The sequence below is a fragment of the Amaranthus tricolor genome, chromosome 17, assembly GCF_026212465.1.
Source record: "Amaranthus tricolor cultivar Red isolate AtriRed21 chromosome 17, ASM2621246v1, whole genome shotgun sequence".
NCBI lineage: Eukaryota > Viridiplantae > Streptophyta > Magnoliopsida > Caryophyllales > Amaranthaceae > Amaranthus > Amaranthus tricolor.
The window spans coordinates 8,023,480-8,167,658 of NC_080063.1; the positions used below are offsets into that span (position 1 = coordinate 8,023,480).

At 33.2% G+C, this 144,179-nt stretch overlaps 11 protein-coding genes across 15 annotated transcripts in view; 5 read left to right on the forward strand and 6 right to left on the reverse strand.

Moving 5' to 3' along the window:
* Positions 1–6,949: 6,949 nt before the first annotated feature.
* Positions 6,950–11,605, forward strand: LOC130804527 (NADPH:quinone oxidoreductase-like). Its single transcript, XM_057668994.1, has 4 exons — positions 6,950–7,234; positions 8,773–8,890; positions 9,697–9,888; positions 11,142–11,605. Exons 1-4 carry the CDS (start codon positions 6,998–7,000, stop codon positions 11,507–11,509), a joined length of 915 nt encoding a protein of 304 aa, XP_057524977.1. The 5' UTR covers positions 6,950–6,997; the 3' UTR covers positions 11,510–11,605.
* A 2,977-nt stretch (positions 11,606–14,582) lies between these two features.
* LOC130804525 (phosphatidylinositol 4-phosphate 5-kinase 6-like) lies at positions 14,583–20,746 on the forward strand. Its single transcript, XM_057668991.1, has 8 exons — positions 14,583–16,995; positions 17,510–17,677; positions 17,773–17,938; positions 18,111–18,227; positions 18,300–18,493; positions 19,450–19,553; positions 19,651–19,735; positions 19,941–20,746. The coding sequence occupies exons 1-8, from the start codon at positions 15,896–15,898 to the stop codon at positions 20,227–20,229; spliced, it is 2,223 nt and encodes a 740-aa protein (XP_057524974.1). The 5' UTR covers positions 14,583–15,895; the 3' UTR covers positions 20,230–20,746.
* Positions 20,747–20,938: 192 nt separating this feature from the next.
* On the reverse strand, positions 20,939–28,789 carry LOC130804526 (uncharacterized). Its single transcript, XM_057668992.1, has 8 exons — positions 28,467–28,789; positions 25,222–25,506; positions 23,906–23,965; positions 23,597–23,806; positions 22,637–22,734; positions 22,443–22,540; positions 21,810–21,934; positions 20,939–21,490 (listed from the first exon to the last, which is right to left on the reverse strand). The coding sequence occupies exons 1-8, from the start codon at positions 28,644–28,646 to the stop codon at positions 21,350–21,352; spliced, it is 1,197 nt and encodes a 398-aa protein (XP_057524975.1). The 5' UTR covers positions 28,647–28,789; the 3' UTR covers positions 20,939–21,349.
* Positions 28,790–31,489: 2,700 nt separating this feature from the next.
* LOC130804529 (uncharacterized) lies at positions 31,490–34,827 on the forward strand. Of its 3 annotated transcripts, none has more exons than XR_009040027.1 (3): positions 31,490–32,041; positions 32,931–33,899; positions 34,319–34,827. XR_009040027.1 is itself a non-coding variant. In XM_057668998.1 (3 exons), the coding sequence occupies exon 1, from the start codon at positions 32,814–32,816 to the stop codon at positions 33,573–33,575; it is 762 nt and encodes a 253-aa protein (XP_057524981.1). In that variant the 5' UTR covers positions 32,048–32,813; the 3' UTR covers positions 33,576–33,701; positions 33,826–33,899; positions 34,319–34,827. The 3 variants fall into 3 exon arrangements, 2 of the variants coding, with proteins under 2 accessions (XP_057524981.1, XP_057524980.1); XM_057668998.1 differs by lacking the exon at positions 31,490–32,041 and having other exon boundaries at positions 32,048–33,701; positions 33,826–33,899; XM_057668997.1 differs by lacking the exon at positions 31,490–32,041 and having other exon boundaries at positions 32,048–33,899.
* Positions 34,828–34,969: 142 nt separating this feature from the next.
* LOC130804528 (protein LONG AFTER FAR-RED 3) lies at positions 34,970–48,502 on the reverse strand. Of its 2 annotated transcripts, none has more exons than XM_057668995.1 (15): positions 48,264–48,502; positions 48,021–48,172; positions 47,238–47,339; positions 45,869–45,941; positions 43,005–43,111; positions 42,795–42,918; positions 41,310–41,504; positions 40,779–40,864; positions 40,579–40,686; positions 39,462–39,557; positions 39,277–39,375; positions 39,095–39,169; positions 38,709–38,840; positions 38,494–38,609; positions 34,970–35,484 (listed from the first exon to the last, which is right to left on the reverse strand). In XM_057668995.1, the coding sequence occupies exons 1-15, from the start codon at positions 48,334–48,336 to the stop codon at positions 35,295–35,297; spliced, it is 1,728 nt and encodes a 575-aa protein (XP_057524978.1). In that variant the 5' UTR covers positions 48,337–48,502; the 3' UTR covers positions 34,970–35,294. The 2 variants fall into 2 exon arrangements, with proteins under 2 accessions (XP_057524978.1, XP_057524979.1); XM_057668996.1 differs by having other exon boundaries at positions 34,970–35,494; positions 48,264–48,450.
* An 11,007-nt stretch (positions 48,503–59,509) lies between these two features.
* LOC130803507 (protein NRT1/ PTR FAMILY 5.4) lies at positions 59,510–86,942 on the forward strand. The gene is made up of 5 exons (XM_057667627.1): positions 59,510–59,734; positions 60,260–60,477; positions 63,722–64,242; positions 84,929–85,266; positions 85,997–86,942. Exons 1-5 carry the CDS (start codon positions 59,674–59,676, stop codon positions 86,500–86,502), a joined length of 1,644 nt encoding a protein of 547 aa, XP_057523610.1. The 5' UTR covers positions 59,510–59,673; the 3' UTR covers positions 86,503–86,942.
* Positions 86,943–98,601: 11,659 nt separating this feature from the next.
* LOC130803701 (uncharacterized) lies at positions 98,602–99,446 on the reverse strand. Its single transcript, XM_057667900.1, has 2 exons — positions 98,764–99,446; positions 98,602–98,671 (listed from the first exon to the last, which is right to left on the reverse strand). The coding sequence occupies exons 1-2, from the start codon at positions 99,444–99,446 to the stop codon at positions 98,602–98,604; spliced, it is 753 nt and encodes a 250-aa protein (XP_057523883.1).
* A 14,373-nt stretch (positions 99,447–113,819) lies between these two features.
* On the reverse strand, positions 113,820–117,979 carry LOC130803508 (two-component response regulator ORR9-like). Of its 2 annotated transcripts, XM_057667628.1 has the most exons (5): positions 117,708–117,979; positions 117,030–117,121; positions 116,186–116,263; positions 115,922–115,992; positions 113,828–114,305 (listed from the first exon to the last, which is right to left on the reverse strand). In XM_057667628.1, the coding sequence occupies exons 1-5, from the start codon at positions 117,805–117,807 to the stop codon at positions 114,188–114,190; spliced, it is 459 nt and encodes a 152-aa protein (XP_057523611.1). In that variant the 5' UTR covers positions 117,808–117,979; the 3' UTR covers positions 113,828–114,187. The 2 variants fall into 2 exon arrangements, with proteins under 2 accessions (XP_057523612.1, XP_057523611.1); XM_057667629.1 differs by lacking the exon at positions 116,186–116,263 and having other exon boundaries at positions 113,820–114,305.
* An 8,784-nt stretch (positions 117,980–126,763) lies between these two features.
* Positions 126,764–130,024, forward strand: LOC130803702 (uncharacterized). Its single transcript, XM_057667902.1, has one exon. It carries the CDS (start codon positions 126,764–126,766, stop codon positions 130,022–130,024), a length of 3,261 nt encoding a protein of 1,086 aa, XP_057523885.1.
* Positions 130,025–137,888: 7,864 nt separating this feature from the next.
* LOC130804081 (two-component response regulator ORR10-like) lies at positions 137,889–140,013 on the reverse strand. Its single transcript, XM_057668407.1, has 2 exons — positions 139,129–140,013; positions 137,889–138,670 (listed from the first exon to the last, which is right to left on the reverse strand). The coding sequence occupies exons 1-2, from the start codon at positions 139,217–139,219 to the stop codon at positions 138,267–138,269; spliced, it is 495 nt and encodes a 164-aa protein (XP_057524390.1). The 5' UTR covers positions 139,220–140,013; the 3' UTR covers positions 137,889–138,266.
* A 138-nt stretch (positions 140,014–140,151) lies between these two features.
* The window catches only part of LOC130804082 (uncharacterized), a 6,215-nt gene continuing 2,187 nt past the window's right edge, over positions 140,152–144,179 (reverse strand). The window contains exon 3 of the mRNA XM_057668408.1: positions 140,152–140,637. Coding sequence (XP_057524391.1) covers positions 140,524–140,637 — 114 coding nt within the window. The 3' untranslated portion in view covers positions 140,152–140,523. The remainder of the gene's footprint in view (positions 140,638–144,179) is intronic.

Consider the following 144,179-nt stretch of genomic DNA (forward strand, 5'->3'; position numbering starts at 1 on the left):
ATCCCATCCTTGATCCCTCATCTTTTGCAACACATTCGTTGTACTTTTAACAAGGCTAATGGCATTCACAATATCTTGTTCCTTTCTTTGTAAAGCAACACATAAATCATTAGTGTATCCAAAAATAGTCAACATGAAATGAGCCATAAAAATAAAATCAAAGGACTCCAAAGATCCTAAAACAACTTGAGCTTTGAGCTTATCATCCGGAGAGCCATTTTCTCCAATCTCCTCAAGCACTTTAACAAGTGATAATGTCTTTTTGAATTTTGGGAGATGTTAATTGACAATTTTTGGGTGCATTTTGGAAAGTATATTTTCTTATTTCCTCAACCTTCCCACCCAACCACTTCAAAAGCTCAATAAAGTTACCTCTACTATATGACTCCTCACTTTCATCATGTCCCCGGAATGCCAAACCTTGGCCCAAAAGAAATCTCAAACAAGTTAAGGATGCATTCAAACGAATATGATATTCATTCATTTGAACCTCACTCGCATTATCAAATACAAATTCAATTGATGTCTTCTTTGCATCTCTTAGATTCACATATTTCTCATAAGCAATATTATGAGCACTTTTAATTCCTCCAACATGCTTCTCAAGCCTCTCAGGTTTATTCCACGCTCTAAACCCTCCAACAACAAATGCATCACCCCCCTTGTTAATTTCAACATCGCTCTTGAACAAATAACAAACAAAACAAAATGCGGCATCCATTTCAACACTATATTCAAGCCAATCCCATTTTTTGAACCAATTCAAACTAAAACGGCGTAACCTACCGGAGATATTACTTTGAGGGAAATCATGTGTTTTTGGTTGGCAAGGTTTTTTAAGAATATATGCTCTCCTAACCGGATTTCTTTCATTAGGGGGATAATCCATTATGTTTTTCCTCAATCCCGGGTCATGAGGAAGAAGTTCAACATCATACACCCATTCATCATCCTATGGTTCATCACAACTACTTGAACCACCTACTTCCATATTAACATCTTCACTTGGAGGGGAACTTAAAGGAGGACTTAGAGGGGAACTTAAAGGAGAAGATTCATTGCCTTCGTTAGATGTTTGTTGGGATTTCATTCTTTTAAACAATAATTCACGAAGATCGGGTTGTCTTCCCTTTGCTTTTGACTTTTTCGAACAAGATGAACTTGAATTACTTGACATTTCCTAATTAAATTAGAAATATGACTCAATTATTCAATCTAATTATTCAAACTATCAAGTAACAACTTGTCAACTTGCAACCAATGAACCAAAGTACCAAACAAATTATTCAATTAAACAAACAATTAAACTAAATATTTAATTGTTAACAAACAAACAATTTAACTATCAATAATCAAGAATCAAAGAATCAAGAATCAAGAATCAAAGATCAACAATTAAACAAATTAACAATGAACTAATGAAGCTATGAAACAATTAAACAAATTAACAATTACAATTACAAATTAACAATTAAATAAGTAATGGAAGCATGGAACTCACAATTAAACAATTGAAGAGAAGAGGAAGACTGGAAGAGGAAGCGAGTAGGCGTAGCGATTAGCGAAGAAGAGGAAGAAGCGAAGAACACTGTCGAATGTCGAATGTCTGTGAGCGAAGAAGAGGAAGAACAGTCGAAGGCTACACTGTAACACTGGAACTTCCGAACTTGGCCGGCCGTTTGTGGGCTGTGGCAGACTGGCGGTGGTCGGTGGAGTCGTGGAGATTTGGAGAAGGAAGGTTCAAGGTTTTGTCTGTACTCTGTCGAATGTCGAACACAGGTGAATGTGATTAGGGTTTGCTTTGTTTTTTAAATGGAAGCAGCAACATTTTATTTTTTTATTTTTTTTAAAGGTGATTAGCGACGGGGATTTTGGTCGCCAGGTGGTCGCTAAGTGGTCGCAAAATTTTTTTTTTTTTTTTTAAAATCTCATTTATTTTTTTCAGATTGGGGGAGCCACTGCCCCCCCTTGCCCCTAGCTGGGTCCGCCACTGGATGGAGATGATGAAACATCTCTATGTAGCTGTACCACTTCTAAATTTTTTGCCATGACATCTATAACTATATCATTTTAATTGGATACATTTCAATCATCTAAGTGTGGTAGTTATATGTTTGTGTTTGAAGATTATTTGTGTTTACGTTTGATCAAATGTAGTAGTTAATAAATTATTGGTATAATAGGTATTCCTTTGTAAGTATAATTGAGATCTAATGTGTATGGAAGTCGTAAAATGCTTGGTCTCTTTATTTTGTTTATTAAAGAGAATTTTTATAATTTTTTTATTATTGTATATTTTTCATGCTTTAATGTATACTTATTATATCAATACTTTTGATTTAGTTCTTATTATACTTATTATATCAATACTTTTTCATCATTATATTATTATCAATGAAAAATATTACATGACTTCGTCTGAAAACTCTCAAAACACTCGCTTAGAATTAATGAGAAATCTCACTAATTTCACAATTTAAGGTTCTATCTCAAACATGAGGATACAAATATGAGAAAACTAATACCCCAATTTATAGGATTCTCCACCAAAAAAAAAATAAAAAAATCTAAGCTTATGAGTTTGGGAAACTATTAGTAGGACCCTTTTAAGAAACTTACCTAAAAAAAACTATATTTTCTAATTATATGTGACCTCTATTTTCCTAATTATTATTTAATAATAATAATAATAATAATAATAATAATAATAATAATAATAATAATAATAATAATAATAATAATAATAATAATATAAATCTATCAAATAATAATAATATTTATTTTTGGTTTACTTCTTAACTTTACCTTAGTGTGTTCCTTTTACTTTCCTATAATTTTCTCATACACAAATGTCTCCACTACAATCTTTAATTCTCATTCACCAATTTTATTTCTCAAGAGCACTCTCTTCCGCATTATATTTTTGTGTGAAAATATTTGATATAGAAAACTTATCCCATTAATAAAAAAATAACATAATTTTCTGAGCGATCCTAAATATTAATTTATGTAAAATTTATAAAATATAATTTTTTTTAAGTATCTCAAAATATAGCAAAATGGGTGTCTAGAAAAAAAATTTCTCAATGAGTTTTTAGAAACATTAATTTTGCAAGGTATTTTTACCTTTCTCAGTAGTGTGATTCAAATATCACAATAAATTTTCCGCTCATGAAAACTTTCCACACTAATAAAAATAGTTGTATAATATCCACACAATTTAAATAACCTTTAAAACAATCTTTAATTTTTATACCAAATTTTAATTTTTATACCAAATATCGTTGTTTCAACTACAAAATCTTACCATTGCAAAAGGCCAACATTGATTCGCAAAAAAGAATTTGACTACCACAAGTCCACAATCTTGTGAGAGCTAATGGACAACTATGAAAGTAATATATATGTCGTGTTTTTTGCGATAAAAGTTGAGCAAATTAAAAAATTGATGAAAGTTGATAAAAGATAATGTGATTAAAAAAAATAGAAGAAATTATATAAAAATTAATAAAAATAAAAAAACAAATTAAAAAAAAATATAGTAAAATTTGTGGGACCGTGAAAGCACACCAACACCATTAGCTAGCTAGCTTTGCCATGAGACGACGAGACTTGATTGATAGATTAATAGATTGTACCATATTCTAATACAGCTATAGGGGTTTGAATATTTGATGAGAATTTTTTATTCAATATTAAAATACTTCTATGACTTATTTTCCAATTAATATAATAGGTAAATAATTTTTTCAAAATATAGCTAATTGAAAGTTGCAAATTAAATTCAGTGTTAATTAGTTTTTTTATTGACAAAAAATAGAAATGTTTAGGTTGCACTAAAACGGACACGGACACGGACACGGACACGACACGGATACGGGAAAACGCCAACTTGAAAATGGCGGACACGGGGACACGAAAATAGTAATATAATAAATATATCAAATTAAAGATAATTTTACAATCTTTCATTTAATATACGTAAATAAAGTCTAAAATAATATCAAATGATCAGAAAAATAGTATAAAATACCCTTTATCTTAATTTGAAAAGGGGAATAAAATAAAATTAAAAATAGAAAGTTGGTGAATTTATAACACCATTGAAAAAAGAGCTTAACTCATTTCCTTCTCAGCTTTCTCTCTCCTCAAAACTACATCAAAAAAAAAAAAAGTTTCAACCTTTCAGTGATTTTTTCACTTCAATGGCAGATTTTACAGCTATCCATTTCCTCCAACAGTGAAGATCACTCCAGACACCGACCTTTCTTCTTTACTTTCCTCCAAAAAAAATCCACCTCCACAACTCCATAAAAACCCAGATCTTCCCCAAAAAACCCCGTAAACCTACCCGGAATAGCCCTCGGGTTTCCAAAAAGTTCGGCCCGCCTACCCCACTACTACATGCTGAAGTTCAGAAGTCTGATTTTAATTTTTTATTTTTATTATTTATTTTTTTTTTAAAAAAAAACTTGTCCTTGACTCTTGCCGTGTCCCTTTCGCGTCCTTGCTGTGTCCGCGTGTCCGAAAAAATATTAAAATATTGGACACTTCATTAATCTACTTTAACGGTTTATTCTTTATTTCATTTTATAATGAGTGAAAAAAGAAATAAACATGTTAATTATGTAATTTTACTTGGTTGTGTCCTAAGCTTTTGCCCTCCTATATATTCTAACAAGTCGAATACCTCCATGAACAAGTAGTAAAAGCTTGAATTATAAGGGTGTTTGCTTATACAACACTAGTATAAAAGCTCGTGCAATGCACGAATTTATGAGTATTAAATATATAAAAATATAACTTTAAAAAATAATGCAAGTATATATATTATCATGATTAAATTTATTGAATACATGATTTTTTAAAGCAAAAATTAAATACTAATTTTTTTAAAAATTATTTATTGAATACATAACTTTTTCATTCAATTAAATATATTAAATTCTAGGTTAGTTATATCAAATTCTAGGTTAGCTATAATAAATTATACTTCAATACTATACCTAATTTAGCTCTAATTTTAAAAATAATCAAATTCTAAATTAGGTGAATATTATTATGAAATCAACTATTATTTACTAAAATAATTACATTTGTAATACTTCCTTAGAGGATGATACTTAAAAATTTTCAATATTTTTATAGTATTGTATGATATGATACCTTTTTCATTCAATTAAATATATCAAATTCTAGGTTAGTTATATCAAATAGCAATAATAAGTTATACTTCATACTATACCTAATTTAGCTCTTATTTTAAAAATAATCAATTCTAAGTTAGGTGAATACTTATGTAATCAACTATTATCCATTAAAATAATTACATTTGTCATGCCTCCTTAGAGGATGACACTTGGAATTTTTCAATATTTTTATAGTATTGTATGATACTATACCTAATTTAGCTCTAATTTTAAAAATAATCAAATTTTAAATTAGGTAAATATTGTTATGTGATAAACTATTATCCATTAAAATAATTACATTTGTTATGTCTCCTTAAAAGATGACACTTGAAATCTTCCAATATTTTTATAGTATTGTATAATATGATACTCATCTAGTGTTCTTTACTCTAAGTCAAAACTACTCATTGTTTATAAATTCTTTCTTATTCGCCATTTTTTGGCAAGAAATTTGAAAAAAAGATATTTGAAAGAAAGATATCGATATGTTAGAGAAAAGTAGAGATTAAAGAAAGTTTGTAATAGAAGAATATCAAAGGAATAAAATAATTATGTTTGTCATATATATAAAATGGTGAATCCTTTTATATAGCGATTGAAAAGAGATCTACCAATAACTAATAAGGGTCACTACTCGGTAGTTTATTTTATTGGAAAATTTATCCAGAATAATTCAATCTATTCACGATTTTCCTATAATAATCCCAATTATCGATTAATCAGGAATAATTCCAACTATTGACTCACTCAACCTGTGTTGTTGTTGCTTTTGTTTTTACCGGTGCAATAGGTAATTTTCTGGCATTTAGTCAATAGTTGGGATTATTATAGGAAAATTGTAAATATGTTGGATTATTCTGGGTAAATTTTCCATTTTTTTAAATATTTATTTTTTTTTATATTCAAAATGACTTGCTACAATAGGTAGCAGATCACCCGGGTGTACCCAAGGCAAAGACCCTCCTAAGTTCGGATTATTCATGGTTAATCGGTAGTTGGGATTATTGTAGGAAAATGGTGAATAGGTTGGATTATTCTGGGTAAATTTTCCTATTTTATATATAATACTTAGGGCCAGCTCTACAAAGGGGTAAAAGGGGCGTACGCTCCAAAAAAAATAGAAAAGGTTTAATTCAAATTCATATATACTCCTACTCTTTCACTTCTATACAATAATTAGGGGCCAACAATTGTTATTTTGCCCTGGGCCTCTCGAAAGTCAGGACTAATCCTAATAATACACAGTCTAATATATTTGTTGGTTTGTTTATGTCTAATATTAAACACGACTAAAAATTATAACAACCACAATATGTAAAATACAATAAAATGATAATCAACACAAAAATTAATTTGAATACAAGTAAAAAAACACACAAAGTATATATTTTTGCGGAACATATCAACTCAAACCTGACTAAGACCCAACTCGAATCGAAGCTGACCCGATAAAAAGTGATCGACCCAAAACACAGTCAACCGACCATTTGACAAGTATATGTGATAATAATAGTTTTTCTATGAGCAGGAGACTACTTTGGCCGCGCTCTGCTTTATGGGTATGAATTGCCGTCGTCCTTCCTTCCTCAGACCCTATTAATAGTTTTTCCATAAGCGGAATACACCGGGTAAGATGATGATGATGTGATAATAATAGACAAATTTGATTGAAACTAATTTTAATGTAGTAGTACATGAAATTACTTTCTTCCTCATAACTAGTTGTATAAAAGCCATAGAGCTCTACCCTCAAAATCATATTAACAAAACCTTAAAAAAAAAAAAAAAAAACTCCAAACGAGAAAATGGCTTCAATAAATTCGAGTACTCTGCCTCTAGCATGTAACTACGCCGTCTCCAAAGTGGTTGGGGACTCAAAACGACCATATTTGGGGGTACCCAAAAGAATGCCCATAATTAAGGCACAATCCCAAAATTCAATGGTTGAGCTAGAGGAAGTCGATAAACTTAGAAGGGCTTCCCTTTTTGGTTTGGGTGCTGCCCTTGTGGCTACTCCCTTCTCTTCCCCTGCTTTTGCTGATGTAACAAACTTCATTTTCTCTCCATTTTTGTTTACTTTTTTCTATTTAAACGTCACTGATCAAATATCTCATTTGTTTTAATTTCAAGCACTATTCACGTATCACTTATTACTTTTAATTTGTGTTTATAAGCTAAAACACACTTAAATGAAATAGTGCATATGTGATGGCGAGCTATTTAATTATCACTCTTATTTTTTTTCACAATTACTTATAATTAATACTGAAATAGTACATATAAAATAGTGCGAAATCAAATGAGACATTTGATATAGATTATAAGAGAGTATTTGGTAAATTAGTTTCTTAGTATTTCGAGAATCACATTTCATTTGGATTTTTGGAAAAATAACTAATCGAGCAATTTTAACTTACTTTAGTATAATTAGGTGGTTAAACTATCTAATATTAATATTAGGTAAATTAATTTATTGAAATTTAAAACAATTTTTTTGTTTTAAACAAATTTTAAACAAGTTGCTTATAGCAACTAGTTTAAGATCAGCTAGTCAAACCAATTGAAAATCAACAGCTTAAATCATTCACTTCAATTAACTATAAAAAACTATCCATTAACCATTTATCAAACAACACTCATATTGTTGACTAAATCCTTGAATGTCATATAATATTTGCTTTTGAATGTCATATAATATTTGCTTTAGAAAACATAGTGTTATGTACTTTCTCTTCCGAAAAAAAGATGTTGCTCTTCAAAGCTAGTAGGTTAAATTTAATAATAGTTTATTTATTAATAATATTGTTGTTAAGTACACACACAGACAGTGGTGGATCCTTAATTAAAGGAAGTCATGTAATAATTATTAAAAAATTACGATCACCATGAAATAAATTAACACAAATGCTTATACCGCATTTATGCATAAAATTATTTCAACAAATTAGAGGTATTATTGGGTGGATAATAAAAACGAAAATTTTAAAAAAAATCTATAAAAACTACTAATGAAGAAACAGGTCTGACACGTGTTAGACTCTCAGCGAAAATTTATTCGCTCATTTTTATATTAACACGGCAGGTGAATTTGTAGTGAAAATCATTTCCTAATATAGTATATTTAACGTGCATAAGAAAATTTGGTAAGCAGTAATCTTTCCTAAGTATTTACCTCGATAGAAAAGAATAACTTCTTGATACAGCAAAATGAAACATGACTAAATTTGTAAACCAGTATTATTTTCCAATACTATTTCTTATATTATTTTTAAAATATTAACAAATGACCTTTATAATCTTTAAAGTAAATAATCTTTAAAACAAATATTATACAAGTATACAATAAACTCAAAAACTTTTTTCCAATCTCTGTACATGGCACAGGTATTTATCTAGTATATAAAATACAAAACACATATAATGGGTTTCAAACACAGGCCTTACTCATGAAAGATAATTATTTAGAATATATTTACATTATTTTGAATATATTTACATATATATTATTTGATTTTATTTTGAATTTAAATAATATGAAATGACATCCATAACCACACCTTATATCCGCCAATGCACGCAGATTTTAGGAACAAAGAACTTAATAATGGACAATGCATTAGTGAGACCTGTCATTAAAGTGGCCGGCATTTCTGGGAGCCTTGCTAAGAGATCTAGAAACAGATGGCTCATCCAAGCAGGTTCTCATATTAATCTAATTATTACTTCATTTATTTTAAATAACTTGTAACATTAGACATGTCATATTATTCATTCATCATTTTAATTATCTGTGATTAGATTTTAATTTATAAATTAAAACATAATTAAGTGAAACCTTGTCTAAACGCAAAAATTATTACTACTTCCTATTCAGCTTAAATATCCCATTTGATTTTTGGCATTATTTACTTATTATTCTTAATTATTTTACTCTTAATCTATAAGTTAAAACATAGTCATGTGGGATCTTGTTTGATTCGTTTCAATACAAGGATTATAAATATCAACTTTTTATAATTTTTAATTAAGAATAATTTAAGATATAAAGGGTTAAAATGTTGCCTCGGCAAGTGTGAAAAGTACATTTAGGCTGAATAGGAAGGAGTATTAAATATCAAATATTCATAAATTTTTATTATACATAATTTGATATATTAAGAATTAAATTAATGTTTTAAACTGCGTAAAAAATTGAACATTATAAATATTTTAAGGCTGAGAATCCAGCTCGTTTGTGCAAACAACTAAGGTAATTCCAGGGTAGTTGAGTTTTAAAATGTGTTATTTTAAATACTCCATTCAATTCACACTAATTGTTTTAAGACTTTCACGTTTCTTTTAATTAAATTTTAATGGGACAAAGAGAATACATGTTTAGCTGAGATCTTATATTAAAATAATCAATAGTAAAATTAAATGATTGTAGTGGTATGGATTATTGGATTACCACAAAAAATTATGGGCTGATGATTGGTTTTGTTATCGGGTGGTAAATTTGCAACAGCATCGGAGATATGCGCGGAATATGTGCCGGGCATGCAGGTCGAAGACCTTGATATTTCGGGATTACCATTAATCAATCCAGATCTCATTGTTAATGGAAAATTTCCTCCCGAAGTTGAAGAAGTTCGCCAGAAGATTCTCGCATCTGATAGTCTTCTCTTTGCTACTACTGAGTACAATTACTCTGTTACTCGTACGATTTCTCTTCTTTTCTTAATTGTCACTTTTATTGTTGGTAGTGCTATTCAAATGTGATCCGATCTGAAATCAAATGTTAACCAACCTAAAAATATGTTTCTTTTTTAGGTTTTATCGAACCGACATTATCCCAACCGAAGTTGCGCCCGAACCGATTTACGACCGAAAATTGTAAAATCGAACCTGAACTATGACCGATTTTTATAACCGACATATAATTGTTAACCAAAATTACCCAAACCTAACAGTGACCGACCCGAGTCATACTCGACCCGAATCATGCTCAAAACTGAACATGATCCGGCTAAAATCGACTTAACTCGAACGAATTTTTAATCGAAATGTTGTAAACCTGAACCAATTTTTAACATAGAGGTATGGTCGACTCATATTCAATCATCTTATTAGTTAATCTAATAAAGTAATAGAAATTTTAATAAATTAAATTTTATACATACATGGTTTCATATATTTAGAGTTAATAATCAATGGTAAATTTTATTTAATTATTTTTAATCAAATTAGATGAAAAATGATAAAACTTTAATTTTAATTTACAGTCAAACAAGTAAAAGTAACAAAGGGGAATCTTATCATCAATTAAAAAATGTCTAACAACTTAATCTGATATTGACTCGATCTATAGTAATTAGTAATTCGTAGTCGTATTCTACTGGAAAATAATACCCGAACCCGATCTATACCCGATAAAACCGAACTTGTAACACCCCTGAATTTCCAACCCCTTAAACGAAACCAGAATCGTGAAGGAAGGGAGGAAATTCGGATGTTACATAAAAAGAAAAGGGAAACTAATTAGAATAAACGCTAAAGATTAATTGAAAAGGGTGAGTACGTGAAAATTTAGGCAACATCTCTAGTGAAAACTGAGGATGTGACAAGAATATATATATATATATATATATATATATATATATATATATATATATATATATATATATATATATATATATATATATATATATATATGGATAACATAACTAAAATAATCTAAGGCCTTTAATGCCTTCAAGATTACGTCACGACGGAAAGAATCATTGTCGGCTCCTCAAATCATCAACTCTAATGAGGATTGTAGTTCTAGTGTTAACGCATTGATCTGACGGATACTACAGGAGTATTTTCACTACTATACATCCAAAAAAAATAACCTAACAAATAGTAGTGATAAAAATGACTTTGTTTCACAACTCTAACTATATTTCTTTGTGAAAAATAAATTTGTAGCGCTTATGAAGAATATAATAGACTGGGGATCAATGCAGCCAAACGTATTTGACGAAAAGCCAGCAGCAATAATAAGTTGCGGATACGAGTTTGGTGGAGGATTAGCTCAGTTTAACTTAAGACAAATTGGAGTCCGTATCAATATGCACTTCCTCAACACACCAAACTTATACGTAAGACTTGGTGACCCTCCTCCTAAGTTTGATCCGGATGGTAATTTGATTGATGAAGAGGCCAGAGAAACTATTAAACAAATTCTTATTGCTTTAAAGAAGTTCACTCAGAGACTTGATGGTTCTAAATGCGGCCCCATCGTCCCTTCCCCTCTCCCTCTCCCTGCACCTGCACCTGCACCTGCACCTAATTAAAACTGCCTTTGCTTGCAGCTTCCTAGCTGGTAATATTTGTTGGAAATAATTAATACCATACTGTGTGTATCAATAAATGTTTACTCTTTCCATCTATTACTATCTCTGTTCTGTTTTAGTTCCAACATAGCAATTTAGTGCAATATTTAAGAAAAATCTTTTTTCAAAGCAAAATGAAAATTTTACTCGTTTCACTTGGATAAGGTTAATAATGATATGTGGGAAAAGGAATGAAGTAGAGGCGAAATAGAGAATTGTATATTTATTTTTTGCTAAAAAGGATAATGTTGCAAGTAATATGAAGCATCCAACAATGAAAAGTGTTACAAGTAATACAACATAAAAGAGGAAGTTTGTCATTGTGAATGTTAACATATATATAATTTGGGATATATGTGGTGCATACAGCATACTGCATAAGTCAAGAAGATATCATTTGAAAATCATATGACAATACGAGAAGGGTTCTAATGACTTATAAAGTATGAATAGTTACACACTATTTTTGATTTATCAATGTGGAATAAACCATCGCAAAGAAAATACGAAGTTAAACCAACACTTCTTATTTTGGTGAGTAAGCCCAAAAAATCAAAAGGAATTTAATATTCTTTTTTGAAGAATATTTTTATTTTGGTGTGGTCTAGAAAATGATCCTAATATGCTTAGAGAAGAGAGAATTAATCCTTGATTAAGATATCGAGAATCATATTATCTTTGTTAAAAAGAATTTAATCTAGCTATAAATGAAAAGAAATCATAATATTTTTTATGTATTTTAAAAGATGAAAATGTAAGATGATTAGGTTTAAAGCGTCAAGTTTTGAGATTTATGATTCCGATGTAGTGGTAGGTTGTAAGAGTGACCGAAGCCTAGAGGGAGAGGGGTTGGGAGGATTGGCCTACGCTAAGGATTGGCGATGGTGGCAGTGGTGAAGGGTGTAGGTGGTGATTTTTTTTTTCTTTTTCATTTTTTGATTATTAATTTTCTTTTATTTTTATCAATTAACTTATCATACCAACTCACTAAAATGTTAGTAATGTTCTTAGAAAATTACCCAAAAATTGTGATTATTCATAATTATATGGAATTATTATAGAAAAACAATGAAAAAACGAATCATTTTATGTAACTTTCCCAAAATATTAGTGACTTAAATAGTTGTTTCAAAACTTTAAAGCAGGAAAAAAAATAAATTAAAAGAGGGTAAAAGTTAATGTAGACGAATTAAAGAAAGACGTAAAAATTATTTACATATAAGGACATGAAAAATAAATAAAATACATAAATGAAAATTATTGTAAACTCGAAAATTGTGCAAGTTTGAACCAAAAAAATGATGGATTTATGAGTGAAGAGACATCTAATACTCCCTTTACTCCGTGTTCCCACAAAATTTTCACCTGGATTAAAAAATGAAAATTTTAAAGTGGGAGTAATTGCAATGTAGATACTTTTTTTTTGAAAGAAATCTAATAATTTATTGATAAAAATTTTATATGACTTTTACAACAGAATAACAATCGATCAAATACATAATAATTTTAAGGAAAATTCCACATGTTAGCATCCAACTTTCATGAAACGCCAAGGGTATCACTTTTGTAAGAATTTTCCATATGGTAGCATCCAATTATGCACTATCTAACTGCCGTAGCATTTCCATTAAGTTCTTGTCAATTTTCGTTTAACTCACAATTTTGTAAGATTTTTCCACATGGTAGCATCCAGTTTATACTCTCAAATGTTTAATTCGCCGTTAAATTCTTCAATGCTCTCAAATGTTGCAACAATTTTGTTTTCATTCAAATTGTTGGCATTGTGAAGTTCAAAAGGTACCTTTTAAGCACTAATACATAATTCAAAAGGTGCATTTCATAAGTTCAAAATGTGCAATCCAAGCACTAATACATAATTTAAAAGGTGTATTTTATAAGTTCAAAATGTGCAATCCAAGCACTAATATATATGTACTTAATAAGGATATAAAGTTTAAAAGGTTCATTTCAAGCGTTGATATTCATGTACTTAACTACTATCATTAAAGTTCAAAAGTGCATTTCAAGCACTAATATATAAAAAAAAATCAATACTACATTTAAGATTCTTTTGAAGATGATTGCTTAGAAGTCGTCCTTTTACCCTTTGTCAGAGCACTAATACATTTAAATGGTGAATTAAACATTTGAGAGCATAAACTAGATGCTACCATGTACAAAAATCTTACAAAATGGTGAATTGGTGAATTAAACAGAAACTGACAAGAATTTAACAGAAAATGCTACGGCAGTTAGATAGTGCATAAACTAGATGCTAAAATGTTGAAAATTCTTACAAAATGGTGAATTGGTGAATTAAACAGAAACTGACAAGAATTTAACAGAAAATGCTACGCCAATTAGATAGTGCATAAACTAGATGCTACCATGTTGAAAATTCTTACAAAAGTGCTATCGCTGGCGTTTCATGAAAATTGGATGCTACCATGTGGAATTTCTCTAATTTTAATCAAAAAAATTCTATATAGAAAAAATCACGATCATTATAAAGGGGATCTAAGCATTAAAAAAATACAAAAATTAAAGTTGGTGAGAACATATAAAAACCACAAGCATTAAAAAAAATTAAATAAAGTTGTTGGATAACATGTATGGACATAAGCATTATGAAAATGATAACATAAAGTTAATGAAAAAAATATGTAGCGATCATAAACATTAAAAAAGTTTTTCAAAAAGTATAATATAAATAAAAATATTTTTTTGACAATATCAATTAAATGACCAAGGCTAAATTTTTCTATAAAAAATGTGGTATAAAATATAAGATTCTTTGTGAGAACGCCAATTAAATTTGTCCAAAATAACAAGTAAAAACATCAAAAGAAGATAAAGGAAATATGTCATAGAGGACGAGTGTCAAGTGCACATTAATAATGTACACCAACCTTGATATGATAGTAGACTAGAATAGTAAATAGTACTTCCGCCGTTCCATAATACCTGCTACATTTTCTATTTTTGGTAATTTTATATTACTTGCTACATTTCCGCTTTAGTAATAAAACAATCATTGAAAGTTCTACCTACCCCTATTTTTATCCTACTCTATACTCTATACTCTATAATAAAATACTATACTATACTCTATAAAGTAACCTAACAACCTATTTTTCTTTCTCTTTTTCAATTAACAATAATAAAATACTGTACTCTATAAAGTAAACAATCAGCTACAGTATAGGTCAATCACTTTTCTTAATTCTCGTGCCCATGCAAATATAGCAACAATATCAGAACAGAGGAAGTAAGAATTAAGAAGTATACATTAGTCACTGAAGAGTAGGAAGTTTGAGTTAACATAAGATAGAGAGTGATGATTATTGTCTGTGAATTTATAATTGTTATTTATATATTTCTAGTGTATGCTTTGACATCTACTTGTATAATATAGATGCCTATGACGTGTTATGAGTATTATGCTTTTATTTATAGGTTTTTCTTTAGTTGAAAATTTCATATGTCATTATACTATTTTTTATCATTATTGATAAATATATGATATGTTATTATCCAATCAAACTATAATTATAACTTCTATATAATAATAATAATAATAATAATAATAATAATAATAATAATTTGTCCCTCTTGATCTATCGGGTAATATTCAAGCTTCTAAAATCAAGTTTGACCATTTTATAAGAACGTGGAACCAAGAAATGGCATCAATAGACTTTGTGCCCTCCACGTCGAGTAATCAACCAATTATTTCAAACAAAAGCATTCCGAATGCAAATAAAATAACATGTGGAAATGAGAAAAAACAATATTTAGAAGAATCCATTACTAAAATTAGAATCCAAACTATGCAACTACCTCCACCAATTTTAATTCATCCTTCCACACCGATTTTAGGAGCAGATATCGGAGACATAGGAAATGGGTATCGTTCATTCCTCTGGTCCAATCCCAGAAACTATGAGAAAAGGAGAGAGAAGGGAAAAACTAAAAGAAAAGGAAAACAAGAGGGAAATTGTACTAGTAATTCTTAAGAAAAAAAAAAACCTACAAAAATAGTCATTGGCTCAATTTTTGACATTTTTTCACCAATCTTGCACCAAAATATTCAAACCCCATTTCTAAAAATCAAAATTTGTCTCATAGTTGTGATTTTTACTCAAAATTGTGATCATTTAGTTATTGGGAATTTCAGAGATTGAATCTTTGAGACAATGTGTAATGATTTGTATTATAAAGAGTTTTGCTTCTTCTTTTGATTTCATGGGCAATCAAGTAAATGGAAAATGGTAATTAAATTATGGAGAAGGATAAAGGGATTAAAAGGAAAGAGTTGAGATTAGATAGGAATAGGAGGGAGATAGAATGAACAAGGATTTTAGTGGCATTTTCAAGTTTAAGGTAAGGAAATCAAGCACAAAAAACAGGACAAAATCTAACATCATTTTTGCATCAATGTCTGTTGCCCACGTGGACGATGAGGATTTTCAGGGGGCTGGACCCGGGCCCGGAGAGTTATATCATTCAGAGAAAGTTTTCAACAATGGAGATTTCTATTTTGGCCAATGGGTTGATAACCTTCCTCATGGTCATGGTAAGTTTGTATGGAATGATGGTTGTATTTATGTGGGTGAATGGAAAAAGGGTAAAACAATGGGTAAGGGTAGATTTACTTGGCCTACAGGATCAAATTATGAAGGGGAATTCAAAAGAGGGTATATGGATGGTAAAGGAACTTTTAGTACTTCAAATGGGGATACTTATAGAGGGTATTGGTGTATGAACTTAAAACATGGGAAAGGGAATGAAACCTACCCAAATGGGGATTATTATCAAGGGGATTGGATTAAGGGTATGCAAGAAGGGGATGGGAAATACAAATGGGCTAATGGGAATTGTTATATAGGTCAATGGAAAGATGGAATGTTTCATGGTATTGGGTGTTTAACTTTTAGTAATGGGAATAAATTTGAAGGGAATTGGGATGAAGGGTACCCTAAAGGGGAAGGTACATATAAATGGGCAGATGGAAGTTGTTATGTGGGTGTTTGGGATATTGAAACTAATATCCAAAATGTGACCTTTTATGCTGCAACAGGAACATCTTTTGATTCAGGGGATACTGGTGATTGGGATCCTTCTGAGTTATATAATGTTGATTTGAGTGATTGTAAGATTCATACATTGGAGGAAATCACCATTTTTCCCTCGCAAAAGATACAGAACTTGCCTAGTTTTAATGGTAAGGTGACAATAAGGAAGTCGACCGATAGTAGGGGCTCAAATGCAGGAAATAAGGGAGGAGTCATTTGGGATTCTGATACAGATGGTTCTACTAACGGGAATTCCATGTCTCGAAAATTTCAACCGATTCTACTCCCGAAGAAGATCAAGAGGCAAGGAGAGACTATCTGTAAGGGACATAAAAATTATGAGTTGATGCTTAACTTGCAGCTAGGAATAAGGTAAACTATAATTTTCCTTTTCATGCTCAAGTCCATAATATGTTCAAGTTCTTCTTAGACTATGCTCTCTAGACCTGAAATGAGGAGCACTTGTCAGTTGGGCGAAGCTTGAAAATTTTAAACTAGAAATTTTAAACTAGGGGGCCAGATAGGCAGGAGACATGGGGGGTTTGGCAAATAACTGATAGCTAAATACAGTAGCTGATTTGATCAGCTGATTTTGAACCCGCTGCTATGAGCAACTTGTAACCAGCTTATTCATATCAATAAGCCGTTTCAACCAGCTAGTTTATCTAACATTAGCATTGGTTGGTTTGACCACTCAACCCTCTATTTGCTTCAAACTAAGCTAAAATTGCTCAATAAACCATTTTTCCAAACATCCTCATGTATCTTCACCATTGTATGAGATAGGAGAAGAGATAAAACTAATGGAAAATATGCAGCTATTGTATTGTTAGTTATTACTAAAAAGATGATCAAAATATAAATAGTCTTGGGTGTGTTTGTGCAGACATTCAGTGGGAAGACCAGGTCCACCAGTAAAGCCTAACTTGAAATCCTCTGCATTTGATCCTAAGGAAAAAGTATGGACAAAATTCCCACCTGAAGGATCAAAGCACACTCCTCCTCACCCATCTTGTGACTTTAAATGGAAGGATTACTGTCCTTTGGTTTTCAGGTTAGCCTTGTGATGTAGGTACTTTTGATTCTTGAAGGTCTTTTGTTCATAGTATCATATAGTATTTAACCTTGTTTGATTACATGGATTCTCAGGACTTTGAGGACACTGTTCAAAGTCGATGCAGCGGATTATATGTTATCTATTTGTGGAAACGACGCCCTTCGGGAGCTGTCATCCCCAGGGAAAAGTGGAAGCTTCTTTTACTTAACCCACGACGACAAGTATATGATTAAGACGATGAAGAAATCTGAAGTTAAGGTGAGTTTCTCTGTTTTTGTGCTCCACACACTTAGGGCTTGCTCGACGCAAGTTAGTTGTGCAGGTAGCAGTTAACTGCTTAAGTAGTTTTGGTTATGAGTAGTTTTAGTTGTACAATTGTAGTTGTTAGATATTTAGCAACGCCATGTTTACATTATAAACCCTTTTGCAGGTACTCCTTAGGATGCTTCCAGCATATTATAACCATGTTCGCACCTTTGAAGACACTTTGGTTACCAGATTCTATGGTCTTCATTGTGTGAAGTTAACAGGAGCAGCACAGAAGAAAGTGAGTTTGAATAAGCCACCGACTTTTTATCTAATGTTTACAACTTCTCATATTTCGCCACTGTTTGAACAGGTGCGATTTGTCATAATGGGCAATCTTTTTTGTACCGAGTATGCAATTCACCGGAGGTTTGATTTGAAAGGCTCGTCTCATGGACGTACAACTGATAAACCTGAGTCAGAAGTCGACCCAACGACTACCCTTAAAGATCTAGATCTCAATTACATATTCCGACTACAGAGATTTTGGTTCCAGGAGTTTTGCAGGTAAATGTTCTTTATCAAAGTGATATTATTTCTAAACGTTATGTTTTAGCCTAATCAAACAACTAACAACTATTCAAACTGTTGCGTTGAACACGCTTGTTAAAACAAGTGCCAATAATCTTAACGATGACGTTAACTTTAAACATATAATCGAACATGCTTTGTCTTGTACTTTGAAGAGGGTAGATAAACATGTGTCGGATATAAGTGGTTTAAGGTTTGGAACGGTTGATGAAAGTTACTTGATCAAAACAACAAGGAAAGAAGCAGACTGTGAGTGGCTCAACCAGGCGCTCGATCGAGCAGTGCCTAGCTCGACCGGTCAAGCAGTGTTGACTTGGTCGAGCAGAATGTCCAGAATAAGTCAGTAGCTTCATTGGAAGCTTGCTCGACTGAGCGAGGTAGTGGCACGGTCGAGCGGTAGTCGAGCAGACTATATTAGATCCTGTTTTTGGTCAGAATTTGTAGTGACTATGCAATAATGTGGTGCATTACTCTATTGTTTATTGTAATGTTTATTGTCATAGTTAATTAGGATGTTAATTGGGATGTTACAGTGAGTTTATGGTGATTTATGAGGGAATACTAAGAGTGATGAATACCTTGCCTATAAATAGGATTCATCACTCATAGTAACATTCACCAAAAACACACATTGTTGAGAGGGTTATTGCATTGTTAGAAACTTGAGAGTGTTCTTACTTTGCTTTAGTATTTGTGATCTTGAGAAATTGTTCTCAAGAAAAGGAGAGGTTTATTATATTTTGTAATTGTTGAATTTAATATAATAAACTACATTTGAGGGGAGGTATCCAAGATACCTCATATACACTTGTGTTCATCTTTGCATTATATTTTTCATTTGTTTTTCATTGTTAAACCATTTCAACGCTCTTTATAGATTTCATATATTCACATAGAATCGTTTCATACTTAGCTGTATATATGTCGTGCAGGCAAGTCGATAGGGACTGCGACTTCCTCGAACAAGAGAGGATTATGGACTATAGTCTTTTGGTTGGTTTACACTTCCGAGAATCCATGGGAGGAACCGAAGAAGGTGATAATTCAAGGAAAAAAAACCCATCACCTTAATGCTAATCATTCTACCTAATTTGTTTTAAGGCTGAAATATGTGCTAAAATGATTCATTGCAGGAAATGGAGATAGTAATAATGATGTGATAGCCCCCCGCCTTTCTAAAGTAAACGAGACAGACAGACTTGTTTTTGACCCGAATCAGTAAGATATTATCCACGTTGTTTTATACTCGTAGTGAATTACAAGTTTTCAAAGTCATAAGAACCCGTGACATTTCTGTCACATTGACTATATATTAATCAACTCAAACAAAAGTTTATGTTGATATTGTAGACCCAAAATTTGTTATATGCTCTATTAGAATCATTCTGAACAATTATCAACTTATGAATGTGAAAAACTATAGGTGGGCATCAATTAGATTAGGAATCAACATGCTTGCACGAGCAGAACTAACAGTAAGAAGATCAGATGCTAGCGAGTGTCACATAGGAGAAGCAACAGGAGAGTGCTACGATGTTATAATCTTCTTCGGAATAATTGACATCCTACAAGACTATGATATCAGCAAAAAGCTTGAGCACGCATACAAATCTTTCCAATACGATGCAACTTCCATATCTGCTGTCGATCCTAAGCAGTACTCCAAACGTTTTCGCGATTTCATTTACAAGGTATTTGCAGAAGATGGGTAATTAAGGGAAGAAAACACTCTTTTCTCAGAAAGAAAACTTCAGCTTACAGCCAGAGAATTTTCATAGCATGAAATTAGCTTGTTAGGCATGCAATTCTGGCTGTAGGAGGAAGCAGCATGGGCAATGACATCACATATCTTCCTTTAATTTATAAGGATTGATTCTTGGGACATATTTTAGTGATTCAAAGGGTATAAATTAACATGAAAATGGAAGTTGAAGTATTAGAGGTTTTCATACTGTAAATTATAACTCCTAGTTTAACTCAGCATATAAAGTTGGAATAGCTAGGTAGATTCTTGATGTACCTCAAAAGAGTTTTTTTTTTTGATTTTTTTGATTTTTTTATTGGGTCTTAGAAAAGTGGAAGTGGGACTCAAGTAATAGTGGAAATTGTACAAAAAGCAATGAGGTCAACTTTTTGGTGGTTAGCTTGGTATGTTAAGTTTAAACAAATAATGGGTACTTTCTAAAATTGAATTTACAAAATGATTGTGATATCTAATAGCTATTCATTTATTGTCTATCAAGTCATTTTCAACTTTTAAGTGGTCCATCATAATCTTTAGGTCTTAGGATTGTGACTCTCATAGATGATAAACCTATATTACACATATGTCTCTTTGAGAAAGCACTATTTGATATGTATCTTCTATGAATTTTTTTGTGGGAGATAACATAGACCTATAACATCTATGGATATTCCAACTTGTGGTATGTCCCGAGGAAAACGGTAATTGCATTATACGACCCCAGGGGATCACATAAATACAGAAAACGTTTACACAACAAAAGGATAATCCTACTTATTTACACGGTGCAAGAAAAAGTTACTGATGCGAATCTGTGCAATTCGTATCAGTTACCATAGGAAGAGAACCAAGAGCTCATATATACATGCTAAAGCTCCGATGGAAAACATTATCATTTCCCAGGGAAGTTGAAGCTCGGTGCCACCGAGAGACTCGCTCGCCTAAAGTATGTTCTATTAACAAATCAAGCATTCCTTTTTGACAGTTGCCACTCAAAATTGAACAGAGGATTTACATCTGTATCAGTTATACTTACCATGGCTTAGAATTGTGGCGAAGGAAGCGTCTAGAGGTCTGTATCAGATACACTACCATGGCTCAGAATTGTGGCGAAGGAAGCTCCTTGAGGGCCTCTTCCAACCTTCTTCCATCAAAATGAGGTTCAATCGAACAATCAGCTTATCAACAGCATCATTTTCTGCAGCGTTGTGTGGTGAATCTGCTGTTTGCTGCACGAGGAGGAATTAAATGTTTATTAATAGATTCCTACCCAGCTCAGTCACTCCTCAGTCCCAGTGGCTTTGCCACAATGTGTAAATGAGCCTTTTTTTAAAAGAAAGATGGGATTTTGTATTACATGAATAACGATTGAACTGTGTGGATGATATTAAAAGAGTTGAAATGTGTGGGTGAGATTAAAAGAAAGCGGTACGGCCCATTTTTTAATTAAGAAATAAGGCAGAATGAGAGTGACGATCCAAAATAGAACATGAGGCAAATTGGGAGGGATAGAGAAGTAAAAGATACACATATTGGCAAATGTAATACCTTTACATCATTGTATAATTTCAGGTAATGCAATGCCTCCTCATAATAGCTACAGTGGTAAAGAAGAGCAGCATAATCTCTCAACTCCTCTGGATTAGCTTCTAAGAGGATTAGACGTTCACACGCTGAAACCTCCATGCAGAAGTACATTAGAAGCATTCCAAAACATAAGAAAGCATACATGGCAGAAACAAAAGGCTAATGCTAATAATTCATGTACTTAAAGCATGTACTAAGTATGAACTGTTCACTACTAGTATTGATTTCAAAAGTACTAAATAGTGCCAAACATCATCTCCATTACCCCTATTGCTACCACGCTGTAAAAGTTTATGAAGTTACCGCAAACGAAATTAGGCCGAGATAACTGCAAAATCATTCGTATTGACCCAAACGCCGTTGAGCAACTGTGAATGAAACTGCATTTCTGCACTATACTTGTAACACCGAGGCCGACTTTCCTTATTTTATGACCACTAAACATGTGGTTTGAACCTTAAAGCAAACACTTCTGAACAAGAACACAATAAGGCCAAACTTTTTCCACAAAATTTTAAGGTGAATTGTGGGACAAATATAAAATGCAAATGGGTAAATCACTTATAAAACTTAGTTTTCATATGAATAACATACCAGATAATGCACGTCTCATATCTCCGAAAAGCACACTAGTCCAAACACCACGATCTAGCCTATGTTGGGCAGCCTTAGCAGATGCATGGTCCAAGCCACTGAAATATTATATTTAAAGAAACATTTGATACTCAGAAAATATCAGATAGATACAACTGCAAGAGAAAAATTCATAGCTGATAATAAGCCTCAACCTATTTACGCAATTAGCTGCAATTGCTGCCCTTAAGAATAAACTCTCCGTGTGACTCTGTTGAAATGGCCAGTACGTATTCTTCAAGTTTCTCAATGTCTGTAACAAGAACTATCGATGAGCTTTCACAGTTCTCAATGATGCAAAAAGCTTGAACATATACCCCTACATTATTTGCCTCCCTTTCGGCCAAATTTCTTCAATAATCACAAGATTTTGAAACATGCAATCATATAAGCTTAAACAATAACAATAGTATGAATATTTGTGAAATATACACTTATTGTTGGCCAATCTGTCCTTAACATGAAAATCACACAGATGATTTAATGAATGATGTAATCATATCATATACGATGTTTAATACTGAATAAGTCGTCTCCCAACGTTTTAATCCCCTACTGGTTCAGGAGATGACAATGTGACTTGTAATGCGTCAAAAGCATTTATCTCACTATCTTGTAGAAAATTTCCAGTTGACACTCTTCCTTGAATTTCTAATAAATATGTGTATGAATGATAAAAACAGCAAAAAGAAAACATCCTTCTTTGGACATGGGCATGACAGTTGGAACACTTTAATTTGGTTCAAATTCTTAGGGTTTATTTTCATAAAATAGTCATGTCAGACACTTGGATACATATTTGTGTTGCAAATGAGTATAAGAATCCAAGTTTCGGATTCACAGAGAGCACTTTATTTTTATTCATCATATCATATGCAAAACTAATGAAAATTTGGTAAATAATGTAGCAATAAATTATCATTTAATGTATTCCAAGCCATAGTTAGCATGCCATTGACCCATTTACTACCAAATGCTAAGCAAAGTAACACGTGCAAACTTCATATTGAGCGCAATGACAAGATAGACAATGGCTAATTACTGCCAGCAAATCATACTCTTTAAACAGAAACAAGAAAGCTCAGGACTCAGAAGTACAATCCTGAGAACTTTACCTCCACCAAAAGGGATTCTGTTGTCAAGATGTGTTTTTGATCAGAATCTTTGCCTTTCTTCTTATTATAGGCTCGAGGAAGACATGAGAGATCATGTGGGTGATATATTTCTACATCAAAATCTATTACACCCCAAAGTTGCAGCATTTTAATGACTTCCGAATAAATAAGAGATAGGATAGCGACAGAACCACAACGCTGTGTCAGAACCTGTTCGTCAAAGAATCTCAAGACTATTCAGAGGCCCAATTAAGCAGTAATGTCTGGGAGTAAAATTACAATAAATTCAAGAAACACAACATGCCATACCGAGTGAAGATAATAATCTCTTGGATCTGGAAGATAACTGGCAGAGTTTCTCCGGAAACCCTATCAAAATTCCTCAACTTAGTCAACAACAATGGTAAAGCTCTAATCCCAACAATAAAGGGTCGTCAAATAAAAATCAACATTCCTCAACTGCATCAAGATTCAACAATTTAACATATGCATCATCAATATTAAACATCAAATTGTACTACAGTGCACTAGTAACATAAGAGGACAAAATTAGTTGGCTAGACACTACCATATAGTAGAAATCCAGTAGTGATTCTATGAAGGTCAACACAAATTATAAAAACCATTCATGATTTGGTTGAATATAGAATCAAAAACATGGGCAACAATATTTTGCTTAATAAGTGGTATATTCAATTACACTAACAAAATTAGATCACAGATAAAAGAAACATTTACACTACCTATTTGAATCCTGTCACTTCAAGACTTGGCCAGGATCTTGGGCCCTATGTATATAATTACAAAGACAAGACATCTACTTAACTAAGACTACTGGTAAACTACTCAGAATCATGTTTACCTTCCTATGCAAACAGAACAACAAACACCAACATCCACCTTTCAATGTCAAGGGAGGTATACATGTATGCAGTACAATGGAGATCATCTTCAAAATCCAAGAGATTCCAAATTACGAGTATGAAAATCATGAAGGAGGCTCTTCCCCATTATTCCATGAAGACAATGTCGCCAACGCAAGATCATTTCTAAACTCCAGACTAATCATTATCAAGGAAATGACTTCTAAGCATCAACATGATGCATATGACAGCTTACAAGATGCAATCAGAAAAATCTCTTATGCACATTTTGCAACATAGCTTCATCCTTTTAGGTATTCATTATATATACTAAACATCTTTTCCATCCCAAGTCTGGCAGCAATGTTCAAAAGACTGAAAGAACAATCTTGCAAGACAGATTCAACATGCTCATTTACTAATACAATCAGTACATACAAGTTAAAGTTTGAATTATGTTAAAAGACAAAGCAAAGCACTACAAAAATCTTATCCTTGTCTTAGTATCATGTAGGTACAGGTAGCAATTCATTAGAAACACGCTAATACCACATTTAATTTTAAAAATGTTTGATGGCTACTTTGCAACATTGAATTCACTAACAGCCACTCTTTTTCTTATCTTGCACATGATATTGTCCTTGATTGTCCATTCTGGACAGTCAGTTGCACATCGGTGACTCGGCAAATGAGCCAAAAGGCCAGAATAGAAGACATGCTCAATCATAATCACAAAAACAAAAATCCAATCTAGAAATATACCTTTGTGATGTATAGATACCTCTCAATGCTATCCAAGAGATCCTCTGGTGATGAAGCTAATGAAGAACGATAATGAGGACAATAGCTTGTAGAAAGGTTATCAAGTCTCTCCAAAAAAGCATCAACCGGAAGAGGTACAGAAGAATGAGACATGAGGGAGTCATCTTCTGCAGCAACAAATAAAGCTGTTTTCCCCAGGTTCACACATTTATTAATACAAATGCTGGTTTCTCTCTCAATCTCAGACAAATTCCGAATCTGAGAAATAAAGCCATCCCTTGCAGCCTGCTCAGCAACAATGCAGTATGCAATGTCATATAGAAACAAAACAAGTATATTAAAAGACATGCAATCACACATGAGGCAATCACCCTAAAAGACTTGTTTCCAAAGTGAAAGAAATGTTTACCAAGTTCCAAGTTCCAAATTCCAAGTTCCAAGTTCTTACTTTTCTAATAATCATTAGATGATAAAGGAGCTAAAATATCATGAGTTGTTTGGTTGGCAGAAATCAGCAGGAGTAGACCATAAGTATATTAAAAGGCATATGCAGTCACATAAGAAATCGGGCCCGAATATAAGGCATTGCAAGGAATGCATGTTTTGCAATGGCACAGGGCCCCGAGCTTTGGTATCGAAAATAGGGACCTCCAACTGATGTTGGTAGTAAGTATTTAGTTAGCACTTCAGCATAATCAATAGTTGTGGCCCTGTGGCAAATAATATTGCATGACATTTGATTTCATGAAGGTTGAACGAACCTACTAGGACTATTTAATTCTTTTTTGTTTAATTTTTTAGACAAGTTATTCGTTAGTTATTATTAAATATATTGTAATTAAGTATATATAGAAATAACGTCAATTATATTACTTTTTTATTTTAAAAAATATTTTTCAACGTAGAGAACTGTTATTCCTTTTCAAAGCTTTTTTATATTGTTTATATACTCCTATATATTCATTATTTCCATGTGGATAAAGATTCATAGTACTTTGATTTTAGATTTTATCAAAAGATACGCTCTCTTTAAATTTGGTGTATTAAATACAAACAAAAAACATGTGACATGTTCATACTAATAGTTACTATATTATTCCACATTAGATGGCGAAGGGCCCATTTTCCGTTGTACGTACAGGGCCTCTATTTTCTTTGAGACGACCCTGTAAGCAATCACCCAAAAAGGCTTGTTTTCAAAGTGAAGGAAACGTTTACCAAGTTCCTGGTAGAAAAATCTATTCTAAAAAAACTTTATTATTTTGAATAACAAATGAATTGCTTACTATAATATTTATCAGTTCCAACTTCGAAGTCCTAATTTTTTCTAACAATCATTAGATGACAAGGGAAGCTAAAAGAAGCAAAAGTTGTTTGGTTGACGGAAATCACCGAAGGTACACTTTTCAAATTTGAAAATGGATATAATTCCTAATCTAATCATCTTGCTAAGAAGACCTTTTTACTAGAATAAAAACTTCCTACATTCATGGATACTTTTGACATCTTTTAGAAGGTAAAATTTCCTGAAAACTGCATTTTCTAGGAATCCACAAGTTCTCACATTTAACGGTCAATTGAAACATCTTTATTTTTACAAGAGAAAAATTACGTTCATTCAACCTCCTAACCTTGCCTAAGTGGGAGTCTAGGTGGAGAGCCACTTAAGCAACACTTATATTGATCAGAAAAATCCTTACTACACTAAATTTAATTCAACACTATCATGTGATATACCAAAGATCTCTCGAATATCTACCAAACTAAAACCAACATGATGAATTTTTTGCACCTAAGTGCATCTTCCCTAAAAAGTATGAGTATCTAAGTGCATTTTTAATTCATTTTGGTGCTCATTTGTGAAATGAAAAAAATGACTTATTTCAGAAGTAAGGTTCATTTGTTAATGTTACAAATGAGAATAAAATAAACTAGAGTGCACTTACCTTTTTAAGTGCACCTGGGTGCAAATAACTATTTGTAAAAATCAAAGAGATACTCCAAATTTAGCTTGAAAAATGATCGATAGACTACTCATAACAATAAGGTGCATCTTTTTTTCATGGGATCCCATTTGCTAAGAACTCCACAGTTAAGCGTGCTTGGTGGGGAGCAATCTTAGAATGGGTGACCTCCTGAATAGTTTTCCCGAGTGCGCACGAATGAGGCCAAAGTGTGCTGGAAAGACTTGTGTTGATTTGTGGGACCAGTCTACAGTCTCCATGAATAGTAACCAGTGGTCCTGGGCCGGGGAGTTACAGGCTAGGTCTATGATTCTATGAGAGTATGTCCAATATTGGGTCATTTATCATACGAAACCACCTTGCAAAATGCAAATGCCTGAAAATCGTAAAAATTAAATATAGAAGTGCTTGGATGAAAACTTGTACTTTATAATACTAGTATACAACAATGAGACTATTAACTAATAGATAATGAATAAGTTGAAAAGAGATTTGTCATTTTTCCCCAAATTATGTTCATTTGGATAAAGTTTATCCAAACCAAGCTTGTATTCAAAATTCAAAGTGTTTGGTGCCTACTTAATATATTTTTAAAATTTACACGTTCCAATGCCCCTACGTTTTGAATACTCAAATAATCGTCCATTTTGTTTACAATTCAGCTCAACAATGCCTCAAATGCACAGACTAAGTCAATTGTATGATCCCATTAATGCATTATCACTTCACAATTCAGAGTAGACCAATGTAGTAATCCATGTGCTTCACAAACTTTTTAAATGATAGATAATTGAACATCATCTTTAAGCTCAATATATCTATCAACAGTTATCTTGATTAATATGTTGGGCAAAGAGATGATATTCATATCATTAAACACTGGGAAGCTCTACTCATGATTGCAATACAAAAAATATCAATAACCAAGATCAATTTCACATAATAGAACTCATAAAAAGCAATTTATACATGAAATGAATATCTCTAAGGCAATTTGTTTGCACAATACACATAAGTTAACTACTTTGCTATTGACCATCAACTAATCAACATCACTAACAAAGACTTCATATAAAAATTCCATAATCCAGATGAAAAATTGTATGTTCTTATAATCAATTAAATGATAAATAACAGAATCTTTCCAGTCGATAAACATTTATTAAACATTTATAGTCTCAGACACTGAACCTTAAATCAAATAATGACACAATTGAAGCAGAAAATTCCACAATATTCAACAAAAGAATCGATGAAAGACTGAGAAAGTAAGATACGGACCCGAGCATGAGAGATATCAGAACCAGAACAATGAAGAGCATCATGGAGCACAAATTTGAGATCCCTGGCTGGAAACTGAGATCGGCAAAACACTCGAAAACCAGAAGTTGATGATGTGAGAAATTGTGGCGGTGGTGGAGTGGAAGTTCCGGATATCCATGGCGAAGCAATAGAATCCATCACTGTAATCCTCAATTTACGTACACACTGACAAGGGTGAGAAACGAGAGCAACTGCTGACACACAGAAAGAGTAGACGCAATACTTGGATTTCTTAGATATTTCTTATCAAAGTCTACAAACGACAGATATTATTTCCCATCCAAATTAGAGATTTCTTAGATTTTTCTTTACATCAATTATGGAGTATATATATTTATATTATAAGAAAAATTACATGGAATAATTTAATATTTTTATGATTTTTTTTATAATAATTTTATCACTATGAATAATTTTAATTTTAAAGGATATTTTTCTAGTATAAATTAGGGTAATCCAATAACCTGTTGTAGTAGGTAATTCACTTAAAAAATAAACTTAAAATTAATGTAAAATTGAGAAACATTTTAAAAAATTTACATAAAAAAATTATGAATAAAAAAATCAGAATTCTTATAAGATTTTTTTAAGATTTTTATCAACATTTTATTTTAATTAATTTTTTTTAAAAAAAAAAAACTCGCTATAACAAGTCATTAGGTTACCAGTTTACTCTAGAAAAATACCATCTAAATTTGGGTTTATTCATGGTTAATCAATATGTGGGATTATTGTAGAAAAATCATAAAAATCTTGGATTATTTCAGGTAATTTTTTCTATATTATATAATCACATATCAAAACGGTTCATCGAATTATTTTTGATCTAATTATTTAGACATGGATTATTTTCAGGTTAGTTTCATTTTGGGTTGATTTGAGTTAGGATTGGGTCGAGTTTAGGTCAAACTCAATGGGTAAGAATTTCTACAAATGCATATATAAATTTTATTTTTTAGAGAATATATCTTATTTCCATCAAAAAAAAGTGATATACTGTTTAAGACTATAATAAAGAAGTGTTGACTCAACTCACTCAAGTACAAAAATTGACTAGAAATGTACGAAGCACAACTAAATATCTTGAGTATTGACTAGGAACTAAAAAAAGTTGACTAAATTAAGAAAATGGGTCAAACTATCAAGTTAGTGTTGACAGATTTAATCTAGTATTTTTTTGTTATTTTGAAATTAGGCTTTTTGGAATCATTCATTATCATAAAAGATACTAGAGACTAGGACTCAATTAGAAGCAATAAAAACTAAATGAAAGATAATAAAATGAGAAACTAAAAGTTGGTTGGCAATTTGATGGAGAAACAGGCTTAAAAACTTTCTGATAGAGGAGAAGTAGAAAGTGAAAAGTAAATATAGAGATATTTAAAACAGACCAGATGATTTGAAATTTATAAGACTTTATAATCGAATTTTATTTGATCCGACTTCAAAATTAATTTACAACTATGCAAAAAATAATATGGACACAAAATAACTCAAATAAACACTTTTAAGGAGATTTAAAAGATAAAACGATAACCAACTTTTTATGATCACTAAAAGTTGTTTTTGTTATTCTTTCTATCAAATAAGAACTACCGAAGTTTTGTATGGTCTACAATGTTTATTAATTAGTATGTTCATTAGATTCTTAGGGTACACTAAAGTGGACCCTTTTGATTAATCCTCAAATTAGACTGTTAGACTAACTTATACACTGCTTTCTGATTGTGGGTCTCTTGTACACCAATAGGATTTAGGGATCACTCAAATTTATATCTGTATTTTAAGATGATTTCGGTCTTGATTCTGATGGATCCTTTATTGTCCTAGATTTTGAGTCAATCTATGTGTTAAATTAGGCTGGACTTATCGTGAATGCCAGCATATTAACGGGGGACACAAGTGTACACACTTCATAAGCCAAGGAGATATATACCATCCCAAAATCATATGGCAATGGGAAGAAGGTCTCTAATAGCTTATAAAGCGTGCACACAATTTTCAATTTATCGATGTGGGATAACTCATCCCAACACTATGTTTACTACCAAGCTTCAAATCAAATAATCTGTTGGACAACAATGTGTAGATTCTTCATGAGACAAACTCTTCATTAACAACTATGAGACGACTTAATATGGATTAATTTAATATTTAATTTTTTCAAAAAATATAAAAGAACAGTTATCAAGTATGTCATGTCAATTACATTCCAATTTACTCAATTAATTTTTCGAAAAATCATTACATAAGCTACTTATATGGGTATGTTTCACGATGAGACGATCTCATACAAGACTTGTTGTGCAAATGAGTATTTTGGATCTCCATTCTACACTTTTTCTTTAATTTATTTTGAGTGGAGTTGCATATCTAACCCCACGTAAAAAGCTACATGCGCCTATATTTTTAAGGAAAATTTGTTGTGAATAATTCAACTTATTTTCAATCATCTGCCAATTATCCCACCTTTTGAAAATTTTGTAATAATCCAATCTTTACTTTCAGTTTGTTGCTAATGGACTCTTTAGAAAATGACCTGCTATATCAGGTTAAATCTCATCTTTTCCTTTTTTATAATAATCCAACTTTCCATTACCTTCCAATAATTCCACCTTTTGAATTTTTTTCAATAATCCAATCTTTGTTTGCATTTTGTTGCCAATTGACCCTTCAAGAAGCTAAATAATCAATTACTCTTTGCCACTTGTTTATAACAATTCAATATATCTCAACCATATATGGTAAGTCTCTTTTAATATCTTTAACGTATTTTCTCTTCAATTATTATCAAAAAATCCACAATTTTTAAAATACTCGATTTCTCTTTGGCACTAATTGTGACATTCGGGAATTTAAAATAAATAAAATCATTTTGGGTTTTAAACTAATTAGAAAATTTACCATGAATTAAGGGAGTTAAGTAGGTTATAATAATAATAATAATAATGATGACATATAAAAAAAAAGATGAAAAAAAAACTAAAACCCATTTTCCCAATTCCCATTTATTTCTCGTCACCTTCACCGTCATTCTCCTTCTTCTTCCTTCTCATTCCTTCTCCTTCTTTCTCATGTAAACCGACCTTCCCTTGTCTCTAAATCCTTCTCTTTTCCTTCTTCTTCTTTCGTATAATCAAGGTATCATCTCAACACGCCATTTTCAAGCGAATCCCACCTCTTCTTCCATTCGATTTTCATTTGAAATTAGGGTGGAAAACGGTTCTTTTGGCTTCGAAATTTAGGGCAAAAACAAGCTTCAATCATCTTATACATCTGAATTCACAAGAGACCACGTGTATATTTCTCAATCTTCTTCTTCTTCCTCTGAATTTCGAAAGGTTGCGTGAAATCAAAGTAGCAATCGAAATCCTTCCCCTTGTCTTTGAATTCTGCCGGTTTAGGGGGGGGGGGGGGGGGGGGGGGGGGGGAAGAGGGAGCTTCAATCTTGTGGATTAAACATCAAATTCAAATCAAGAATCAAGCATTGAATCCGATTTCCATCTCATTTTTTTTGGTAGCTAGAACGGAAGGTAGTTCTCTTGAGCCTTCTCTGTTTTCTTGATGAGTATACTTTTATTCATAAGCTTTCCATTGAATAATTTATTAATCATGTGTTAAACCCTAAATTTAAGTGAATCTTGAAATTTATATAATTAATTGGATGAGTTATGTTGATTGGGAGTATTAGTTGGATATGAGATATTGGATAATTATTGTTAGGAATTAGGAACTTATGGCAAATAATGATGATGATGATGATGATGATAATGATGTCCTGATTTTGGTTGGGTTAATGAACTTCTCACGTAGATGTTAGCTGTTCATGGAGGTTTTGACAATGATGATGACAAGTAATTGAGTAAAGTGATGCTCTTAGATGATATATTAGATGTTTGTTGATTTGAGAACTTGTTATGGGTATTATGTTGATTGATAGATTTGGATGAAGTTGAGATTAATCATTTTGGATTGTGGATACTCGTCAAGAGCTAATTGTTAGATGATTTAATATTTTAGATGGATTATTAAATTCTTTATGAGCAATAGCGATTGTGGGCTAGAATGTTTACTTCCAGTTTAATAAGATGTAAATGGTGAATTAAAGATCAAGTTTTACTATTATATGATGCTTAGAAATGCTAAAACCAAGAGTTTTGGGTAAGTATCGAATAATTTGATATTCTTAAAAGTATTATGTGAATCTTTGAGAATTTCTAACATTGAGTTTGAATGTATATATTGGTGTTTAATTGGAAATATTAGAATAGCTGGTGGAACTATGCGTTCTTAGGATGAGTAGTAATGAACTATATGTACAATTGGAACAAAGCGGCTATGCTCAAACAACTATGGAACATAGCTCGGAAAAAGGAAAATCTATGGGTAAAATGGGTTCATAGTTATTATTTGAAATTGCAGGATGTAACTGAAGTGCAAGTTTCCATTCATGCTTCATGGCTTTTTAAGAAGATCATCAATCTCAGAACTGTCGTAGAACGACTAGGGGGATGGGAGGAAATTACTAAAGGGAGCGAGTACACTATAGGAAGAACATATGAGATGCTAATTGCAGATGCTCCCAAAGTTCCATGGAGCAACATCATGATCAAGAACATAGCCAGTCCAGGAGCAAGGTTCATCACATGGCTTGCAATACAAAATAGACTGGCTACTAAAGAACGAATCGAGAAATGGAAGGTGATCGAGGATGCAAAGTGTGTATTATGTAGTGGTGCAATTGAATCTACTCAGCACCTGCTCTATGACTGTCAGTTCACGCAAAGTGTCCGAAACTGCCTTTTTAGTTTCCTTAAGTACAGGCCAGAATCTTCAAATTTCCAGGAAGAGATCCAAAAAATGAACAAAATCAATAAGAAGAAAACTGACCGAGCAAAGCTGATTGTGGGGATCTGGACAGAAATGATATACAGCATATGGATGCACCGCAACAGGAAGATTTTTGATAATCGATCTTGTAATATGAAGGAACTTACAAACTACATTGTATTTAGATTAGCTGGAAGGGTAAACAACAGAATGAAAGAGATGCTTGTAACTAGATAGGGGTTGTTTCTTTTGGGGTAGTTTCAGTTTTTCGATCGTAGTTTGTCTTGAGCGTTGTCTAGGTTTTGGAGGCTTTAGGTGGGGTTAATTTCCAGCTAAAGATTGTACCTTGATATTTTTGTTCTGGTATATAATACTCATACTTGGCAAAAAAAAAAAAAAAAAAAAAAAAAAAAAAAATTAATGAACTATATGAACCTAGCTGTAGTATCGTATGCATTGTTGTAATGCTATGTTTGTTATGCTTCAGGAAGCGACATTATCGCAGAGCCTTTCTAATAATCGCGGGGGTAGCAGACTTGGCCTCTTGAAGCGTTCTTTTTGGTGAGTAGTAACAGTCCCTTAAAGGGTCTGGCCAGACTACTTTTTTGGTGTAAAACAGTTTTATCAAAGTTCTTTTGAATTGGAAATTGTTGAGACAATTGTTGTTGTGAATGTTTATGCTGATATTATGATATGGTCAATGGATCGGGCTTGTGAGCTGGTCATTGACGGAGTTGAGGAACATTGTTCCCTGCTCCCTGTTTGAAGCGAATTGTCATTGAGATATTGACTAGCTTCACTCGAGAGTGACATAGCCTTAGAGCTATGGATGAGCCTCTCAACTAGACTCCCTGTGCGCACATAGATCTAGGAAACTGATGTTGCTTTTAAACCATTGTTTTGAATTGCTCTGTTTTAATGTTTTGGATTGTTACTTCTCATTCAGTTTAATCTGATTCTCTGTTGTTTCCATCTTTTAGTCTGGTTACAGATCGGAACCGGTCGGGAATGAGGGTTTAACGGAGATTGAATAGCGTTCCAAGGTTGTATTTCGAGCTGAGCACGTGGGAATCTGTAGTTTTGTATTAGGTTTTTGGATAAATGTATATTAGATTTGGTTGTGTTGGTTATATTCGAGTCGAAGTGAATTGTATGATTACTTTATGTTTAAGTTAGATGTTTGGTTTGAGATTTAGCTGAATTAGTTACATTAAAGAGCTAGTGACCCCTTTTGCTCAAGTTTTGGAAGTGTGATTTCAGTTTCTTGGGAAACGAACCCAGTGATGACCCTGTTTACCCAATCAACGGTAAATCGGGTTGTTACACTAATTAAAGGGGATATTTTACTTTGAAGGGAATTGAAAAACTAACGACTATTATTAATTTTTTATAATATTTTAATGTGTAAGTTTCAACTTGATATAATATAATATAACGGGTTGGGTGTAGGTCAACAGGTCGGATTTGTGAACACCCCTATTTGATGGTATATGTATGTAAAGACAATTACTATTTATGCAATGATCAACTTCATAAGCTTGGAAAATAATAGCAATTTCATTTGGTTTCTTGAAGGGTCTATTAACAACAAACAAAAAGTAAATATTGGATTATTGAAAAAAATTTTAAAGGTGGGATTATTGGTAGGTAATAGAAAATAGATTAGATTATTATATAGAAGGAAGAAAATAAGAGGTAACCTGATATAATAGGTCATTTCTTTGAAGGGTCATTGGCAACAAACTGAAAGCAAAGGTTGGATTATTAAAAAAATTTCATGAGATTATTGGCAGGTAATTGAAAATAAATTGAATTATTCACAATAAATTTTCCTATTTTTAACGGTAATTTGTTAAAAAAACATTTTCTTATTAGTATTTATGAATATAGTTTCGAAAACATAGTTTGTAAATCTCATCATTTATGCTATATGCAAATATAAATAAACCTATATTCTCACAAAGCATCTTTAGCTGAATAAGCTTTGATCCCATCAATATAAGTAGCCTCGATCGAAGCAACTGCTTCAGCTGTGAATTGTTCCCATGAATTTGTGGATAGTATGACAAAATCTGCCAATTTCCCTGGAGATAACGACCCTATAATTTTGTCCAGAAAACACGCACGAGCTGCTGAGATTGTGTGCCTGTGAACAGCTAAAAGTTCGTAGTGATGGAAACCAAAAGCTAACAAAAAAATAAATTTGCAAAGGCACAATGAATTAAGGATACTACTTGAAACGACATCGTAGAATTATTAGGTTTTGCTTCTAAAATAAGTAGTATTAGTGTGGTTTAATTCCCTTTATTTTGATTAGTTTAGCCCATCTAATAGAGCAAAACAACAAAGTAATATTGTTCGTTATTATGAGAGTTCAAATTAAGTCGAAATAAAACGGAGTATATGAAGTGTAAACTATAGCACAAACGAGATAACGAGAGTTGAGAGACACTATAAAGCTAGAAGAGAGAAATTTCTCCAAGTAAATGCTTTAAATACCTTTGGTCCAAATTTTAGAGTGGTGAGAACACCTTACAATATGTGACCCATAAAATTAAGTGAGAATGATAAAAACAAAGAGCGGCTTCTAGAAAATTATGTGATTGAGGTGTGCCCTTAAAGCTGAATAACTAGTTTTATTGAATCATCAATAGACCAGTGCTACTAATACGATAAGAATGTTGGGCTTTTCGAAAGGATCATAGTAGGATGATGTAAGTAGCGGAAATGCAAATGATTCGATCAATGATTGAGCATGACTTGAAAGGTAGGATTCGAAACAAAGATATAAAAAAGGGTTTAGTAGTTGCAAATATCGAGGAAAAGATGAAATATAATAGTTTAAGATGGTTTGGACATGTCCAATGAGGCAATGACAGGGTATTAGAGATCGGTAAGGAAGATAAAAAGTTGGAGTTTGGGAGACTTAAAAAGAGGACAAGAAAGACTGAAGATGACCTGGGGGTAGCATTGGAAAACAATATGAAGGATCAAGACTAACAGATTAAGATGGTAGAAAACCCGAATAAATGAAGGATAAGAATCTATATGGACGACCATTGGAACTAATATATGGTTCATGTAGCCGACTCCAATCTTTTGGGATTAAGACTTTCGCATTGTTGTTATAAAGACATTTGTGCATTCATGATGGAACCAAAGATTTTTAAATCTTTGACTGCACAATGTAATGACTTGTTACATAATATAAACTTCTTATTTTCGTCAAATTGCATATGCTTTTTTCTATCAACTATCAAGGGTGCATTGGAAATAAGCTCTTTATTATTACAAGAATGAAGTTGCATAAACCTGACCTCCTAAACCCTGCCTAGGTGGTAGTCTATGAAATAATGTTATATATATATATATATATATATATATATATATATATATATATATATATATATATATATATATATATATACCACATATGTATTCTGGGACGAAAGTAAATTTCCATGATAGTGATACCTATCTATGGTTTCAACTTTGAACTTCGAATGGCAACTTAAGGGTACATACATTTCTAGTGAATGTTATTCCTTCCTGCGGAACAAAGTTCGGAATATTATCAACAAAAAAGAGTATATGGGTAAAATGAGTTCATGGGATGTATGCAATAGGGAAAGATTGGTGGTCCTTCCAACTAAGTGGTGCTGCTAGTTAGGTTCTAAGGCAAATATGCAAGGTGGAAGATTGGCTTGTTGATTCCCGAGTCCAACTGTGGCTTAAAAGGGATTATTCTGTTTCAAATGTTTATAAAAAGATGAATCCTAGTCAATGCCACCTGATTCACAAATCCTTTTGCGAATCACAAATCAAAAGGGGGAATTGTGGTCGGTTTTTGGGATATTTTTGAGCGAATTATGAGTTCAAAAAGTGAATCAGGCGGCAAATTATGTTCGGGTGTTGATCTTCCCTCAGTATCATGGGATGCTATAGTCTGGAATAGGATGAAAACTCCCAAATTAAGATTTCTAATATGTTTGGCTGCTCACCGAACACTCAAAACCAGAGATAGATTAGCTGCTATAACTGTCACTGAAGATAGGACCTGTGTAATCTGTTTGAACCATTATGAATCCCAAGTGCATCTGTTTTCTGACTGCCACTTTGATAATATGGTTCTAAAAGAAATAAACAGTAGAGGATAGCATATGGATAGATAGCCAAAGATAAGCCTAAAATCTAGTTGCGCTAGTCTTGTTTTGTGGGATACTGGGGTTTACCCTTGGTTTTTCCTGTTTTTCTCTTGAGTTAATGGAATCCTTTTCATTTTCCCCTAAAAGAAGTAAAAATTCCAAATCACCATACTTTGTCCGTTTTTAATCTTTACACTTGCAACTGGTATGCTTAAGAAACAGGGCAAGAACAAACCATAATAAGTGCAATCACAGGCAGAATTTGGGGAAAAGAAGTGAATATCATTTCGCAACGGATAAAAAAAATCTTAAGGTTTAAAAAGTAACAAAAGTAGGTTGTGTAAGGAGGTAAGGTAGAGGGCATCTCTCTGATATGCCTATCAAGGATTATCTTGTAGGGTTTTAAAGTTTGATAGTGTGTTTGTATGTGCATACGAAAGATACAGATGATCCCTGTGGTGAAAGCTATCAAAAGTTGTTCAGTATGTTGAGCGGACTCGGCAATAAGAAAAGGCATTAAGCCTGAGAGGTCATGTGTATGAACGCGAGAGAACAACTCAGTATCTTAGTTGCAGAATTGAAGAAGAGAATCGCAGAGGTAATTAACAGTCCAACAACTAACGTTCTTGAATTGGTAGAACTGAAATAGATAGTAATATGAGCTAACCAAGTTAATGAGGTGATGGTAAATGGGAGGAGCAGGGAGGAAAGAAGGCTTTATTACCCTCTTTGGATAAAGCTGTGGAAACCCAACACCGGCCTAAATGAAGTAAAACCCATGCGTTCCTCTCTCTGTTCTAACACCATGGCCTATGCTTGACAGACTACATCCTATGATAGTGCTTCTGGATTTATGTTAATACCGTATGTCTAAAGTTCTTGGAAGCTGTAAGCAGACTTTAAGAATCATTTTCTATACAGCTTTTGAGAATTGGATAAAAGGAAACCCATGGCGAACATAATGAATGAGAAGATTTACATAAATATTAAGGAATACTGATGATACTTACGCATCAAGCGCATCATTGAGTGTGATACATTGAGATGGTATCCACGAAGTCTCCCATGCTGGTGGAATCCTTTTCACTGCTGCTTTAATGGAATTTAAGGGATCAATATCAGCAACCTAAACCACCATAACAGAATCATAGTGGTCAGTGCTTAAAAGGCTAACAAAAACAACGTAAAGTGTCGGGATTCAGGAAGTTCAGATATAAATTCTCACAGGCCAGTCAGAGCCAAAAGCTAAAAGTGAATGGCTTTCTAGAAGTGAACGAAAAAGATACGATCCACTTTCAGCCCGCTGCTTCCCCAATTTTCTTGCTGCGGATATAGCATCGTCTAGAAGGTGCTCGGGCTGCGGATATAGCAATGAAACATGTCAGCAACAATATCAGCAATGTGATGGAGGAGAATTAGCCTATTGTTTTGAACAAACATACTGTCTGTATTTCTACCATAATCTCTCCTTTTCTTGGGAGGACGGTAACTATATTTCCATTAACACATGCAGGTTATGAAAAAAATTTGCATATAGAACTTTATATATAAGAAATGTCTGCTAATAAACAATTTTCAGTAAGTATGGATGAACTCAAACTAATATATAACCTGTACTGAAGCAACCACTCCTTGTTTACCAAACCGAGCAGTTGCACCAGAAGCCAAATGTTGAGCATGCTCAATCTGAAATCACCAATATTCGAAATTCGTGAAACTGTTCAGTTGTACATAAACACATTGCAAATTTGTCCATAATTGTTGCAGCCACCGAGCAGTGATGATTTTCTTACCCTAAATCTTCTGTCCCTTTCTCCATTAATGGAAGCAACTAATTTATATATATCCAAGACTAAGCCATTCGCCTTATCACCAATACAATGGATTGCAACCTGATGTAATCATATGCACTTATAATATTATAATCCTACATATATTGATTTAACGAATGGAAAAAGCTACGGTATCAAGGGACTACCTGCAGCCCAGACTTATCAGAGAGTGTGGTCATGTTGGTTAGATCGTCAAGTTCCGCCACTTGAAGACCAGAGTTCTCAGGATCATCAGCATATGGCTGCATAAGGAAAGTCAAATACTCAACATGGAATCTATTACGTGAAAAAGAGCGTATGGCAATAAAATACATTGCAAGGATGTGAAGATGTCATGGATGTATTCCTAGTCCAACTATCAAGACTCGAGAGCATTGATGATCACACCAGTGTATAGATAAGGACTTAAGATACGGATCCGAGTGTCACACATAATCAAATGGGTACGTTCAAATTACAAATATGTTGGACGTATTCAAAATCCTGAACATGTACACTAGGCAAAACAATCATGGATTAGACATAACAAGTGCGTCATAACATTATTAAACTTAAAACTTAATTAACCAACTTGTGAAATGGGTATAACAGAACTTAATAGTTCCAATACTGTCTTCAAGACAATTCAAAGTTTCAAACAGAAGCACAGTAAAGGGTTCGAGCCTTGCAATCATCAAAGTTCCCTTTTCATAGCTTTAGTAAAGATATATGTACGAGTGACAGAGGATTTCCTATCACAATAAGACTACACCAAGGAGATGCTCTAACTTCTTTCCTTTCCACGGTATATTTTCATGAGCTAACATGATTTAATCATGACCCTAACCTCTTTCCTTTCGTATACCTTTTTTGGGTGATGTTCTTTTTGTTGAAAATATTAGTATAAGTGTCCCTAACAAGTTGGAGTTATGGAGACGAAAGTTAAAGTATCAGAGGTTTAGGTTAGCTGCAGTGAAATGGAGTATATGAACTGAAAAACTGATTCTCAAAGGGAAATAAACAGAAATGTCATGATATTAGAGGATAAGAAGTTACCACCATGTCTTGACTCCATTATCATTAGACAGATTGACCAGGGGTAACTAAAAGGAAACAGTGTAGTTAAGTTGATAAATTCATCAGTTTGTAAGCAGATTTTTGTCAATCCTGTGAATCACCATTTACAAGAATCTCTAAACTAATGCCTAAGCAGAAAGAACTCATGAACTTAAAATGAATGATCTGAAAGTACAAATAAGTAATAACTGCATCTTGCATGCTAACCTCATAAAAGAGAGCACTGTTTGAGCCCAATGATCCATCAAAGAAAGCCTTGACGCCACCAAGGTAAATTCTTTGGCTAACCATATGACCAATCTTTTGCACAAGATCCTGATTAACAGTATAAAAGTAAATGGATTAAAAGGCTTTCTTCACAAGTAAACTGAACAACTAACAAACGAAACTTGTCAAATAGAACATACAGCTAAGCGTGACCAGGTTACAAGAGGAAAAAACAGACAAACTCTGATCAGCATATTCCCGGAACTATCTGCCCACTTGTAGACATCTGCCAAAACAAATGAAATCGAAAAAAAGTTATTAAAAAAATTTGTAAAAACAAGAAAATTGTTGGAAGTACTTTCTCACTATACTGGATGTTTGCATGTTCAGATCAACAAATGAAACAACTCATTCCAAGAAAGAAATTCCTATAACTGCCTTTTTTTTAGGCATTTTACAGTTTCCAAAAATTTTTCCAAGAAAAGACAGTTTCTAATGACAAGTTACTAATTACTAAAATAATAAAAACAAATTTCTTAAGCGAATAGCACGTAAAAAAAAATAGCTCCAAAATGACCAAAGAAACGTTAGTACTCCCTCCGTTCCGTAAAGAATTTCCCTTTTGCCATTTTGGGGTGGTCCATTTGTTGTTCCCATAAGGAGTATTTCCTACGATAACGATTATCAAAATACAGTGCAAAACAAGGTAGCAAATTTCTGTAGTTCAACACCTGTAAAATCCTCCCATGATAATTCTGTTGAAGAACCAGGAACATATCTTCCCATATCAACCACTGTTGTGACCCCTTTGCTCAAAGCATAATTGGTGGCCCTTAGTAATGCTTCCCTCCTTTCCTCAATTGAAGGTTCTGGAATACTGGGAAGCATGAGCTGCCTTGCAGCATCTATCAGCAATCCTGTAGGCTCTGGATATAGAAAATAGCAAGGGAATAAGCACAATAATCATCAATATTCGTACAACATAAGTAATATAGCAACACATTATACCATTAAACAATGACATGGACTATCTAGCTTCTCAAAGATGATATTCTAGACTCCTTAACATAGTGCAAAAAATGCGTTAACGATCGCAATTGCGGTAATGTAATGTCAATGTGGTAACGAGAGTCATGTGGTTATCTTAATGCTTAAATATCCGTCAAAAGCATGAAATATCCCTTGATATGGCCTAAAACGCAGACCTTTACAACGCAAAAAAATATCAGTTCAGTTTTATACTGCGGTCTATGCGATACGGCCTTAAGAACCACCTAATCCATACAGAAATCCAAGAAGACAACTGATCTTAAAATATCCTATCATTCTCTGATACAATATATACAGCATATAGCGAAAAACAAAGCTTGTCTCAGACTTTTGCCGGCCCTTATATAGGGTGGAGCAATCAACTAATTGTAACAACAATGCTTAAAAGTCCTAGCTTCAGGATTGTCTCCAAGTTACAATGCAAAAACAAACGATTCCCTGTCTCATCATTACTGTAAAACACATTACACATGAGATAGCCTCATTTGGCCTCCAAAACTGCTGATGTGATAATTATTGATCATTCCCACACCAACAATCCTAGCAGGCTCAGCAAACTTGTCATTTGAATATTCATGAACACAGATACTTGCATAGGTTAAAAGAAGAGAGAATGTCCCAACATTGATCTTCACCTACACTAATATTACAAACAATGACACAAATAAAATTTCTCTGAAAAATTAAGCCTCTCAGAACCACTAGCAATCTTTGATTCTGCCTACAATTGCCTATTAACAAGTAGTTATATTTTCGAAAGTTAACTGCCGTTCAATTCGTTGCTTCTCCAGAAAAGGTGCATGGAAATTTACAGTTCCCACTTCCCGCTTCCCAGTCAATACATAATACATATATAACCAGTGTAGGAAAAAGAAAACTGACATCTAGATTGGTTTATATTGTTTCTGATTTCAGGAGCCCAAATTCTTGTACAAGCCAACATACATTGACCTGAAAGTAATTCAGCCTTTGATAATGGTAGAAAAGACGTGTGAATTTTAGCATAAAATAGTGATAGTCTATAAGTAAAGTTTGAAACTAATTAGATCATAATCACCAAGTTGTCTGTTAATTTGGCTGAATTTCAAGTACATATTCCCAGATTTTCCTCCATACACTAACCCCTTCCTAGATAAAGATGCATCTTACATTGAAATGAACTTTACCTCCATCGGATGTTCTGCTTATTACACCGCCAGGAGGATCTTTGGTTTCTCGAGTAATTCCAGCCAATTTGAGAGCCAGAGAATTAGCCAAGCCCATATGACCATCCATTCTTGACAACCAAACCTGCAGCAGTTTTGTTTTTAAGCGGCATTTAATGTACTAACTGAAAAGAACCATGTCGATTGTCAAATTTGAGGTTTTGACTTTACAGGATTTTGAGGACTTATATCATCTATCCAATTTGACGTTGGCATTTCTCCTCCCCAAAGGTCATTGTTCCATCCACCACCCAAAATCCAAACACCTTCCTTCTTACCTACGAGTTTTGCAAATAAGAACTTACTGAGAAGAATTTTAAAAAATGCACTAGACAATAGATAGTTATAAGAAACAATGCCAAACCTACACAAAAAAGAAATCGCTCATATATCTTAAAGAAAGAACAAACCTTCTTCAAACTACCTCCCTCTTGATTAATTGTTGTTTTCTATTCATAGATCAGAAATGCAATTTCGGTTGCGGTTGCGGAAGCTATCGCAGTGATGCAGTAACAAGTGTGTTGTATTTGTCAAAACGCCAAAATATGGAAAAACAATGAGATATCCCTTGAACCGACCTAAAAATCTTCCGCAACTCTGATGGGTTTGCATCAATTGTAAATTTCAAAACTTTATGACTTAACCAAAGCAATTTGACGCGGCCTTTTTTTTTGCACAGTGTTTTAGATTTTCTGTTTCACTACTACAATTCTAAATTTTGAGAATACTCAACTACATTTAACCTTTCGAGACTTTGTTGTGCTATATTATCATGTCCCACAAAAAGAAACATTGATTTAAAGCAACTAAGTCAAGGACTAACATCAAAATCTCAATGTGCACAGACATTTAAACCCAAAAATCTATAACCAATTACATGCTTATATACATAAGAAACTTTTATATGATTACTCGAAAGAGAATGATGTTGCGAAAATGTCTATAATAAGCATATAAAGCTAAAGAAAATGAGTTCATAAGTAAAATCAACATGAGTTTGCTACTAATCATGTTGCACACCTATACTTGATTATGTATTGCGCAGGCATAGGATCATACTTTGTATGATAGCATACTTTGGCGCTACATGGAGAAAGTCACAAAAGGTGGATAATCTACAATAAAATAGTCTCAATCGCATGCCCAAATTCTCCCTCAATGGGCCACCACCTATACAAAATAAAAAATTTTGATTTTGGTCACAATTGCGCTAATAGTCTAAGTTATGCGGTAACAAGCCTTAAAACATTGTTATGTTACACCTTTACGATGCAGATAGCTTTGTTTTAGTAGATTTGAATACCTTTACGACTCAACTAAAATGATACAATGTGGCCTTATATTTTTTACTATGCACCTTCCCATAAATAAGTTATGTTTTTATGGTTATTGTTAACAAAGAAGTGTGCTAGTTCTCTTTGGTATGGATAAGATATTTTTAATAGCGATCCTAAACAATCGAACATGTCTAAGAATCCTAATATGATTAATTAGGTGGCTATAAGTACTTGAGAAGCTTTTCATGTCCAAGCTCACACCGACATGGTAAAATAGTGTTATTTCAATCTAGTATGTTGAGTTTTCAATTAATTAGGAATCTAGATCTTTTCATTCCAGTATTTTCGAGTTGAACTTTGCTTGAGCTTGGGGTTGTAATGAGTAGTGGTCCAAGATTGTCCAAATATTGGTGAAGGAGCCTAAACCATGACTAAGGGTCCGAAAGTAATAGATTTGAAGCTCAGGTATGAAGTAACGAGCAAAAAAAAAACTAAAGATAAGTCTAATTTGTTTAACAAGTTAAGATGTTGAGAAAAATAGAGTCTTGAACAAAAGAAGATAGATCTATGAGAAGAACAAAAGAAGATAGATCTATGAGAAGATATAATTTTCATGCAATTAATCATACCCTTAGGCGTGTTAGGATAAAAATATCTTTTGATGGATTGACATAAACACCAAAATATAGAGTTTTAAACAATGTTAGCCTATTTTGAGACCATTGGAACTTGGAAAAGTGATTGAAGTGATTTGGTCATCCCCATCTTAAAACCCTAGTTGAATTTCCTATCTTCCAGGTTTTAGACCTAGTCATAGTAAGCTAATATCTTTTTTATTTATACATGCTCTTCTTTTAGAAAAATAGATCAGAACCGGTATAATTAATACCCCATCATTCGAATATCATAGACAGTAAAGTAAAGGATCAAATTCTTGAGAGCTTTCCTTCTGGTTTGGTATCTATTACACTTTCATGACTCGAAGTGAGAAAGTTGGCTATCCTTGTCAGCCTCTTAAGCAAGTTGATTGTGTTCTTGGAAATTTTAGATGATATTCTTACTTTGTAATGTTTATGTATCAAAGCTAGTCAGCGGTACTTACCAATCTATAAATTATTTTCCCACAAAATTCCATCCCAAAACATCTAAACACAAAAGCCTTCCACAATACCACAAAATCATCCACCTCTACGAACCCTAAACCATTCACCAACCCTAATTAACCAAAGCTTAATGATTGAAATCCTAATTATCAAAACCCTACCTCCCGTTAGACATTTCAAAAATTCTAAGTGTAAAAAAAAAATCCTCATCTTTCTCAAACCTCTAACCCTAAATTGTCCAAAACCATAATCCTAACACCATATATTCACTTGAACCTAAGCCTAAACCTATATCATGTTTATAACGTGTATCACCCCGACCCTGTACGTCCTAGTGCTACATAAATTACCTTTAGTAGACAAACACCTTTTTTTTATTCTAACACCCACAATTATATGTTTGGTTTTCTTCACACCAATAACACTCCCTTCAATCCACTAGAATCATCATAATCATTTAGTGTCCCTTTTTTGCATGTGATTCACTAATCCTCCGAAAGTAAATTTAAGTTATGTTCTACAAATCTACAGTTCCATATGTCAATTCAAATGCACTTTAAAATGCATGGGGTACCAAACACAAAATGAAATCATAAGATACATATATTTTTCAGCTTCATGATATCATATAGCTAGGTTCTTAAAATTAATTTACTTTCGACTGCTTGTTTAATCTTCATTTTAAACTCCTCTGTTGTATTAACACCATGGAGTTCCACTTGCATCATCTGCTTAGCATAAGAAAATAGATATCTAAGAGGATGGATAATTATACTACAAAAAAACAATAAAGAAATGTGTTCTTGGAATTTGTAACATGAAAATAACACACCAGACAACAATATCATCCATAAATGAAATACAAGCCAAAGACATTGGAAATCATGCCTAAAACAATCGAATTCAAACATGACTGTGCTTGTTTTAAACATTCGTTATTTTAATTTTTGATAAAACTAAAAAAGACTTACGCATATGTCATTGCTTAAAAGAAAACCAATACGACCCCCCTTCGCCAAATTAGCTCCCAAGATAATGTAAAATCTTTCAGGAATACATAATCCATGGAAAAACCGTTAAACCTTTGCATTTGATGCCAAAAATATTGTTCTAGAGCCTAGGATGGATTTTATTATGTTAAGGTAAGAAATTTGGAAACTAAATCCTACCCCCTAGCCAATGCAACCCAAGGGAACAATTTTAATAACTATTAGGTAGCTCCTTCCAATAATTAGACATATAGATATTCAACAAGTAAACCCTTACTATAGAGTACAAGATAGTGCATCAACATGGAAATTAAAACAATTAATTTAAATAATAATTGGTTGGTGTATGGTAACCTTCCACAAATGTCTTGCAAATAACTTGCTCCTTCACAGCTATACATGAATAATTTTGGGATCTAAACTTGTAGTTTTCAATACTAGCAACAAATGTGTAATGGATAGTTTTCTCCAATTCAAAGTACTTAACCACATTTGAGTTTCATAATCAAATCGTGTAACTTTCAATGCTAGTTCCCTAACCATACTATTCAAATTTGGACATAATTATATGATGATAGTGGTATGAAAATATTTCTTATCCTAGTTAAAATGTTTTATTCTCACATCACATCTTAATTAATACGTCCACAAATTATATAGAATGACTACAAAAGCACTATATAGCAATTTTTGGCTTGGGTTAGAAGGAATTTGTAATAGATTGGATGCATCAACATTCCATTATATTACTTAAAGACAAACAATAACATGTACTCTCTTTGTTCCTTAAAGTTGTTCCAACACAAAAATATTCAAGAGAATTTTTCTACCGTTATATTAAATAAAAAGATGGAATATCAGTCACTTGAACAATAAACAACATTTCATTACCACAATGTATCGCTTAAGTGGGTAGATTCAAATGTACGCAACTTTACCATTATACTAACAAAAAGGTTCTTTTGTCACCACAAAGCTGAATTATACAAATATAAAAGCAAAATTGGCAAAAAGATGTCCACTGGTTAGACAAACCTGTAATCCTCCATAAAGCAAGTGCAAGTGGGAATCTATAAATCCAGGAACTACAATTTTTCCATCAAGATTCAATTTTTTTGTTTTACTTCCTTTTAAATCCTATAACAAACAAAACCAAATAAAGCATGTTAGTAACTATAAGTCTGTTGTACAGGAAATTAATAAAACCATAGAAGATTCTTTCTGTTTTGATTCCCACAATCTTTTGTTGCTAGTTAAACACAGTAATAACACGATAATAATGCCAAAGCTTACAGGTCGATTGGTTGTCTACTAGTTCCCTTAGAATTTCTATTTCCTAGCAATTGCTTATAAATGTAGTTGTTTGGTTGACAGTATTTAGACGACTATAGGGAAACGGAATACAAAGTGTATGAATTTAACTACCAAGGGTATTCACTAACTCCAAATTTCTATACCAATTGTAAATTCTATTGCTCAACCAAACAAGAAATAACATTTCCTATAAATTTGACCAAGGAAGTAACTTCAAAGAAATTAGAAATTTCGTTTGAAATACACAATTTGTGTCAATCAAACGAGCTCTCAATCCAAACAGTATAGGATCGGCAATAAACATAGTAACAAGCATTAAGAATTCATTTTTCACTGCATAACTAATTGGAATCAAAAGAAAAACCATTCATTTGGTCGAAATTTGAAGCCAAAAGTTCTGATTAGATTCATGTTTGCGAACATGGATTAATGCCCACTTATTAAAATATCTGCAATAACAACCCAGAAATTGAAAGGAAAAAAAGGCAGAAAAAGAAGAGAAACCTTAAAAGAGGAGTAATTGCCAAGACGCAAAATGCGGCCATTTTTAACGGCCATGGAATCAGCAAAAGGAAGAGAAGGGTCGCTAGTGTAAATGAAGGCATTTGTGACTAATAAGTCTGCAAAATCTGCTTCCATAGAAGTATTTGATAACCCTGCAAAAATAAACAACGATTAACATAATAATTCTAGCAAATATGAGTAATTGTACAATTTCGAAAGAAAGATTGGAGAAGGAGCATTAACTGAGAAAAGGAAGAAGAAAAATGGAGAGAATGAAGACCAGTAAAGATGAAAGGAGGAGAGTTTTGCTCATCATAGTTCCCTGCAGGGATAGTGTGTGTATCTCTGTTCGTCGCCCACGCTTTCCAGGTCGTTGTGTTGCACGTTGACTCTATAGAACTATGGATGTAGCGTTTTTACGGTGAGACAAGTCCAACAGACAAGCCTAAATTATAAAAAATGAGTATTATAATTAGATTGTGTCAATTTTGATATCGGACCAAACAATTAAAAGCGACTATTATAAATATGAGAGTTAGAACTATGAGCTAAGATCGAAATGATTCGAAGTACTTGGATGAACGATAACGATTTCAATGAATTAATAAATGTTTGACAGAAAATAAAACTGCAAAAATGACATAATAATTTAAGAAGATTCACCCAATGATGGCTACATCCTTCGTGGTATGTAATTGCTTGTTTATACTATTTCAATGAAGTAAAAAACTCTTACAAATGAAGTATTACAATTGAGTAAGAGATAAAATAAAGGTTATGTGTTTAGGCTTGGAATTTGTGTTTGATGATATTTGGATGAACAAATGAACGCACTATTTATAGAGCTAATCTACAGTAAATGAGTATTACACATAATGACTGATAATAAATACGAATTATAACAGCTTTATGATCTTGAAGAGTCACAGGAACGGATCCCATGCAACCTGGCTGGGGATTGCTCGTTCGAGCCCTCAATGTACTCTTTCGAGCATGAAAATCAAAGACACACTGTGTTGCTGCCTGTAATGTGCTCGTTCGAGCCTTCAATTGCTCGTTTGAGTGTTATTGATCAGAACTTTTTGTCTTCCTCTGAACCATGTGCTCGTTCAAGGCACTTGAGATTCTTCTCTTGCCTTGTTCGAGCACTTTAATGCAGTAGCTAAAAAACTGATGCTTCAAACCATTTAATTCATCATTCATCATCTCATTAACAACCATGTTTAAGCCACTACTTAATTCCTTCATAACTTCATAGAATTAAACCACACTTAAACACCACATTCAATCACACACATTAAGTTACAAACTTAATCACCCATCATAAATTTTACATAGGATCCACATCTCTATGCAACCATATGAATGCATAGACTTCATTAGTGCACTACAACACACCATTCATAACAATCTCTACCTTGACTAGAGTTCATCCAAGTCAAAGCATTCATCAATCCACTTCATCTTACAAGAATATAAACAAGAGTAAAACAACATACACACCTTATATGCCCCAAAGGGCATCACTTCAAGCAAGGAGCTAAACCAACCAAGTCAACACACAAATCAAACTTGGTTGTAGGCAATGACTTTGTCATCATGTCGGCCGGGTTATCTTTAGTATCAATTTTCTTTAAAATCACCCTTTTGTACTCAACTTCATCCCGGATGAAATTATATTTGATATTAATGTGTTTGGACCTTCTATGAAATGTATTTTGATTTCGAGCCAAGTGAATTGCACACTTTTACTATCATAATGCACACTTATCGAACACACATTATTGCACATCTCACCAACTAGACCTTTGAGCCACTTTGCTTCTTTGAATGACTCCGCAACGACTATGTATTCCGCTTCGGTTGTTGAAAGAGCGACCCCATCTTGTAATGATGATTGCCAACTTACCGTCGAACCACCCAATGTGAACACAAATCCACTTCTGGATTTTCTAGCATCAAGATCACCTCCATAGTCCGAGTCACAAACCCGGTTAGCTCACTTTAATCCTTCCCATACATGAGACAAACGTTAGAATTGCATTTCAAATACCTCAATAACCACTTTAGTGCCTCCCAATGTCCTTTTCCCGGATTAGACATATATCTACTTACCAAACTCACCGAATGAGCTATGTCGGGCATACTTCACACTACCAACAGCACTATTGTACGGAATTCTTACCATTTGCTCTTCTTTCACCTTTGTTTGTGGACATAATCTCTTAGACAATTTGAAATGAGAGGCAAGAGGAGTAGACACACCTTTAGCATCATCCATGGAGAAGCGTTGCACAACTTTCTCAATATATTTCCTTTGACTAAGGTATAAGACACCCTTAGCCCGGTCTCTCAAAATCTCCATTCCAAGAATCTTCTTAGCTTTACCAAAATCCTTCATATCAAATTCACTTGAAAGCAACTCTTTCAAGTTCTCCACCTCAAACAAAGAATTACATGCTACTAGCATATCATCAACATATAAGAGCAAATATAACAAAGAACCATGTTCAAGTTTCTTAAGATAAACACAACTATCATAAGAACTTCTAACAAAATTATGTGAAATCATGAAAGAATAAAACATCTTGTACCATTGCCTTGGCGATTGCTTCAACCCATACGATGATCGTTTCAATCTACACACATGACCTTCCTTACTGGCGACCTCAAAACCATCCAGTTGCTTCATAAAACTTTCCTCTTCAAGCTCACCATGAAGAAACATCGTTTTCACATCCAATTGATGCAACTTCTAATCCTCCATCGCCACCAAAGCTAGTAGTGCCCTTATAGAAGAGAGCTTCACGACCGGTGAAAATGCCTCATGAAAATCGAAACCCTCAATTTGAGAGTATCCCTTTGCTACTACCCTTGCTTTGTAGATGGGAGGAACATCACTAGAAGGACCCTCCTTCCTCTTGAATATCCACTTGCAACCAATAATCTTCTTTTTCTTTGGTGCTTCAACGATAGCCCAAGTTTCGTTCTTTGCAAGTGATCCCATCTTTTGCTTCATGGCTATCAACCATTTTCTTGAGTCATTTGAGGCCATAGTCTCCTTGTACGTACTTGGTTCATGCAACCCTTCGACTTCACTAGCAATGTTGAGAGCATATGCAACATAATCACACTCTTCAATGTACCTCCTTGGAGCTACGATCTTCCTCTTTTGCCTTGTTGTGGACAAAGGAGGAAATTTTTATTGAACATCATCATCATTTTCATCTACATCAATATTGGGAGGTTGAACCTGCTCTTGTGCAACAATAGGATCATTTACAAAATTATCAATGGATTATTCTATACTTGATACTAACAAGCTATTTTCATCAAATACAACATCTCTAGAAGTAATTATTATTTTAGACTCATTACACCACACCCTTTACCCGTTTACACCTACTCCATATCCCAAAAAAATGTATTTTCTAGCCCTAGGTTATAACTTTTCATCATTTACATGAATATTAGCCGGACAACCAAAGACTCTAAGACTAGAATAATTTACCGAAGTGTTGTACCACACTTCTTGTGGTGATTTGAATTTCAAGGCTGTATGAGGTGAGTGATTGATAAAGTAGCATGTCGTAGCCACCGCTTCGGCCCAAAATTGCTTCCCCAATTTGGCTTGGTTTAGCATACACCGAGCCCTTTCCAACAATGTTTTGTTCATCCTCTCCGCAACACCATTTTGTTGAGGACGCCCTATTTCTTCCATGTGACCAAGTCTCAAGTGCCAAAGTTTTGTTTCATAATCGGACATTGTGTTTGTGGAAATATTCGCCGAGCCGGAGATAGTTGAACCTTCAAGAGCATACAAAGTCCCATTCATCTTCCCCTTCATCACCACAAGTGATCGTTTACCGACCTTCATAACTCCACCTTCAAAAGTGATTCTACACTCGATCTTATCAAGTGTACCCAAAGATATGAGATTCTTTTTCAAACCCGGAACATACCTCACATCGGTCAAGGTTCTCACCATTCCATTAAACATTCTCATTTTCACACTCCCAACTCCAACTGCCTTACATGTTGTGTTGTTCCCCATGGTCACATTTCCCCGTCAACACATTCAAATGTTTGGAAGAAAGTTTTGCTGGGAGTCATGTGGAATGTGCATCCCGAGTTAAGAATCCTAAATTCGAAAAACTGAGTGTTATAATTAATTTAGATTGTGTCAATTTTGATATCGGACCAAATAATTAAAAGCGAATATTTTAAGTATAAAAGTGACTATTTTTATTGATTTAGATAGACTATTTAGTTAATAACCGTCTTAAGGGAAAATTTGGAATATTACTCCATGTTATAGCTAATGACCAAAATTAGATAAATTACTCTTATTTTGGACGGTCTTACTGTGAGATATTTGTTAATAGGAAAATTATTATAAATAAATCAACTTATTCACGATCTGAGATAAATCAATTTATTGTTTATTTTTAAATAAACCAACCTCATTTATTTAATTGCTCAGAATATACCCTTGTGACCTACAAACCGATTATGTAGGTAATTTTAGTAAAAGTTAACTCAATTTACTTTCTCCGGCCTTTAATTGAAAATTAATGCCTATACTTGATTAACAACAAATTGAAGAGAAGAAAGTCATAATCAACTACCTAATTCTGCAAGAAATTCATTCGTTAACGAAAATGGTAAATATTCCTTTACACCAAGTTTTTGTTTTCATTATTTTCGTAGGTGTTCATTATCTTTCACATTTAACTGATTTTACTTTTTATGTTTTTTCTTTTCTAAATTCATGTTCAATTGATTGCTTTTAGATCCTTGCATTTGATGGTTTTACATTAAAATGGTGGTATGATGGTGTTTTCAAAAGAAAAGGAGTTGAGTTATCTTTAAATTACATACGTGGAAATTGTAAGACTATGAATGTTGGTCCAAATTGAAGATGGAGGATTGAAAATGGCAAGAGGCAAGAAAGCTTTTGAAATAGTTAACAATGGTGATGAATGTCTTTTAAATGTGAAAAATCGAATAAAATAAAGAAACATAATCTATAGTAACCTGTACAAACATTACCTATAGTAATCGGTTATGTACCGACAAGTTATGTTCTGAGCAACTAAATACATGAGGTTGGTTCATTAAAAACTAAACGATAGCGTAACATAGGTGATTACCAGAGCCAGTGGTCCTTATTTTCGACGCTTTATGTTCTCAAATTCGTTGAGAAATTGCTTGAAGTTAGAAGTTATTCGTGAGAGTTTGGGTAGATATGGGATACGTGCATATTACATATTCATGCATAATGATTATCATTGCACGTGCATAGATAAATATATAGTTTGTTTAGCTTGTTACGAGACTCATTCTCATGTGTGTTATTATTATAATTAAAAGTCCTGATGGTGGTTTGGATGATGATATGATTTAACAAATCAGTAGATTTGAATTATGTATTATCAAGAAATAATGAAATTTTTGAGTATTTGGTTCAACTCATGAGTTGTATTATAAGTAGCCATTATGGAGATATGAAGTATGAATGATGAAATTCTAGAGAAGTTGGTTGCATCGAGAACTTTCTCTTGCTTGTTATGATGATATGAAATTTAGTCTTATATGTCTGAATATTTGTTCATGTTAATTGTTTTCATAAAGCTTACGAGTTTTGATATTGATTCTATACATGAACCCACTGTTTATTTACCTGCTTGAGCATTTCATTTGTCAAGTGCATTCGTTCATCATAACATAGAAGGTGGTGATCATAATTCTCTTGAATATGGTTACTAATTGTGCAAGTATGATCATAAGTAGTTTGAACCAGAATAAGGACAAGAGCTGAAGTGTAATAAGAATTCGATCTATTGTAAATGAAAGAAAAGGGGTCTTGTCTGCGATACCTTGTAAATAAAGTTTTAATCACAAGTTGATGATAATAGTGCGGTCATAGCTAAAGTACAGATGCGTTAAAACCTAAATATTAAGGAGAAGTTCGAGAGCACGTTAAGAGTTTATAGTTTGAGAATTCAACCCCCAATTTCAAGCCATGATCTATAAGAGTATTATTGATATATTCTTTATATAATGATGAGTTGAAGTTAAGAGACTGTTTTCAACATCTCTAAGTGTTTAAAGATAATGCTATATTAGTTGAACCAAATTATCACATTCGTATTGTTGTTCAAACTAGAATCACCTTAATATATTCATTTGAAGTTATAATTCTTACTAGAATCACCTTTGTAATTAGCTATAGTAACATTGGTGTTGATTTTAAGTGTGGCATAATCGTGTCTACCAATAAACGTTTTCAATCTCATACGGTGATTGAGACTGATGCTTTAAATTGGTTAATGTAATATATATATTTGTTAGTTCTAAGCCCAACATCTTATGCTTGTAGTGAGACCTTAAGAATCAGTTGAGAGTAAAAACTATAGTCAACCTACTAGCATGAGCTAATCACTTTATATATATTTTGATGAATTATATACTATAAGTGTCCCCTGTCATTGATTTTGATTTTTATAAGCATCTAACTCTCATCATAATGAGTATAGTATTTCATGTTTGTCGAGTGATAACGACCTTTAAATCACTATTTGTTGTTAAAAAAAAAAATAAAAAAAATAAAAAAAAAAAGTTGAAGTGGTTCTTTGGATAAAATATGGGTGATTTTTTTTTTCCTTCATAAAGACACATGAGTTTGAGTATCAAAGGAGAAAATATTATTCACAAGTCCTTTGAGTTTTGTATTTTGTTGAGACATGATATATCATTCATATATAAGTCGGTAACTTTATATTAAAGTGGATAGTTAAAGAATAATCATCATAAACAAATTTGCATATTAAGGGCCTAAGGATTGATTCGAGGGAGCACTATTGAGTTAAGACTGATAATTTTGTGTTATTAAATGCTTATATGGAGTGATGAATGTTTTAATCGGATGATAATGTGAAGAAGAATCGTGACGGTTTTAAAGCGTTAGCTAGATAGAATGATATTTGAAATTAAAAAGGAATCATTGATATTATAATTTGTTTTCTCATGGCCTTCTGGGCAGTTACAAGACATAAGGATAAAATAATCTGATGATGAGGTGGAATGAGCGTCTTTGTGCACATAAGATACAGTTAAATGTTTTAAGTATTTTAGAGTATCTCATTGATCACCAATTTAATAGCCCTGCTAGTGTATTGAAATGATAAGACTTAGATGAGATTCCAAATGAAGCTGACTTTACATAGGATATTGTTTTAATAATGATTGATGTGATACGTGGTAAATTAAATTAGAGAGTTACTAAAAATAATGTGGTCCTAATAAAAGTCAAGAGGTGTTTTAAAATCTTAACATTGAAAAAACAACAATGAGTATGCGAATAGTTATAATTTGAGGGATGAATTGAGATAATGGATTATGTCTTAAACGATTATTATACAAAATCATTATTATGCGATAAATAGAGTTAAATAGTATTAGCACTTGTGTTAAGAAGAGTTTTAATTTGATGTTACTAAATCATTGGATCGTAATAAGCATTTGATGAAAAGAGTTTTGAAATTCTGACGTGTTTTAATACAAACGATTATGTTATAGTTGTTAGTTCTAAGTTTCGCATCTTAGGTCAAAGGGTTATTGAATCTCATCACTTGTTTGCGAAGGAATAATTGTAATGCATAATTTCAAGTGTTGTGTTATTTTGTTAGCTTTGTGTTGTTGTACTTTAGTATAGTGTTAGGATTGTTAATGTAACAGTCATATTGTTGCAATAACGGTCTTATAGTTAGTTAGAGGTAGTGTTGTGATGGAAATTTTATAATGTAGATTGGATATTGTGAAATTAGTGTTGGTATCACAACTTTATGAAACTGTATGTACATGACTGCTTAGCTATTGATATTTGAAATTGTGGTGATGTAGGTGTGTTCATCAGTTATTTTTTATCTTGCATTTTTTTTATGTATACATAAAATGTCATCTTTGTTGATCATCACTGTTATTATTACCCTATTAGTACCATTAGTACCGTTGTTATATATGTACATGATGCATTACTTTAGTCATATATGAGTTCGTGATCTTAATTGATATAAATTCTTTTCCTTTTCTTTTATGTAACACCCGAATTTCCTCCCGTCCTTTACGGTTTTGGTTTCGAACAAGGGGTCGGAAATTCAGGGGTGTTACAGATAGGTTGGTTTATTTTGAGTGGATAGGGTGGTTTATTTTTAGAGGATTATCTATAATAATTTTCCCTTTCTTAATTAGGCTAAATAGTCCAATTAATTTAATTACAAAATCCAATTTAGTACTTAAAATACTCATGTTTAGTTGTTTTAAGATTAATTATATAAGTAGTGTAATATTGACATTGTAAGCTTTTCAAGTCTTTGGTAACTTTGGATTCTTTGTTAGAAGCAACCTTATGGCATTAAATGTTGGATTTCAAGATTAAGATCTTAGTTGAGTTACAGTCTTTGGAGGATGTGTAATAAGTCATAGATTGAGCTCATATAATTCAGGAGACGACTTCGTCGAGAAGCCCTTCAAGATGATAGTTGCTCACCAGACTTTACTCCTTGAAGCAACGTTGTTGGGGAGTAGTTTCAGTCCTTTAAAAAAGAGTCTGGCTATATTACATTCTTGAAAATTATCTTTATTAAAGCTCTTTTGAAATTAAAAAGTTATTGAAATGAAGTTTGTTAATACTGTTGATTAATATGTTGTGATATGTCATATAAGTAAATGAATCATGATTGGGGGATAGACATTGATAATGGAGTAGAGGGATTCTTTGTCCTCTACTTTTTGTTTTGAGGACGGGTTATCATTGAAAATTTTGACTAGCATTGCTCGAAAGATAGACATAGCCTTAGAGTTATAGACTTCTTATCTAACTAGATTACTAGTGCACACGAAGATTTAGGTCTGACGTTTGTTTTAAGTCTCTTGTGTTTTCAAACTATATCTCTTTGGATTTTCTTTTCTTAACTTTATGTTTCATTTTGGATTACTTCTCCTCATTTAGTTTAGTCAGACCCCTATTGCTTCCTATCTTTTGGATCGCCCGCATATCGGTATAATCGGGATGAAAAAGAAAACTGAGGTGATTAAAGCACATTTAGAGGATCATTGGTTTGAGTTTGTTTAGTTGTTTTAGAGGCCATGAAGGCTCCAGTGATACTATGTATTAGTTTAGGTTATGCTGATCCATTTGGACCTAGATAGTTTCTTATTAGGATTTTGGACTTTGGTATATATTTTTGACTTGAGATTAGTTACTATAGTTTTGTTTTAGACTTGAGACCCCCTTTTATGAGTTAAGTTTGAGATTTAATTTCCTTTGGGTAAGTAAATCCCATGATGGCTTAACTTACTTAGTCAATAAGGAAGACAGGTTGTTACTGAAAAGGTAAAATTTTTATACTTTATCTAAAAATTTAATGGTCATAATAACAATTTTGAAAAATAAACTAGTTTTTTTAAGAAGAATGAAGTGATTGGTTATAGATAGAAGAGGAGAGAGATGATGAAAGTAGAACATGTGGAAGGCAGAAAATGGAAAAGAATTAAATGACGAAAGAAAATAAAAACGCTTAAAACTTAAGGAGGAGAGATAGCTTTTTGTAAAAAAATTATTAGATTCAAATATGTAACCCATATTAGTTTGACACATGCAAGTGATAAATAGAATATAATGATGCCCTGCCATGTGGATGTCTGCCAAGTCATGATGTGTATGTCATTACTTATACTAGATTTTGCGGTTTAAGTAACTCGTAAGTACCTTAAAATAAACTCCAACGTTAAAAACTCAAAATAGCCGCAATTATTATAAGATTCTTCTCAATCATTTATGCTCGAAAAAAGGAAGAAATATATCTATATCTATTAAAAATTATGATTTTTAGTATAAAAAATCTCACATTATGTTTGTCATTGGCGACAACAATTTGACCTCTTTTCGAATTTCGCACTTCTAAATTGGAAATTTTTTTATCTTTATAATAAAGAAAAGCATTTGAGATTTGATTTTTGATTATCATTAAAAACAAAAATTTAGGCTCTGTTCGATTTTCGTTCACTTAACTTGTGAGAATTTTTCATCCCTAAAATAAAAGAAAAACATTGTTGAATTGATTTTTGATTTCCATAAAAAATGAATGGAGCTCAAATTTTCTTCGAGATTTTTGTATCAACATCAAGTTATTTAATTATACATTATTTTTTTTTCTTTTCTAACATTGACCTATTTTTTTTAAGTAGGGGGCAAACTAAGAGAATGAAAAAGAGCAATAAAAATCAAACACACATATATATATTCTTTAAAAAGTGACATTTTATTCAACTAAAACAAGGGTCGATTCCCTTTTCTTTTCTAAGATTTACAATTTGCGATTATAATAATGATATCATTATTTATATTTTTTTTATCGAAAACTTTAAAGGATTATACTTATAATTAGACAAGATTATGTGATCACGTAGAATACAACTATAGCAATTGTAATTCATTTATCAATTTTCAAGCAACAATCAAACAAGTTAGATCTTTTTCAAGCAAATAATTTTGGATTGTTGTAGGTGATTTGTTAAATAATTCGAATATTCAATCTAAATATTTAAATATTAAAATTTTTCAAAAACCTATAATATTCATACTAAAATTAAATCGATAATATTTAATTTTTCTAATCAATTAAAATTCGATATTCAATTTTACCCGCCATTACATTCTAACATAAACCATAATAATGCGACAAAAATAGCAAGTATTAGTTTTATCAAACAAAGCAAAGCTAAATATTTAGTCATGGGAAGGAGCCAAAGTAAGCAATCGTATTCACTAAATGAATCCTATCAAGTAAAGAAGTCCAACAATATTAATCCGTTGAGGCGGTGATACCTTTCCATCAAAATCCACTATTTTTTTGATTTATTTTTCATATATTACTCCTCTTAAAAATCCAAAGAACCTCTATAATATCTAGTAAGTGGAGGAAAAGAACCAATTTAATAAAAAGTCCAGTTGAAATTATATAATATTTAAATGAAAAATAATTGATATTTAAATTTTTGGCCTCTTGTCATATTGACTTTTAATTTCATATCAAAAAAAACAATTCAACTAAAGGTTAAGCTAAAGGTTAAGGATCATAATATGTTAAAATTTCTAAAAAAAACCTAGGCGAAATTTGATTTTAAAATCTTGTCCAGAAAATATGATACTTACTTTATATAAAACAAAATGTGATTTGCCCTTCCTCTATTTAAGATAGTTGATACATGACACTACATATTTCAATTTATATAAAAGGTGATTGAAATTCAAATTTATGATCTTTTATTACGCTGGTTTTTAATATCATGTCAAAAAATCAATTTAATCCAAAATTTAATTTCATAATCTTATCTAGAAAAGTCAATACCTATGCGAAGTGAAAGAGGGCCGATTCTTCCCCTTCTCTATTTAAGATAGTTGATACGCAACCAAAACAGAGCAATTGCCACTCGCTCCCCACCTCCTTTCTCTTAATTCCCACTCTTGGCTATTTTTGGAGCTGCATACCTAATAATATTTATAATTCCATTCTTTCTATATTTACGTGTCTGAACTTCACTACTCATCACTTCTACTTGAATTTCTCTTAACTTTTCTTTAACATCCATGGAAAATCATCAACTTAGCCCTCCCAAAGGAGGATGGAAATCTGCCATCTTCATCATTTGTAAGCCCTTTACCTCATCATTTCTTCTTTTTCTTTGATAGCAAAAATTTTCATAATTTTGATTAATTTTCTTATTTTATAATTTAAATTGCTAAGAAATCCACTCAATTAAAACATACATTACCTAGAAATTATAAATGAGATTCCAACTTATGATTTCCTTTCACATTAGCTGCTCTATTAGTACGTTAAAAAGTCAATTCAACTAAAAGTTTAATTAATAATTATAATATGTTTGGAAAATAACTCGTATAATCCTATATTGAAAAATTTAAAAATTAAAAAAATATTGACTAACATAAATACTTTATATGATACTACTCATGCAGCCAACTCTCTCTTATGTGACTGTCGTATATAAGTTTTTAAATTTATCATTAAAACAACGTGATAATCAAATAAGTAATTTATAAGTTATATCACGCCTCCTATATCTTAATATGTTTACATATTAGATTTTAAACATGTACAAGATGTCCAACTGAATAATTGTTTTAATTTTGATTAATTTATATTGTTTTGTAGTTGTGGAAATGGCAGAGAGATTTGCATATTATGGGATAGCAGGAAATATGATGATGTACCTAACAAAAGTGATGGAAGAGCCGGTAGCGACAGCCGCTAAGAATGTGAATTCATGGAATGGTGTTTCTTCACTTGCCCTTTTTATTGGTGCTTTCTTTGCTGATTCTTTTCTTGGTCGTTTCAACACTACTCTCATTTCTTCTTCCGTTTTTCTCATGGTTTGTTTTTCTTTTCCTTTTTCTCTTTTTTTTCTTTATTTACTAATAATTATCAAATTTCACATGTATTATCACTACTCTCCAACTGTAGTCTTTGTTTGGACTCTCAACTTGTTTACACCTCATTTTTTTCTCATCCCATTCTTAAATGAATCATTACTTAAATTATATATACAATTTCCCACTCAAATTTATGATCGCATTTGATTTTTTTTAATCATTTTATTGGAAAAATAACTCACATGTGATCAAACACTAAACAATTAGAGGGAGATTATTTAACATATGAGTTTGATGGATTACCCGTCTTATTGCCAATTGGTTTTAGGATGAAATATCATCGGATTTATGTGTAGTCGACTATCGTAACAAATTTATCATATTTATCGATTATTTTAAATCTACATTTTATTCTTAATTTATATGTCAAAATAAGTGAATTAAGTTTTTCTTTAAACTTAAATATTATTTTCTACAACACAACTAGAGATATTTAAAATTGAAATAGAGTTAAAAAAAATTATATAAGTTTTTGAATCCATAGGTAGATTAGGAAATTTTTACAGATAAATGGTGAAAGAAAACCCTTAACCTCAACCATTAAATTATTATGTTGGAAATTTCTCAAATTTGAAGTTGTTTATTTATACTTTAGTAGTACTGTTTTTGTATTGGAATACATTATTATTAGCTGTATTTAAGTGGGTCATTTATTAACCATGAATAGATTCAAAATTCTTTAATTTGTCATTAATTAGCCATAATCTAATTAAGTTTGATTTACTTAAGTATTACTCTTTTTATTTATTTTTGTTCTTCATATTTACTTTTGTATAATTTTTAATGTAAATTTCAAATCTCAATATTTCTAAATATATATAATAAAAAATTATGAAAAATACATAATAAAAAGGTATATATTAAAATGAATCTAATGAGATCTCACATGAATATATTTTATCTTTTAAATATATATAAAAAATATTAATTAAATTTCTCTCTTTTTTAAGATAAAATATTCAAAATAGGAAAAACATTATACAACTAATACCCTACACTAATCAAGCTATAATCTTATTCTATAATGATGCGTATTGACTTTAATCATTTCATATCACTAACAAGCTGATTTTACACACACCCCAAAAAAAGTTTGCTTGAAGTAAAATGGTTTTAAAAGGATGCAATTTGTCTTTACTCTGGTGTTTATTTTAACGGTTAATTCATATTCAACCTTAAAAGTAGAAAGTTGATCCATATCGTGATATTGGTGGATTTGAAACAATATTACTATTATTGTCGATTTCTTTTATATTTATTTTGTATCCTAAATTCTTATTGATCGTCATTATCATGTTTTAAGATTATGGTCTAAAAAGAAATAAAAAAAGGTAATTATAATTCTAAATAAGGATGCGATCAAAAAGTCAATTAACTCAACAAAAATTTAAAAAAAAAAAAAGCAAAACAACAATAAAATATAAAAATAAAGACTAATAACATTATGACTTATAGAATGTGTTGATAAAAATGTTTTAAATTTTCTTTTAACTAATAACTTTTAAAAATGTGGTTTTTTACAAATAAAAATCTGTTCTTTTACTTTAATACCCTAATATATGTCCCACTTTTAGAATATTGCAAGAAAGCTTAAAGTCACGTGGTACAATATTGTCATTGTCTATGCAAGAAGGGCATCAAAATATTTACTAAAAAATATTTTTATTTTGTTATTCTACATTCAATCTTCTGGTTTAAGGCTTTGAATTTTATACCAAATGAAGGTATTTGGAACTCTGAAGGCGGTTTTTCCTTCACTCTCTCATAATTAAGGGTTTGAATCTACGTTTTTTGACTAGTGTAAAATAATTTTGAGTGTTACATGGAGTCTCAACTTTAAAACATAGATCCATAACTATGTATTTTAGATTGGTATGGCTCTCGTAGGCATACCTATCTAGGAACATGGTAGGTTCATGACCTTACCATTATTAAAATATGAAAATAATTTTTATATTATAAATTTTTTAAAAAACTAATATTTAGTTAGTGGATTTATTTTGATTATTAAGTCTTATCAAAAATATTTTTTGGGTCCACCTGATCTAAAATAGCTCTTGCATTGCCCATTAAACTTAGCAATACGGTCTGTAGGGTCTTGAGAGATTCAGAACAAAATATTAATGAACTTCTAATTACTAAATATACTATTATAGCCTATAGACTCCTAACTATTAAATATTAAAACATTATTTTTTTAATTTTTTTGATGAGTTTAGAGTACGGATCCTTCTTACACGTTATTAGACTAGCCCTGAATATGGGATATGAATACATTTTTTTTTTCATATTGTTTATTTAATTTTTGCCACTCACATAGATTGATACACAATAATTTTGTAAAATTCAAAGTAAGCATTTCATTGCTGTTTCCCATAAACCCTCCAAACGGGGGAGCTTTGATAAAGCTAAGGTCGGAGAGAACTTTAAAATTGTTTTAATTTCATGAATCTAAAGTTTTGCTAAAGTGTACATCTACACATAATTTACTTAAAGAGTAAAAAGTCTCTATGTTGATAGTATCACTTATTCATCCACTAATCGACAAAAGATCTTGCTAGATGTCATTGTTGCCACTTGTGTAAAATCTACAAGTTACTCCATCTATCTTATAGAATTTGCTGAGAAGTATGTTTAATATGTTCAACTGTATAGAATTTCTAAAAATTAGGGGGTTTAATAGTAAGTTACAAGTATATGTTGAATGTTTAGAGATATAAAGTTGTTAGAAAAATATTATAATTTTTGAAATTGCACAAAAATCTTTAAAGAATTTGTCAATTTTTCTTCGCTTTTGAATTTTCTATTAAAAATAATCTATCTTTTTGCAATATATAGTAAACAAACTCAAAAGGAGCAAAGGAGTATATTGCATTCATGAGTCTCTTGGGATCATTCACGAGTCTTTGTTGTTTTTCCCACCTCCTCTATATATAAATCCTAATATGTGCATGTTAATGTTCATATATATGTGGTCTGTAAGGTATCTGACCGCAACATACTACCAAATTAAGATTTATTAAATAATAATCATTTACATTACTTTTTTTTCTTATTACTTATTTTTAAGTGCAAAACTTTCAAATAAACGTAAAATAAAATTATTATATATTTTTTCTCCGACTTTGAATTACTCTGATACCATTTCGTAGTTGATTATGTCTTTTTATGGATGAACACACAGGGTTTGATGCTATTGACAATATCAACAACTACTACAATCCCACAACATGCTCGTACTGCTTTATTTTTCAGTGCCCTATACATAACTGCGTTAGGAGAAGGTGGCCATAAACCATGTGTACAAACCTTTGCAGCTGATCAATTCGACGAGAACACCCCAGAACAAAGAAAAGCCAAGAGCTCATTTTTTAATTGGTGGTACCTTGGAATTGTTGTTGGTGCAACAATTGCCGTTCTAGTAGTTGTTTATGTGGAAGACAATATAAGTTGGACCGTCGGTTTTGCCATCCCTACTTTAGCTGTCGGCTTAGCTCTTTCTATATTTATCCTTGGAAGTTCAACGTATAGAAAGGAACGGCCAGTTGGAAGCCCGTTTACTAGCGTGGCTCAAGTGGTTGTTTCCGCCATTCGAAAGCGGCACTTGACGGAGATGAGTAGTGGTCGTGGGCTTTACTATTCTGATGATGATGTTGCTGGCCATGGGTTGCAAGTGCTTAAATTGGCTCCTACTAATCATTTCAGGTAACTTCTATATCTTCATCTTCGTACATGGAGTATTTATTTTGACTATATGTTTACTCTTTTTTTTTTTATTTAGTACACATTATAAATATTTTTGCTTTAGAATTTATTTGTATAATAAATTGTAATGCAAAAATAAAATAAAATAAAATATATTATGATATGATGTTAGAAAAATGCATTTGGACTACTCAATTAAATAGGTGAAAATGTAACTCACTTACCATAAGCCTAATAAAAGATGTTTCAAATTAAAAAAATATTGGTAATTACTCTCAAGTTTATAAAGTGGTATACAATGTGGAACAACTCATGTATATAAGCAACAAAATGAATTTAAGTGTAAAATATCTTTATTGGGTTAACCAAATCACACTTATAGTTTTAAAGTGATTATTTACAATCTTAATGAAGTGAACAATTATAATTTTACTGTATATAGTCTTAAAGTCATTACATATAACTTTAAAATTAATTATTTACAATTTTAAAGTGATCACCTTTCATGGTCTTAAGAGATCACATACAATTAAATAATAATAATAATAATAATCGCTTATAACATTAAAATGATCACTTATAATCTTAAAGTGATCAATTACAATCTTAAAATTATCACTTTTAAAGTCTTAAAGAGATTACATACAATCTAAAAGTAATCATTTGCAGTTTTAAAGTGATCAATTATAAAAATAAGTTGATAATATATATTGATTAGTCTCATGATGAGACGGTCTCGGATATTGTACTCCTTTAATTATATGTGAGTGTCTATATAGTCCACCAAAAGAATTATAAATCTCATTTCAAAATAAACATATAATTCAACGCCCTATTAACAACTGATAGATGATATTAGCAACAATAACTCTGAAAGCGGTGCGATTGGCCTATATCTAGTAAGTTTTTTTATTATGATGTATTAATTTCAAAACTTAGATGGTAGATTTTAAGATTTTAAATGCTTTTTTAAGAGTTGGAATTAGAATTTTTAAATTTTAAATTAGTTTTTTAAATCTTAAAATTATTTAAAATTGTTAAATTTTATTATTTAAAAATATAAGTTCTAAAACTTTCAAATTAATTTTAAAGACTTAGATTAGTCTTTTAAATCTTAAAATTCACCTTTTAAATTTTAAATTTGGTAAAAAAAAAAAAGATCGACCTAATAAAATTCACAAGGGAGATGTGTCACCCAAGATTTTGTGTACTAACAAAATTGAGAATAATCTTTGGGTTTGAGGATTTTAGAAACATGTGGGTCAGCATTATTGAATGCACTTCCAACGCTTAATAATTAACATTTACCAAACTGTTGGATTAGTACATGAGTCAATGGCACTTCACGATCCGCGAATAGCATAGTTTGGTTTTAATTAGTTGTTATGTACGGAATTCTTAGTATAAAGATATAAATAAATATAATTTTCAGAAACATGTAATAATAAATATATTATATAGTAAAGATAAAGTAATAAATAATAATTATTGAAATAGGGTGATATGATATTTTTATATGTGTAATAAATTTAAATAGTTTGTAGATGAGTAAAATAAATAATAAGTTGATTAACTTTATTTGCCACTTAAACCAATATCAATCAAAAAAATTCTTTCGTCTAGCATAGATTCAAAAGAATGACATGTGTGATTTTTTAGTTTTTTTTTTTATTAAATTGTACAAGGATTAGTTGAAATAATTTCTATAACTAAATCAGTCTAAATCTTAATAAATTATTTAATATCATCTAAATATTTCTTACTTTATTTTGTTTTTAAATTTCTCTAATAGTAATTTATTAAAAGATATATGATTAATATTTTGTTTCCTAATTTATAATTTTAAATTTGTTAATATCAGCTAAATGATTCTTAATTTATTGTTTCTATTCTCATAGTCAATTTATAGATTAGAGTATTTAATTAGTTAAAATAATTTCTATAACTACACCAGTAAATTTAACAGGTTAAATATTAATTGATTGTCAAATCTTTAATTGATGTAAACTGGTCAGCTATTTAATTTAGTTAGTTTAAATACTCTAATAAAAAAATTACACATGGCAAGTGCTCTAGAAATTTGACACTTAGCTTTTCACATCTTTTTTTAATAGATATATTATGATTATGATTCATGCACAAAGCTTTAGTTTTCAATCATTAATTTTTATTTAAGTACACGTGTAATTATATATAGTATAAATTAATTTTATTATAGTAGAACTATAAAATGATAAATGATTATAAATAGTTATTATCTAAACAAATAATAAAGTATGCATTGAACTTTTCACATTAATTCATTTTGATGAAAACTAATTCATTTGAATATTCATTTATCTGAAAAGTGTTTTTTAAAATAATTTATGTCATAGTTGCCTAATTAGGTTTTGAAAATAGTATGTGTAATATTTTTTTAATTAATATGTTATTAAGATACTTGTTTCTTTCACCTTAATTTTGTCAAACAAAAATCCAAAATAATATTATTTTGAGATAAATACCACATAGATAGTATAAATACTTGACATCAAAACATTAATATCATTTTGAAATAAAATTACATATAAAATTAGGTGTAATATGTTAAAATGTTAATACATTAGATTTTTTTAGGAAAAATTACCTAGAGTAATCAAATCTTTTCATAATTTTCCTACAATAATCCTACCTATTGATTAACAACAAATAATCCCTTAATTTGAAGGGTATTTTCATAGAATATTCAAATATTATGTGTAAGAATTTTTTAATTGATATGTTAATAAGATACTTGTTTCTTTCACCTTAATTTTATCAAATAAAATCCAAAATAACATTGTTTTGAGATAAATAGCACATGGATAGTATAAATTCTTGGCATCAAAACATTAATATTATTTTGAAATTAAATTACATATAAAATTAGGTGTAATATGTTAAAATGTTAATACTTTAGATTTTTTTAGGAAAAATTACCTAGAATAATCTAATCTTTTCATGATTTTCCTACAATAATCCTACCTATTGATTAACCACGAACAATCTCGATTTTATAGGGTATTTTCATAGCGTGAACCCAATAACTGATGACTTGCTATAGCAAGTTTTATTTTTAAAAAAAGATAAATTAAAATAAAATGTCAAAAAAAAATTTAAAAATGTTGAAAAAAAATCTGATTTTTTTTATTGTTTGGAATTTTTATGTAAATGCAAAATTTTTTTCTAATTTTACATTAATTTTTAGTTAACTTCTTTGATGAATTACCGAGTATAGCATGTCATCGGTTTACCCATAGTTACTCTAGGCAAATACCCCTTAAAGTTGGGATTATTGGTTAATCAACAGGTGGAATTATTGTAGGAAAATCTTGAAAAAATTGGATTATTCTAAGTATCAAACATTGATTTTATTTTATATTTCTTGATCAAAATCTCAACATAAAAATATTAATATACCATGCATCATCTTACTATAAAATTATTCTAAAAAAACATTTTAATCTACAAGTTAGTTTTATTTTTCTATATTTCAATTATAGTTATAAACCAATGATAGTGTAAGATACTAATCTAATTTTTTAAATTTCTTCTAAATAATATTGAAATTAAATTATTTGATTGCTAATATTTATTTTAATATGCTAAAATAACATAAGTCGCAATTAGACTAAAAATTTAGATATCAAAATCATAATTATATTTATTTACATATTGATATTAAGTTAGTCAATACAATAAGTATTGTTCATAATTTCGATTTTCAATTATTAATTAAGTTTTAAAAATAAAATACTTATTATTATTATTATTATTATTATTATTATTATTATTATTATTATTATTATTATTATTATTATTATATCAAATCAATCATAAATTCAAACAAAAATTATTAATTAATGATTAATTTTTTTTTTTGAGTTGATGATTGATTTCCTTATATTAATTTAGATTGTCATTTTGATTACTTAATTTACTATTTTTTTTTATTATAGAACATTCAAATAATATGAACTTATGATAGTCTTTATATTATTATTTTCTATCAAAAATAGTTAAGAGTTAATTAAGTCAAAATTTTTGTGTATGTAATCTTATTTTTGATCTTAATACAAAAGATTAATTCAAAATATTTACTCTACTTATTTCAAATATTTTAACTTATTCATTTACCGTTTTTAGTCATATTAGTGTTAAATAAAATTTACTCTAAATAATATGCCATATAGTTATTTCTCAACTAATCAAAACTTTTCATTTGTCATGCTTCCTTAGAGGATGACAGTTGAAATTTTTCAAGATTTTTATAGTATTCTATTGTCATGCCTCCTTAAAGGATCTAGGTTGCACTAAAACGGACACGGACACGGACACGACACGGGTACGGGAAAACGCCAACTTAAAAATGGCGGACACGGGGACACGTAAATGCTAATAAAATAAATATATCAAATTAAAGATAATTTTACAATCTTTCATTTGATATTTGTAAATAAACACTTTAAAATTATAAAACTCACATAACATTCAAATAAGTACCAAATAAACAACAGGAGTATTTAAAAATAGTCATACAAACCAAATCAAAGAAAACCAAATAAATAGGTAAATATAAGTTTGATCTTCACATATCATCCATATGACATCCATCATCATCCTCCGCTACAAAAGTAGTTTCCAACTCGGGCTCATCAAGAGAAAGATCCGCCATGCCAAGGCAAATAGAATCTTCTAGATTTCCAAAGTCATCTCCTTCAACTTCCCACAACCTTGTTCTTCCCTTGTTATAAGCCTCACCTCTCCTTGAAAGCAAACGAAGATTGTTATGAATGTACACCAAATCTTGAGCACGTTTTGGTGCAAGTTTGTTTCTAGTACATGAATGAATGAATTTATATGTGTTCCAATTCCTCTCACAACAAGAGGAAGATGATGGTTGTCCTAACAACTTGAATGCTAATGCTTGAAGCATCGGAACTTGTGAGCCATAAGTTGCCCACCAATGCTTTGGAGCCATCATGTACATATCATTCAAGCACTCCGGTTCGGTAAATACACCACCATCTCTTGCCGAGAAAATAGCATACTCCATATTAACCTTTCTTCTATCTTCCAAGTTTTGAAACAATCTTCTGAAGCAATTAAATCTTTGTGTGGAAATTTCATTGTCAACATGTGGAGCAACTCTACCGGGGACCTCTTAAAGCCACACGTCACTATAATACCTTTTAAATACATAAAAAAGAAGAGAATTTAGTTAATACATAATCTAATGCTTTAAACATTTAAACATACAATATGATCTCCTTTACCTTGGATTCAAAGAATGTGCCAAACAATGAAGTGGAGTGTTGCTTTTCTTCCAACGGCTAAGAAGTATTGTTTCGACCACACTAAAGAAAGAAGAATACTCATGCCTTTGTTTATGCTCATGGTTATATATGATCTCCTTCACCTTTGAAATCATTGAATCCCATTTTTCATATACTAGATGAAGGGATGCTTTGTCGGTATCACATGCTCTTATCATTTCATAAATGGGACGAGTAAAATCAAGGATGTAATCAACGTTGTCCCACCAATCGTCATTTAAAATCTTTTCCCTCACAAGTGTAGCTTGTCCACGATGATCATCACGATATGTGGACCAAGCCTCACTAACAACCATGGATTGAAGAGTTGGTTTAAGAAGTTTCATCCTCTTTAGCATGACAACTACCGAAGCGAAGCGAGTATCACCGACAGAAAGAAGCTTTAATGGAGAGAACTTATTAAATATAGCTAACCTCATTGAATGGTTCATTATGTAGTTTTTGATAAATAAAGCATCTCCATGAACTTCAGTTATCCAATGACACTCATCATAAACCTCCTCATTGTTTGAAACATTTTTAGCATTACAAATGTTTTTAAGAGCAAGGTTAAGAGTGTGAACAATGCATGGTGTCCAAAATATATGTGGATATCTACCCTCTATAAGTTCTCCAGCGGCCTTGCAATTGCTTGCATTATCAGTCAGAATTTGTACAACAAATTTGTCATCTCCAACTTCTTCAATGGCATCATTCAACAAATTAGCAATAAAGTCTTTATCCTTTACCTCTCCTGAGCAATCAACGGCCTTTAAGAATAGAGGACCAACTTCACAAGCTACCATGAGATTAATTAAAGGTCTCCTTTGTGGATCACTCCACCCATCACTCACTATACTTACTCCTTTTTCCCTCCAAGTAGCCTTTGTTGGTTCTAAAAACCTTTCAACATTTTCTTTCTCTCTCTCTAACAAAGTGGTTCTCATTTTATTGTAACCAGGAGGCTTGTAACCAGGAATATTATTTGTGGCAGCATAGTTGTATGAACTAACATAGTAAGGGTTTCGACAAAGGTTAAAAGGCAATCCCCCAGTAAAAAACATCCTTGCTATCTCAGCATCTAAGTTGTTTCGAGCTTGTATATCAAAAGCTTTGGTGATTGGGTTGTCAGATTTTCTTTTCTTGGCATATGAAGTTGGTGAATGAGAAGTTTCGGAAGACAAAGAATGACTAGGAAGTGGTGGTCTTTTTGGTTGTCTAGATTCTTTATATTGCTCAACTTGTCTTTCTAAGTTTCTCATTTGCATTTTATCCTCATTTGTTACATTAGGACATTGACTAATTCCACCTTTTGCAACTCCCATCAAATGTGCTCTAACTCTAGTATATGAACCACTCTTTATTTGTTTGCAAAAGTTACATTGCCAAGTATAATTACCCCCACCTCCACTCATTTTTTCCCCTTTCAAAACATATTTCCACAAAGGATAATAGCAGAAATCACCCTCTTCATTTGTAGCATCACCACTTACATTGCACGAATCAGAGCCACTAGCCCCGCTACTAGACATGATTGAACTCTTCAAATTCAAACAACCACAATTAAAGATTTATAAACTCCATCAAATTCCAGTAATCAAATTCCATTACAGTAATTTCATCAAGATTTATAAACAACCACAACCAATACAATACAATACCAGTAATCAAATTCCATCACAGTCCATCACAGTAATCAAATTGAAATCAAATATCCATCACAGTCCATCACAGTAATCAAATTGAAATCAAATATCCATCAAATTCCAGTAATCAAATTCCAGTAAAAATAAATGTTAAAACAACAACTCAACAAGATTAAAAATTTAAGATTAACACTAAGATTAAAGATTAGAACAAGATTAATATTAGGATTTAGGATAAAGATTGAAAATACCTGAAACAAAATCAAAAAAATCGATTTTTAGGGAAGCACTGAAGCACTGGATTAATATTAGCCGTCGAGTGTTTGAGGAGCACTGGAGCAGACCACAACACCACTCAGTGAAGCCGTCGGTGGAGGTGGCGTGGTGGAGGAGCAGCCGTTTTAGGGTTAGAGGAGCAGGCGTGGTGGAGGCGTGAGTCCAGTAACTCAAATGAGATTTGAGATGAGAGTAAATGAGAGTGAGAGCTGAAAATCCGTGACCGCGTGGTAGAGGGGTTTATTTCTTCAGCTTTTTCAATTTTTTTTTTTTTTTTTTTTTTTTTTTAAAAACGACACGTGTCCCTTGCCGTGTCTCTAGCCGTGTCCGTCGCGTGTCCTTGCCGTGTCCACGTGTCCGAAAAAATATTAAAAAATTGGACACTTCATTTGGCGTGTCGGACACGGATTTTCGCGTGTCCGTGTCCGACACGTGTCGGACACGCGACACGTCACACGTCAGCCGTGTCCGTGTTTCGTAGTAAAGGATGACATTTGGAATTTTTAAAGATTTTATAGTATTGTATGATGATATGATATGATTATTGTTAAATAAAATTTACTCCAAATACTATGCCATATAGTTATTTCCTTACCAATCAAAAATTTCCATTTATCATAACTTTTTAGAGGATGACACTTAAAATTTTCCAAGATTTTATAGTATTGTATGATTGGTGCTAGCCGTTCTGCCTACAAGCTAATGTTGGAGTAAATGATTCGAGGTGAACATATACTTTGTATTTTCTGTGTCCCAGGATTGACGTTTCTTTTTTTTTTTTTAAAAAAAAAAAAGAGATTGATATTTTCTTGAACCTCTTTCATCTTACTCTTGACTTTAGAGAATTATTAATTAACTAGCATAAAATCCTATGCAATATAAGAATTTCTTAATTAGTATATATATAATTACAATTTTCAAAGATAAGTAATAATAAACACATTATATATATATTAAATATAAAAAAATAATAGCGAAAATATATATGACATTGTTTATATAATTTGATGCAACTAAATTTTTTAGCTCATTAGTTTTACAAAAATATTTAAATTATTTATTTTTGGAAATGGTAAATTTAAAGTATCCGATAAAATTCAAATAATAATTCATTTTTTATAGCTCAATATAAGCAAGAATAATTCAACATCAACTAATAAAATTTTTCCATTTAGCCAGGCTTTTATAAGGATGATATGTGTAATTTTTCAATCTTTTTATTAAATTGTATAATCCGATAAAATTCAATCAATACTTTATTTTTTATAGCTCAATATAAGCAAGAATAATTCAACATCAACCAATAAAATTTTCCATCTAGCGGGGTTTTATAAGAATGACATGTGTAATTTTCCAATCTTTTTATTAAATTGTATGATTTTAATTAATGCAAGTGCTTATCAATTATTAATGAAAGTGTGCGAATTCGTCTCAGCCAGTATATATCAGTCGGCAAAACAATCATGGCAAAATTGTTAGTAAAGGAGGAAATACAAAATAATATTTTAAAAGTGCAAATTGATTTTATTGTGAAAATTATAGTCAATCATCCTTCAATCTGTGCGAAATTATATCAGCCAATAAATTATGCATGACAACATTCTGTTAAACTGTCATTTGTTAATTTACATCGAAATTATTAGTTTTTATGATAGGTTTGAAGAAAACACTATACTTCCTTCATCCCACTCAATTTGCATTATTTGTCATTTAGTTCCATCTCACTTAATTTGCATCATTTTTATATTTAGATAATGGTCCACCACTTCCTTTTAATTTCATTGATGCATTTTAACTCTCTTTTAATTTTAAGGATATTCTACATGGTACGTAGGCACGAACTTTCGCAAAAGACCAGTGGTAGCAAATCTTAAAAAAATCCACAAAATACCATTGTACTTTTAGAATTTAAACCCCCGTAACATTAATACCAAAAAACGTTAGATTATACGTTAAGTTGTGAAATTTTGTTTTTACCCTTGTCTTTTTTCATTAAAATAGTACTTTTGAAATTTAAGCTGTCGTAATTTTAATGCCCAAAAAACATTGGATTATACGTTAAGTTGTGAAATTCCAAGAGTACAATGCTATTTTGTGGTTTTTTTTTTAAGATTTGCTACCACTGACCTTTTGCAAAAGTTAGTGCCTACCATGTAGATTATCCCTTAATTTTATCCACACAATTAATTTTATCCACACAATTAATTCTCTTTCTTCATTTATTACCATCATCCACAATTTTCTTTAAAAATACCAACTTTCTATTTGTATCAAAACCAAATAGGACTAAGGGAGTATTCATTAATCAAAAGTTCAAAGACAAAAGAGAAAAGTCGAAAGTGAATTTAAAAATGAATAGAAAATTCATTTACCAAACACTTCATTATCAATTGGTTCTCTCTTCTCCATATCATTTAATATTTCTAATTATCGATTCTTTAGAGGTATGTTGCTTACTTCTACGCTTAGATTTGTATTGCTAGAGATTTGTACTGCTAGTATAATTAGGATTTATGGAATCCATAATTATAATTTTGATAATTTTCGGAAAGACTAATCAAGAAAAAACAAGCTAAACATACAAAGTAGAGATAATAAAAAAACTAAAAAAATAAAAAGACATCTTATAATGATTTTTTTGTGACATGCTCATAATATTGCAAAATATGTGTCGTTTTTAGATAATGAAAGAATATAAATTTGGTTTTTAGTTAATTTGTAATGTTTTAAGTATTAGTCATAGAGGATTTAACTCCACATATTAATAGAGTATTCAGCACTGTAAGTTTAATATATTCCGCGTAATCACTTTTTGATGCGCTTCTAAGCTAGTGGCTTTGTTTAATTTTTTTGCTTCCTTTTAGTCTAAAATATCATTCATAATGTTTCATTGAATTTGTAACATTTGTAATAAGAAGCTCTCACATTAAAATTACAAATATTGCAAATTCAATGGAACAAAGTAACTTTTAGATTAAAGATATGTAGTCTATCCTCAAAAATGCTGTGTTTTAGGGTGAACGCAAACCCATTATGACTAATTCTGCTCCAATGGTGTCTTCCCTTATTTGCAAACCCCTCCACCATGTTCATAAACATAAATGTTTATCTCGTTCCTTTTACCAACCATAAACCATTGAGAGCCCACTAGTAATCATGATTCAACCATCAATCATATAAATATGATACCCTAATTTCTCCACCCTCCCTAAAGAGATTAAACTTTTTCCTAAATTAGGTACATACCTTAACTAACCTAGAGAATTACTTGGCCGTTGTAAAGCACAATTTTCATTTCTCTGACATCAGTAACTTCCATCTCTTCTCCATTAGGTACAATCACCTTTTCATCTTCACACTTCTTTACAGAAAACAAAATTTCCTACCTCCCACATAGGAGATTAGAACAACTATAGTCAAAGATCCATTTTATCCTTCACAGACTCTAGTATATAAGAAGGTCATTACCTTCATCTTGCGCAGTAGTAACAATTTCCTTCTCTTTGGCCTATTTCAACTCCTTCATGTCCTTTTCTTAGCCACAATCAACACCCTATTAGATGTGTCACTTCCGAGTTATGCATCATGAGTCTCTTGGTTTCTAGAAGACACACAATGGTTGCATTCATAGCTAGCTTCGTTTTTCCCACCAATAAAGAAGTAATTACATTATTCTATTCGTTGGTAAACACACCCAAGAGAAACAACTTTGTCTACATCTTTGAACTTCTCATCTAAATTGCTTAGTTAAAACGATTAAGATAATATCTTAAGTCTCCATGTTCTTCCATCGTAAGCCTAAACAAATACTTTTTAGAAACAACTTTCTAGCTAAAAACTCAGACTGATAAGTCTTTGCTAATTGTTCAAATAAAATTATGGGTTATTCACCTCAAGAACATCATACTTAATTTTTTGTGCAAGAGCTAATTTGATAGGTTATGACGTAGGCAACATCATATCAGCCCTTTGGTTTCTCTACGTCTACATACTTCTTATCTTCGAAAGTTACATACAACTTTTGTTGGATCAACAAATCTTTGGTCGTGCATTGTCATAATCTAAAATTATTTTTGCCATCAAACGGCTCAAATTGGATCTCTCACAAGGTTATCTCTCAACTTTTAGGGACATAAAAATGAGTAACCCTATATCCCTATTTGTAGGAGTCTACTAAAATCATAAACATACTTCTTCTGTTCTGTTTTTGTTGCTATATTTGAGTGGACACAAGAATTAAGAAAAGGTGGGCACAACATATAAAAAGACAATTATATCCTTCATTTTTAATTCTAAATTGAACATGAAAAAAAAGGAAAACAACTTTTTTTTTTACAAAAATAGGGGTAAAGTAGATGTTCATATAGTGGATATAAAATTTAATGAGATATAGAGTAAGATAAAAATAGGAATAAAAATAGTAAATATTTATATGGTTGTTTTATTATTAAAAATAAAAATATAGCAAGTATTATGAAACAGAGGAAGTATAAGTTTAGAAAACTAAAGAACACTTGGACACTTTTTGAAAACTTGCACACACTTTAAGAAAACTTACACAAGTAAGAAAACAATAAATTTCTAATTACACCCCACCTCTAATTTCCCAATGAGCATATAGAAAATCTTTCTACGATATAATCCTAAATCCTTCTTATCATATTGGATTTATTCTTAAAGAATTTTTTTTGTTGGCTTTTGTGTTTTGACTTGATAGCTTGTTAAAAAGTCCAAAAATGTTATAAATAGGTTAAAAACTGGATTTTAAACAAAAATAAATAGTTACTCTAATAAATAATTATTATTTAACGGTCAATATTTAATTTTATCAAACATCTTTCTACACAATTAATCTGTTCAATTAGCTTAAAATTTTTTAAATAATAATTTTTAGCTAGTTAAACCAAATTAACTAAAAAAACACACATCCAAAACTAGGAGGAACCTAGATAGGATTACCACTAGCTCCAAGTCATAAAATTAGAGAAGCATAGAATTTAATTAATGAGATACTCCCTCAATTTCTACATAAATCAAAAAGCTCTTATAATTTTATAATTGAATTACATAATTGTGCAAATTTAAAGTGACAAATGCAGTAGAAATTATAGTGATTAAGACCGACTCTATAAAAGGGCAAGATGGACTTGTATCCCAGGTAAATTTAAAATATTAAAAAACAATATTTTATTAGACAATATGTAGTTAAGGGCACATAATAATATATTTAAAAATTAAAAAATTATAATAATTAATATTTCACTTCGACACTTATAAATTTTAAGGCCAACCGTGGTGATTCGTGGCATATGATCATATAATGCCGCGTAGTATCATATTCGTGAGTTGGTTGGTGCATTACTCACGTTTGTTCTTACTTTTTCACAACTTTATTTATATCAATATCCATCTCACCAATGGCCAATTAGCAATTTAGCATCATATATACAATAGTGGCTAAACGACAAAATCTAATGTATGTCAAGTCCAATGAGGGTGAAGACAAAATCGTACAAATTCTATGCTTGATTTGTTTTATTTTTATTTTATACGAAACTTTCTTTATTACCTTTTCTTTAATTATTTGCTTAATTAGTTTTGTTGATTCGAATGGGCCGGGGTGGTGTTTGTCTTCCCTTTTCATCTAGTGACAAAGTTGCTTAAATAGCTTAAAAATTAAGGTTATTAAAAGTACGCTTTTTAAAAAAATGTGTTAGAGAAAAACACAATTTAGAGATTGAAAACAACAAAGTAAAGAAAAAAGAATCAAAATGCAAGAATAAAGAGAAAGAAAGCAATAATTTGACAGGTGGGAAAATACCAACATAAAATTAATCTTAGACAATAACACCCACTTAAGAACAATTGAAAGACAATCTCTCAATAATTGAAAGACAATTAACAATTACCCTAATAAAGATGACATGATCATGATGTCTTTTTTATATAATGGAGGTTAAAGAAAATCATGATATCATGAGATGAAGAGTCGAAGATGAGATAATTATCCACCATGTAAACCACACCTTGAATTCACCCATACATATAATGTCGAGTACTATTTTCCATCCCAACTCCATCACAAAATCCTCTACAATGACCTCATACATCTCAAATAAAAGTTTGAGTCCCATGAAGAGGAGTCACCTCTTCCCTCAACACAACACCACCATAAGAATTCAACAATATCAAACACAATAACCATGCTAAAAGCATAATCCATCATATCTTGTCATAAATGTGATAGACCATTCCTTTAAGGTACACAAAGGAACGACTCCACCTAAAATTGGGGCACTTGCACCATCAACATCATCTTTGTCAACCTCAACAAGAGTAACACCATTACCAACCACAACCTTCTTTTTTAACACTACAAGAACCACGAATCTAGAGATAAATAAACTCTAGAAGATGACTACTCAACAATGAATGAATAGTAATCTGCTACAATCCCACAACAACCACCCCTCGATCCTACCCCAGTTCCATAAGAATACACACATCTTCGTAATTCAAACCCGTTTTCCATATAAGTATAATCATGTAACCAAAGAATCATACTCCAGTGTAATCATAAAGTGCCAACTTTACAACTTTGATACCACACATCTCTCCTAACCCCACTTGAAACAAGTATATTGAGCTATACCATGTAGAACCCTGTTCATCCTCACAAGCAATCCACATCTTGTAAATCTAACAACACCAATTTGCTTCCCAACTTCTCTCTTTTCCATAAGCTTTAAATCCTTGATCGAGGACCTTAAAGATCTCATCACTATTCTCTAAGAAGTAAACCCACACTTTCTCAAAGTAAGCAAATACTGGTGACTAAGGATGATTATGGATCAAAGATATTATTTAACCCGTCCCATACTCGCCCTTGTTTTAAGGGTTTGGTTTCATGCCTTTGAGACTCAGCAAATCTAGATCAGATTATGGGTCCAAAAAAAATAAATGGGTTTGAACTCTTCTTCAAAATCCATTAGTGACTAACTAAGGCACCTAGTGATATCAAGATCCTTCTCATATCCAGAACATGATGAACATTTGACAAAATTTGAACCATGACATAAAATGCCCTAATCCTCACCGAACAACACCTACACATCGCACATCGCATTGTTGCATATAAGTTCATTTCACCTTGAACATAATTATGTGTAGAGAACTAATGTCTATACGGTGTGACATGCAAAGAACTACCCATATAAAAAAATTCACCTATCACTAAACGTTTCACTTGACTCAACAATAAGAATATCATAATCACTAATACTATCAACAATAGTCGCCTAATCTCCATGAGAAGAATCGACATTCTCTATAAAATTTTCACGCTTTCTTTCCTTGCAAAACTTCTTAGTGTGACCCTGCTTCTGGATTTATGACAAACAATATTATTATATCAAGACTTAGAACTACCATTTCCATTTGGTCTACTTTTTACTAGAAGACCCTCATCGTCATGTGAGTATTTGTCACTCTTAATTAATTGATTCTCAATTAGCTCCCTTTATAGTAAAGCCCCTTGACATACTAAAGTGTTAACACATCTCTCTTGTACAAAATAGTTATTACCTTCCCTTTCTATCATGTGTGACCTCACAAAATAAACTCCAAGTAATTGACACAAAATTTCCTTCAAATTGGCTGCCACATACTAGGATGACTTAAGCACACTCCAATTAAGTTCACCCAATTAAGTCAATCAACTCGCACTTCCTCACTACAACCAATCTATCTTGATCATCACACACATACACTACACAAACATGCATATGTACAAATTGTATATATGCACACCAATTTTTCTTGGTGGCTACAATCAAATAAAAACATGAATTTATTGGTAGATAAGGTTTTTGTCATCATATCAACATAATTATCATCGATGCTTATCCCAATAAATTAAAGGTAAAATTTTTTATGATAATCAATTTAGGTGAACTTTTCTTTTCAAATTTTAAGTAATATAATTGAATTTTATAAATTACATTATGAAAAGATAAATAAAATAACATCTTTCACCTTAATAAAATAGAGGGAGTATACTATTCTTAATTAGAGTTGATATGCTCATAAATTTTATGCAAATGCTATGATAGTATATTAGGTCATACATAGAGGCAATTAATTGGCTAACTAGCCTTGCTTTTCATAGTTACTACTCTTACTAGTATGTAAGATGATTTGCACATTGATGTGAATTGAACCAAGATGAAAGAATGAAAAATAGGGCCCCCTCAATAAAGGAACAAATATAAGAGACTAGAGAGCAAATAAAGTTAGGTAAGATCAATAAGGAATCAAGCTCCATAAAAGGGTACATGCACAAACTCAAAAAGATGCTCACAAAGCTTATAAGGTAATTATAATTCTTGTACTACTAAATCAAGCTTTTTAAATAAGATTTCAAAAAACATATCCACCATGATAATGACTATTTTATGGGCATTGAGAAGACATTTAGGAGCTACATTGAACGTTAACTTTGTCAATTAGACACATTGAGCCCACCTTTTGAAACAATTGTACTATTCTTTAGACACATCATTACCAAATTCCACCTTTTTGTATTATATTATATTACATACCTTCTTACATCCTCTTTATTCTTCCATATTGTATTTTCCAATTTGATTCTGTCTACATTTTCAATACCAATATTTTCAATGTTCATTTATAGCAGAACTAGTCAATTGAAAGTGAAAGAAAAAAATCATTAATACCAAAATTGGTCAAAAGAAAGTTTTTTTTTATAGGCTGATAAAAGATTAGACTTATATCAATCAAATATAAGATTTATTTGGAAAAAGTGGTACTTATTCTTGTTATTTTAAGTTTCCATTCTAAAATTGTTCAAATTATGTAAATGATATTAATAGTGAAAGAAAATGAGAAAAGATGTATGAATAAGAATTGAAGAAAATGATGACAATACTATCTAAAATAAAATTATTGCAAAGTTAAAGTAATGGAAGAAAATAGAAATAGTGGCAATATTCGAGGGATGAATATAAATCCACCGTAGCCCATTTATATATGTACACGTGCATAACAATAATATTTTATTACTGCAATGTCATGAATATATCGGCTCCCACCTATGGTGAGATTCATGAGGTCACATGTACACAAGTTATAACCTTATAATTACCCCAGTTTATTAGTGATAATAATAACTTCTTGATTTACGCTTGTAGCAAATAGTACAACTTCATATATATATATATATATATATATATATATATATATATATATATATATATATATATATATATATATATATATATATATATATATATATATATACACACACACATATATATATATATATATTCAATCTATTCGTGATTTCTCTATAATAATCCCGCCTAATGATTAACCATGAATAATCTAAACTTTAAGGGATATTTGCCTAGAGTAAACTTAGATGACCCTATGACTTGCCATTGTAGGTAATTCATTAAAAAATTAAATTGAAAATTAATTTAAAATTAGAGAACAATTTTAAAATTTTACATAAAATTATAAATATTAAAAAAAAATAATTTTTTTGAACATTTTTTTTCGACATTTTATTTTAATTTATCTTTTTTTTAAAAAAATAATTGGATGAGATTATTCATGGTTAATCAATAGATTAGTCATCCGGTAACCGGGTTTAATCTAAGAAAATAGATTATTCATGGTTAATTAATAGATGAAATTATTGTAGAAAAATCACGAATAAGTTGGATTATTCTAGTAATTTTTTCAATAAAAATAAATAAATAAATAAACAAAACATGTGGAGTCCAATTGTTGACTTTTAGTTCAACTGAAATACAGCTTTCATTCAATCGAATTTGCAACTTATTATCCAACTTTATGCTTTGTTCCCTACATATTTATAATAATATATGATTATAAATAGAGTAAATAAAAAAAAAACGTTGATATTATTTTTTATAATAAATATATATGTCATTTTGTCATAAAAACTTTTCCTTTAAAATGTCGTAATAATGTTATCATTATTAATATTTTATATCCTTTTTAAAAATATTAAATAATTACTTATTTAAATGAGTTCATTAATCCATGTTTAATTGTTCTAATAATTAATACATCGATTTATAGTTAATGCAATGCTACTAATATGATATATATATTCTTAACTTTTGTAAGTATTTTAGATAATTATCATTGTGTATTGAACAAGTAAACACCTACTTAACAGGAAAAACTAGAGTATAGAATATTCTCGACTTTCATTTAATTTTCATTAGTTGTATTCTAACAAGTCCTACAATTATTCTATGCATGTATCATCTATACATGTGTTCATAACTTAAATAGAGAAACCCACTAAATCCATGCGAATGTGCATGAACTTGCTCATCCTCACTTCAAAACTATCTAATAATTCAAACCTTACTATGCCCAGCATATACTCACTATTCTAAACCACTACAGTCCCACACATCCCCTCCCCTACCAATTATACTCGCAGCGAATACATTAAAGATGAGATTACTAGAAATAATAATTCATAGTGAATGAGTGAATTATTGGATTATATTTAACAATTTTTCCTTTAAAATATAAATATATAACTAATAGATATTTGACCCTATAAAGTATTTACATAAAGCATTTAACATTTAATATATACTTTGGATTTTACTATATAATACACAAAAAACTTACATTTTAATTTTCATAATGTAGCAAAATCAAATAAACGAAGAAATACAATATAATACAATGTACTTGTCCTATATTCTAGAGAGTCCTCACTCCTCCCCGTCCCCCATTGAATATTGTAAAGAATAAGTGTTAGATTGCAAGAAACATTCTTGCACAACTGATTATGATCATGGCGGCTACTAATTATAGAGCTGTTTATTCGGGTTATCCGGTTGATTTTGAATAAGTGTTTTGAATCGATTTTGTTTTGTGTCCACATTGATTTTTATATATTGTTGAATTCATTTTGAAGTCAGTCAAATTAAGTTCGATTACAACTTCAAATAAACATCTAATCATTAGGTCTATTTTGAACACCTTATTCCCTTGTGCAGCTTACAGCCTACTATTCCTATAACGTAATGCATCAACCATCATGCTGTTCTCCACACTAACTTTCGAAGATGCAAATCTATTTTTCTAAAAAGAAAATTATGAATCTAAATAAAATAAATGCTTGAAATAATTAAAATGTCGGCATTTCTAATACAACTCTAGAAAGTGTAAAACACCTGAGAAGAAAAACTAAGGCATGTGATTGAAAAGACGTAAAGAGAAGACAAGTGATAAGTCATGAAGTAACCCAACTTACTTATTGGCGGATGACGAATCATCGAGTAAGACTAAGTCAGAGGTCTTCGTTTCTTTAATTGCCTACTTGCCACTTTCCTACTTGCGTTAACCTAACGTCCCCTTTAGGAGTTGATAACTTGAGTTGATACTATATACATTGTGGCATTTAAAATGATTTACAGAATAAATTTTAGTGAAATATATAATTTTATGTTTGGGAACGATGATTTTATTTGTTAATTTGAAATTGACTTAAATTTATTTGGCAAATTAAAAATTTTTAAATTTGAATTTGATTCAAATTCCACCATTATTTTCAAAGTAGTTAAAGTTGAGAATTTGAGAATCACTATCCAAATCTTGTCATTTTCAAATTCTTCATTTATGATTTTATAATTGAAATTTATAATTTGAAATGAAATATTTATTCCCAAACACTACATAATATTATTTTCATAGTAATGAAAATTTGATCATGCAAAATTTACAATTTATTATTACCACATAAATACCACATCTTCAAACAATAACATATTAGAATAGTTTTTGAGAAAAAAAAAGAAAAATTAAAGTAGAGTAGACATAATCATTAAACTTGACAAGAAAAATTTTGTAACTAAATGTACACTAAATTTCTATTAACATCATCACTGTTTAATTTGACTACCAAACCGACCTTAAGTGTTTTGACTTCATTCGTTAGGTCTTCAACCTTTCTTTTACTTTTCTTATTTTGCTTACATCAACATAATTTTACTAGTCTCCGAAACCAAATTTTGTAAATTAATAATTAAATTGAAGTAAACCCTTTTGTTTTCCTTTCAATTTGTAGGACTTTTAATTTTAGTTTGTCCTATTGATTTTATTTTCCTCTTTTTTTTAACATTAGTTATAAACATATTCTTTCATCTTAACAACTTAACAACTTAATTCTATGTTTACTTATTTTTTTTTTTGTCCAATCCAATTCTTATTTGCACTAATTTCATCCCAAAAAATACTCTCTGTGTTTCTTTTCAAATGTTTTATTTAGTTCGAACACATTTGCCAATATACTTATACTACACTAAATAACTCTAATTGTACCTAACTATAAATCATAAAAAGACAATCTTATTTGACTATAATTAAACTTATAGATTAAGAATAAAATATAAATAAAATATGAATGATAAATAAACCAAATGCGATGTTTGAAAAAAATAAGTGAGTAAGAGTTAAATGAGAGGGTTAGAGGACGTAATAACTCTGACTTCCAAATAAATCTGAAATGTAAGAGTTAATGTGATGCGTTTAAATAAACAAGGCTGAAATAAATAATTGACAGTCAGGAGTACAAAATCTACGCTTGAAATATGGAAATAAATCAAAAAGAGCAATAATGAGAAGCAATATTCTAATAAGAGTAAAAATTGATTGGAATAAATAATGATTTTTAAAACTCAAACCATAAAAAGGAGTAAAGGGATTTAGTAATATAGTTAATATGAATAAATCAAGTAAATTTTGGAAGTTAAAAATGTAAATATGTGATTTTTTGGTTAAAATGTCTTAGGCAAATGAGATTATTTTGATTTAAAAACATGTCTTAAAATGAAAAGATTTATATAATAAGAACATTTTGAAATTTCCATTTGAGAAAAAATGGCAACAAATAATAACCCAAGAAAAATGGTAAGAACATATAAGAAGAACAAATAATATATATATATATATATATATATATATATATATATATATATATATATATATATATAATAAGAACATTCTGAAATTTTTATTTGAGAAAAATGGCAACAAATAATAACCTAAGAAAAATGGTAAGAACATATAAGAAGAACAAATGATGTATATACATATATATATATATATATACATATATATATATATATATATATAGATATACATATATATATATATATATATATATAGATATACATATAATTCATTCGCATTTCCACCGTTTAGTATTGATTACTAAATGGGTCATAAGATGAAAGTAAGAAGGATTCAAACCCATTTACTACCGTTTACATGTTGTTGAATGTAATATATATTGAGAATCCTTTTATGGATTGTCTCTGGTTATAGAATACTTAAATTTGAAGTGAACAAATGCAGATGTTTAGACAAAGCAACAGTCATTGACGACAGAGATTCAATGATGAAATCAAGAAATGGATGGAGACTATGTTCAGTAAATCAAGTTGAAGAAGTAAAATTAATCCTAAGGTTGATCCCAATTTGGGTATGCACATTTGCATATGCAATAATAGTTGCACAAGTTCATACTTTCTTCATCAAACAAGCTAGCACAATGAATCGATCAATTGGCCCTAAGTTTCAAATTCCACCTGCATCTCTTCAAGTCATTCCTGGGATTGCCATTCTCCTTTGTCTTCCTATCTATGATAAATTCTTAGTCCCTACTTTTAGAAATCTCACTAAAATCCCTTCAGGTATATATGCTATTCCATCAACTATTTTTGTTTATTGTATGGATGGTTTGTCGCACATTGATTAATTAAAGATGATGTGCGTACTTTAGAAGTCATTGAAGTCTCTTATGCCATATTGTTTTAGAATTATATCTCCTTAGCGTATAAAGTGTGTGCACCCCATATTTTCTCGAGTATATGATCACATTTGAAATAAGTTCAAGCCAATTTAACATAGTATCAGAGCTGAAAGTTCGATTAGAAAATGAATGGTATGTTGAAAGAATAACATTTTTATCCTAATTGATTACTCCCACTAAGAGTCGATCTAGCTCAGTTCAATGTTGCCAACTAACAACATTTAACAAGTTATATCTATAAATATGCTAATAAGTATATTGGTTAAGTTGGTTAAAATATTTGTATATGACAACATTTTCCCATGTTCAAGTCTTAGTTTCAACATTTTTTTTTAAAATAATAATTAATACATTGATGCTATTTGATTTTATTTTGGATCCACCCCTAACTCCCACATGCGAACTTAATGGGGATTTTCATGGGAGGGTGTTGGGATGGTTTGTCATACATCAATGAACTAAAAACGGTGTGCTTGCTTTTTAAGTCAATTTAACATAAATTAGCTAGCACCATGTGTATGTGAACTTTATTACTTGTACTTGTATAGTTGTACCAACACTCGCACTCGTTGGATTTGGATGTTTGATCATTATGGTAAAATTTTCTTTAGGTATAACATCGGTCCAAAGAATAGGAATTGGCATAGGACTCTCAATCCTAACCATTGCCACAGCAGCCATAGTTGAGTCGATGCGACTAAACGTAGCAAGTAAGCATGGACTCATCGACGATCCAAAGGCAACAATACCCATAAGTGTAGGCTGGTTAGTCCCTCAATTTGTAATAATGGGACTTAGTGATATGTTTGCATATGTTGGAATGCAAGAGTTATTCTATGATCAAATGCCAGAAGATATGAGAAGCATGGGTTCGGCCTTGACTAATGGTGCACTTGGTATTGGAGCTTTCATGAGTACTGCTATTATATCTGCTGTACAAGGGATTACTTCTAAATGGGGAAATCCTTGGTTGGTTAATAATCTTAATCTTGCTCATCTTCATCAATTTTATTGGGTTTTGGCTGGATTTTGTGCTTTGGATTTGGTACTCTATGTATTTGCTGCTAGATGCTTTGTTTGGAACAGAACTGCACACACTGTTGATCCATTAGTGTAAGTTTCTAAGTTTAGCTCATGGTTGAGGCCCGATGCCCGATGCCCGATATATCTTATATACTCTATTAGCGGCCTAAAAAAATAGCTTAAACTTCTGATTGAAGCTACATTATATTTTATATGCTCTATCAGATGCCTCAACAAGCGGCTTAAACTGTTAGTTGAAGACCTTAGGAGCCTCAATAAGCACCTTAAATTTTTGCTTTGAGGCTCCAATATATGTTATATACTTTATCAGAGGCTTCAACAAACAACTTAAATTTTTGGTTGAGGACCTAATATATGTTATATACTCTATCAGGGGCTTTAATAAGCAAATTAACTTTTGCTTTGAGGTGTCAATATATGTTATATACTTCATCATCATATATATAATGTATGTGTGTGAGAGAGAGACTGTCTAATGTGAATATTTATATTATAATAATTAAAAGTTTTTCACATTGGTTATTTAGTTTTTTTGTTTATTTTCATTTATTATTCTTCTCTTAGTTCATGCTTTTTGATCTGCAATTGAAACTATAATGCTAGTATATATAGTAGTATAAAGGTACTTTTAAATTATTAAAGATAGGTTTATGTAATTAGTTAGTTTAATAGAAAGAAGTTACATCAATAATATTAGCAATAGGAGTAAAAAAAAAACAATAGGGTAAAAAAAAAAAAAAAAAAAAACCCTTCAGTTTAGAGACCAAAATGGAATCTTATTTGTGTGTGCAAGTAAATAATTGTATAGAGATTCATACAGGGAAACAATGGTAAGGACAAAAATTTAATTTTTAGATAAGAAGTAAAGGAATTAAATAATTGGATTAAGATAAGAAGTAAAGAAACTAAAAGCCCAAACCTTGAAAGGCTTAGAGGTAAAATTTGACACGTATATTTATGCTTTGTCATTATTTTTGATATATAAGTCAAAAAGTTATATTGATTTTACGACAGCAGTAGCCTTCAATCCGAGGGCTAAGCCTAGCTTTGCCTACTTTTAAGTCTTTAGGATTAATTCACTCTTAACAAACTAATAGTCCTTTCTATTCACCCTAATTGCTCTTTTGATAGGTGGTAATAAACGATGTTAATGAGAATTAAAAACTTGTGTAATTTTAGTTGAAAAATCTCTTAGCTACCTTAATGGCCGAGCTTGTCCAACTTCAATCATCTATTTTTCTTCATAAAGTTCATTCCAATACATTACATTGGGAGATGTGGTATTAGATAGTAATGAAAATTTATAAACAAAAAAACTTTTTTGTGATCAAAGTTTCATTACCATGGAAATAACATAGAACTTTTGATGAAATTTTACACTATAAATCATTCTCATTACCACTATATAATACCACTAACAAAACGGGCCGTAAATGTCTCATTTTCTTATTTAGTCAAGCCAATTTACTCTTACTAAACTTAACTTTTTCACACTTTTACACCTACTAACCCCACTTTACCCCTATTAAAATTTCAAAACACAATACTTTTTTTTCTTTAATCCATTTAACTACATAAAAAAAGATAAAAAATCAAATGAAACACATTGGTTGAACTGAATAGAAGGAAGTACTATCATATTTCTTTTGTTGTTTATTGTTGTTTTCATTTTTTCAAATTGAATATTCATAAAGTTTGTCCTATTATAAATCTTATTATTTTAAGACATCTTTTTGATAGAAGTAATGTTATTTGGCTAAAGCAATTGACTAAAAGGACATCACGTATTCACGTTTTAACCCTCAAATTTTGTTAATTCTTAATTGTATCTTATCCCTCATTCTTTCCTATATTCCAAACAAGATTGGACGGAGTATGTTTTACTATCTCATGCAAATATATAAACCTTTGATGTTAGTATGTTACTATATTTTCGTAAAGGTTTTCATTTACAGTTTTAATATTATATTTGTTTTCCATTTACATATTTGTTTCTTTCATCAATTATGTTATTTTTATCTATTTTTATGTTTTAATTTATCTTCTTTGAATTATGGTGAAAAGTTTAAGGATTATAATGATTGCATAAATATATAGGTTTGATTAATTTATTTATTTTTATATTGTACTATCTTTAATTGCTGGTAGTTTATCTCATGATGATCAACATAATTAAACTCTGAAATGCACCAAGTCACAATCTAATAACAAATGTTAATACACCAATATTTTTTTGGAAAAATTACCTAAAATAATCCAATCTTTTTATGATTTTGTTATAATAATTCCACCTATTGATTAAGCATGAATAATCCCAACTTTGAGAGATATTTTCCAAGAGTAAACCCGGTGACCGGATGGCTTGCTATAACAAGTTTTTTTTTTAAAAAGATAAATTAAAATGAAATATCAAAAAAAATATTTAAAAAATGTTTTAAAAAATTATGATTTTTTTATTATTTTGATTTTTTTATGTAAATTTTTAAATTTTTTCTCTAATTTTAAATTAATTTTAAATTTATTTTTTTGGTGAAATACCTACTATAGCAGGTCATCGGGATACCCAAGTTTACTCTAGGCAAATACCCCTTAAAGTTGAAATTATTCTTAGTTAATCAATATTTGGGATTATTGTAGGAAAATCATAAAAAGTTTGGAGTATGCTAGATAATTTTTCCTAATTTTTTAGGGATGATTAATTTTTATATCTATCAATTGATGATGATTTTTTTTATCATACTCTTCTTTATGGGTATGAGTTACACCTTTCTTTCTTCCCCGAAACCTAATAATAGTTTTTCTAAGAATGTAATACACTGGGTATGATGTTGATAACGAATCGATGATAATTATTATTATGCCTTGGTTAATTGTTGACACCCTCGTTGTTCCTATTTTTCGTCTAATTTTGCTTATAAGAGAATATTGAACTTACCTAATGGCTAGTTTTTAGCATTTGTAAATGTTCAATGGCCTAGTGTTTAATCCTTAAACTTTAATCCAAAAGGCTTATGTTGGGGAGTGTTAATATATATAACATATCCTAAAGCCTCAACTATTAATTTAAATGTTAATGTTTGATTGAGTTGATGTAGAGCAAAAAAAACAAAAGCAACAATCAACATCAATGCAAGAACACACCTACAGGAAAAAAGAATGGTAGAACCAATACAATATTAGAAATGCAAGAAGAAGGCAGCAAATTACGTATCTAGTTATATGTTTTTAAAGCTAAGGCATCATCCCAAGTTTTTAAAATAGACTATTTATATAATAGGGCGTGATTAGAGGTGTTTAAAAGGGCAGATATGGGTCGAATTGAATTTAAGCATATATGGGCCGAGTTGGTAAAGGGGGTCTTTGCCCAATCCGTTTTAATAACTAAATTTATTATAATTCTTATTGATCAATCTATTTTAATTAATTTATTATTTATAAAAATTAAATTATAGAAATGTTAATAATATCTATTGGGATAGCCATTAATTGCGAATTACAGTCTTAATATATGATGCTTTAGCGAATTACAACTTTGATGTTTGTTTTTTTGACGAATTACAGCCTCCAAAATAGCCTTTTGACCGGTATTCAAGCCAAATGGCCGATTCTGTACAATTTTTACCATTGACCAACTTTTTACCTTTAACTTCCCTTTTTGTGGTTTTAATTTTATTTTGTGAGTTTTATTTTTTTTCTCTAATTTCTTCTTCCCCTAACCTTTAGCCCAATTATCACCTTAAACTCCACAGGAATTCCATTGAAACTCCATCTTTGTGAGTTTTTAATTTTTTTTTTTTCAGTTTCTTCTTCCACTAACATTTAACACAATCCACCTTCATACTCAGTCCATTTAACCCAATCCTCCTTCTGCTTCTCAATTGGGTATTTGACTATACTTAAATTGAAAAAAAATCCCAATTCTCCAAGCCACTTCTTCTCCCTTTCATTGCGTCAACTCAGCATATGTGGGGATTTAATTTTCCTTGCTTTTCATTTATAGAGAAAGAGTATATATACAACTACACATTAGGTTAACACAAAGTGGGCTTTAATAACATGGGCCCAAACTAAACTAATTAGATTTATACGCCTAACATCCCCCCTCAAGTTGGAGCATGAAGATCACAGATGCACAACTTGTGGAGAAGAAACATAAACTGACTTTGGCCTAAAGCCTTAATAAAAATGTTTCTTAGTTGAGAATTAGTAGGAACATATGAGGGACTTATTATACCATCCTGAATGGCATCACGCACAAAATGACAATTAATTTCAATATGTTTTGTGCGTTCATGAAAAATTGGGTTCTAAGCAAGATATAAAGTGGATTGACTATCACAATGTAGTTTCATTGCTTTTGGATGATGAATCCCCAAACTAAGAAGAAGACCTTTTAACCACTTAAGCTCACAAGTAACTGCAGCCATAGAACGATACTCAGCTTCAATAGAGGATCTAGACACTGTGACTTGGTTCTTTGTTTTCCATGAGATAGGAGAATGACCAAGAAAAACAACCACCCCGTTAAAGAACGACGACTAAAAGGACATGTCGCCCAATCAAAATCACACAAACCACTAAAAGATAGATCACAGTCAGTTCGAAGAAGAATGCCTTGGCCAGGGCTTACTTTAAGATATCGAACGACACGAATATAGCCGCATCCTAATGATCACGACGAGGAGAATTAATAAACTGTGATAAGACGTGCACTGAGTAGGCCAAGTTGGGTCGAGTGAAAGATAGATAAATAAGACGTCCAACTAAACGCCGATATCATTCAACATTGTCAAGAAGGGGACTAACAAACTTAGCGAGCTTGTGGTTCGGTTCCCTGGGAAATTGAACTGGTTTGGAACCAAGATTACCTGTTTCAGCAATAATATCAAGAGTATATTTTCTCTGGCACAAGTATATTCCTTCTGGATTTTTAGCAACTTCAATACTCAAAAAATATTTGAGAGCACCAAGATCTTTCATGTAAAAACAAAAACACAAGTATTGTTTGAAAGTAGAAATAGCAACGGAATCATTATCAGAACTAATTAAATCATTCACATAAATAAGGATACTCAATAGAATTGTACCCTTTTGATAAGTGAAGAGTGAATAGTCTGAATATGACTGGCGAAATCCATATTGATGAAGTGAATACGCCAACTTGGAAAACCAACAACGAAGAGCTTGCTTTAAACCATAAAGGGATTTCTGCAAGCGACAAACCTTACCATATTCAGCACCTTGAAAACCAGGTGGCATCTTCATATAAACTTCCTCAGCCAAGTCCCCATGTAAGAAGACATTGTGTACATCCATTTGGTGCAACTCCCAATTCTTAGCAGCAGCCACGGAGAAGAAAACCCTTACTATAGTCATCTTAGCAACAAGAGCAAAGGTGTCTGTATAATCAATCCCTTTAACCTGATGATTACCAAACACTACCAATCGGGCTTTAAGACGTTCAATACTACCATTCGGGTTGTACTTTATTTTGTATACCTATTGACTACCAAGAGCTTTCTTCCCCGGAGGAAGAGTGGTGACACAAAAAGTGCCATTGTCCTCTAATGCTGGAATCTCTTTTGCATCGCAGCCTGCCACCCCGAGTTCTTCATGGCTTCTTTAAAGGACCGAGGTTCCTTATCCACAGAAATAGATGCAAGAAAGTTTCTATGTCCCATTGAAAAACGATCATAGTTAACAAAGTGTGTTATAGGATAGGACATACCTGAAGTCTGAATAGAAGCAGATGACAGAGAAGAAGACAGACTAACTTTCTGGATAGTATTAGTGACAAATCCACGAAGCTTTGTGGAAGGATACCGAATGCGCTTACCTTTCCCTCTTTCTACATCATCAATAATCGTAGGAGTGGACACAACCTCCTCCCTCAAAGTGCCATCTGAATGAGTCGTAGGGACCATAGTTGTAACACCCCGACCCCTCGGGCCGCCGGTGACTACTCATGGAGACTGTAGACTGGCCCCACAAACCAACACAAGTCTTTCCAACCCACTTTTGGCCTCACTCGTGCCTTCTTAGGAGGTCACCCATCCTACGATTGCTCCCCACCAAGCACGGTTAACTGTGGAGTTCTTAGCAAATGAGCTCCCATAAAAAGAAGATGTAGCTTGTTGATATGAGTAGTCTATCAATCATTTTTCATGCTAAATCCGGGGTATCACAATAGTGCTACCACGAGCATCTCCCTCTATCATACGACCTACAACTCTACTCCCATCATCATGCATAGGCTCATGTCCAATACTTTCTATACTAGTCCCTGAGCTAGATTCATACCCTACACGTCCTTCGGTCCTTAAACTCTCAGTCACCTCACTTCTACTGCCAAGAGCAACATCCTCATTGCAATCATGATCATATAGAAAAGCATCATGATAATCAAAAGTAAGAGAATGATCATAAATAAGAGATGGAATCTATTGTTGGTGAGCAAAAAGAAACTTATTTTTATAAAATTTCACATCTCGAGAAACAAAGTAATCTCCTGTTTCAATGTCATAAAGCTTCCATCCTTTCTAACCCTGAGGATACCCAAAAAAAATGCATTTTCGACTCTTACTTAAAAATTTATTGCGTTTGGATCTATGATCGTGAGCAAAACATAAACTACCAAAAGTTCTCAATTCATCAAATAAGGGAGCAGTCCCAAATAAGAGTTCATAGGGTGTTTTGTGTTACAAGCAATAATGAGGGCGTTCTACTAATGATATAACTAATGATAAATTAGCTTGAAAAAGCAAAGCACGGACAACATTCAAAATATGGCGATGCTTACGCTTAACCCTCCCATTTTGTTGAGGTGTATCTACAAAGGAAGTTTGAAACAAAATACCTTTGTGAGCAAAATATTCGCGCATACAATTGAATTCAGTACCATTATCACCACGCACCACTTTAACTTTAGCTTCAAATTGCCGCTCAATCATGGATAAAAATGATCTAAACATTTTAAAAACCTCATTTTTATCAAAAAGGAGATATACCCACACAGCTTTAGAAAAATCATCAACCAAAGTTAGAAAATAAGTAGCACCACATGAGGAGGGAGTATGATATTTCTCCCATAAATCAAAATGTATAATTTCAAAACGGGAGGAAGACCTACTGTCACTAACAACAAACTTGTTCCTAAGTTGCTTTACTTGATGACACACATCACAAGCTTTAGTAGGATTGTCACTAGAATTAACAAAAAAGGGAAGGGATTGCACTACTTTAGCAGAAGGATTCCCAATGCGACGATGCCGCAAATCTGAAGAAGAGACTTTATTTGTAGTCAATGCACGAATCCTTGGAATATCACGAAAGTAGTATAGTCCGTCTTTCCGTTCACCTACTCCAATTAAAGTCCTCAAATGTAGGTACTGTATGACACAATGTATTAGTGAAATGCACGGTACAACTCATATCATCAATAGGATGTGTTATCCAAAATCAAATTGAAAGTCAATGCAGGCGCGTAATACACATTTCAAAGAACAATTTGGGAGCTCAAACACACAACACCCTTCTTGGTGGAGAGTACATGTTTACCATCTGGGAGTCCAATAGGACAATTTTGGACATCACAAACACTAGTTAATAAAGATAAATTACCGGTTATATGATGAAAAGAACTAGAGCCAATAATCCAATGAGAGTTAGAGGAATCACCACTCAAACGTTCATTAGCAATTGGTGATGTAGAATTACCAAATAAATTAAGGAGACACTGCCATTGTTGGGTTGTGATACCAGGTTTAGCATCCGAAGTACTTGACCCCATGAGATTATTCTCTTTTTGTACACGAGACATAGTAGCCACAGAAGAGGTATGAACAGGTTTGTTGCGTTGCACTTGAGTGTGATTGTCTCGGCTATAAGAGAAAGAACGAGACCCACGACCACTACGGCTCGAAGATCTACCACCAACACGAGGATTTTTGTGTTCCCACCATTCAGGATACCCATGTTTTGACCAACAATTGTCCACGTCATGACCACGACGTTTACGATAGGTACAAAGTAATCGGGACTTATCTACATCCAATCTTGAACCTGTAGAAGAAGGGTTAGATTGTGCTGCCATGGCTCGAATATCTTCATATTTGGTTTGTTCGGTCGATGTCATTTGAAGCCTCTCCTCTTGAAGGAACATTTGATATATACAATCAAGAGAAGGTAGTGGATTCTATGAAAGAATTTGTGATCGTATATGGCCATAAAACTCAACATTTATACCAAAGAGAAAATCATGTAAGCGATCTTTTTCCAAACGAGTGTGAAGTACAACCCCCACACTTACAATTCGGTAATGGGTTGTATGTGGCAAGTTCATCCCATAAAGGTTGAAGTTTACCAAAATACTCTGCAATGGACATGTTCTTTAGTTGAATACAATTAGTTAGGGAAGTTTTTAATTGTTGTTTACGAGCACCATTTTCGACGTTAAACAGAAGTCGTAATACATCCCACAATGGTAGTGTTTTCTTAAAAGAAGGATAAATGGTGTTTAATTCCATTGTACCAGTAAAGCGTGCAAACCACGCCAATCTCGAAGTCCCTGGTTATCGGTGGGCTTAGTAATAGTCCCTTCAACAAATTCAAACTTACGGCGTGCCATGAGAGAAAGGCAAATTGAACGATACCACTCTTCATAGTTATCTCCTTGGAATATGACCGGAGATATAATTTTATCGGGTCCATCATGAGAACTAATGAAATAAGGATTTGAGGGATCAAATGGTAGTTTAGGATCTGATTTTTCGGCACCTCTTTCCCCATAGTCAAGGAAAGAGATTGAAAAAATATGCAGTCGTTAACTCCTTGCAATGGCCGACGCTGTAGACAAAATATTGCTGTTAAGAAGGAAGTAAGACGATGCCGCAATACAAAGCAAGCTCTAATACCATGTGGGGATTTAATTTCCCTTGCTTTTCATTAATGGAGAAAGACTATATATACAACTGCACAATAAGTGAAAATTTGAAAAAAAATAAGATCATTTAACAACTTTATTCCAAAAATAAGCTTCGTGAAAACTTTATTCCCAAAATAAGCGTCCGTACATCCGAACCTAGGCTTGGTGTAAAAACGTTGAAACTAACAGCGAAAACACAAAAAAAAAAAAAAATTAGAAAAGCCTCGAGCCGCTGTTAGTAACAGAGACTTAAGGAGTTGACTGGTCAACTCCTTAAGTCGCTGTTACTTACAACGACTTAATACGCATTATATTTTCCAGTTTGCTTCTTCCTCATTTCAGTTCACTCCTTCATTACATTTTCGAAACTTACGAGATCTCCCTTTTCTTTCCACCATTAAAATAAACTTCAATCTTTCAACTAATCTCATCAAATTCCAAGTTTGTACCAATAATTAGTTCTGTCATCTTCCTACATTGACTTAAGGTACTATTTTTTTGTGTTTTTTTTCCATTTTCGAAAAATTAGGTTTACAAACTTCTAATCAACTTTCACATAAATGTAGGTTCATAAACTTGCAATTTTCTACTTCTTGTTGATCTACAGATTATTGAGGTACGTTTTTATTATAAATTTTTTTATTTGTTGTTGATTTTAAAATGTATGTCATGTATAGTGGTCATTTACACTTAAACTCTATGAATATATCGAATGTAGTTGTTATTTACCTTGATCTTCATAATGAGGTTGTTTGTTCATAAATTTGTTGTTGATTTTAAAATGTATGTCATCTTTAGTGGTCATATATTTATGAACTTGATGGTGATGTTAATTTTGTATGTATTGTTGTAGAAATGGCTTCATTTCGTGTGACTGTTGTATGCTTTTGGAATGGTTCAGTTCGATCAAGTAGTAACAATGTTAAGTATGTTGGGGGAAGATGTAAACTATTTGCATGCAACTCAAACATGGATTTGAATGAATTTAAACATTTTATATGCTCTAAGATTGGCATTGACACTACAAGAAGTACTGTTAATGTAAGTTTTAAGTACAATATGAGTGGAGATTTGTTATCTTTTCCGGTTGAGGATGAGGAGGCTATAGATGCAATGTGGGAGTATTCAAGGTCTACCCCTACTCCTTCTTTAGAGTTATATGTAGTAGAGGTACTCCTAGGGAATCAAGATATCAATGTTGTGAAAACAAATGCATCCCTGAATGTAACTTCTTCTGCTCCTTCTCATACGCCCTTCCCTACCAAGAAACCCAAAATCCCTTTATGCCATCTTCCTCTTATCCTTCTAATGAACCCAATCAACTTCAATTTCAAGTCACAAATGATGATATTTTTAACTTAGAAGATACAAATGAGCCTTGGGGTGATGTTAATAGTGAGAGTAATGAATTTGTAGAAGCTCCTTCTGAGGACGATATGGGTGTTGACGAGGAGGCTCTAGCTAATGACATGAGCTTAGGCAACATTTCAAAAATCATTGCTCCTACACCTTATGCACTAATTCCCCCTCTAGATGAACACGTTGAGGACAACTCTTGGAGGTCTTGGGATTGTGATACAAACTACACCGATAAAGGAGAGTTTCAAAAGGGTATGATGTTTGATAACAAGGATGCCTTGTTAGACGCTATTAGATTGTATCATATTCGTAGAAACGTTGAGTACCGAACTGAGACTTCAAATCAAACCGTGCTCACGTTGAAGTCTAAGAGAGGGTGTGCTACGAGGCTTAGGTATAGGAAGAGCTCCTATTCACCATCATGGGAGAACATATAAAGGGAAGCATGGGGGTTGTGTACTAAGTACTGAAAATGTGTCAGCTAGACACATTCATTTGACATCTTCCGTGATTAACAAACTTATTAGAAATTGTGTTGCTCAAGACCCACCAATTAAGGTCTCTGTGGTGCGATAAATGGTGAAAGACCAATTTGGTGTCGAAGTGACCTATAAGCGAGCATGGTGTGCTAAACAGCAAGCCCTTCTCTCCAACTATGGTACATAGGAAGATTCTTATCCTCTTCTTCCACGCTTCTTGAAGGCATTGCAAGTTTTTAACCCCGGGACTGTAGTTGAGTGGTTCTTTAAGGAAGATAATGATGTTGGTGTGTACGTCTGTCCTAGTGTTAGAACTTTCCAACGTGTGTTCTGGGCTTTCCAACCTAGTATTGAGGGATTCAAGTATTGCAAACCCCTTATTGCCATCGACGGAACACATTTGTATGGTAAGTATCGCCATACATTGTTAACTGCGATTGCTCAAGATGGGAATAAGGGAATCTTCCCGCTTGCCTTTGCTTTGGTTGAGAAAGAATGCATAGCTGCGTGGTCTTGGTTTATGACGTGTGTTCGTAAGCATGTGATGCATAGTCCAGGTTTACATGTTATTTCCAATAGACATGCGGGCATTCTAGCAACCATGGAGGAGCCGGAATGGCAACCTCCGAATGCCCATCATAGGTTTTGCTTGCGGCATTTGTTAAGTAACTTCAACCATCAAATGGGTAATTGATAAGAGGTCATGGCCTCAATACACCGGTTTTGAGATGATACACAATCCAAATCACATTCGTGGACTAGGAAGATCTAAGTCAAGGAGGATCATGAACGAAATGGACGAAGGATCACGGAGACGCAACGCTTGTCGACGGTGTGGTAGTGACGGTCACAACACTAGAACTTGCACGTCAAGGTAAACAGTATCTGTATTTGAGTATATAAACATAAAGATTATGAAACAAATGAATAACATAAGTAAAAAATTTGAGTATTTCTTAAGTATTTTTACAATAAATAACGCTTAGTTATTGTTGAATTGCAGTACAGATGGATCCAGCAGCTCCAGGCCCTCGCGACCCTAGTGTGCTTACGATGCAGGCGGATCACAGGAGCAGTGTACTATGGGATGTCCAGGTTAGTCAACTTACCTTTTTTGAATTTATATGCCTTAATTTTTTTTTTTTTTTTTTTTTGAGAATTTGGAATTATATATCATATGAAGAAAGAGACAACACTGGACCCGTGACACACCTCCCCAGCCGGCATAAAAAACCCCGGGAGGGGAAAAAGCCATTTGGAAGAGGGGACAAGGTGCAGTCCACCCAAAACAGCATAGGGGCTGGGCTATGCATGTATGAAGTTTGACACCATACCACCAAGATTTCTACTATATCACCTTACACACCAATACTACTAGGCATCACACCACAATGGATGCTACTAAATCACCTTACACACCATAGCTATCAACAGAAAATCGCCAAGAGCTCCACATGTTTAACAGATATACACCAAACAGTCTAGACAAACGAATCAAGAAAACTACACATTTAACACAATAGAGCCTACATTATATATGACATTCTGTGGTGCGAGTGTTTTGAGTCCCAACATCTCTTTTGCCCAGATTCTTATCCTTATCTTCAGAGAATGCATAAAATTGCTAAAGTTCAAAGTCTTGTGATTGAACTTGATTTGATTTCGCTCAAACCATAGTGACCATATAACACATCCAAGGGTGAGGCCCCAGAATTTCCTCGAGTTTCTGATCTTCAGCAGGCTGAACCACTGACTACAAAAATGATTACATCGATTGTGGAGGGCGGAAGATAATGACCACCATTTAAGAATTTCCATCCAAGTGCTCCAAGCAAATCTGCATGTAAAGATAATGTGAGAATTTGATTCAATTTCTAGGCTACAGAACGGACATAAAGCATCTTGGGGGTTTATGATCCCCATTTCTACAAGGAAGTCTCCTGTTTTCAGTTTCTCCAGGTTTTCTAACCATACAGTCAGTTTTGCTCTTGGAGGAATGAAGCTTCGCCACACAATGTTGATGATGTGCCTAGGTAGAGTGGGGGAGAAGGTCTCGTTTGCTTTTGCAATGATACTCTTTGTGGGGTAGGTTTTATCACCACTATGCTTCCACATAACGCCGTCTTGCCTTCCTCTGCACGGCCCAAACCCATCAATATAGTCCTTAAGTTTGCGTACGTCCTCGCTTTCCCAATCGAAAAGCACTCGCCGCCATTGAAAAGTCCAACACCACGAGTTTCCAATCCATTCCCCCATCTGATTAATTAGATAGTCCTTTTGGGAGGAAATTGAAAACAGTCTTGGGAAGCTGTGTTTTAGAATGCCTGCTTCACACCATTTGTCATGCCAAAAAAGGACCGAGATCCCGTCACCTACCCTTAAGAGCATACCTTCTTCAACGATCCTTCTGATTCAGGCTGTGTCATGGTCGTCGCTGATCAAGTGGGCCCATGAACCTTCTTTAACGTTGTAGAACATTTCCGACGATGATTTAGTCCCTTTGATGTTATGAACCGACTGCAGAATTCTTTTCCATAGGGTATTGTCAGATTCGGAGTAGCGCCACCACCATTTGAACAGAAGGACGAGATTTTTATGCATGATGTTTCCTACTCCCAGGCCACCCATCTCCTTCGGAAGCTGTATATCTGCCCATTTGACTCGAGGGCATCCTTTGTTTGCACTATTCATTCCACCCCAGAAGAATCTTCTCTGTAGTTTCACAATCTTCAAGGCAATGGCTTTCGGCATTTTGAACATGCTCATGTAGTAGATTGGAAGACTGTTCAACACACTTTTAATGAGGGTAAGTCTCCCTGCTCTGGATAGGAGTTTTGCTTTCCATGATGCAAGTCTATTTTCTACCTTTTTCACCACTGGTTTCCACGCCGAACATCTATTCATGTGATCACCAAGGGGGAAGCCAAGGTATGTAAATGGGAGGCGTGTATGGAGGCAACCAACCCTTCTAGCAATATTCTCAGCCCAGGCATGATCTTTTCGATTCCAAGAAATGAAACAAGATTTGCTATAATTAAGAGACAGACCAGACATTAGAGCGAACACATCCAGTATTCTAAAGTAATTTATAATACATGTGGGATTTTTTGGAGCAACAATAAGGGTGTGATCTGCAAATTGGAGATGTTTCAAACTTACCTTGGCCTTTCCAACATCAACAGCTTGGATCAAGTTCATATGGTGTGCTTTCTTCAGGATGTGGACGAGAGCTTCGCTGACCAGGATAAACAGATACGGCGAGAGGGGATCACCTTGTCTCAGTCCCTTCTCCATCTTGAACGGTTTTAGTGGTGAGCCATTTAGGAGTATAGACATGGAAGCAGTGGAGAAACAGTTCATAATCCAGCTAACCCATTTCCGTCCAAAGCCAAGTTTTTTCATAACCAGCTCCAAGAAAGACCAGTTGACGGAGTCGTATGCCTTTTGGAAATCCAGTTTAATCAAGGTTCCAGGGATTTTCTTTTTTCTCAACCATCTAAGGGACTCGTTTGCAATCAGAACTCCATCTAGGATCTGTCGATGCGTGACGATAGCGCTTTGGGATTCGTCAATAAGAGTATCGATGACTTCTTTGAGGCGGATCGAAAGAATTTTGGCAATGATTTTGTATAGAGCACCTACCATACTGATGGGTCTGTAGTCGTCGATATCTGTGGGGTTTTCTGTTTTGGGGATCAATGTAACCCATGTGATGTTCAGATGCCTGATCGAAAGAATTTATATGCCTTAATACTTTAACTTTAAGCTAACATAATCTTTGCGTTCAGGTGTCCGACACGAAGACCATATACACCAGGCATCTCGACTCTGCTCCGTGGGCTATTGACGCACGGAGCATCCCGTACCTTCAACGAGCGAGGTTGTATGACTTCCACCTCATCGCGTATGGGAGAGTCGATCGGGCGCTTCACGGTTTTAGTCGAGCAGTGGCGCCAGGAGACCCATACCTTCCACCTACCTCTAGGTGAGGCTACTGTCACTTTACTTGACGTAGCTGTGCTTACACGGCTTCCCATCGAGGGACATGCCGTGTGCATCGTTGGACGCCAACTCGAAAGTTGGAAAGACAAAGTCCATAGATTATTAGGAGTCCGACCTCCCGGAGAGGTAGCCAAAGGGAGTAGCCTGCGCGTAACATGACTTGCGCAGAACTTCTCGCACCTCCCTGAAGTTTAGGGATGGAAAGGACTCGGCTCGGACTATCCATCCTCCGACTTTGCTCCAGATAAATCTCGGACTATTTTTTTCAGTCCACCTCCACTCGAAGTCGGATTATGCATACTCCAACATTGCTTCGACTCGGACTCTCGGACCTCCGGCGGAGTTCGGATTATTATCAAGATTTATTCTTATCGATACTATATTAATGATTTTAAAGCACGAAAAAATTGTTATAGGTTAGTCTTTAATTACAACCTAACAAAGAAAATATGTCTTTTAAAAAAACTTAATAAGAAAAATTAGTCTTACATTAACAAACATAAAAATTACATAAATGATGAAGTCTTCAATTCTTCATGCTCAACATTACAACATCATTAAATCCATCCTTAGTTCTCTAACACAAGTTTATAAAAAAAGTAATATAAGCATAAATGATGTATTAAGCAAAAACTTAATTTTGAGTAAATCAAAACTAAACATACCCATTATCATTCTTCTTCTATAGCTTCTACATCCTCGTCTTCAAAAATTGGTGCATATTGAAGGGGATTTTTTTTAGCGTCTACAAATTAGAAATAACATGATTAATAAATAATATAATTATATAATTTCTTAATTGTACGTACTAATGAAAAAAAATTAAATACCTTTGAATTCCATACGCCTTCAACTTTGAAGGCACATCAAAGCTTCGACAGTCTCAGGAAGAAGCCTACTACGAAGAGGTTCAATAACTCTACCACTAGTGCTAATAGCACTCTCAGAAGCAACAGTTGAAATAGGCACTGCAAGTATGTCTCTAGCAATCTTAGAAAGTGTAGGAAACTTACTTGATTCCGCATTCCACCATGCCAACAAGTTGAATTTGTTTTCATCCACCACGAGTCTTTCCTCCTCTAAATATATATCTAATTCACATTTGCGTGGCTTTTTATTTGATTGGCTAGAAACATGCTTTTCCCATAAGCCCTCAACATCACTTGAATCATCAATTATCTTCTTATTATTATTGTTTGAATTTGATGAGGGTGAAAAAGGAGAAAATTTTTCATTAGCCACCATTTCATATTCATTAACCAAATCCTTCAAAATCCTTCCAATCCTTTCACATTCTAATTTAGCAGTATCTTCAAAAAGAAGTTCAAAATAAAAAGATACACATTCAAATTTTCTTGTTGGATCCAATATTGAAGCCACAGACAACATGCCGTTAACCACTTCCCAATATTTATCAAACTTTAAAATCACTGCTTTAGCCATGGACTCAATTACTGTATTTCCACAACACAACCATCTTCTTAAAATGAGCCTTATTTCACATAGATTTTGAAAGTAAAGATCGGCAGTAGGATACTTTTTACCGGAAAAAGCCTTAGTTATCCTACTAAACAACGTCAATTTATCACAAATGTCACTTGCCATTTTCCACTCTTCTTTACTCGGTAACCAAAACTTTTCTTTTCCACTTTTTCCAACCTTGGATTCCAACCTAGTAAATGCATCTTTATATAAAAGAGCAACTTGCAACATATCAGAACATGAATTCCATCTATTCTTACAATCTAGTTGTAGTTTTTTAGTAATAGGAATTCTACAATAATTACAAGCATCTTCAAACTTCTCATATCTATTTGGCGATGAAGTGCAAAAGGCAACTACACTTCGGACTTTTTCAATTGCACCAATAATTATTTCTAAACCATCTTGAACAACCAAATTCAAAATATGTGCATATGGTAATGAACTACCATCATTCAACCTACATTTTGCAATTTGCAAGTTGCTACAACATTTCCAGGGACGAAGGAACAAATACAAATTATATTAATTTTAATTATATCAACATTTCCAAGGACGAAGCAATTCTAACGAGCATATGGTAATGAACTACCATCTTTCAATTTTTGTTTTACATAATTTCATGACAAATAATAGGCAAGACATACTTACTCTCAATTACATCATCCAACATCAAAATGTGCTCATTTCAAAGAAAACAAATACAAATTACCCAGAAAAAACATGAACAAAAGTGAAATTACCAGATACGATTGGAATTCGGAACCGTTCGTCAATGGTAGGCATGACGGAGGGACGAAGGCACGAAGCGTTCGTCAATAGCTTATACGATGAAGCTTTCGTCAATGGCAGATATGATTGGAATTTGGAAGGGAAGAAGCTACACGGCTGCGCCTTTCTCCTGCGGGCTGCGGGAAAATTAGGTCTAGTTTTTAGTTATTTACTCTTATGAGAAAAATAATGAAGGGCTAAGATTGAAAACATTTTGAAATCAATGGTTAAAATCCAAAATTCATGTGGCATTCATAGTTGTATGTAATTGGTTATTGAAAGTTTTTAAGGATTGATGAGGGGGCCATTCATTCATCCACATTACACATCATTAATGGCTTAAATTTAATTAATGGTAAATACTATTTTAAATATTTTCTTAAAAAAGCTAATTAGCAATAAAATTGAATAAGAATTATTTAGAATTATGAGGTTATTAAATAACTTATATATAAACATAATTAAATAAAATTTTAATTCGTTATTAGTGGTTTAATTTCGTTTAATTCATAATAATTGACTACTTACAAGTTACAATTAAATCTTTAATATACTATCGATTAAGTATCTATGTAAGACTATAAGTCTATGATAGTCTAATAGATTGTTTTGATTAGTTTTGTTCATTCAACTTGATCAAACTTAAAATATTCAATTTCACTTACAATTTAACGACATAGCTTCAAGTCTATATTATACAAGTTCCAATTAAATCTTTATTAAACGATCGATTAAGTATCTAATTGATTAATATTAATTAATATATAGACTAATACTACATTTTTAATAGTTTATTTTAGTTAGTTTTAGGTTTCATTATACTTAAAAACTTCAAAACTATGTAAGACTGTAAATCTGTAATAATCTAATCGTTTGTTTTGATAAGTTTCATTCACTCAACTTAATTAAACTTACAATATTTAATCTCACTTACAATGTAATTAGTCAATCAGATAGTCAGATGTCAAGTTTGCAATTTTGGTTAGAATAAACTTATTTTCATATAAAGTTCAAAATTTTCAAAATATAAAATTGCCTTAAATTAAAAGTTGAGTCGGATGTCAGTTCGAATCGGGTCGAGTCGGAGTCGCAGTCGGAGTCGGAGTCGAAGTCGGAGTCGATCGGATTATCGGATTTTTTATGAGGTCCAGCTATGGTCATACTCTAAATCGGACTAGGATTATATAATCGGATTCGGAGTCGGATATTTTTCGCCTCGGAGTCGAATCAGATTAAAATCCTCATCGAGTCGGATCAGCGGCGAATTCGGACTGAATTGCCATCCCTACTGAAGGTGCTGATGAGGCTACCGTTGAGGGCGTATCTCTCATATCTGATTGGTGCTGTCTTGTTCTCCGACAAGACTGGCAACCGGGTACAACTATTGTACTTGACGTTGCTTGATGCACCATGGGAGGTCATCTCTGGGTACAGCTGGGGTTCCGCAGCCCTAGTGTATCTCTACAGGAGACTTTGTGAAGCTTCACGGAAAAACGTGAAGGAGATTGCTGGGCCCCTGATTATTCAGCAGGTAATACTAACTTTACATGTTACCGCTTTGTTTATTTTATTAAATGTTTTTGTGTTTCATTTACTTACTTATAACTGTAAATCATAGCTTTGGGCGTGGGAGCACATTCTCATTGGTCAACCGATAAGGAGTGTAGGACGTGGTGCATTTGCGCCACCAATTCTTCCACCCCACATGTGTCGTATGGATCGCGGTGGTCCTTTGAAAGACGTACAAGGACCCACACAGGATCGGGCGTGGGGTTCTACCGCGATCAACTCGATCTACTTCGAGCTAACCAGGTAAAAACTTCACTACAACTTGTTTTGTAACTATCACATTGCGTAATTTATTAATCGCATTTTCACGTTTAGTTTCGATGGAACCCTTACCCCACTGAGGCATACGCTGCATTGCCTCAGCACTCAGGCATTTTTTCAGGGGCGTGGAGAGCATCTATACCTCTAATCTGCTTCGACATAGTCGAAGTGCATCTCCCTGAGCGCGTACTTCGCCAATTTTGAATGGTACAGGGCATCCCGCAGCCATGTGACACAGAGGCGGAGCTTCATCACAGCTCTCGCAAGGGTCGGGAGCCCAAGAACTGGCTCGAGATCAACATGCGCCATGTCGCTCGTTGGGAGCACAGGCTAGAGCTGCTGGCCCAAGGTGGCCAATCGAGGATGTAGGCGCACCTACTTCGGCGGATTACATGCCGTGGTTCCTCTCCATCACTCGTCGATGGATGACACCACGAGGTATCATCGCGGCAGTCCAGTACGCTCCCGCAGCACCGACGATGACACACTTTGTAAGTATATTCTTCGACGTTGATTATTATCCATAGAACTTACACGTTTTACATTTCATTAATACTTAAGTCTTAATGCAGGCACAGGGCATTACATCTGTCATCAGCTCCACCCAAGAGAAGCCTGTACGGGAGATTGCCCAAGGCATACTCCTAGGGACGCAGTTTCAACACTTCACTGCAGAAGTGACTATGCCCGACACCACTATGTACGAGTACGAGTCATCTCCTCATTATGCTGACATTCATCTTGAGGAGGTTGACTTAACGTGCCCCGACTACGGTGTCAGGTCCTCACAAGGTGCCACATTATCACAGTATCAATCACCTCCTTTACTCGAGCGTCATGTGACGGCCTCTTACTATCGTAGGAGGCGTCGTAAACCGTCACAGTTAGACAGGGTACAGGAGGAGGATTAGCATTAGAATATTGTTTGTATATATTGAACATTAGTGACATTTTGTATATATTGAACATTTGTACATATTCAGTATTTGTAACATTTGGACTTTTGTGTACAATTTATAATATATATGTAGATGTATATATTCTAATCGTATATCACACGTTTATTATGAATGAAATGATGTTAAGTACTCAGACTTTTCGGCGAAGAATCATTCCGCCAAGAATTCAATATGAATTAAATCAAAAATAAAAAGACAATCATATTCAAATATGGAAAATGCTCTCGAAAATTCAACAGAATTTCATTCATGTTCAACGAATACATATCAAATTACATAGTTCATTCGTTAAGTTAAACCACCGACGCTAACTAAGATTGCTTTTTAAACTTTCTCATAATCCTTTCAATCTCTTCTTTCCTATGTGCCATATTATCTATTTTTCTCTTGAGATTAAAAACCTCATCTTTAAGCTCTTGTTTTTCTTTTTCAAGCCGTATTATCAGGTGTCTCTGACCATTTGGTACCCTCCGGATCAATCCATCTAAAATATGTGCATCTTAATCCTTCAACCAAGTAGAAAGGACAAGCAACAAAATCATGTCCAGGATCGAAGTCGCTCCAATCTGTATTAATCTCAACTTCATAACCACAATCACAAAGCTCTTCAATACAATGCTTCTTTGACATCTACGGAACATATAATATAGTAACGTAAGTAAACATTCAAAAATAATATTAACATTTATAAATTGAGAATAAGACTAACATAATACGATAATACCTTATGTTACCTTTAAAAATTGATTCACTAGAACAAGAATGATGTAGATTGGATACAATGAAGTAGGGAAATGATGGAGTTATTTATAGAACATAATTACAACGGCTATTTTCAAGTTCGTAACGGCTATTTTTCAAATTAACAACGATTAGTTTAATTCGTACAAGAAAGTCAAAAAAAAAATTAGAAAAGCCTTAAGTCGCTGTTACTAACAGCGACTTGAGGCTTTTCTAATTTTTTTTTTTTTTTTTGCTGTTAGTAACAGCGTTTTTACATTAAGCCTAGGTTTGGATGTACTGACGCTTATTTTGGGAATAAAGTTTTTACGAAGCTTATTTTTGAAAAAAAATTGTTAAATAATTTTATTTTATTCAAATTCTCACAATAAGTTAACACGATGTGGGATTTAATTACATGGGCCCAAACTAAACTAATTAGATTTATACTCCTAACAGAATAACTCGTCCCCTTCCACTAGTTCCACTCACCGTCCTGGACAACCTGAACCCGGATCGGGTTTCCCTTTAATGGTCCAAATTGGAGGGTCAAGGTCTTTTGGAAATGGTGGCATAGGTGGAAACGGGCTTTTGTTGGACAAGTATTTAGTATGTGTGACCTCACTGGGACTTGTCTTATGGCTATTTTTACTCACTTGGATATCCCCTTTATTTCAAAGAGATGATTTTTTAATGATTAAAAGCTAAAATTTGAATTTTATATGGTTTTGTTGTTGATTTTGTTGTTAATTTGAACTCCAATTGTCTAAAGTTTTACACTTGATGTGATTTTATTGTTGATTTTGTTGTTTGAAGTTTTGAATTTTATGTGGTTTTATTGTTGATTTTGTTGTTTAAAGTTCTGGAATTTATGTGGTTCTATTGTTGATTTTGTTGTATGATGTTTTTAGAGTTAATGTGGTTTTATTATTGGTTTCGTTGATTGATGGATGGAGTTGTTTTTCTTTTTTTGGAGATGGGTTGTTTGTGGAGTGGATTGTGAACTTTTTAAATAATGGTTTTAGGAGAAATCCAAGTTAATTGTGTGGGGTTATGAAAATAACTATTATGATACAGGAACATTGGAAGATTAATAGAAGAAAAAAAGTTATCCATTTAGCTTGGCTTGTACATTTTATAGATGAAGAAGAAGAAGGAAAGAGGAAGGTGATTGGAATTGGGTTAAATGTTAGGGGAAGAAAAAATTCACAAAAAAAAAAAAAGAAAAAAAAAAAAAAAAAACTCACAACGATGGAGTTTCAATGTTGAATTGAGTTAAATGTTAGGGGAAGAAGGAATTAGAGAAAAAAAATTATAAATTATTAAAAAAAAAAAATTAAAACCAAAAAAGTGAAAACGATCGCCAAATACTTACGATGTTAAGAACAAACAACAATGAGCAAAATTAAGTTTGACAAAGTAACAAACAAGGACACAAAGATTTAAGGAGGTTCACCCAATGATGGCTACGTCCTCCGTGGTGTGTAGTTTATGTTTATATTATATCAAATGAATACAAACAACACTTCAATATGAAGAATTACAATTGAGATAGAGATAACAACAATAGGCTATGTGTTTGGCTTAAGGGTTGTGTTTGATGTGTTTTGCATACTTGAAGTGTGGGTATGAGAGCCCTATTTATAGTGCTAGGTACTTGAAGATGAATGGCTCACATAAATACATAGTTAATTTAGGGTAATGAATACTATGAAATAACTCTAAGAACTTGAAAAGGCATTATCTCAAGAGTCACACACATGAGACTCTTCACCTTAATCTTCATTAACACCAATAATTCCCATGAATACTCTTCACCTTATTACACCCTTTTGGATTCCACAACTCAAGAGTCACACACATGAATTCAACCCTTTAATGTGCACTCAAGTCACACATTAGTATACTATCATTTATAATCACATTAGTATACTACCATTCATAACAATTAAAATTATATGGAACCGGTCACTTGGCTTGAATACTGGTCAAAAGACTATTTTAGAGACTGTAATTCGCAAAAAAAATAAAAACATCAAGGCTATAATTCGCGAAAGCATCAAACATTAAGGATGTAATTCGTAATTAATTCTTTATAATAATTAAATTATCAATTAATTATGCTATTTATAAAAGCATATTTTCGACCCTTATTTTATACCCTGCTTCATATTAATTGTAGTAGAGCCCATTTTCAGCCTGGACCATTTTCAATCCAGCCCTTCTAAAAACGGGTCGGATAAGAACTCTAAATGAGGACTCGGCTCGTTGAACAACCCTAGGCGTGATAAAGCATATAAAATAAATTTTTGAAAGTTGATACTTGGTTCCCTAACTTTCATGAATTTAATACCAGAAATGAGGGTTGATCATGCATTGTGTATGAAATTGCAAAACATAAAGTAAGATGTATTTAAAGTATATAATTAACCTTTTCTTTTCTAAGCGGAAGTAACTAATTAGCATAACTAAACAACTGTTAGAGCTCTGACAGCGGAAATGTGGCTTCTACTAAATAATATGAAATCGAGAACTCACAAGAATTATAATATTTTAGGAGTCAACAAATAACCACTATGAAGGAAATAATAATTGTAAGAAAATAAAATTTTCTTAATCTTTTTTATGTGAATTGTAATAATGATACATTACATCCTAACCCTTTTATAATGACTAACGTCCTAAATAAAGAATGGCTTAAATTCTTTTACTAAAGAAAACAACGGAACGTATGCTTTCATCCTACCATGCATTTTGTCATCATTTCCTCTTTTCTCTCCTACAACTTCTCTTCTCTTAAATTAGAGAATTAATAAGTTGTTTATCATACATTACCACAATTCTCCACCTCATTCATTATTTGAAGACATTCAAATACTGAACGAACAAATCGCGTAATTCGTATCCGGTTGCACCATTTTTACAATGACTGCCTACGTACCCTTAACCGGGATCAAACCGATCGTAGTTCCATTTATTTCTCCATGTAATGCCTAACATGGGACAATACTTAGCAATTCCAAACAATGCTGAAACTTGCTTCCTGAGACAACTTTGGTTAACATGTCTGAAGGGTTCTCATTTGTATGCACCTTTATAAGAGAAATGCTACCTTCCTCTATGACATCCCGTACAAAATGATACCTCACATCTATATGCATGGTACGAGCATGATGAACCTGGTTCTTGGCCAAGTGAATAGCACTTTGGCTATCACAATTCAGATTCACACAATCCTGCTTCAACCCTAAATCATCTAGAAGTCCCCACAACCACATTGCTTCCTTAACTCCTTCTGCCATAGCCATATACTCGGCTTCTATCGTAGATAGAGCCACTATAGCTTGTAACATTGATCGCCAACTAACTGGAGCCCCATTTATTTTAAACACATAACCAGTAGTAGATCTTCTTCTATCTAAATCACCAGCATAATCGGAGTCAACAAAGCCACTTATTTGACATGTATCTCCACCAAAGCATAAACCTTTGTCAATGGTACCTTTTAAGTACCGTAAAATCCATTTCACTGCCTCCCAATGTGCTTTACCTGGGTTCGCCATGAACCTACTGACAACACTGACTGCTTGTGAAATGTCTGGACGTGTACATACCATAGCGTACATTAAACTGCCAACTACACTAGCATAAGGTACATTATCCATGTATGCCTTATCTTCTGCTATAATGGGAGATTCTTTACCAGAGAGCCTAAAATGTGGAGCCAATGGAGTCACCACTGACTTAGCATCTTTCATCCCAAACCTTTCAATAACCCGCTCAATGTAGCCTTTTTGACTCAAGAACAATTTTCGATTTGATATTTCTCTTCTAATCTCCATACCCAGGATTTTCTTTGCAGCGCCCAAGTCTTTAGTTTCAAACTCTTGACCGAGTTGAATTTTTAACCTATCTATTTCCACCTTGCTCTTGGAAGCAATAAACATGTCGTCCACATACAATAGGAGATAAATATAATCACCTCCTCAAAGTTTGCAAATGTATACACAACAATCGTAATTACTTCTGAAAAATCCTTGTTTTAATATAAAAGAATCAAATCGCTTGTACCTCTATCGAGGAGATTGTTTCAATCCATAAAGTGATTTCCTCAAGCGACATACCAGATTCTCTTTACCCTCAACCTTAAACACCTCAGGTTGATACATATAGATTTCCTCATCCAAGTCACCATGTAAGAAGGCTGTCTTCACATCAAGTTGTTCCAGCTCAAGATCACCATGAGCTACAAGACTCAACAGCACCCGAATAGAAGTGTGTTTTACCACTGGAGAAATATCTCATTGTAATCAACACCTTCTTTCTGTGCAAATCCCTTGGCCACTAGCCTAGCCTTATACCTTACTTTATCTAGCTTGGAAGGATCCTCTTTCCTTTTGTATACCCACTTACAACAGATAATAGTCTTTCCTACAGGCAATGGGACTACCTCCCATGTCTTGTTTTTATGAAGAGATTGCATCTCTTCTTCCATAGCAACCAACCAACTCTCACTATCCTTGTCTTTGATAGCTTGTTTGAAGGTGACCAGCTCATCATCCTCCACCGAGAGTGCATATTCTACCAAGTTTACCTGCCCAAAATGTCTCAAAGGTTCGTCTGGCCTAAACTTCTGAACTAATTTATAATTCCTCTTTGGCCTAGTGGATGCCAAAGAATCCTGCTGCTGTTGTTGTAGTAAATGTGCATTTTCTTGCTGAATCTCCTCATGATCAAGCTCAACCTCCTCCTCATCTTGAGTATCACTAGGATGCTCCACCTGAACATGACTAGAACCTTGTTGGTTTCTAGATTCTATCCCCACCACTTGAGTATTTGTAGTCAGTCCAACATCACCATCATTAGGCAACATAGCTTTCGATAAAGCTACCATTGATTTTTCATCAAACGTCACATCCCTGCTGATTACAAATTTAGAATCTTCTATGCACCAAAGACGATATCCCTGAATCCCTTTTAGATACCCCAAAAAGATTGCTTTCTTGGCTCTTTCATCAAGCTTGTTATCCTTAACATGATAATAAGCCGTGCATCCAAAGACTCTAAACCTCTCGTACTTTGCATGTTCACCTGACCACACTTTATAAGGTGTGTCTCCATCTAAATACGAATGTGGGGATCGATTTACTATATAACAAGCTGTAGCAAGCGATTTTGCCCACCATTCTTTGCCTAGCCCAGAATTAGAGCGCATACACCTTGCCTTCTCAAGTAGCGTACGATTTAGTTTTTCTGCGACTCCATTCTGTTGTGGTGTGTCTTTGACTGTCCAATGTCTCACAATGCCTTCCTGATCACAAAACTCCTTGAAATCTCCCTTTGTGTATTCGGTACCATTATCAGACCGAATAGTTTTTAGCTTTCGACGTGTTCTATTCTCAACCATTGCTCTCCACCGCTTGAAAATGTCGAATACTTCATTCTTATGCTTAAGAAAGTAAATCCAAGCATATCTAGAATAATCATCAACAAATGTAACATAATACTTGGAACCTCCCTTACAAGCAACTTTAGCCGGACCCAAAACATCTGTATGCACATCGTCTAACAATCCTCTGCTTTTGTGGTTGCTTGTAGAGAACTTTACCCTGTGTGCTTTTCCATACACACAATGCTCACAGAATTCTATTTGTGGCTTCTTCGTGTTCTTCAACAAACCTTGTCCACTAAGCAATGATAGACCCTTTTCTGACATATGCCCAAGGCGCATGTGCCATATCCTGGTGCATTCTGTTTGGTCTTTACTTCCACATATTCCAACCGCTAATTCACCTGTAACAGTTGTCCGCAAAAGAGGATAAAGATTACCGTCACGAATTCCCTTCATCACTACCAAGGAACCACGAACAACTTTTAAAACTCCATTCTCCAAGACTATTTTGCAACCATTTTTCTCTAACAACCCAAGAGAAATAGGTTCTTTCGCAAATCTGGGATGTGTCTCACATCCTTCAAGGTTATTATTGTTCCATCATGCATCCTGACTCGGATAGTACCTAACCCGACAGTCTTACAAGCATGATCGTTTCCCATCAAAACAGTACCACCATCTAAACTCTGGTAAGTTGAAAACCACTTCCTGTTTGGGCACATATGGTGAGATGCTCCTAAATCAAGCATCCATTTACCAGGTATCTCATCGCATGGTTCTAAAATCGAGTAACAATAATCATCCTCTTTATTTGAGACATAAGTCGCCTCTGGTTTTTCTTGTTGTTTTTCTCTGGAGTTGCCGTTGTTGTTCTTCTTGAATATTACCCTCTTATTTGGGCAATCAGCTTTAAAATGACCAAGCTCACCACATTTGAAACATGGTCGTTCCGCAAGAGGTCTAGATTTTGATCTAGACTTTCCTCCCTTACCTCTTCCTCTTTCATTGCTCTTTCCTCTATTTACAAACAATCCTTATGCTTCTTGTTCATTATATTCTCTCCCATTACTAGACATCATTCCACTTGTAGCGACCTTTCGAAGGTCATCCGCTAAAAGCGATGTTCTAGTCTCATCCATAGTTAGAGTTTCACCCACAAGCATTAATGTTTGAACCAGATTTTCATAGGACTTCGGTAATGAAAGCAATAACATCAGTGCTTAATCTTCCTCATCTACCTTAACATCTATATCTTTCAAGTCTGATATAATCCTATCAAACTTATTGAAATATTCCCGGATTGAGGTGCCTGCTTCCATCTTGCATGTATATAATTTAGATTTTAAGTAGATCTTGTTTGTTAGAATTATAATATTTTAGGAGTCAACAAATAACCACTATAAAGGAAATAATAATTGTAAGAAAATAAATTTTTCTTAATCTTTTTGATGTGAATTGTAATTAATGATACATTACATCCTAACCCTTTTATAATGACTAACGTCCTAAATACAGAATGGCTTAAATTTTTTTACTAAAAAAAACAACGGAACATATGCTTTCATCCTACCATGCATTTTGTCATCATTTCCTCTTTTTTCTCCTACAACATCTCTTCTCTTAATTTAGAGAATTAATAAGTTGTTTATCATACATTACCACAATTCTAAACAACAAAGACATTAAACTATAAATCTATATAAAATAAATTACATATAGATTTTTTCTTAAATTTAACTCACGCCTCAACACTATTTTAATTTTCTTTTCTTTATTTTTTATTTTTATTTTTATTTTTATTTTGATTAATTTTTCTTTTTGTGGTGCAATATGCAACACTATTATACTGCTGAATGTTGAGCGTTTGATCTAGTCCTCATCAAATGGGGTTTGAGCCTGGCAACATCTGATAACCTCACTGGCTTTAGCAAAAATTCATTTGCTCCTTCCTCCAGGCATCTGCATTTCAATTTTTAATGTTAACACATCTTTAAAACTTAACCCTAACTTGTACATATACCATCCACTATTATAAATATCTTTGGTTTCATTTTAATAATAGTTATTATTCTATAAAAAAAAAGTATTTGGTGCCAATATATTTGATTAACGTATTTGCAATACTCATTAATTACAAAATTAGTTTGTTATTATGTAGACAATAATTAAATAAATTTGAATATGCGGGTGTTGAAATAAAATTTAATACCCATTAAAAATCAGAAAATGTGAAATAAATAAGTAATTTAAAAAAAAAATAGAAAAAATAAGCTACGGATAAATTTAATTTCAAAAATAAACATCTTTATGTCCGAACCTAAGATCTGGTTAGTTCGCAGTTACTAACAACGAACAAAAAAATTGGTCAAAAAAATCAAAATTGTTTTAATAACTGCGAACAGAAAGAAGATAACGTCATAACGTTAGAAGGGACAAAATAATGGAAATCGTGTAACTCCGAACAAACATGTTATTAGTTTTTTTATCCCTTCTAATGTTATGACATTGTTTCCTTTTTGTTCACAGTTATTAACCGCGAACAAACAATTTTAACTTTTTTTGACCAATTTTTTTGTTCGTTGTTAGTAACTGTACGTGAACTAACCTAACCTTAAACTCGGACATAAAAACGCTTATTTTTGGAATTAATTTTACCTATAGCTCATTTTTTTTTTGTTAACTTTACTTATCTGTTTCACATTTTCTTAAAAATCAACTATCAACTTTTACTAGAAAACAATATAAATTTGGACAGTCATTTTCGTTCTTAAATCCATCTATAATTAATACTAAAACAAAACACTGCTGATGTCATCACTATTTAAAATTGTTTATATGTCTCTCTCTCATAATAAAAAATTTACGTCTAAAACTCTATGATGATGTCATTGTTATAATGACTTATGTTTATATCTTTGACTTTATAACTTCTAAATATGGCTATAATATTATTCATATTGATTGGTTTTTTACTTTTTAGGTCAAATTATTTAATATATTAGAAAATCATTAAAGTATACTTTATTTAATTTTTTCAATATTTTATAAAATCTTTTTAATGTTATATATTAAATGAGTATAGGATATTTTGAGACGGTTAAAACATAAATCTGTAAATTATAAATTATGTTGTTTATACTAATATTCAAAAATTTTATAAAATTCTGCATTGCATGAGCCTTATCTAATTGTTACTCTAACATATGTTCATTATTAAGTTCTTTGTTAAAAAAAATAAAGACAAAAGGTAAATAGAGCTCCCGTGGAAGTTTACACATTCCTCTTTCTTCTTCTCTCATTATTGCACGCTTAACCTTCGAGTATTGTAACAAACTGAAAATAAGTGACAATCGATATCTCCTTACTATTTGGTCAACACGTAAAATAAAAAGATTGGTCAACACGTAAAATAAAAAGATTTGACAACAACAGGTTTTGGGCGACCATAATGATTATTTTCTTTATTTCTTTATAAAACCTTTGTATATCCAACTAGCTAGTCTCTTAAAGAGACTGTTTCTCACAAAAATTTGTATTGTATATATAAGATTGGAATTTGGCAAGTTTAAAATTACCTGTCGATTCGTGCGGGGATATTTTCAGAGGACATAATCACCACTGGTATATCTTTGAGATTTTCAGATTCCTACAAAATCAACCTAATTTTATATGATCCATTTCCAAATTAAAAATTACAAGCTATATGATAGTATCAGATTCAAAGAAATCAGAATCATCTCAAATATTAAAAAAATATATATATTTTTAGAGTAACCATACAAAAATGGCATATAATTATATATAATATATACTTCTATTTAATTAATTATAGGCAGTACCTTAATTTTTCTAAGAAGATCATATCCGGTCATTCCAGGCATACAATAGTCGGTGATTATCAAATTAACCTCCATGTCCTAAATTCAAACATAATTAACAATAAATATAATTATAGAATAAGAATATGCCCATTTACATGTCAATGACGAAGCTAGGACTTGAGATGACGACGGGCCCACAACTTATGCAAAATACCTATTTTTGTAAGAGACCGTTTCTTGTGAGACAATTGTGAGACGATCTCAAAAAAGGAGTTTATATTTTCGTAGCTACTTTGGATTTTAATAATGGCTATAGTTCCTGTAGCAACTACTATTCTGCAAAATATAGTCAAGTGAAATTTTGTTTGATTCGTTTTAGTACATATTTTTATAATATTAACTTTTTAGAGTTTTTTATCATATGAAATTAAAATTATTAAAGATTAAAAAAATACATTGGATAGAGTGAAAAATATAAATATTGCAACTATTAAAAACCAGATGAAGTATTATGTATGAGGCGCATTTTTCGGTAAGACTGTTTCCTGTATTAAAAAAACATTACAAAACTTTTTATCGAAAGGGGTCGAAAGTTGACTAGTTATGTTATGTAGACTGCGTAATCAGCAAGAATTTATTTGGGTGATAAAATAATTTAGGAGTCAAATATCTCATATATACTATAAAATGGGCTAGACTAATCTTCATCAACTAATAGCTGCACCCCTGTTTGTAAGTGTAAATCTGTTAGAGTATATAGCATATCCTGGGGCCTCAACCATCAGCTTAAGCTTTTGGTTGAGTTGATTCCTTGACAAAATCTTTATACAAAAGAAATGGTATAATAAGTAAGAAATAGTACTTGATGATGTTGATGGTGATGAGGGTTTGTATTTTCATGTCCTGCTAACCCTAACAACTCCAAAGCTTTGGTGCCTGAATCCACTGCTGTTACTGCATGTAATCAAATATACATAAGAATTACTAAAATGTTTATAACAAGGGTTTATTTAGTGAATCAATTTAAATGGTCACTTTACATATCAAAAATTAACGGGAAAAAATATACTACAAGAATTTACTCTAAGTTCATCGTTCAATACATTATCTACCTCTAAAACTAAGTTTTTAATATATTATGCACCATGACTTGCAGTTTTGAATATTTGAATGTGTGTAAAAACAATAAATAAAAGCATAAAATAATAATTTTATGGTAGGCTAATGTAATCTCAAACGTTGATTATTCAATTAAAAGTACGTTATATCAAAATATAAAATTTAAAATACCAAATCAAAGCTCTAAACATATCATATTATTTCACGCAAACTAATAATTTTTTAAATTTATCATAGTAGTTGGTTTAAAATCTAGCTAAGAGGATGTTTATGATTATGGTTACCAGCCTAGAATCCCACACAAAGCCAAAATTCAAAAGAAAGAGATAGCAGACATATCATACATGTATCCCTTTAGAAGGCAGAAATACGCGCAATCAATTAAACCCTAAGTAAGATGTAAAAAACTAAGGAAACTAACCTTGAAAAGAAGAAGAAGTAAGGAGTCTCTCAATGAGTTTTCTATCAATGAGACTATCATCAACAGCAAGAACATGAAATAATGGAGTATCCACAGCCATGAATATATGATGACTTAAACAAAAGAATTAAAAAGAATAATATAAGAATGAATGAAGCAATGCAATATAATGGTAATTGGTAGGAGATGACCCGACTTAGCTTGGGGTTGGGTTGATTGGCTTATAAAAGCTTGTTAGGGATCTTGACAGTTTGGAAGAGATATGGGACAAGATTTGATTTTTCTAAATATCTTTTTCTTATTCATTTTGATATATATCATACAAAGAAGCTTCTGGCTATGTTTCCAATTTCAATTATTGAATTATTTTATTTTATTGTATTTTATATATATATATATATATATATATATATATATATATATATATATATATATATATATATATATATATATATATTATACAATTATTATACTCTCTCCTATTCAGCTTATATGTCTCATTTCCTTTTAGACCAAGTCATCTTAATTGTCCCATTTTTATTTTTGGTATGAATTTTTGACTTTTATGCCCTTAATAGCTTTATACTATTTTTAATTATACCCTCCATTACCCATACTAATTTTTCTCTCTTACATTAAAAAACCCATAATACCACTCTCTTTCCTACCCTTAGGGTCCCACTTTTAACTCTTCTTAAAATCCGTAAAAAGTCAAATGGGACTCCTAAGGTGAATAGGAGGGAGTATTATATTACATGATCTTTTTATTACTTGGTGTATGCTTTGACTCTTAGAAATGAGATTAAGCCATAGTATGGTATGGACTATGGAGTGGTTGTTTTATTCATTCCTTATTATACTGCAGATTGTAATCATAGGTAATTGAGGAAGGACATCCCTTTGTAATCCTCATGGTTTGATTTTTATGATTCTTGATTATCTACCCAAGAATATCACGATAGTTTCAAGTTCATATGATCATGTTTAATATATGAATCTTCCTTTTACAATCCTTTACATTTTGACTCAAGTTTATGTTGGATATTTGATGTGCCCAACAAGTTTTTTATTGATTACCGCCACATATACAAGATCGAACTCATGATCTTACATGAGAAAATAGTACTTGCTCGTAATTGAGATAAAATCTGATTTTCTCAAGCTAAGTCAATTTGAAAGTATAATAAATAAGTTTAAGAGTTAAACATTGCATTAACAAATATAGAAAAGTAAGGAAGTCGCGAGGTATGCATATGTGCACGAGGTGCTTAAAAAAAACCATATGCACAAGTTTTGGGCAGTACTAAAGTAGTTGGTCACGACGACCCATGGAAATTTGTACGATCTTAGGTGTGACGGCGTGTTGCGTCGTTTTTTGGGAGTTACTAAATTTCGCCACCCCTTCCAAATGAAATCACGAATTTGCCCCTGATTTTTAAAAAATTACGACTTTGCCACTCCCTACAAATTTCTTATTTATAATAATAATAATAATAATAATAATAATAATAATAATAATAATAATAATAATAACAACAATAATAATAATAATAATAATAATATTAATAACAACAATAATAATATAATTAAAAATAAATTAAATATAATAATTAAAAAAAATAAAAATTTAATAATAATAATAATAATAACAATCACAATAATAATATATATCAACATAATCCAATCTTCAACAATCAGTGGTGAAAAATCAAAGCAAAAAGAAAAAAAAGAAAAATGGAAGATCAAGAGAATGAAATGGTAATTTTAAAGCTTTTGATTGATTTTTTATTTTTATTTTATTGTTGTTATTATTATTATTATTATTATTATTATTATTATTATTATTATTATTATTATTATTATTATTATTATTATTATTATTATTATTATTAATTCATTTATATTATTATTATTATTATTATTATTATTATTATTATTATTAATTCATTTATATTATTATTATTATTATTATTATTATTATTATTATTATTATTATTATTATTATTATTATTATTATTATTATTATTATTAATTCATTTATATTATTATTATTATTATTTTTATTATTATTATTCTTTATTATTATTATTATTATTATTATTATTATTATTATTATTATTATTATTATTATTATTATTATTACTATTATTTAAAAGAATATAAAAAAGTTAATAATATTATTATTGTTGTTATAAATATTATTATTATTATTATTATTATTATTATTATTATTATTATTATTATTATTATTAATATAAATTTTCCAAAAAGAAAAAAAAAATTAATCGCCCAGAACCGGGCGATTGGACCCTGGTTTAATCGCCAATCGCCCGGTTCTGGGCGATTAATTTTTTTTTTCTTTTCTTTTTGAATAATAATTATTTTTTTTAATTTTATTATTGTTTTTGTTATTATTATTATTATTATTATTATTATTATTATTATTATTATTATTATTATTATTACTTCTATTATTATTAATTTTATTTATATTCTCTTTGAAGAATATAAAAAAGTTAATTATTATTATTATTGTTGTTATTGATATTATTATTATTATTATTATTATTATTATTATTATTATTATTATAAATAAGAAATTTGTAGGGAGTGGTAAAGTTGTAATTTTTTAAAAATCAAAGATAAATTCGTTATTTCATTTGGAGGGGGTGGCGATAAAATGAAAAGGACGGTGAAGTTTAAGGATTGACCGTTTTTTTCTTGCTCTGCTTTGCTAAATATGTTTCTCTGATTAATATTCTGTAAAACATTGCATTGAAAAGACACCTTATCTAAATAATGTGGTGTTTTCATAAAAAAAGGACAATGACATTCAGTTTTCTACAACTTTACTCTGCAATTTCTTATACTTGTGAAAGTTTCAACTCACAAATTCATATATAATTTTCTGATTAACTATTATATTAAATCATGCATTCCAGCTTAATTAATTATTTACCTAGTTACATCTTTTTTAAGTTCTTGGAATTGTTGTGTTCTTGAATCTCTTTATAAATTTCTATTCAACATTTAGGGTATCGTAAATCCTAATAATTATCAACAAGTACTATAAATAATAGTGAGACAAAATGGATTAAAAATACAAAGTCCAAAACGATTCAAAGGATAGATCAAAAGGAAAATTTGAAAATCGAGTCAGTAGGAAAAGCCAACTCGGTTTTCCTAATAAAGGATTTAAAGGCGACTCGGCTTTAGGCACTAGAAAGAACATTTTGTCCAGCAGGAAAAGCCGACTCGGCTTTCTTGGAGTTCGACCTAAGCCGACTCGGCTTTCTTGGGGTTCGACCTAAGCCGACTCGGCTTTAGGGTCTGATCAGGCCGTTGTGATTTTTCGTATACTTTTAATTAATTGTATTGGATTCCTTGTTTTATTCTATATCAATTTTGATATTACAAATGCTTAATGAGGAGGTATAATATCATAGTTATAATGGTATTAATTGATGTTCATAGTGCTTGATCATCAATGGGTAATTAAATGGGCCATGACCCTTTGGTATACTTGTACTAGTATAAATAGAAGCTTGGGGAAGGGTGTTAGACACACCTAATTTCTGAATTCTTTTATCGTTGCTTTCTCTTTCGCTTGTGTTCTTTCAAAAAGAGTTATGAACTTCTTGATAGAATTTCCAAAGTTTATAATTCATTAAACACTTTGTCATTAAGTGACATGCCCTAAATACTAAGGGTGTGTTGTGTTGTTTGTCTCTCGTTGTGAATTTTCAAGTCAAACCCAAGTACCTTTGTGGGGGAAATATCACAAAAGGAATGTGATTACACACCTACAAGTATCAAGTTTCTGGATAACGGTTGTCGTTATAAAGTTCATCTTCAAGTTTTTCTTAGTGTTATTTTGTAAGTTTTATTTAACTATCAACAAAGGAAAAATACAAATCTCAATTGTAATTTATATTTTGCATATATATATATATATATATATATATATATATATATATATATATATATATATATATATATATATATATATATATATATATATATATATATATATATATATATATATATATATATATATATTAATAATTTCTAGTTACATAATCAAAAGCACCTTAAGGGAAACTATTGTAACATGAAAAGTTTCTAAAATGACTAAGGTTTATTCAATAAGGTATGTATAAAACTCTAAACCACATGCTACAATACTCTACTCTAGAGATGACAAGTGCGAAAAATTTTACTCGCAACAATTCATTAAATTAGAGAAATTTATAAGTATATAATTTTGAAGGTGGCATAAGATGATGAAAAATTTGCATACTACTTTAATTTTAAATTTTATATTAACTTCGTCTCTATCCAAAACCTTCTGAAAGTGAAAATAAAATCGTTCAACACAAGTTGAAATATGATGGCTTTATTTTCATGGCCATACAATCCACACAAGTAGAAAAATGATTCTCACCTTATAATGGATCACTTTCATAAAATTTAAAGAATTTGTGAATTTGTGGTTTTAGGCGTAAATGAAAAGTTACAAAAATATCACTCAATTGGCTATCCATCTCTAAATTAAGGTGGGTATCCTAACACAAAATAAGGAACTTAACTCTAACCCTAATGCACCCACGATAAATGTGGGTGAATATAATGGTAAGTATAATGCATCCAAAAGTGGTAAAGAACGTAAGCTTTAAAAAATTGAGGAAAGATTTCTTTGAGGCAACTACTTCAAAAATCTTGTTGAAATGAGTACTCATATGTGATCTTTTTCCGCATGCAAATTGAGAAGATAATTGATTTCAAAAACAAACGACGCGATTTATTTGCTCAGCGAGAATCAAGAAAAAAATTAACGTTGTCTAGTGAATTTTTAACAAAAATATGTAATTTAAATTATTTTTAAAATATTTAAATAAATATAATATTACAATAAATAAGTATATAAATATAAAATATATAAAAATTAATTTTTTAAATAAATATTTAAAATTAAAAAAGTAAAGTCAAATGTCACTTATGCTTAATCAAAGGCAAAATCTATGCTTGCGGTGATTATACTTTTTGGTTTATAGTTGCCATAACACAGAAAAAATAAAATGTGTGGTTATAATTTTTAAAGTCTTAAAATTTAAGGTTGTATTTAACAAATATTTTTACTACTAATAACTAACTAATTACTTTGATACTTTCTTAAGAGGTTCAACCTTTTAGTACAACAATCTACTAAGTGAGAGTTTCCAACACAGTGAAGTGGAGAGAAGCTATGCAAATAGAAACAAAAACTCTTGAACAAAATCATATATGGGAGAAGTGTAAATTACCAAATAGGAAGCCGCTAATACGGTGCAATTGGCCATTACCACTAAATACAAAGACGGTGGAACCGTGGAAAGATACAAAACCAGAGTAGTCTTCAAAGGCTACATTCGAACCTGTGGGATTGACTATCTGGAGACATTTTCCTCGATTGCAAAACTTGATACTATTTGGGTATTGTTGCAATCAAAATGGCTAACAATTTGATGTAAAGCATGCGTTTCTTCATGGAGAATTACAAGAAAAAGTATTCATAGAAGCACCACCAGAATTCCTTTAGAATTTCTAATTTAGGAATGGTGTAGGCTAAAAAAAGGCTTTATATGGCCTCAGAAAATCTCCTAGAACTTGATTCTGATGGTTCACAAGAGTAATAAAGAAATATATATAGATATCGCCAAAATTATTCTATCCAAACACTTTTCCTCAAGAAATGAGGAGATATGTTGAGTAGTATGATATGATAATTACTAGGAGTAATCCTGAGGAGATGAAAAACTTGAAAAAATCTATTGTTTAGAGTTTAAGATGAAAGATCTAAGAAGTCTGAAATACCTACTAGGAATTGAGGTACTAAGATCTAAATTTGGGATATCTATATAAAGAAAAAAGTGTGCTTGACTACTTGTTAGCAAAACCGGGATGATTGATTGTAAACCAGTTGATACTCTAATTACGGTATATCATGGCCTTTAGATGACCGAAGGAGCAGAATATTAAAGACTAGTTAAGAAGATCACTGACCTGGCTCATGCTAGACTCGATATTGCTTATGCAATTGAGGTGATGCATAAACCTTAGGAAGAGCAAATGAATGATGCCCCCTACATTGTTTGACTATGTTGTATTGGGTTCTAAAGATGAAAGCATACACTAATGCAAACTGGGCATGCTATCCTAATGGTTTAAGATCAACTTCTGACTACTTCACTTTAGTTGGAGGCAATCTTGTTATTTGAAGGAGTAAAGAACAAAAAGTTGTAGTTCTCTTTAGTGCAGAAACTGAATTTCGAGGTGTTGTTCGAGGAATATGTGATGTCCTTTGGATCAGGAAATTGCTGATTGAGTTGGGTTTTCTCTAAAGAAGAGTTGTAGAGGTTGATAATAAAGTAGCCATTAGCTTTTCAGAGAACCTAGTACAGCACAATCGAACAATGCATGTAGAGGTTGATAGACAATTCAACAAAGAAAAGTTGGAGGCAAGATTTTTTCTTCTTCCTTTCAATCGATCGGAAGATTAATAGAGAGATACATTGACAAAAGTAGTGGCAAGCAAACCTTTTTATAAAAGCTTAGAGCAAGTTGAGTCTAGGAGATCCTACAACTTTAACTTATGAGGAGTGTAGAAAATAATAAAGATCGTTGTATATTTGAATATATAGAAACAAATTATTTAGAAGATATTTTAGCCTAGATTACATTTATGTAAATATAGTAGTTATCTTACTATATAATCAAGTCTTGGGTAACAAATTAATTCCTTCATAAAAATCAATTAAGTGAATAAAAGTAAACCTTAAATTTAAAAGCAAAAACTTATGTTTTATAAAATTTCACATTCCATCAAATTTGATTTATTGTCTTTTACATTATGACTTACATTGTTTTTTATTTTCATTCCCGCAGTTAACTAATTTTTTCATCTCTCACATTTCTCAAAATATTTCAATTTACCTATATTTGTTTTTCGTGGGGCAAATTTAATAAGATATTGAAAATACTGCTTATTCTTTTTTCAAGAAAAATATTGTCATGGTATCATTTATTTATTTATTTACGTCATATTACCTTATTGCCCCTTGACCTTTCGCATTGACTTTGACTTTCGGTTAACGAGCCTTTTTCTGAATTTTCCATCTTCCTTGAATGGCCCATGGATTAGTAACCTCTCAATGCCCTAACTACCTTCCAGTAAAGAAACTTCCCACTCTCCCTCATTCCTTGGCTATCCTTCTTCCAAGGATGGTAACTTCCCACTTCCCCTTAAATGCATGGTAATCCTTCTTCCATGGGAACTAACTGCCCATGTCTCCCATGATCTTCAACTTTTCCTCTCTGATGTAACTTCCTCCTTGATCATTATAAAAAGGGACAGCCATCAGAGAGGGAGGGACATCTGAAAAATAATCCTTCTTAGTATCCTTACTCACTCTCCATTTCATTAGTCCACTGAAATCCAAGCTATATCAATCTCGAAACTCAATTAACGTTCTAACTTGAGCGTCGGAGGGGTTTTCCGGGAGATCACCCCCCGGACAAGGCTAACGTGTTGTTTTGCAGGAATTCAAGTCGCTTCCTTCCACGAGTCGCTTCTCTTGATCACACTTCCACCTATCTCCAGGTATTTTAAGTGTTTCTTGCACTTCCTCGTTTCCTCACCGAAACAGTTTGGCGCCGTCTGTGGGGAAGGAATAAGAAGTCATGGCTCCTAAGAAAAATCCGACTCAAACCGCCACCGTGCATAGCACAGATACAGACACTTCTGCAGGTCACGCTAATAATCAAGCCGTGACTCGCCGTGATCTAGACATGCTAGCACGAAACCTCACTGCCGCTTTCTTTGAACAACTCCGTGCCGTCATGAATAATGCTCCCACTCAACAACGAGTATTAGAAGATATGGCGGATCAAATAAAAAACTTGCGGGAACGAATCGAACCCCACCAGGAGATACCAAAGTCTCACGAATCTCAAGATGGGAACTCGAGGACTTCCCACTCTAGTAAACGCAATAAGAAAAGGCGAGAGAGATCGAGAACCCGCACGAGTCTTAGCAGGAGTGATCCACAGGATGGAGTATCCAAGACCGCCTCTCAAGATGCCCGAACCTACCTAGAAAGCAAAAAGCAAAAGGCGTCCAAAAGTATCCAATCACTGGTGGATAGAAGGAGGCAAGAAAGGAAGAAGGCGCAGCTCGCAGGATCTAGCCATCCCGTGAGTCCTGTCACCATGCCACGGAATGAGGTCAAGACAAAAAACCCCCCTAAAGATCCTACGCCAATAATCTCCCCGTTGGCTCCAGAAGTACTAAGTACCCCCAACCCGGGGAAAATAAAAATCCCAAACATGGCAGTATTCGACGGCACGTCATGCCCCGAAGAACATTTGATGGCCTACAAAAATTTAATGGTGCTGCACTCTACCAACCCATCCTTGTGGTGTAAATTCTTCCCAACTACTCTTACGGGAGTAGCCTTGACATGATACACCTCCCTTCCGGGAGAAAGTATCCATAACTTTGCCCAATTAGAAGACAAATTTCTGGGTCATTTTGTGGCATCCAGGAGGCAGGAGAAATCCAACTTCCATTTGCTTGGCATAACGCAACTGGAAGGGGAATCCATATCATCTTACTCGAAGAAATTCCATGAGGCCGTACTGGAGGTGACGGATCTGGAAGAGTCAGTCGCCTTAAACGCCCTCATCAACGGAATGAAGGCCCAGAGACTGAAGTTCCAGTTGGTCGAAAGTCAGGTAAAGACATATGCAGAAGCCATGAAGCAATGTCAAAGCTATGTCACCGCCTCCGAAATATGCCAAGCACACGACCCGAAAAGACGGAAGTCCGAAAAGAGAGATGCCGCGACTTCCCATCAGTCCTCAAGGAACAGAGAAGAGCCTTCGTCAAGGAGGGAAAGGAATTACATGCCGCGCCGTCCTGCCCCCCGTCAGACATGGGGCCTCCACAATCCCGTCACGTATATATCACGGAAGGAGAATCCAGAACACGCAATTTGCTAGATGGAGGTAATGACCCGATGTTTAACCGAAATAGAAAAGACATCTTCTACGCCGTTCGTGACAAGTTGCCAACTCCGCCACCTACTACCACTCCTTCCGATAGACGCAATTACAATCTGTGGTGTGACTACCACAAAGAGCACGGCCATACTCTGGCACAATGTGGCGAACTCAAATGTATCCTCCACCAATTGGCGGACGAAGGAAAGTTGTCCAGGTTCATCAACCGAAAGGACTACGACGCTAGAAAGGAAGTAGAAAGAAGGCCATGGAATCCAAGACGTAGGTCCCCCAGAAGGGATGAGGCCAGGCATGAAAGTTCCAACACACAAGGAACTATCAACTTAATTTTCGGAGGATACACAGAAGAATTTCCTACCATTCGAGCTGCCAAGGACAGCGTCCATACTCTACTGAAAGGGCCACCAAAAACCGTATCAAAAGGGCCGATCATGAGATTCGACGCCACTACCTCTCAACCGCTGCAACAACCACACACAGATCCTCTAGTGGTCACCCTCAAAGTCGGGCAAATGAAGGTCAAGAGAGTGCTGGTAGACACCGGAAGCACGGCCGACTTCATAACCATGGAGTGCCTCAGAAAAATGAAGTTCGAAGAAAAGCACTTGCAGCCTCTCGACAAACCATTGATTGGGTTTGGAGGTAGTCAGGTCATTCCACTAGGCACGATCATTCTACCCGTAAGGGTGGGGGAAAGAGACAGAAGCAGGGCCATGCCCGTACGATTCACGGTAGTGGATCTCACATTCCCCTATAACGCCATCATGGAGCTCCCGCTCATCAACAAGATAAAGGCCGCGATCTTTCCTCATCAGCTCCTGTTGCAATTCGAACAGGATGATGGCCGGGTGGGCGTCCTTAAAGGAGACCAAGTAACAGCCCGACAATGCCTCGTGAATACCCTGAAGCGAGAAACATCCGCCACTCCCTCCAAGAGAAAGAGGGAAGAAGAGTCTTCAGCCGTCATGAGCGTATACACGAACGGTCCCAATAGCCACGAAAGGCCTCATCCCGTGGAGCGATATGAGGAGACGGGAATATTTGACGGGAAGCAGATCAAAATCGAAAAAAATCTTCCAGATGCAATCAAAAACGAGGTCGTGGCCACTATTGCTGACTTCCGCGATATCTTCGCATTTACCACGGAAGAGATGCCTGGTATACCAACAAGTGTCATGTGCCACAGACTTGACATAAAACCAGGTTACAAGCCCGTGAAGCAAAAGCTGCGCCATCAAGGGAAGGAAAGAATAGATGCCGCCAAGACAGAGGTAGAGAAATTACTGAAAGCTGGGTTCATCCGGGAGTGCAAATACTCAGATTGGCTTTCCAACGTCGTCCTCGTAAAAAAGTCCAATGGCAAGTGGAGGATGTGCGTTGACTTCACGGATTTAAACAAAGCATGCCCCAAAGACGACTATCCCCTCCCAAAGATAGATCATTTGGTAGACTCCACCGCGGGCCACGCTCTACTGAGCTTCATGGATGCTAATGCTGGTTACCATCAGATTCCCTTGGCCACAGAAGACCAGCCACACACAGCCTTCATCACAAATACTGGAGTGTATTGTTATAAAGTCATGCCCTTTGGGTTGAAAAATGCCGGAGCCACTTACCAAAGAATGGTTAACAAAGTTTTCCAGTCCCAGATCGGGCGAAACTTAGAAGTATACGTGGATGACATGATCACAAAAAGCAAACAGGCGTCCGGCCATGCCGCGGACTTACGGGAAACTTTCATGACCCTCCGAAAACACCAAATGCGACTCAATCCTGAGAAATGCGTGTTTGGGGTCACTAGAGGGAAGTGTCTTGGGTTTCTAGTGGATGAAAGAGGCATTGAAGCAAACCCCGAAAAGATTCGGGCAATACAAGATATGAAATCTGCCAGGTCCGTAAAAGAGGTACAGAAACTAACAGGGTGCTTAGCTGCCTTAGGGAGATTTCTATCCAAATCCGAGGATAAATGCTCCCCTTTCTTCAAAACTCTTAAGCAGAGCAAATTCGAATGGACTACAGAAGCGGAAGAATCTTTTAATCAGTTAAAGGACCACCTATCATCACTGCTAAGATTAGTCTCACCTATCAACGGGGAAGGGCTTATCTTATATGTTTCGGTCTCCGAATATTCCCTGTCAGGAGTGCTAATCGCTGAAAGAGAGAAGCAGCAACTCCCCGTGTACTATATAAGCCACGCCTTCCGAGGCTCAGAGGGAAACTATAGTGAAGTGGAGAAGGTCCTGTTCGCAGTCGTGATGGCAAGTAGGAAATTGAAACCATACTTCCAATCCCATCAAATCATCGTGCGGAGCAATCAACCATTGAGAAAGATTCTAGAAGGAAAGAATAAATCAAGTCGCGTTACTGATTGGGCTAATCAACTTGCGGATTTCGGTATTGAATACGAACCTCGGACAGCAATCAAAGCGCAAGCCCTGGCTGACTTCATTGCTGAAAGTACTATCCCCCATCATCCTGAAACCGATCACGAATGGAAGTTGTATGTAGATGGGTCCTCAACGCAATCAGCAAGTGGGGCTGGTCTCCTCATTGTGTCTTCCGCTGGGGTCCTTATGGAAAGGGCGGTCAGATTCGAGTTCGCGGCATCTAACAATGAGGCCGAATACGAAGCATTACTGATGGGATTGAAAATCTGTTACGAGGCAGGAGCCAAAGTATTGTCCGCATTCTCTGACTCCCAACTAATAGTTGGACAGGTTAATGGGGAATTTGAAGCCAAAGATGACAGCATGAAAATGTACTTACAGCAAGTAAAAGGATTTGTTCGAAAATTCGACAAGTTCACGTTGATCCACATCCCGAGATCCCAAAACGCACAGGCCGATTCTCTGGCGAAACTCGCCAGCTCAGCAGAAACATCCGCGGCTCGTGACATCATCTGGGAAGTGCTTCCAAATCCCAGTATTAACCACATGGTCAACACCATTGACAGGTCAGAAACGTGGATGGAACCCTACATCGAATTTTTGCAAAACCAGACGCTTCCCCGGGACAAAAATCAAGCAAAAGTGTTCCAGAAGAAGGCTAGATGGTTCGAACTCCACGAGGGAACACTCTACAAAAAGTCATACACTCATCCCCTCTTAAAATGTGTTCCCCTGAAGAAGGAAATTACATCCTTCGCGAGATACGCGAAGGCGGATGAGGTATACATCAGGGTGTACGAACTGTCATTGGAAAAGTACTCAGAAGCGGATATTATTGGCCTTCACTGCGGGAAGACGCGGAAAAATTGATCAAACGATGTCCCGAATGTCAGTACCACTCAAAGATAGGAAGAAAGCCCTCAAATTACTTGACCGTCATGCAAGCCGTTCTGCCTTTCGACAAGTGGGGCATGGATCTCCTTGGCCCCTTTCCCCCCGCAAAGGGGCAACGGAAGTTTATCATTGTGGCCATTGATTATTTCACCAAGTATGTAGAAGCAGAAGCCTTTAGCTCAATCACAGACAAGCAAGTCTGTCAGTTTATATGGCGAAATATCATTACAAGATACGGTATTCCTCGTGTGATCATCACTGACAATGGGAGACAGTTTATCAGTACAAACACAACACAATACTGTGATAAGTTTGGTATTCAAATCCATTTCAGCTCCGTATCTCGGCCACAAACAAATGAGCAAGTTGAATCAGCAAACAAGGAGATCCTGAACGGCATCAAGAAGAAGATAGAGGGGGTTAAAGGTACATGGGACGAAGAACTGCCCGGCATTTTGTGGGCAAGCCGAACAACCGTCAAAGAAGCAACGGGGCATACCCCGTTCTCTTTGGTATATGGATCTGAAGCAGTGCTTCCAGTAGAGATAGGCATACCATCCACAAGGGTCACCTACTACTCACACGACGATAATGAACAAAGGAAAAGGGAGAACTTGGATCTGCTCCCAGAAACACGGGGGAACGCATTATTAAGGTCCATGGCCCAGAAGCAAAAAATGGTTCGCAGTTTCAACCGGCTCGTCAAAACCAAACATATCCATGTGGGGGACTATGTCCTACGCAAAGTCGAGGCCACAGGGAAGATCGTAGAGAAAGGAAAACTTGGAGCCAACTGGGATGGTCCGTTCAAAATCGTCCGTATCATCAAACCTGGAACATTTGAACTAGAAGACATGAAAGGAAAGAAGCTACCCCGCCCATGGAATGAAGATCATTTGAAAAAGTACTTTATTTAAATAAGATTCGCAAGAGGCCAGTCTGATCATTAATGTCATCACAATTTCATCCCGCGGCATGAGTCGCGTTGTCATTACATTTAATAATAATCGAGATTTCATTTTTCAGATTTATCCGGCTCTAAAAAGTATTCAGTTATGTTCTACTTCCGGTAATATTGCAAATCTTATAAAATTCAGTTATGTCGACAAGTCGGACCCCCAGATTGGGGTCCCAAACTTCAAAAATATTCTAAGTTATTCAATAAGATGTTTCCCAACCGGGACATCGACAAATCGGACCCCCAGATTGGGGTCCCAAACTTCAAAAATATTCTAAGTTATTCACTAAGATGTTTCCCAACCGGGACATCGACAAGTCGGACCCCCAGATTGGGGTCCCAAACTTCAAAAATATTCTAAGTTATTCAATAAGATGTTTCCCAACCGGGACATCGACAAGTCGGACCCCCAGATTGGGGTCCCAAGTTCAAAATCATTCCAAATAAATATTTAGCTGAATGTTTTATGTCCGCAACATCGACAAGTCGGACCCTCTGATAAGGGTCCTGAGTTCAACATCAGACTTAGTAAATTTTTAAGGGCACCCAGCCGTGCCATCGATAAGTCGGACCCCTAAATTGGTTCAAAGGTCGAAGTGGTCAAAGTTTACTCAAAATAAATATCTTCTAGCCGTGACATCAAGTAAAAGTCATTTCTCGTCTACTGATGGAAAGAAACCGCGGCCAATGAAAGAAAATTTGAAATATTTAAACACAACAATACGGTATCAAGAACCATCATAAATCATACGAATAATTCAGCGTACAAATTGATTCTATTCAAAGTTACAAAAGTTAATATTACAAAATTTATATTACAAAAATCAGAGATCATCCAAGAAAGCATCTACATCTCCCTCCGGTTCTTGAGGGGGGGACCCGGCCACTCCCTCGCCAAGGCTCGGAGTGAAGCTTATGAATTCTTCAACGTCGAACGGCTCCACTCCAATCTCGGATAAGTCCCTGGATAAGCCTTGGAGGTTTTTGCCCTCGTCAATCAGCAGATTGGATAAGTCTAAACACAAACTCTCCAGCTTAGAAAGCGCCAAGTTCTCGGGGACGTCCGAGGCTGAGGGAGGAGAGAGAGAGTTTGTCCAAATCAAGACATAAAGCCTCCCTTTCAGTAGCAAGGTCCACTCTCTCCGACCACTCCCTTGCCTCTTTCGCGTCCCAATGGGGGTCCACCAGCACCGCTGACTCCCGATCCAAAATCGGAGCTAGGTTAGCCAAAAGCTTCGTTCCCCTTCTCATTCGCCTTCTCAAGGAGGGAATCAAAGTCGACGCCTAACTCCGCGGCAGCCAGGCGGAATCTTTCACCGCTTATCATGGTACCGGCTCCCACCATTTCCGTGGTTAGCGCCCCCAAGAAACTTGACGCCTCCGGCTCATCCGAGGTCAACCAATCCCTTACCATCCGCGACTTCCTACCCAAGCAAAGCTTGTATATTCTTGCCGCGGATAACAAGGTTTGGAACTTATCCGAATCATCGGACATCTGACGCAAAAGTGACTGTTTTTGTCGCACCAGCTTAGCATGAATATCCGTCAGGTGCCCGATCTCATGGCCAAGGGTAGCCGACATATTTGACGCCGCGTCCAAGTTAGCCACGGTCCCCTCAAGCTGCTTCCTGGCCCTCTCTCGCCATTCTTCTATGCTGACTAAGCGCTCTTTTAATTCGACGCACTTAGCCAGCTTCTCCTTTAAGGCAGGCAGCTCCTCAAGATCCGCCCTCAGCCTCTTCAGCTCCTCCTCTTGTTCGTGGCAGTGAGAAGTGAGGGCCGCCAGGGTTTCTCTGTCCGCGGCACTCTGACGGCTAAGGTTCAATTCAAACGATAGCCTCAAGTAAGTCTGCAAAAGAGAATCAGGTCAATAGATCATCCGGCAATCTCATTCAAACAGACTGAAAAAGTAACATCATACCTCAGCCGCCGAGGCCTGGAGTTGGCGAACCCTATCGACAGGAGGCAGGGACTCCAGATGATCGACGTCCTTCCGGCTGATCAAGTGGGACGTCGCCCGGTTGAAGCGGGTAATCATACCCTTGTGACCCAATTCATTGAAGAGGGTATCGTGTTGAAAGGGCGTGACCTCCCTACGACGATACACCTCCTCTATCCGCGGCTCTGGGGCCGCAGACAAATCCCCGACCGTCTCCTTGCCTTTATGGGAGATGGGGGCCTCGACCGGGGGATTCGATGTCTCCTCTCCCGCCGACCTCGCTTGGAGAGGTACGGCGGTGTGTATGGTATCATGGGAGGCCCTCTTTGCCGCGCTCTCCCCGTGGGAAGGAGAGTTTCTCTTTCTCTTTCTCTCCTTCCCACTCTTCTTTTTTCTCGATTCCCTCTTCTTAGAGGGGATTACCCTCTGGGAGTCATCGGGAATATGGACCCTCCTCCTCTCCTCGAGGAGGCGGAGAGCCTCCTCCTCGCTGGGCACCTCGTCAAGACCCTTCTCTACTGTCGCCGAGTCCTAAAAAAGAAAAAGTTAGGAGGAATCAAAAGCAATCTCTCAGAACGAAAAAACGTGTGAAGTTATACCTTTGGAGGAAGAGGTAGAGGCTTCTCCTCGGGCCGTTGGATGGCCCCTTGAGCGAGTCTCATAACACTGAATTTCTTCATTAGATCTGAACTTTTCGCTCGAAGATTTTCCTTGGCTATCCCTGCAAAACCACGAGTTAGAAACAGGTAAACATACCATAGAAAAGAGAAGGAAGAAATCCGACAACTCTTACTCCGATCGATAGCCAAGCTGATGCCGAATGCTGAGAGGAGGTTCTCATTCTCCAACTCAGGACGACCTGGTATCCAGTTGAGTTGGACGTTCATGGGTTTCCTTCCCAATTGAACGTCCATCTTCGCGTATTCAATGATCACCGCATCACTAAAAGAACACTGCGGGATCCCATTATTAAAACCCGAAAGGTTGGGTTTGATGTCGAAGGAGGTCTTAACATTCCATCCTCCCGAATTGTATAGGTAGGCGAACTTCGTCCTATACCCCTTTTGGTTATCGGGGAGTTCATGGACTATCTTCAGTGCACGACGGTGGGTGAAAGTTATCCAGCCACAACCGTATGATTGGGAGTTACATAGGCGGGCTCTAAATATATATCTAAAGGCGGTGAGTGTTGGTGGCACGACCAAAACTTTACACAAGATCAAAAATGCCACCATACAACCCCATGCGTTTGGGTATAACTCTGGTACTGAAACGTTCAAAAACTCCAACACCTCCCTAAAAAACGGGTGAAGAGGAAACCTAAGTCCTAATTCAAAAGAGGGAAAATATACGGCTATACAGTGTGGGGGAGGAAACCTAACAGTGTCATAATTCCCCGGGGTAATAATATTTATGTTGTCTTTCAAACCCCATTTTTGAGAGATGGCTTCCCGACGCTTGTCTAAGTCTCTCTTGGTTTGTAAATCTATGAAATAATTAAGGGGACCGCCGTTGGGAATGTAGAATGGAGGAGGAACTGGCGCTGCGCTCTCCCTTCCAGAAGACTCGGCTGATCCTTCAATGTTTTCCATATCTACATACAATAACCCTTCCAGGTCAGGATTTATTCGCGGCAAGTAATTGGGAAAGAAAACGCTCACTTCCCAAGGAGCAGTTCTCATTATCTCCGGAGGGTATACGAGGGATACTGACGACTCATCCCCTGCTTTTATTGGTTCATAATGGGGGGTGATTCTCACTGAACTACTTTCGTCCGAATCATTCATTAATAATCCCTCTTTATTAAAGCGTCTACATAGTACCAAGGGAATTTCTGTCGGAATGTCCGAGTTAATGTCGAAGTTAGCTATTATCTCATGAGTAGCCGCGACATCCATATTAATGATAATCAAAAAATAGCAGGCAAAACTTGTGGAGGATAGGGGCTAATTTCATAAAATTAATTTAAAAACTAAATATTCAAGAACGCGAAGAACAATCTGAAGAACAGTTTGAAGATTAATGTGAAGAAATTCAAGAAATTTGAAGAAAGATTTGAATACCTTGAAAATATTTTGAAGATTTGTCAGAAATTTGATGAAGTTCTGTCAGAATCCTTGAAGATCTTCGAGAAGATTGTCAGAAGTTTGAAGAGGGATTGAAGATTCTCAAAGCGTCTCTCTCTACTTTCTCTTTCTAAGCAACATGAAGAATTGAGGGAATTAGTGTGTTAGGTGAAGAAGGAACTGTTCCAACAGCCCTATTTATTGCAGCAATAAATGCAGAAAACCTCGAACCTAGACCTCTTTTTGAGCGAAAGGTGGTGTCCAAAACTTAAACCGGGGAGTCGATAAGTCGGACCCCCAGTAAGGGGACAAACGTCAAAAATTTGTCTAAGTATTTTCACATGATGTCCGTGAAGTCGATTAGTCGGACCCCCCATAAGGGGAAATGTTGAAAATGTTCTCCAAGTATCATATCTTGATTATAACCGTGTACTTGATAAGTCGGACTATCAGGATGGGGTAAAATGACAATAGATTTTTAAAGGGAGGCCTAATTCTGTTAAAGTCGTAGGTTCGACAAGTCGGACCATGAATTACACTCCAGAACGGATACGAATTATTTCAAGTATTGGAATGTCCGCATGGTCGATAAGTCGGACCCCCAAATGGTCCCAGTTAGGGTTAAAAAATTTTAAGTATGGGAGAGATGCTTCCGTTTTTTCAGTATCATCCGCGGCATAGAATTACAAAATATTTCCGCATCTTTGAAGGAAAAAGGGGGGCATGTTAGAACAAGGAAATTCAAAACGATTCCGAGTCATTTTTAATTGTCCGCCACATCCATAAGTCGGACTCCCTTAAGTACCTCAGTGAAGAATAAAAATCAAAGTATATATTCAAGCCGTGTCTTCCATACATGTGGCCCATTCAACTAGCGGGTCAGCTCATTTATGCCGCGGTATCATGTTTTTCCTCTACTCCCTGGCTCGAAGCACTGATGAAAAGGAAGGTAGATTAGGTCAAACCAGCATCCTGTCCGTAGGGTCTGTAAGTCGGACCCGCCTTGATGGTGTTCTCGTTCAAAGATATCTAGGTCCTTGGAAATCCGTGCGGTCGATAAGTCGGACCCTCCTTAGGGGCTGTCTTATCCAGAAATATTCTAAGTATTGAGACTTCCGCGACATCAGTAGGGCATGTATCAGGGTCCGACTCCTGCATCTATTCTTCTGCTGATAAATGAAAAGGGCAGCCAAAGATATTCCGCGGCATGCTGGAAGCCGCGGCTTAGCTGATGTTAATCATTTTTCCTTTTCTTGAAGCATCTCCTGCGGTTATTTTAGAAAGGCTATAACTTCTCCGTTACAACTCGAAATTCGGCATATGAGTAGTCGATTTGAAGCTTGCAAATCCAATTTTCAGGATCTTCCAGAGAATTTGCCAATTGACGGTTACTATTTCCACACGAAGAAAGATTCTTCGATTCATCAAGATTGTCTTTCTCATATCATTCTTCGCGCATGGGGCTAACTGTCATGGTATCATTTATTTATTTATTTATTTATTTACGTCATATTACCTTATAGCCCCTTGACCTTTCGCATTGACTTTGACTTTCGGTCAACGGGCCTTTTTCTGAATTTTCCATCTTCCTTGAATGGGATTAGTAACCTCTCAATGCCCTAACTACCTTCCAGTAAAGCAACTTCCCACTCTCCCTCATTCCTTGGCTATCCTTCTTCCATGGGAACTAACTGCCCATGTCTCCCATGATCTTCAACTTTTCCTCTCTGATGTAACTTCCTCCTTGATCATTATAAAAAGGGACAGCCATCAGAGAGGGAGGGACATCTGAAAAATAATCATTCTTAGTATCCTTACTCACTCTCCATTTCATTAGCCCACTGAAATCCAAGCTATATCAATCTCGAAACTCAATTAACGTTCTAACTTGAGCGTCGGAGGGGTTTTCCGGGAGATCACCCCCCGGACAAGGCTAACGTGTTGTTTTGCAGGAATTCAAGTCGCTTCCTTCCACGAGTCGCTTCTCTTGATCACACTTCCACCTATCTCCAAGTATTTTAAGTGTTTTTTGCACTTCTTCGTTTCCTCACCGAAACAAATATAATTATAACAATTATTAATTATGTAATTTTATATTTAAAAAATTAAGTGAAAGCAACCAGCAACCAACATTAAAAAAAAAAAAAGAAAAAGAAAAAAAAAAGCACCAACTTACTTGGATGAAAAAATGCTTAATAAGATGGCCACGATTGCAATCATCAATAGGATTCTTTTTAGTTTCCTAAAAGTAAGTTTTATAATAGCCATGTCCACAGGTCAAGGAAGGAGGATTATCAAAAAAAAATTCTAAAAGTACATTATAATCGAAACTCGAAACGTTTAAAGGGTTTCGAAAACCATCATGCTTTTACAACCCAACAAAAAGATTTCAATAAAAGAGACAGTCTTTTCTAAAGACGGCTCTCAAGAGTTTAGTCTATTTTCATTCTTTAGTAAATATCTTAATTTAAAAAAAAAACATGTGTGTGTCATTCCCAAGCAAAGAAAACTGTTTTCTTTTTGAAAAATGAAAAGTTTTCTGATTAATTGCATATTTCCATGCAAAATAAACATTATTTAGTAATAAATCAGATTGTGGTATTTAAAAAAATTAAACATCGATAGTGGAAAACAGTAATGTTGAAGAAGACAACAATGTATAATATTTGGGAAAGGTAATAAAAGCAATTGTAGTTCTTCTACTTTTATTTAAAAAAATTAAGGTTCATCAATGGTGAAAACAGTGATAGTTAAAGAAGTCAATTATGTACTTTCTAACAATCATCGTTATACTTTCTAATAATCTAATATTTGTTATTGATTTGCTATCAGCATAGCATATTAGTATGATGACAGAAAGCTGAAAAAAATAATCCAACAATAAAATTACTCACGGTAAATAAATCGAAAATTAGATTATTAATATTAATTTTTTTACAATTAATCCAACAAAATTAAAAGAGAAGTAATCAATGTCCTAATATTGCATTAACTACAATTCATTTGTCATTACAACTATGATTTACTCCTATATACAATTACCATTCTATAAAGAGGATCCATCATTAACAAAATTCCTCTCAAACAATGTAAATCAATTCAAAACCTCTGACTTTTATGTTGATATGAAGAATTTACATCTAACAATTATAATACTAATAATTTAGACCAATAATTGCGTCAACAGTTATAAATTATCGTCTTTTTTCCTTCCACAAACTCTAATCATAATTTTCTATAGACGAGATATAATTATCAGCATCTTTGGCATAAAGTTTTAGGATCAGAATACCAAGTCAATAAACTCTTATGTTTTTGAAACTTGCAAAAATCCTTCACTTTGTTCTTCAACAAATGGGGTTTAAGCTTATCAACATCAGATAATTGAACAGGTTTCAAGAAGAACTCATCAGCTCCATTAGCCAAACACTTACTAATTCTTGAAGATATATTTTCAGAGGACATGATTACAACTGGGATATCCCTCAATCTTTCTGATTCCTTAATTTTCCTCAATAAATCATACCCAGTCATTCCAGGCATGGAGTAATCTGTGATGATCATATTCACCTTGTTTAACAAGGATTCATGTGTTTCCCCTTGATTCCCCTTCAAACCCAGAAACTCTAGAGCTTTGTTTGGTGAATCTACTGCAGTAACTGCAAAACAAATCAAAACCCAGATCAGATTGATGGAAACAAAGTAAGAAACCAAACATAATCTCAAGCATAAGCTTAATCTTTTTGGTTGAATTGGTTCCATGATATCAGAAGTTAACGTGACAAGAGGTCACGAGTTCGAATCAGTGGCGGATCCAGGATTTGGAGTCCCTGGTACACTAACTAATGGACGAAATTTCAGCAAGTTTCATTTGTAAAATTAACAGTTATTTTACCCTTATTAGCTAAAATTTTAAATACCACGTACCATAAAACAAAATGGCAAAAAATAAATCACTAAACTAATAAAAAAAATGAGACAAAATAAATAAAATAAAATAAAATTACTAAAATGAGGAAGTATTTATAATAAAAAACTTCGGTATTAATTTTACGATTTTAATTGAGTTGATTCATACCAAACAAACAAAGACTACCACACAAGTGAAAATATATACCTTGAAAAGATGAAGTTTTAAGAAGCCTCTCAATGAGTTTTCTATCAATGATGCTATCATCGACAGCAAGAACATGAAATTGAGAATCCATTTTGAATTCTTTGTTGTTTTTGTTATTAGATGAATGAATGAATGTGGATGAGAGGGGAAATGGTTGGAGGGGTTTATATATAGTGGGAAAAGAGATTGCATAGGAATATGGAGAAAATATTGGGTAGTGAAGAAAGAGATCCGGGGGGATACGTAGGAGGATCTGCGGGATTTCATTTGTCGGTATTCTTTAATCTGTAGGGTCAAGTTTTGATTAATGAAGTTGATATATGAGGATACAAAGTCTTTTATAATCTGAGAAAATCTCCGTCAAATTTTGAGAAAATCTTGGTTTGGGTGGATTTGATTGACTCTTGGAAACAAGTTTAGGCTAATGCTAAAGGGAAGGTTGTGTGGCAACGGATTCTGTCGTACTCTGACCTTTATTTTATTAACAATGTCACATGATGTGAGTATCAAACTAATCTAAGTTTTGTTTTTTTAATAATAATAAAAAGAAGAAATCTAATTGATTTTGAGTCAAATTATTTTTAAGTCGAGTTTTGATGATACTAATGGGTCAATGTTTTAAATTTTTTATTACTTACTTTTTGCTCTTCAAGTAATATCATTATCTTCGCTTTTAATCATATTTGTCACCAGTAATTAGTTGTTTTGAATCTCCAACTCTCTTTTTACTTTGGGGTAAGGTTTGAAATTCCTACAGAAAAGAAGAAATTACTCCTACGTATTAAAAGTAAAAATTAAACCTCTATTATAAGGATAAAAAGAAAAGCCATCAACAATAAAATCAACTCATGATTTCCAAATAACAAGTTTTAGCAATAACAATATCCGAGTCAAGTTAATATTGAATTGCACACGAGGGGACCAACTCGATTAACAGCCCTAGTTCGGATATCTATCCTGGAAAACTGAACAAGAATGCCCAATACAGAGGAACGGTTAATTAATGGAATTTAGGATCATTCCTTGTGTAATTTGTGTTTCTCTTTTATCTTGATCATCAAACATTCCAGAATACAACGGGTTAAAGTAAACCAAAATTCATATTCAAACAGATCAGTTCTGAAGCTTCCTCAAAAGTTGCAGGAAAAATCCTTACCAATAATATATTTAAAAAAAAAAAAAAAAGACTACACAGAGAACATCAGTATTAATTTAGCATTATTCCTTTGCACTTTTGCGTCCCTCTTTTTGCTTGATCAGCAAACATCCCAGGGTACAGAGGGTCAAAACAAAGCAAAAATCAAATTTTGCAAACAGCATATCGGTTGAGAGGCTGTCCCTGAAAATTCCAGGAACAACCCATGACCAAACAAAAAGAAAACTGGACAATGAACATCAATATGATTTTCCACAATGTATTAAGCTTCCGCAACCAAGAAAGAGACCGAATACTGCAGCACTGCCGACAGTAGTTTGGCCGATGAACCTGATCTTTAATAGCCCTGGAACCTGCAGAGTAATTTCAATATTGAATGAGGTTGTAAAATCATCTATGATGGTACGATAAAAGTAACAAACCGTGAAACTTCTTCAAGAAAGGCACTTGAAGAGAGCGCTTAAATCAGACTTAACAAGAAAGATCAACAGCTAAATTCTACATTGTTCTTACAGCCGGTCTTACAATATTCTAAATGCTTACTAAATTCTTAATGCTCACCGAATAAGCACGCAGTACTTATAATATCTTATATGCCTACTTACAATATTCTTAATGCCCACTGAATAACTTACTGTACATTTTCCTTTACAGGCCGACCTAATTAGAGATCGGTCTCTCATAAGAATGTGTTTTTTTAATCTGAAAGGAAAAGGGGTAAAATACACTGCCAACATAATAATTGATGCATGCTTCATTTCACAATGAAAGTCACACCTGAAACTCCAAGTACTTCCTCATAGTACATCGCCCATTCCAAATTGTCACACCTAAAACTCACAGTACCTCCTCATAGCACATAGCACATCCCAAATATTTTTTCAAATGGCATTTTAATTCCACACAAATTCCTTCATCACATTTAACCCTTTGTCTGTCTCCAACCAAAAGTTTCTCTAGTCTCTGCCTGAGTAAATTCATAAAACATTTATAATGACTCAAAGGTACATGAGTATGTTTCACAATTAGCCACTTTTTTTCCCTATGCAAAATGTAAATCAATCATATCACAGTTAGGATTCCTCACAAGAGAAACAAGCTTCCTACATCAACTACAATGATATATCCAAAGACTCTGATTTTGTTGCAGAAACACAAGCAAACAAGTTATTCCACCCCACATTTTGCCCAACAGTTGATAAATTCCCCTTCATTCTCCAGAATGATCCACTAGTTGTGCATCCCCCCCCCAACACACACACACACACACTCTCATACTAAGCATTCTCCCATAATTGCCATCATAAATTTTCAATTCCAGCTTCGAACAACAAAATGGAGCTATAACTTACTTTGAAATGAATCACAAAAGGAGGATATTGGAGAAATGGGCCAATAAATAGCTGATCATTTCATAAAACAATAAGAACCAAGTACAATCACTTGTTTTTTAAGATTTCAACTTCCTCAACAATAAGAACCAAGTACAATCACTCGTTTTTAAGATTTCAACTTCCTTAACAATAAGAACCAAGTACAATCACTTGTTTTTTAAGATTTCAACTTCCTTAACAATAATTTTGCGAAACTAACTCCTACTTCTTTCAGACATTGTTTGATACAGATAAGTATGTAAATCCTTCCCATTAAATTCTTCTAGGTTCAGCAAAAATTGGTAATTCACCATCAAGAATCACAACTAAACACAAAAAACACAATAGTTAACACAGCTTGCATGCAATCTATCCAAAACACTTTCTCTTTTAGCTTTCAATGATCAAACTTAACCGTCAAAATAGAAGTATGTGTTTCCACTTGCCACTTACGCATAGAAAGTTGCTTCAACTTGTTCAGGAACCTGTTGTCTACATTGATACAATGCTGAAGGAACTTCTAGCAAAAGCAAAATTTACTAGGCCTTGAAAAGTAACATACACTAAACTATCAGCAGCTGGGCCAAAATGAAACGTAATGTTTCTAAAGAATATGAAGAATATAGTAGACACAAGACAGATTCAAAATGTTGCACACTTGCACTACACAGCATCTGTCTATTCATTAGCCAATTGTTTTTAAAGTAATTTTTCTATATTGAAGTAGAACATCTTTTTCAGCTAACTGCAAAAAGGAGCAAGAATTACAATGAACTCTCAGCCTTTTTCTTCTATAATTCTAGATGCGTTGACATTGAACTAGTCAGAGTCACTTCCAATACATGTTTACACCAATATGATAAATTTACCTATCCTATAATCATAGTTAAATGAAACGTGGAGCGTAGCCACGTTCCGCAATCCGGGAAGACGGGAACGTCCATCCCCAATCAGCACAAAAAAAGACCCAAATCGCTCAAGGTGGCTTTCATTTACAAATTTAAGAAAAATTGAGGAGACGAAACCTAGAAAACTAAAAAAATTCACTTAAAAACAATTTCTTATAACAACAAAATAATTTTGATCAAATTTTGTTTTCAAATATATTTTTTATGTATAATGCAATCATATCCAATCGTTCCCGAGTCAATACGTTCCCTATTCCCGTTCCCGTACCCGTTCCCATTCCCCGTTCCAAACTAAATATCTTCGTGGTAACAATGTCTATAATATCCATAACCAACGTTTTTGACTCAATGAAGCATTCCTCAAAGACATTTGACTTCATTACATCTCTAGGTTAAGACATTTCATCGATAATTTCCAAAAATAAGTTGAGCATGAAAACACTTAAATTTGGATCCTGCTAGATCCTAACCAAGGTATGAATTTAAGCACTCTCTAACAGTGCAACTACTAAACCATTGCTAATCCCCAAAACTAATTATGTATAGTGAAAATCCCATTTATATGAGAATATATCAAAAATGTCATAAACAACCAAAACTTTCTCGCATGAGATTAGATTTCAACATCCACATCTCACAAATCAGTTAAATCCTCCAATGACCTGACAGTTTCAGTATTATCTTATTCTTAAATACTTCAAACATCAATAATTTGTAATGCATGACATTTAGGGGGCATTATAAGGATTATCTAGTCAATTAGTTGGCTTGAAAATAATTTAGTAGTGGAACGTAATATATATAGAGGAGGTAAAGAGAACGGACATATTTGTTTTGAGTTCCTAACTCATTTTGAATTTACTATCTTGTTATTGTAATCGTTTAGATTAAATTAGTTTCCATTAACATAAATTAGCTATTCCATATATTTCTGCTTTTGTCATAATCCACCAATTTTGCACTGAAGCTACTGTAGTTAACACGCAGCCATGCCGCACTCCGTTCATCACGAAATGCTACAATTACTAGTCACGGATTACTTCAAAAGTGAAAATAGCATCAATGAGAAAACGTGGCGACCTTAAGCCAAACATACTTAATGCTGAATTTAGCTTACTACACTGAAGAACAGCACTGCAAATTTCAATACTTGAAACTCTAGTTTTATTAATCCAGACCATTGTTTGGATTCATAAGACGTTAGATTACCGATACAAAATAGTGAAGTCATTATTTAGGAATTGAGCAAGCCCGAATGTTTCATAGCAATTAGTTTCTACTGCAATCAATATCAAAACAACATTCATTACCCACATCCTCATCTTCTTCCTTTGTTCCTCTTCCATGGCTTCTTCACATACGTACATCAGAGAAAAAAGGAAATCTCGAACTCTAATTGAGTATACCAACAATTGATCCCAACTCACAAAGAGAGAAAGAATGAAAGAGAAGAGCATAAGGGAATAATAAATTTGTTCACCTAGAAAAAAGAAAATCTTGAACTCTAATCGAGTATACCAAACAACTGATCCCAACTCACAAAGAGAGAAAGACAAGAGTATAACGCAACCAAAAAATCTACTCACCTCTTAGGCTCTAACTCTATTCACTCCA

Coding starts and splice junctions, on each gene's coding strand:
- LOC130804527 (XM_057668994.1), top strand. CDS start 6,998: ATGGCTTCAATAAATTCGAGTACTCTGCCTCTAGCATGTAACTACGCC. Junction 7,235..8,772: donor CTTCCCCTGCTTTTGCTGAT/GTAACAAACTTC, acceptor CAATGCACGCAG/ATTTTAGGAACAAAGAACTT. Junction 9,889..11,141: donor GTACAATTACTCTGTTACTC/GTACGATTTCTC, acceptor ATAAATTTGTAG/CGCTTATGAAGAATATAATA.
- LOC130804525 (XM_057668991.1), top strand. CDS start 15,896: ATGAACAAGGATTTTAGTGGCATTTTCAAGTTTAAGGTAAGGAAATCA. Junction 16,996..17,509: donor AACTTGCAGCTAGGAATAAG/GTAAACTATAAT, acceptor GTGTTTGTGCAG/ACATTCAGTGGGAAGACCAG. Junction 18,228..18,299: donor CAGGAGCAGCACAGAAGAAA/GTGAGTTTGAAT, acceptor CTGTTTGAACAG/GTGCGATTTGTCATAATGGG.
- LOC130804526 (XM_057668992.1), bottom strand. CDS start 28,646: ATGGATTCTATTGCTTCGCCATGGATATCCGGAACTTCCACTCCACCA. Junction 23,966..25,221: donor GGTATCTATACATCACAAAG/GTATATTTCTAG, acceptor GAATTTTGATAG/GGTTTCCGGAGAAACTCTGC. Junction 22,735..23,596: donor CAGAATCCCTTTTGGTGGAG/GTAAAGTTCTCA, acceptor TTCTTGTTACAG/ACATTGAGAAACTTGAAGAA.
- LOC130804529 (XM_057668997.1), top strand. CDS start 32,814: ATGAACTATATGTACAATTGGAACAAAGCGGCTATGCTCAAACAACTA.
- LOC130804528 (XM_057668995.1), bottom strand. CDS start 48,336: ATGATGAGCAAAACTCTCCTCCTTTCATCTTTACTGGTCTTCATTCTC. Junction 47,340..48,020: donor GCAATTACTCCTCTTTTAAG/GTTTCTCTTCTT, acceptor TGTTTGTTATAG/GATTTAAAAGGAAGTAAAAC. Junction 38,841..39,094: donor GAGTGGTTGCTTCAGTACAG/GTTATATATTAG, acceptor CTATATCCGCAG/CCCGAGCACCTTCTAGACGA.
- LOC130803507 (XM_057667627.1), top strand. CDS start 59,674: ATGGAAAATCATCAACTTAGCCCTCCCAAAGGAGGATGGAAATCTGCC. Junction 60,478..63,721: donor CTTCTTCCGTTTTTCTCATG/GTTTGTTTTTCT, acceptor ATGAACACACAG/GGTTTGATGCTATTGACAAT. Junction 85,267..85,996: donor TCTCACTAAAATCCCTTCAG/GTATATATGCTA, acceptor AATTTTCTTTAG/GTATAACATCGGTCCAAAGA.
- LOC130803701 (XM_057667900.1), bottom strand. CDS start 99,446: ATGGGGGAATGGATTGGAAACTCGTGGTGTTGGACTTTTCAATGGCGG. Junction 98,672..98,763: donor AGAATCTGGGCAAAAGAGAT/GTTGGGACTCAA, acceptor TCGTTTGTCTAG/ACTGTTTGGTGTATATCTGT.
- LOC130803508 (XM_057667628.1), bottom strand. CDS start 117,807: ATGGCTGTGGATACTCCATTATTTCATGTTCTTGCTGTTGATGATAGT. Junction 117,122..117,707: donor TACTTCTTCTTCTTTTCAAG/GTTAGTTTCCTT, acceptor GATTACATGCAG/TAACAGCAGTGGATTCAGGC. Junction 114,306..115,921: donor ATCCCCGCACGAATCGACAG/GTAATTTTAAAC, acceptor ATTGAAATGCAG/ATGCCTGGAGGAAGGAGCAA.
- LOC130803702 (XM_057667902.1), top strand. CDS start 126,764: ATGTTTAACCGAAATAGAAAAGACATCTTCTACGCCGTTCGTGACAAG.
- LOC130804081 (XM_057668407.1), bottom strand. CDS start 139,219: ATGGATTCTCAATTTCATGTTCTTGCTGTCGATGATAGCATCATTGAT. Junction 138,671..139,128: donor TAAAACTTCATCTTTTCAAG/GTATATATTTTC, acceptor TTTGTTTTGCAG/TTACTGCAGTAGATTCACCA.